The 115,814-nt window shown below is 36.8% G+C and overlaps 1 protein-coding gene and 1 pseudogene across 3 annotated transcripts; one reads left to right on the top strand and one right to left on the bottom strand.

The window, feature by feature from the left end:
• Nucleotides 1-4,146: 4,146 nt before the first annotated feature.
• On the bottom strand, nt 4,147-110,758 carry Scp2 (sterol carrier protein 2). Of its 3 annotated transcripts, XM_005326052.5 has the most exons (16): nt 110,580-110,750; nt 103,677-103,734; nt 99,670-99,741; nt 95,756-95,887; nt 93,280-93,344; nt 84,671-84,797; nt 71,807-71,870; nt 66,954-67,040; nt 65,609-65,759; nt 61,368-61,515; nt 57,208-57,315; nt 35,183-35,336; nt 25,809-25,902; nt 17,373-17,502; nt 7,805-7,884; nt 4,147-5,177 (listed from the first exon to the last, which is right to left on the bottom strand). In XM_005326052.5, the coding sequence occupies exons 1-16, from the start codon at nt 110,646-110,648 to the stop codon at nt 5,082-5,084; spliced, it is 1,635 nt and encodes a 544-aa protein (XP_005326109.1). In that variant the 5' UTR covers nt 110,649-110,750; the 3' UTR covers nt 4,147-5,081. The 3 variants fall into 3 exon arrangements, 2 of the variants coding, with proteins under 2 accessions (XP_005326109.1, XP_040144618.1); XM_040288684.2 differs by lacking the exon at nt 17,373-17,502 and having other exon boundaries at nt 110,580-110,755; XR_013427789.1 differs by lacking the exons at nt 4,147-5,177; nt 17,373-17,502 and having other exon boundaries at nt 7,819-7,884; nt 35,120-35,336; nt 110,580-110,758.
• LOC144368057 (ferritin heavy chain pseudogene) lies at nt 47,389-48,269 on the top strand (annotated as a pseudogene).
• Nucleotides 110,759-115,814: the final 5,056 nt, after the last annotated feature.

The following is a 115,814-nucleotide window of genomic DNA, read 5'->3' as shown; positions in this document are numbered from 1 at the left end:
AGCCACTATTAATGTCCGTCCATCTCTTGAAATGAAAGGCTCTCAGTGTTTGCAGTGGAGTTTAGGAACATCTCTGACTGGAGTTTCCAGTCTACTCATGACCCATTTTTATTGTCAGGAAGTTCAACTGATTTTCAGTCTGAAATTTATCTATTTTTCCCTTTACTTCTAACAACTAAGCAAAAAAGTTCCTCCTCCTCTTTCGGTCTTTCCATCTCTCAAATATTTGTGAACTGATATCACACCCTGCCCTTGGGTATCATTTTGCCAACCCTAAGCCTCTTTCAGCCTGCCTAAGTCAATCATTCTCCCACACTACTGTGTCTTCATGCCCAAAACCCTTTCCTATTTATTTCTGTCCTCTTGAACAGACAAAGGTCTGCACAGTACAGAAGGTGCCATGTTCCAAAAGGCGAATTACACAATAACTTGCAGTGGAAAATTTAAGTGTTGTTGGGTAGTTGGTTAGAAAACTAGTACTAACAGCTTCTCTGCCTACAATTTAAACAAATAAAAGGCTATCATCCATTTCCCCCAATTCTACATAAAAGTTTATGGCCACAGATACAGCAACTAAAAGGTCAAGTGCTTACTACATGTTGCTGAAAACAGTATTGTGAATATTTACAAAGTATTTAAATGACTATTAGTATAATAGGCTAAATGGACATCACTTTTTGCAGTAAGTTTTGGATATACTTTTGAAAAAACATTTCTTCAAGAACTCTGGCTAAAATTTCATACCAGATTAAAGTTACAGCCAAATGGAATCAGACTCCACATTTCTTAAAGGCCAGAAATCTGGCCCAATATTCTCTGTTCTTACCAAGAACTAAAGAACTGTTTGTTTGCAGCAGTCTCCAGATAGATCTAATGTTGGCCCTTTCCAGAAGATTTTGTAACACTCTATTGAGAAAAACTCTAAAATTTGGCCAGAGTTGGCTGTTGTTTCTGATAGCATGTAAACCCTTCAGGCCCCTCATGAGCCATTTAGTACAAATTCCTAATTCATGTCAGTGCTGTCTCTAAACAACTTCAACCCCACAGAGTAATTTACTAGGAGGTACTATCTGGCCAGTTACCTTTCCTTTCTAGTCAATAACATCAAGCAACTTCTTTGTGTTCAACAAGCAATCATGGCATGGACTTCTGGAACTATAATTTTTGGCCAAATGAAAACCTTCTGAAAGTCATACCAAATAATTCTATACCCATTCAATTAGTTACAGAAGCTATTAACTTTAAGTGATTTTTGAGGCAACTGTAAAGATGCAGATAGTCAACAAAAATAAATTATTCTCCATCCTGAAGCCAGCCCATTATCTGGTCCCAAAGGATTATTTCAGAGTATACCAGTGAATTTCTTCAAGTGAAACAAATCTCTTAAATAATACTAGGCCTCATCCACTGAGTACCTACTGTGTACTTGACATTTTACAGCTATAATTGCTAATCCTTACAACCACAGGTTGGCACTATTATTGCCATCTCATACAGTGAGAAACAGGCTTCCAGTCCTTACTTATTATTAGCTCAAGGTCACAAAGCTAAGTACCACAGCTAGAAACAAAACCCACATCAGATGGACCCCAAAGTTTCCCCACCATTCCAGGCCTGCTCTTAATGTAATACTTTCTAAAACCACTAAAATTTCAGAAGATAAAGATGCTAGCTACAGGCTTTAATTTCCTGTTTCTTTTTCCTTAAAGTGACAATAATATTGAGGAAAATGGAAGGATATTTATGAGTGACTGAACCTTTTAATAGGTATTTTACAATCTATAGAGGACTTTAATGGTCTTTGTCTAACCCTAATTTGTTTAAGTAATAGCTATTGACCTTAACTTGATGGGCCACTACATTAACACTGGACACACGGAGATGAATAATGGTTTCTATATTCAAGGTGTTTATGGTCTAATGAGACATATCTACCCCCAAATGAATGGTCCCCCTTTTGCAGAGGAAGAAATTAAAGGCTGGTGAGGCCTGAATGTCTTGTCCTGACTTAGCTTCAAGAGGCAGAGACAGGACCAGTTACCAGGTTCTGCCAGCTCTACCTCTGCCTACTTTTTCACATCTATCTCCACTACTGACACCCTACTGTACTCTGCCATCTTCTTGCATGTGGACATCCATTCTGCAACCCTCAGCCCCACATGTTCTCTACACAGCAGCTACGGGGATAGCTGGAGACATCTCACTCCCCTGCTTTCAATTCACTGCTTTGGTGGCCATCAGTTCTATTCACAAATATTCCAACTCCATCCTTTCTTTCTGGCACATGGTAGGGTTTAGAAGTTAAATGGGGCACATGACTTTCTTTGAATAATGAAATGGGAGAAAAAGTGATATGTATCACTTCTGAGTGGAAGCTTTAAGAGCACTATTTCTCTTCTCTGCCAAGATGATGTTCTAGATAGTGGTTATTCTGTTTGCCTGGGCTCCAGACTGAGAATAAGATAGCAAGGTAGTCATGCAGCATGAAAAGTAAACATGTAAAGCTGTATCTTCAACCACTCCAACTGCACTAAAATGAAACACAAAAGTCTTACCATAAAGAACAAATTCCAATATAACTATCTCCTGTGTACCTTCTGATCTTACCTTGGGCCTGTCCTTCTCGCTTGCATATATGGCCGCTTACAATTTTAAGAATGAGCCAAGCTCCTTTCCACCCTTTAATGCAAGATCCTTGGCATGGTTTGCTCCTTCCTAACCTTCAGAGCTCAGCTTAAAAATTACTTCCTCAGAGATGTCTCCCTTAATTACATCATCAAAGAAGACCTTCACTGTGATTCTCCATCACCACACCCTGATCACCTGCTGCAGGGCATTTCAGTTTGACTCTTTCTCCCAGTGGACTGTAAGCATTGTGAGGGAAGAACTTACCAATATCTCCAGTGCCCAACACTCTACTTTCTAGAAAGTACCTTATCTATGATAGGCACTCAATAAAACTTGGTAAATGAACAAATGAAAAGAACTAGACTTCAGAAACGAGAGAACATTACAAATAGCCTATCACAGGAACAAATGGTGGTGGTAATGGTGAGGATGGAAGGGAACTCATGTTTACTGAAGGACTGTCAGGGACCAGCACTGTTTTCGTACAGATCGGGCAACACAACTAGAAACAATTTTAACCTTGACCTCTAAACCATAACACTAGGGAAAAAATAAAATGATAGTTTTTTTTTCCCAGTAAGTACTTGTTGTACACATAAATTTCATTTATATACAAATACATTTCTATTCCAAGAACCAGTTTTTGTTTTTAATAGGATCATCCTAAAGTCTATTTCAGGCATCTCCTGTTTTCAGGGACCAGTGAGGGCAGAATAATACAGCAAATCCAAATCAGTAGATTTATCATTTCACTGGAACTTCTTTCTTAAAGTCATTTTTTTTTTTTTTTTTTTTTGTCAGAGGAAGAAGTCACTATCATTAGGAAGTCAACTTCTGAATTTATTCTATGGGACTTGGGATCAACTTGTATTGGCTTAATTTATCCTCTGGCCCTATCACCAAATACTATTCTGCTGGTCACAGAACATACAAAGCTGAATGCCAGCAAGGGCTCCAAACATCTAAAACAAATTAAACAATCTGGGTTTTTTATAGCTAAAGTAACAAAGAAAGTGGGCCTGCATAACTCCCAAACAGCTCTGTTATGCTCTGCATAGCCTCTTGGGATTATCAGAGTAGAAGGACCCTCAGGGACCATTTACTTAAATCCCTTCCTTGAATAGTTTAGGAAATAGTCTGGCAGCTGTGTACTTAAGAGAAGCAAGTTTCCTGGCCCTGGTCTGGTGCTCTTCCCATGACCCCACACTAACTCCCTAACGAGAGCTGGTCTCGTCATGTCAAAGCACCCAGCAGGCACTATCCAGAGGCATTCAGCTGGTAAACTCCAATGTTTCTCTCTCTTTTTTAAAAAAATATTTATTTTTTAGTTGTAGTTGAACACAATACCTTTGTTTTATTTATTTATTTTTATGTGGTGCTGAGAATTGAACCTAGGGCCTCGAATGTGCTAGGCGAGTGCTCTACCACTGAGTCACAACCCCAGCCCAAGGTTTCTTTTATACTCCATCACTTAGAAAACCCTGAGCAGAAAGAATATACACAATGAAACAAAGGAGATCAGCAAGAGTTATTTTAATTTTCTATTAAACATTCTTCCAAAAGCATTATATTTATCCCGTATCTTAGATGTAAGAAATAACATTAGAATTAGAAAAACTAGGAAGATAAATGCAGATAATTAACCAAATGTGAAAAAGAAAAAATATAATAAAAAGCTGAGAGCTTTATAAACTTAAATGATTATGAGATAATAATTTGAAAACTATGCATCTAAAATTAAACTTTTTTCAATTATTTTTAGCAACAGCATTTTATGACACTAATACCCTGATTTTTCAAGAAAGAACCCCATTTACAAATATTTTTACTTTAAAAATAGGCCTGTGTTCGCTATAAATGCCCCCTCCTCCAACACAAGCTCTGATTTTATCACTTTATTTGGGAAGAAAAAAAAATCTTTTCTGATGTCATGAAATGCAAAAGTTTACAAGTTTTGATTTGTTTTGAAATCCCAGTACAGAATTTTAATTATTAGTAAGAAACTGATTCGGGTCATTAAGTGCATAACACTAATTACTGGTCAGCTTCTGCTATTCTGTTTCTTCCCTAGTTCTCCCAAGAAAAACTTACACTGAATCTTCAGCAGAATAATCCTTAAATATAACTTCTAAGCAAAATGAGAGCTTTTGTTTGCATAGTTTTTAGATTTTTACTGTTCCTAATTTTATTCTGAAACTAATTTACCCCAAACCATAATTACCATATTAACTTTGTCATGCACAGTTGTATGCAATTCCTCAAAGCAGTAGGACACCATCAGGCTCTGTTTACCAAGAGCATAGGAAAAACACAATTGGTTACACACCCATTTAACAAATCTGTCTCATGCTATTTGCCAATGTGTAGTTTCAGTCTAAGTTCTGACAATGAAATATGTGGATATATATCTATATATCTCATCTCGATTTTCCAAAGTTGCCAAAGGGAATTCTTCACAGCTTAGCTTTGCCTGGTTGAAGTTGAAGATTTTGTAACTTCATTGCCAGCCCCATGTTGCCAGTGATTTTCAATTTGCCTTGAAAGAAGGCCTGTAAGACAAAAAAATACTTATTTTTGGTTTTTGTTTTGAGATTGCTAATGTTTCTAGACTATCCATCCCTGAGATCTGGTATCTACATCACATAACTTTATTCAAAATACAACACTTGTTTTTCTGGAATAGACATAGAACCAGAATACTCAGGAAGAAGAATATGTAAAGGACATGCTTTACCTATAGCACTGGAAGGAACATCTTTTAGAAACGGAATCTGTCTTTACCTGCCTTACTCAAAGGTGGTACTTTTCCCTCAATATTAGGCAAAGAACATTCATACTAGATGGATTTCATTTAAAAACATTATATATGTGCTGGCTCATATGGGTTGGAAATACAAACTGAAATTCTCAGTAAACTGCTGGGAGAAGAAGCACTCAAAACACATTTGGAAAACTCTTGGGATTCAATACCATGCAGGTGAAATGCCACCAACTGCTCAGCTCTTTGCTATCCCTGATAAAGGATGGATTCTCCATCCTTAAGAGGACAGGCTTTCTGCTGTAGGTGCTCAAGTTACTCTCTGGCTCAGTGAGAGGGATTAGACCACTCTGAGCTGTTCCATTTAACAAGGCCTGGGATTAGATCACACAATGTTCACAATGTTACCATGTAACAAAATCCTGGGGAAACTCTAGAGAAATAACAAAATTGGGACTGAAGCATGATTTCCTTGACATGATCTCAGTTTTTTAACTCAATTCCTGAAGTAAGGAAGAGCTAGATGAGAAAAGTTTCTGATAATCTTAGCTTTTACACAAGTACACTGAAAAGTAAGGATCTTTGCTGTTTTTTTTCTATACCTCCCGGTAAGGGTGACTAATTCCCTTTTTTTTTTTTTTCTCCTCTGTCTGGACAAACTAAATATTTCCCTCTTTATATGGCACAAAGCCTTCTGTCTGATGATTTAAAGGTCAGTTCTCTCAGACACAATATATTTAACATATGTCATTTAGAAATATGGACCAGTAGCAGCCCAAGAGAAACTCATCATCTTCTCCTTTTTTAAGTTAAAAAATAATTTTTTTAAACTAATAGAGAAAACATGAATCTCTCTCTTTAGAAAACCCAAACATAAGGATTATTTTAATCTGGCCCCTAGGTGTTCTTCATGTGTGCTTTTAGACTGGAGAGCACATTGCTTTGTTTCAACTGTAGCCAAACACTGAAAGTAGAATTTCCATTGCATTTAATGATTTCCAGTCAAATCCTCTACTGAGCATAAGGGAAGGCCATTAGCACATTAATAGAAATGTCTGCCATTTTAATATTTAATTCCACTGGGTGCTAACAGGTGTTGAATGAAAATAAGCTAACACCTCCCCCCCCCCCCAAATAGGCAGAACATAGATAAACTGAGGGAATGAGGACAGCAGATGTGTGAAGTTTGAGAACCCTGCCAAGGCTGTGGGCAGTATGTGCCATGAGACTGGGAATAGCAGCTGGGAAGGAGGATGACAGCCAGCTCCTATACTGGTGGCCTCTGTTTCGTCCAGGTTTCTGGAGCAGGCTCTGTGGTAGAAATGTCAATGCCATGGTGTAGATTCAGCTAAAATGGCACACAGGCACATCTCTTTCTAAAAAGCGTTTTAAAAAGGAATATAAGTGGGAGTCAGAGTTGGTTGTTTGGGTTAATCTTATGAATTACCAGGGAACAACAGGAACAGGACCTGAAATGAATAAGGCTCAGGCAATTAAAAGAAAGGTTTTAGTTTTTTATTGTTATTTTTCAATGTATCAAGTTGACAGAAAGTTCACTTGTCCTGTCTATTGAATGCTGTGCCACCTGAGTATAAGGAGACAATAGATCATTTCGGGACCAGGATGATCTGAATAAGTTATAAATACATTTTAGACAAATAAAATTTAATCCAGCAATAGTTTATAAACCCTAAAAGCATCAGGCATTGTGCTAAGTTCTAGAAACACAAAGATCAATAAGATGTGGTTTGTCCTCTGAAACTCACAATCTAATGGGGACAGGCACATTAAGGCACTATGGTAAGTGCTAAGCTAACAGCCCAGTAAGTGGTTTGAAGAGGAACTGCTATATCCCCCCAACAACCTGGAAGTAAATCCTTGGAGATAACATCTGAGCTAATTTCAAAAGACAAGGGAAGGACATCAGGGAAGGAAAGTTCAGAGAAAAAAAAGAACATGGGCAAAGATGTCTGTTCCCAGCACATCCTCCCTCCATTGGGAGCGTGAATTCCTCTCCACTGTGCACTACTAACTTCTGGTTACGTTGGGGGCCCACTCCGTATTGTTTCCTCTGTGAGGCAAACCCTGATGGCTAGAACACGTGGCTGCTCCTTCTTCCACCCTCCCCAGTGACTTCAAGCCAAGTATGGCACCTAGGATCTTTTGCCACATTTGATCTTTTAAGATCTGTCTTGTTCCAAACTGTGCTTACCCTAAGCATGGACCTATTTCCTACTCTTCCAGTACATGGGACAGGGTGTCTGGCACATAGCTCATTCCACAGGTGCCTGCCATTTTTAGGTGAACATTTGGGAGAACACTGAGTTTTGTGTGTCTGACCACTTTGCACTTCAGGAAGGAAGTTGAATGGGAAGGGCTAAAAGATCCACCTAGTAACAGGATATACATCAAACTCACCGACTGAGGATTCATTTTACCAGTCATTAAAGCCAGTAAGTCCGAGTCAGCCATGGTGATTGTGCAGTCAGCCTTCTTATCTAAAACAGAGACATGAAGGAGAAGGAAGAGAAAAGGGAGAGTGTTCAGTTTCCATATACATTTTAGTCAAGAGCCACTGACTGCAATAGAATCATACCCAGTCTGAAGCAGCATGGGGAAATGGGCATTCATCTATACTTCTATAATAGCCTAGTAAGATGTGCATAGACTACAACTTCCATATCTAACTGAATGAATTAATTCAGTAAATTATGGTATAGTCATACAATGGGATACAATGTAGTCATTATAAGGGATGATGTGAATCCAGACTTACTGACCTGAAGAAATTTTCATGTTATATTACACATGACTTTGCTATATAAGCCAGTTACAAAAAAGGCTGTATGATCTCATTTCTGCTTAAAACAGTATCCAAATACATAAGAACAGGACAAACATCTGTCCCCTTAGACAGCAATATTTCCACTTAGACAGCAATAAATTACTAATAGTTATTGTGGACAGATCTAAGGTGACCCCTATGACCTCTGCCTCTTATCATACATACATGCCACTGTGTAATCCCTTTCCCTCCAATTTGAGTAGGACCTGTGACTTGCTTCTAGCCAAGAGTGTGGTGACAGTCAGGGAATGGCAGTCCTGAAATTTTTCTTATGTTATATAAGCCTCCATCTTACTAGCAGACTCCCTAGTGACTCTTCCGCTGGCTTTGGATAAACTAGCTGCCATGAGTGACCTTCTCACAGAGAGGGCCATGCTTCCTTAGGAGCTGGAGGGACTCTAACCTGGAGCCAGTAAAATACTATGGCTGTCATTCTCACATCCATAGAAAATGCATCCTGCCAGCAAATGGAATGAGCCTGGATGCCAACCCATCCACAGCTAGGCCTCCAGATGAGGGCCCAGCCCTGACCAACACCTTGATTGCAGCCTGTGTGACCCTATGCAGAGGACCCAGTGAGTGTGTCCCCAGCCTCCTTAACCATGGACATTTACAATAAATGTGTGTATTATTTTAAGCTTCTAATTTTGTGATAATTTATTATGTAATAAAAGAAAATGGATGCAGTTACCTAGATCCAAAGTTAACAAATTTGCTCTATAAAGAATCAGACACAGGGGTGGGGGGTGGGGGGGGAGGCTGGGGTTGTGGCTCAGTGGTAGAGCACTTGCCTAGCATGTGTGAGGCACTGTATTCGATCCTCAGCACCACATAAAAATAAATAAATAAAATAAAGGTATTGTGTCCAACTTAAAAAAAAAAAAGAATAAGACACTTCATATTTTAGGCTTTGTGGGTCTCCAAATATGGATTACAACTACTCAACTCTACCTGTGTAGTGAAAAACAGCTACAAAAAATCCACAAACAAATGTGTGGCTGGGTTCTAATAAAACTATTTTCAGGGGCTGGGGTTGTGGCTCAGCGGTAGATCACTTGCCTAGTGCATGTGCAGCCCTGGGTTCGATCCTCAGCACCACATAAAAATAAATAAAAAATAAAGGTATTGACAACTACAACTAAAAAATAAATATTAAAAATAAACTATTTTCGGGGCTGGGGTTGTGGCTCAGCAGTAGAACACTTGCCTCGTATGTGTGTGACCCTGGGTTCGATCCTCAGCACCACATAAAAATAAATAAATAAACAAAAAACCTATTTTCAAAGCAGGTGGCAAATAGAGGAGGAAATTTGCAATTCATATATATCTGACAAAGAATTTGTTGTGTCCAGAACACAGAGAGAACTCCTTCCACTCAGAAAAGCTCAGATAATCAATACAAAAATGGGCTAATGATAATAAACATAGTGTAAAAAAAGGCTCTCTAAGTGGCCAAAACCCACATTAAAAAGTGCTTAACTTCAATAGTCATTGGAAAATGCATATTACAACTAAGATGAGATAGATGCCACATATCTACTAGAATGAATGGCTGAAATTAAAAAAAATATATATATATATATAGTTGGGTAGTGATTTTATATATATATTATATATATATATGTATATATAAAATATTAAATCAGCACTAGTAAGAATGAAGAGCAACTGAAAAGTCAACCAAATAGCAGAGTTGCAGGTACTCTGGAAAACAGACTGGAAGCTTCATACAAACTACATGTACACATACCATGTGAACTAGCTATCCTACACTTACATATTTTCCAAAAGGAAAAGAAAACTTACGTCCACACAAAATCCAGTATGTGAACGTTTATTGTGGTTTTATTTGTAATTGCCCAAAGCTGGAAAGAGCCCAAATGTGCTTCAACCAGTGAGAGGATAAAGTACTCAGCAACAAAAAAAGAAACTACTTGATAATATACAAGCAACAATGCATGAATCTCAATGAGAGAAGCAGGCTCCAAAAGCTACACTTTTATGATACAATCTATATGACACTGTACTAAACGCAAAACTACAGGGACAGAAATCAAATCAGTGCTGGCCAGGTCCTGAGGGCTGGAGGAGGGGGATGAATACAAAGGGACGTGAGGACACTTTCTGGGGGTGGTGGTGGAAATATTCTATATCTTGAATTTTGGTAGTGGTTATACATCTATGCATTTGTCTAAATTTATAGAATTGTTCAACTAAATAGGGCAGATTTTATTCTATAAAAATTATACCTCAATGAACATTACTTAAGAAAAAAACCTGTCAGTATCAAGTACTGTCAAAAACATGGAACTGAAACTCATATTAAGTGGAAGGGAATATAAAATAGTGCATCTACCTTAAAAACCCGTTTAACCACACTGTACCTTATAACCTAGCATTTTCACCTCTGTGTATATGTCCAATGGAAATGAGAACAGATCTATTAAAAGACAAAAGAACGTTCAGAACAGTTTTATGAATAAGCCTCCAAGATGGGAACAATCAGTCAATAAACAAATTCCAGGGCATTCACATAGTAAGAACAAGCTATTGCTACATGCAACCATAATACTGAAATTTTAGGCTGCCAGGTGAAAGAAGCCAGACTTAAAAATTAGTAAATATTGTATGGTTCCATTTATATGAATTTCCAAAATAAATAAAATCAATCTGTGGTGAAGGATTCAGAACTGAATGTAGATGGTGATGGGTTGGGCCTGGGGGAGGCTTATGGAACGCTGGCAACATTCTCCATCCTGACCTGGGAGGTGTGTGCATCTGCAAACATTCATCAGGTGTACACTTAGATTTATGCCTTTTACCATAGGCTAGAATTTAATAAAAATATTACCAAAACAAAGCAAAAAAAAAAAAAAACAGGTGGTAGGCTATATTTGGTCTACATGCATAATTCACCAATTCCTGGGCTATGTGGTAGAATTCTGGTGTACTCTTTATTTTTTCTAAACTTTTCATGCCAGGTGTACATTGCCTAAACAATACAACATTTAAAATGTTAATTTTAGTATCATCAAAGTAAAAAGACTGAACAACAAGGACTAATATCTCCTTGCTAAATCAGCCATGTTTACCTTGGGCAAATGGGATGTGTCAAATGCAAAGGGAAAAATTCACTAAGAGACCAGTTTTTTTAGCAGTCGATTTTTTAGGCAATCTACCAACATAACAATAGTGCTTTAGCAGCTGGCTCCACTTCTCATTAAGGATTAAAAAATTAATAAAAAAGAGGATTAGCTCAAATTCAAGTTGAACACTTTCCAAAACCAAGGCACTTTCTACTAGTCTACTTTTTATTCACTGCACTTATCTGAAACCACCTTACATATTTACATATTTTTCTGCCTGTATTTGTCCAAGAGAATGAAAACTTCAAGGGGGCAGAGCCTTATCAGTTTTGTTCACTGCTGTGTTCCCAGGCTACTGAAGAATGCTTTGCACATAAAGAGCAATCAGTAAATGGCTCAGTCAACCTATGCCTTAATATGAGACAGAGGTAAACTGTTAAAGCATGGCATGCCCATATTATTAAATAACTAGCAAGAGAGAAAAAAATGTTTTTATTATATCTCTTACAACTCAGGAAGAGTCTCTAATTCAATGTCATTCTATCTTAGCTACTAATGAAATTTTCTTTTATTATGGGGAAAAAAAGGTTTAAAGCCTTCAAAGTGAAGGAATTTATAGTCTAGAAAATGTTCTATTGTAGATATATATATTAAAGAGAGGGAAGTAAAAAGCTAACAAAGTGAGATAGTTGGGCCTGGTCCTAATATTCCAAGAAAGGACTCCTAGTCACTGAAAGGTGACTTGGGGTAGGGGTAAAATCTGTGGCTGCTGTAATACTGACATCTATGGTACCCTCACAATGCTAAGCAGTTCACATACCTGGACTCATCTGATCTTTATAACAATCCTATGAGAGTTAGAGAGGTCAAAAAACTTGCCCAAGATCACACAGCAGATTCATGTTGTCAAAGCCCATACTCCTGTGTTCTATGGCTTTCTTTGGTCATAGGAAGGATGCAAACATTCCTGTTATAGTTTGGATCTACAATGCACCCAAAAGCTCATATGGTGAAAACATAATCCCCAATGCAGCAAGGCTCAAAGGTGGGGCTTTTGGGCAATGATAGGTCATGTGCACTCTGACATCATCAGTGGATTCATCCATAGTTGGATGGACTACCAGGAGGTGGGACCTAGTTGGAGAAGTTAGGTCACTAGTAGTGTGTCTTCTCCCCTCCCCCCTCTTGTTTCCTGGTTGCCATGAGGTGAGCAGCTTTCCTCGGCCATGCCTTCCACCATGATGTGCCACTTCATCTCAGGCCCAAAGAAATCAAGCCAGCTGGCCATGGATCGAATCCTCTGAAACCATAAGCCAAAATATATCATCTCTTCTCTAAGTTGTTCCTGCCAGATATTTTGGTCACAGTGACAAAAAGTTGACTAACATAATCCCTCAACTTAGTTTTGACTGGGCCTTCACCAATTCATTAGCATCTAATGAATCCCAGATGTTTTCTCAGTTCTCCAAGTCCTTTTAGGGGGATTAGCTGACAAGTCTATGCATGTAAACTAATCAGTATTTAATACATGGATTGGGGTGGAAGCATGGATTTAGTATGCACTTATAAAACTAGGTGCTTTCCCTACCTTATTTAATCCTCAAAACAGCTTTACAGGTTATTTCACCCATTTTCTAAATGAGACACTTAGACTCAGGGAAGATATGTACCTTGTAAGGGACAGAGCCAAGACCTAAACTAAACCAAGGTCTAGGTATCTCCAAAGGCTATGTTCCTTCTAATGTACCTTGGAGGTAGAAGACTCTGAAGCTTTCTCTGTCATGTTACTCTTAAAGGGATAAGGTTGAGAACTCAAGTGCTAGGAGGGAAGAATAAAGAATGAAGGAATACTAGATAAATCATGTAATGTTAGATAAACCAAAGCTGGCTTCTTGGAGATACGCTATGTGAATCATTTCAATGGAGAGATGGGAAAGGTGGAACTCATGAAAAAGATACCAAAAGATACCCAGAAGCAAGAAAAGATTATGGAAAGTGCACAAAATCTACAAGTCTTTAATATAATCATTACCAAGCTCTTAAAATACAAGCAAATTAAATATATTTAAATGACTTTTACTTCTTTAACAAGAAGTAAACCTCCTAGCCCTATATACACGTCACAAGAATTAGCAATTCTCCTTAAGATGCCAGTTCAAACTAGGACACGTTACTGATGCTTTAACATAGCTAATATCTAACAAATGGTCATTTGTTAGTGGATGTAAAAAGAGATGGCAGTTTCCAGTGGTGGCTTTTACTGGCTAAGTCCATTTTTCAACACCACTGCTGACTGCCAACAGGTGTCAGTTTCAGCAGAAATTACCCTGCCCCAGGCTAAGATCTCTTCAGCACCTGAGCACATGAGAAAAGTCACTCTGCAGGGAACAAGGCTTTTCTGAAACCATTCAACAAGCAAATTACCTTTCATGACAAATGACTAACCAAAAACATTGAAACAGGAGAAACAGGAGACATTTCAAAATCACCTTAACATTTGTTGGAAAATATCAGAATATAATCTTACAAACTACTAACTTTAGTTATTTTAAAAAAATGGCATTATTATTTTTCCCAAAGCTCTTTCTATTTCTAAAAGCTAGAATCCAGATTAAGCTTTAGCTTTACTTCCTGTATCTTAGAGGGCAGCTCATAAAATGCAGATATAAAATCTTTTTGTGCCTACTTGTTTTGGGGGGGGAAAACAAAAAAAGATACGTGTAAGTCAGGAATCTTCACAACAAAGTCACACTGCCCATACCAGATGCAGGCCCTTACCACTGTTTAGCTTTTCCTTCTTTATCCTCTCACTGATTCCTTATCAACAGTGCACATAAAATGCTCTTAACTTTTTCTCCTGCTTCCAAGCTCTACACTCTATTCCAGGAGCTCTGTCAACCTGCTCTCCCCTTGAAGTGCCCCTTCAGAGAAAGAAGTATTCATCCCACCCTGCTAGGCTAACCCTCCTTTCACTGAGCCTGTGCTCCTGATGTCATCATCTCCTCCAGGACCTTCCTCAGTACTGTATCAAAAATGAAGCACTATCATTTGTGATAGACCTCTTTCTTCTACACAGATTCCAGGTCCCACCAATTTTACCTCAAATACCCCAGCATTGACTTTGAACAACACTCCTCTGCTCACTGCCACATTATGCTGATCACTCAATGGTGACATCCATCCTAACTGCTCTCTCTGCCTCTGATCACTCCCTTTCCAGTTCATCAGGTCCAAAGCACCAGCTTCATCCTCTAAAATACAGCTCTGACTTTTACTATTTTCTACTTAAAAAACAAAGGATTCACTATGTATCAAATAACTTTCAAAGTTCCTATCATGACCCTTTAAACCCTTCAAAAAGCTGGTCCCAATCTATCATACATCTAAATTACACTAAACCCTGTCAGACAAGAGAAATTTAACAGTGTGATACAGCTACCACTGAGTGAAGGCTTGCTGAGTGCCATTCATTCAGTTGTTTGAACATCCTGATTTTTGAAGGACTACCATGTGTCAGGTACTGTTCTGGAGCTAGAAAGGCAGCAGTGAATCTAACAGGCAAAAAGCTCTGCCTTCAGAGATTACAACTCACATGGGGAGATGAACAATAAGTAGATTAATAAAAAATTATTATATAGTATATCACAGAGAAACAAATACTATGGAGAAAAGTAAGGTAGAAAACCACAATAGGGGGCTGGGGTTGTGGCTCAGTGGTAGAGCACTCGCCTAGCATGTGTAAGGCTCTGAGTTCAATCCTCAGCACCACATAAAAATAAATAAATAAAATAAAGGTATTATGTCCAACTACAACTAAAAAAAAAAAAATCCAAAATGATTAAACACACACAATTGGGAATGACAATGGGGTATGATTTTTAAAAGGGTGGTTAGGGAAGGGCTCCTGGGACAAAGATCTGAAGGAACTGCCCAGAAAGCCAGGAGGATATCTGAGGAAGACAATTCTAGAGGGAACAGAAAATCCCCTACACCATTGAGAATACCTCACATTCATGAAATAGCAAATAGGCCAGTGTTACTGATGCAAAGTGAGGGAGAATGTGCCATGACAAAAAAAAAAAAAAAAAAAAAAAAAACTGGGGACAGATCATGAGGTGCCATTGTAGGATTTCTGCTTTTACTTGGAATGAGTTGAAGGTCATCAGATGGTTTTGAGAAGAGGAGGGCAAAAACTGGACTTGAGTTTTTAAATGATCACTCTGGCTAGTTGTGCAAACGAAGGGAAGCTAGCAGACTCAGTAAAAATAAGAGGACAGCTCAGACCAGGTGGTAGGAGTAGAGGATAGGATTTGCTGCTGGGTTAGACTGGGTAGTATGAGAGAAAGTGGGGGTCAAGGATGACTTCAAGGCTTTTGGACTAAGGAAATATAGAACACATGAGTATAGTGGGAGGAGTACACACTGCAGGAGAAGGATCAGGAGTTAAGTTTGACACTTGTTAGCTTTGACATGTCTGCTAGGTATTGCTATTCTTTGAATGTTTCCTCTAAAAACTGCATGGCCATTATAACAGCATTAAGAGGTGAAGCCTTGGAGAGGTGAATAGGCCAAGAGAGCTCTGCTCTCATGAATAGAGTAATGCCATTGTTGCAGGACTGGACTCCTGAAAAAAGGGTAAGTTCTGCCCCACCCTTCTTCTTCCCTCCTCTCGTTCTGTCTCATGCACACTCACTTGCCCTTTCACTATATTATAATGCAGTAAGAAAAGTTCTCACCAGATACATCTGCTCATTATTGGACTTCCCAGTCTCCAGAACCATAAGCCAAATACATTTCTTTTTTTTAAATATTTTTTTAGATGTGTAGACCTTTATTTTATTCATTTTACTTATACTTGGTGCTGAGAATTGAGCACAGTGCCTCACACATGCTAGGCAAGCGCTCTACCACTGAGTCACAGCCTCAGCCCCAGCCAAATACATTTCTAATGTTCATAATTTACCCAGTCTGTGATATTCTGTTATAGTCACAGAAAACGCCCTAAGACAGGTGTCCTAGAAAACTTGTCATTTAAGCAGCTGGATAAACCCTTTGGAGTTCAGTAGCTGGGTACTTGCTAAACACATACATCTGGGAATCATCACTGTAGATTGTTTTAAAAGCATGAAACTAGATGAGATCCCCAGGGAGTGAATGAAATAGAGCTGAGCCTTGTAACACTCATGAACTTGAGAGACAAGGAGAAATCAGCGAGAGAGGCCAGGAAGGACCAGCCTGGAAGAGGAAAAGCTGGAATTATAATATCATGAGGGTGGGAAAATAACCACTGAATTCAGCAAGATACTGGCTATTGATGACTTTGGCAAAAACAGATTTATGATACTGATCAGGACAAAAGGTGACTGGAATGAATTCAAGAAAGATTTGGATGAGAAGAAGAGAAATAGTAGCAAAGCCAGTCTTCCAAGGCCATACATATAGCCATGCACTGGACCATGTTCTTTAGGCTAATTCAAAGAATATTCCTAACCCTTCCATTAACACTATGAAATAGGAACCATTTATCAGGCCCATCTACAAATAAGAAAATCACTGTTAAAAGAGAAGTAAATAACTGGTACAAGGTCAGAATCTGAGAGAGTCAGGGCCAGGACCCCAACCTAAGATTATTTTTTATTTTTTTTAAAGAGAGAGAGAGAGAGAGAGATATTGATTTTATATATATATATATATATATATATATATATATATATTTAGTTTTTGGAGGACACAATATTTTTATTTGTATGTGGTGCTAAGGATCGAACATGGGCTGCAAGCATGCCAGGCGAGTGCACTACCACTGAGCCACATCCCCAGCCCCCCAACCTAAGATTATTTAATTCCAAAGCCTACGACTATCAGCTCTGTGGTTGAGTCTCCCAATCTTGGGAAGAGGCAGCTTTGATCTACTCCTGTACCCAAGATTCAATGGTTCTTTAACAAGGTCCTGTAACTCCACTTTTGGGGAATAACCAAGTAGACTCCAGTTCCCCAGCTGATAGTCTTTGTGAACCAGTCATTGTTCCATAAACCAAGTTACTGCTGCACTGACCTGAGTTGGGAAGCACTGATCCTTTGCCATTCTTCACATCCACCACCCAGGTGGCTTCTTTACCCCCAGGACCATCCTTCACCTTGAAGGCAAAAATACCACCAATTTTCTTCACAAACTGTTCCCCATCCTGGAAATAAAAATAACACTCAGAGTTATATTAGGTCCCTTTATCTGGCTTTCTCCCCAAGCAAATAAATGTTTAAACAGGTACAAAATGTGAGCAGCTGGGCCACTGGGCAGTCCCCAAGCTCCTTTAGGATCTTTCACCCAGAAGTCAGAAAGGCAACCAGGCAACAATTCCCAAATCTGCCAAGTCCTCTGTTAAAAATGGCTCTCAGGCACAACTGCAGGAAGGGAAAGAAAGAAAGAAAATGTGCCAGCATTTTCTGCTGAAACAGCCTTCATTTTTCTCAATCATTTGGGCACGATTCATTCTGGTCTCTTAAAATGCAAGCATCCTCACTGCCTTTCTGCAGATTAATGTTTTTTTTATGTCTAATTTTGGTTTCCTACAACCAGACTTAAAGTGAGACCAAAGACTTTTGGGGGGAGTAATTTAATTTTTGTATTAGTCTAAAGAATTATTTAAGTAGTATAATGCTTACATTCACCACTTATTTTTGGATCTTGGGGAACAAAGCTGGCCTAAATATAAAAACATATCCTCAGACCCACACCTCTTCAGATAGGTGTCCTTTCTCCTTCCCTTCTTCTCTCCTTCATTCCCACTCTGTTTCAACTTTCCTTCCTGAATCATTTATTAAGTCAGACATTGTTCCAGGCACCAAGGATATAAAAGCAGGAGACAGAAAAGTGAATGCTGGCAATCCTTCATGACCACATGACAACACATGGGGATAAGGGAAGCACAGGGACTGCAAGAGCAGCTGGCAGGATGTGCAATGAAAGGATGACCAAACCTCGTACTCTAGCTTTTAAAAAACAAAAGCAGCACAATAATCTTATTGAAAATATTTTTCCTTAGAGAAGAAACACATTTCATTGTGTTAGAATTAGAAAATATTGATAAGCAAAAAGAAGAAAATACAAATCATTCAGAATTTTATCAAAGAAAATCATAGTTGGAATAAATTCCATCTCTTTTCTCAGCATATGCATTTTAAAAATGGGATCATGCTGTCTTGTAATCTTTTGTTTAATTACTCTCATTATGTGTATCACTTAACATCCTGTCATACAATTTTAATTTATTTAATTTTTTGAAAGGGGTCCCGCTATGTTGCATAAGCTGGCCTTGAACTCCTAGACTCAAGTAATCCTCCTGCCTCAGCCTTTTGAGCTGCTGGGACTACAGGTATACACCACCAGGCGAGCTTCCACACAATTTTAAATGACCACATATAAAACTGTAAAAGGGCACTTCATTTAACCAGTACCTTTTTTCTTGTTAGAATTTGCTAATTCTAACTCTGGCTCTTATTATAATGCTATGAATAATGTTATTATATTTCAACAATTTTATATAACTCACTTTTATATATGGGTAAATTCTTAGAATTAAACTCTGCTAACTCTGATTCTGGCAATCACCATAAGTTCCTCCTTTTTCATATATTTCTATCTCCCTGGACAAGTTATTAAACCAAACCTCTCTATATCTCAGGGTTTTTATTTATCTGTTAAATGGAAATAAAACAATAACTACCTACATAGAATTACATGAGAATTAAATTATATAAATACCCACAAAGCACAGAACAATTGCTCAATGGATGTTAGCATTTTCTGTTGTTATTTTATTCTATGATGTTTGCTAATCCTTTGCTAATATTGTAGATATAAAATGCATTTTACTCTTAGGCATAGAAAATCATCTTCTTCCAAATATTCTTGGCTGTTCTTAGATTTGGGGGAACATTTTTTCCTTCATATGTACTTATAATCATTTAGTTAATTCTTCCCCACAAATCAGTTGAATTTAGATACCATTACATAGAACATATGGATCTGTTTGGGACAGAAGTAATCTTTAGAATATTAAGCATCTCCACCCATGAACTTGGTGTATCTTTATGGTATATCTTTTTTTTTTTAAGTTGTAGATGGATACAATATCTTTATTTTTGTTTGTTTGTTTATTTATTTATTTATTTATTTAAAATGTGGTGCTGAAGATCGAACCCAGGGCCTCAAGCGTGTGAGCTACAACCCCAGCCCCTTCATGGTATATCTTTAATGTCCCTTAGAGAAACATTTTCCCCTTGTAGGTTCCATACCCCCCCCAGTCCCCACCCACCAGTGCTGGGGCTCGAACTCAGGTCCTAGCACACGCTAAGCAAGTGTTCTACAACTGAGCTACATTCCCAGCTCCCACACAGGCTTTTGAACATTTCTTGTTAAGTTTATTCTTAGGTATTTATAGTGCTCTTATTAGTAATATATTTTATGGCTGGGTTACTAGAAATATATAGGAAATCCAATAAACATTTACATTTAGTTTGGAACAGGTTACCTTTTAAGTTCTCTTATCTCTAATAGCTTTTATTTCCTATCTTTTTTTACTTAAGATTTACAGGCCTGCAATAATTTATACCCTAGATTCTTTCTTCTGTATCATGATAGTCATTCTTTTAACAAAGATTTAAGAGTTTACTATGCTCAGGAATATGATGCACCTGAAATACTCAAATAATTATTTCCCCTGAGGAACATACATTAGATCATATGAGATACCAACCTTCGTTTCTATGTATGCAGTGCTATGTCCTAAATTTGTTCTTTCTTTTTGTTGTGGTTTGTTTTACAATAGCAATTGATACACAATTTACACCCCATAAAATTTATCATTTTTTAGCATATTCAAAGAAGTACAACTAAGGAAGATGGAAGGAGACCTTCATCGTTATACGGAATACATGTATGATGTTGTGAGGAGAAAAAAAAAGAAGTGTGTCACATTAGATTGGATAGAGAGAAGTGATGGGGGGGAGGGGAAGGGGGGATAGAAAAGGCAGCAGAATAAAATAGACATTATTATTGCTGTATATATATAGGTGACTGTGTGACCAATGTGATTCTGCAACCTGGACAATCATAAAAATGAGAAATTATACCCCATTTGATTCAAATGTATGAATTGTCAAGATCATTGTACTGTCATGTGTAGCTAATTAAAAAAAAAAAGAAGTACAACTAATATGACTAATTTTAGAACATTCTCATTAATCCCAAAAGAAATCTGAACCCTTTCATGGTTACTCCCTGTTCCTCCCCACCAGCCCTTGGAAATGACAAACCTACTTTCTGTTTTTACAGATTTTCTTATTCTGGATATTCCATATACATAGAATCATACAATATGGGTTTGTCTGTTTGTTTGGGGGGTTTTTTAGTACTGGAGAGGTGCTTTACCACTGAGCTACATCCCCAGTCCTTTTTTATTTTAATATTTTTTATGCAAGGCAAAAGCTCTACCAACTGAGTTACAACCCCAGCCCCCCAGTCCTTTTTTTTTTTTTTTTTTAATTTTAAGACAGGGTTTCACTAAGTTGTTGAGGCTGGCCTCAAACTTTTGTTCCTCCCGCCTCAGCCTACTGAATAGTGGGGATTACAGCTGAGTGCCACCATACCCATCCAATGTGTGGTCTTTTGTGACTGGCTTCTTTCACTTAGCATAATGTTTTTAAGGTTTGTGCATGTTGAAGTGTATATCAATCAGTATTTTGCTCCTTTCTATGGCCAGGTAATATTCCACTATAAAGATGCAGCTTATTTTGTTTATTCATCCATTGATGGTTGTTTTCACTTTTTAAAAATGAATAATCCTGTGATGAACACTTATGTAAAATATTTTGTGTGTACATAAATTCTAGTTTCTCTTAGGTATATAGTGGAATTGCTGAGTAATAAGGTAATGTCTAAGTTGTTTAGGAACTACCGAACTGCTTTTCTAAAATAGGTATACTATTTCATAATCCTGGGTGTGTCAATATTTTTCTTATACAGGTAAATCACCCTAAGCCTATTTGAAATCAATCATGGGTCCAAAGCAGCTGTCCTAAAAACATACAGTCTAGGCCTACTTATCTCAAAAGCTATGGAGGCATCTTTTATGTGAATATTTTGAAATTAACCACCAATATTTTCTAGTCAAACCAAAAAACCAAACCACTGTCAAGTTTTTAAGTAAAAAAGAAATTATCTGGGGCTGGGGATGTGGCTTAAGCGGTAGCGCGCTCGCCTGGTATGTGTGCGGCCCGGGTTCGATCCTCAGCACCACATATAAACAAAGATGTTGTGTCTGCCAAAAACTGAAAAATAAATATTAAAAAAAAAAAGAAATTATCTTATTTTGTTTTACCTTAATAGAGTTTACCCAAAATGTTTTAAATAAATCTTAATAACTGGGGAGGGGGGCTTCAAAGTTTTCAAGTATTTGTACAAATACTATTTCTTTAACCTTCATAAAGCCCTATAAGTAGCTGGGTAGGTATTAACATTAACTTTTCTAATTATGTGGAAAAGGCAACCAAGGCTCATAAAGGACAAGAACCAGGCTGGGACTATAGCTCAGTGGTAGAGTGCTTGCCTCGCACATGTGAGGCACTGGGTTTGATCCTCAGCATCACATAAAAATAAAAAATAAAGATATCGTGTCCATCTACAAATAAAAAATATTTAAAAAGTAAATAAATAAAGGTCAAGCACCCTTCAGACTATCTTTTATATTGCTGCCAAGCAATTCATCTAACATAACCTAACTCTAATTCTTAACATAACCTTCCAACACTTTAAGGCTTGAATTTCATACATGGTCTCCCCTAGGCAACAGGGTGAAGTCTATCTTTATCATTTAGGAATCTTCATGAGTTGAGGCATATTTGTCTCTGATCACCAGCCACTTTCTCTCCCTCACAGATTTTATGCTCTAACAATACTGATAATTTTGAATATAGTACCAAGGTCTCTTATGCTTCTATGCCCTCACCTCATTCATGCCCTTTGTCCCATGTTGCTCAACTCCTATTCTTCTTTCCTACCCTGACCTCATCGTTCAAGTCTCAGCTCACATGCTAATTCTTCTGGGAAGGCTTCCTCTGAAGAATTCTGATGGACTTCTGCACATGCACCCAAATAGTTATTTTTTTCTGGAAAAAATTTTCCACGTCTCTCTTTCCACTAAACAATGTTCCCTGAGGGGCAGGAACACATGGTTAATAAGTAGTAAAACCTGAATTCAATCACAATCCCACATTCGCTCCTCTTTCCATCTGACCACACTGTACCACAACTGTAGGTTGTATCAATTGTCCAAACGTGAGCCTATGACAGCAGAATAGTATCTGCTACCATAACATGAATTAGAAGAAAGTTCAGTCTTCCCCACATTCCCTGGAGTCTTCTCTAACTCTGGAGATGACCTAGGAGAGGGAGTTAATAATGTTGGTGTGATGTGCTAAGACACCCAAGAGCCAGACTTCCTCTGGGGCCAGTGGCCCCTGAAGGACTATTGTAGGTACATCCATACCACCCGCTTGCACAAAGGCTCAGGAATACATCTATGAGCAGATGCTGACAAGTTAGAGCAGGAAAACATCAGCAAGCACTTAGAAATTTCACCTGCATGCTCGAAGAGAAATTCCTGCAATCTTACTACTACTTACCCTCTTATCTCCTTAAGATAGTTGTAGATTAATTTGTACTTGGTATTACTTCTGAGAACCAAATGACTCTTAGAAAATCACATCCCTTGGTCAATAAAGCATTTTCATTTGAAGTGGGAATGAGAGTATTCAAGGAAATGAAGCAGAAGGACAGAGAGTTAAAGAGAAAAAGAAAACACAGTTGTGAAACTAGAGATCATTAGTACTAAGAAAGTTCTAACTGCCTCCTTATGGGAAGAAAAGTACTTCTTTCTGAGTAGGCAAAAGGTCATGGAGTAGGGTCCTGTTGTAAACTCAATAGGGACAAAAAATTAAGACAAATTCAAAGAAGGGCAATGGAGTATTGCTAACAAAGACAAAAGTGGAAATAAAATCTCTTACCAAACAGCCTTTGCTAATGCAGAAAATGCATGAATTGACAAAAGATTCCAAGACTTTCACTTTTTAGTGCTGCAAATACTGAGAAAACTGACAATCGTGGGAAGGAGAAAAGAAACAAGGGGACAAGGTCTGTGGGGGTGAGTTCATGGAAGAGAAAGGAATTAAAATGGGAGCAAGAGGCATACATTTGCAAAGCTAAAAGCATACCGCAAAATAAAAACAGCACTGCTTTGTTAATCTCAATAATGGAGTATTCAATGATTGATCTATGGTCATACCTCAGACCTCATACTAGATGATCTCTAATCCTTTTATTTGATTTTTCAAACAGACTGCAGTTAAAAAAAAGAAAAAGAAGAAAAATCAAGCTGAACCCTCATTAGAGTCCATCTTCATTTTACAGTGGACAGTTAAAGAAATTCAAAACACAATTATGAGATTTTTTTCCCTACTAGGTTGTCAAAGATTTTTTTTTTTTTTTTAAGCAACCAACACAGTATCAGAGAAGGTATAAAGAAAGAAGTTACTCTCCTGAACTGTTAGGAAGTCCACCAACCAATACCCTCCTTCTGGTGGGGACTTTCACAAACTATTAAAATGAGAAATGTATTTATCTAACTATCCAACAATTCTGTCCTTTAATTATTAAACTAAGTTGATCCTGCAATAAGTACCTAAAGACAAGTGCAAAAGGAAATTCATTATAGTAGTGTTTTACTTTCAAAATTTAAACACAATCTGATATTAATCATAGGAAGTTTGTTAAATAAATTATGATACATATGTGCAACACATACTATGTACTGAAAAGGATGGTAAAGATTTATATTGATGGCCAAGAAACAGCAAGAGAAAACAGCAGACTATAAAACAACAGGTAGCCCCATGCAGATACAACCTCACAAGATGACCATGTGAACCTCCTACAGCTTCTGGATTAGTGGCACTCTCTTGGAGCTATCAGCCTGGCCCTGCTCCATCTCAGGAAGGCTGCTGATCATTATGAAGATCCTGGAAATATTAGGCCCTTTCACAAGACACAGCTGCCTCCCACCCACAGTGTAATCACCTTAGATGCTGTGCCCAGCAGTAAATATTACGAAACACACACAGTGTTTGCTTCTCTGTGGCTCTAACTGGACTGAAATACACAGCTTAAAAGTTTTGAATCCTCTTATTTACTTCAGTCCACTTTGAACTCCACATCAGATGTGTAATTTGAATTGTGATAGTGACTGTAACTGTACCTTGCATGGTCTCAAGAAATCAATAATGAAATCCCAGATATTTCTAAGTTTGAAACAATGAAATAAATATCTAATTCTATCAAAGGAGAATAATCTTCCTGTTAGGTTGCTTCTATATGATTATTATCAAGAATTATTGTACAAAAATATCTGCATATATGGTATAATTTAAAAACCCAACATATATTGTATGATCCTCATTATAAAATTTTAAATTTAAGTAGAGAGAGATATCTGAATGAATATTCACCATTGTTGACACTTCAGTGAACTGTGAGTAGTAGAATTTGGGGAGGTTTAAATTTTTATTTTGGGGACTGGGGATATGGCTCAAGTGGTAGCACACTTGCCTAGCATGTGTGAGGTACTGGATTCTATTCTCAGCACCACATAAAAATAAAGATATTGCATCCACCTAAAACTAAAAACTAAATATTAAAAATAATTATTTTGTGTTTATTTCTGTACAATGTAAATTTTTGAAAAATTAGTATCAATTCTTATAAGAAAACAATTAGTTAAAAATTACTTTGAAAAGACATCTGTGTGTGGTGGCACATGCCTGTAATGCCAATTACTTGGGAGTCTGAGGCAGGAGGATCACAAGTTCAAGGTCTGCCTGGTTAACCTACAAGATCATGTCTCAAAATAAAAAGGGCCAGAGATGTAGCTTAGTGGTAGAGTGCTTGCCCAGCATGTGCAAGGCCCTATGTTCAACTCCCAGTACAGAAAAACAGAGAAATCAAATACAAATGATTCCTTTTAAAAAAGAATTTTGAATCATGTACATTTAAAGGCTCACTTAAATATTATTTAAAATATTATTCTTTGGAATTATTCTACATAAAATCTTTTTAATTCAGAAGGAAATTACACCAAAATATATGAGAACCCCTTATACACCTGAACTTTGTCCAGAACTAAATCTCTCTCTTACAAGGGACTGAGGGACAATTTTAAACCTTATTTATTCTAGTTCTCTAACTCCATCTGGAGATCTGTACATTTCTGAAATAAAATTCTTACTAGAATTACAAGGAAGCCTTAATTAAACTCTCAGAAATCTAAAACATACTGAATACTTGACAACATGACAAAAATTCTCAACTTGTGTCACAACATGAAACCTGTGTGCACTTCGAAGCCTCAGAGTCCCTGGCAATGTTTTACACAGATCTCACCTCTTCAAGCTTCTTCTCGATCTCCTTAAAGACAAGATCTGCCTTAAATCCATCACTTGCAGCACTGGTGGGAGCAGCCTCAATTTGATGTGTCCTATGAGAATTGGGGGAAAGGATCAATTTCAATTCATGGGTACTAGGGTTTTCAACATTTATACAATAGTAATTGTCAAAAACTCCTAGAGATATTGCAACTCTTATCTAAAATTTTCAAAAAGCACATAAAACAATCCTTTTTCCCAATTTTTCACCAAATATTGAGCAACTCATTATGTGCTAGACATTATGCTTGAAAATACTATAGACCAAAGAAGCTCCCCCAAGAAACTTATATTAGCAGTGGAGAGAGACAATTGGCAAGCAAATAAATAAAAAAATATAGTTACTATGAAGAAAATAAAGCTGGTTAAGGGGATATAGAGAGAGTACATGCCAGCTGAAAAATGGACTGTAAGGGAGTATGTGGGAGGGCAGGGAGATCAATCAAGTAGCTTTTGCAACAGTCCAAGTGAAAGATAATAATTACAACAGGGAAATAAGAGAGTGGGAAGGAAGCAGGTTGGATTTGAGATTGTTTTGTTGTTGTTTTGTTTTTTTTTAAATCTCCAATACAAGGGTTTAACAACCATCTGTCTACTGGATTGTTTGATACTTAGGAAACAACTACAGAAATATGGCTTGATGTGGCACAAGGAACACAGCCTTTACAGAGCCACAGGCTGAACCCAAGGGCCTCCTCCACTCACAAGTGACATGATTTAGAGCAAGCTACTTCACTGCAGTGCACGTGTGGGAGGGAGAGAAGAGGTGGAATGTGCTAAAGACTGCAGGATTAAAGGGGATCACCTCTCAGAGTTCGTGGCCCATGGTGAACAACAAGAGCCATAACTACTGTTGATTCAGAGCCTCAAGGTTAGGTATGGACACAAATCCCAGCAGTCTGAGGAAGAAGAGGGCAGCTTAGGCTGCCAGGTAATTCCTCTCACATACCACAACAGCAGACTGGAATGCAGGAAGGAAATGTCTGAAGGAAAGAAGCAGAGCAGCTACTCATCAACAGCCCTTCTTTCTTTCTTTCTTTCTTTCCCCTTTTCACCTCCTCCCTATACAGGCTCCCAGTTCATTTTTCCTTTCCCTTGCTCTATCACTTCATAAACATTTAGTGACCTTCTGCTACACTGCCAGGTGCACTGGGGATTTTAGGGTGAAGCTGTCACACCCAATCCCTGTCCTCACTGAGTTTATATTCTTCTGCTGGAGAAAAAAAAAGCCACATATTCCCCCAAAAGATTGGGAATTGTAGCACGTATCTGGATACAAAGAAAAAGAGAAACTTACTTTATGTAGGACAGTCAAGAAATGACTCTCTGAACAGGTGATGTCAAGCTACTATTCTGTTAGAGGAAGAAAGGGAATTAGCTATTCAAAGAAGAAACTGCCAAGATCCTGAGGGAGAAAAGAGCTTGGTATGTTAACAGAAAGTAAAATAAGACCAACCTCACTAGAACCCAATGAGTAAGGGAAAATGACATGAAATGAAATTGGAGAATTAGGCAGAGACCGGATTATGTAGACAAGCCAAAGCAAGGAATCTGGAAAACCACAGAAATGGTAACAAGGAAAAGAAATAGTTTGTGACTATCCTTACAAAAAAGAACAGAATGATTTGGGGAGAAGGGACAAAAAACCTTCTATTGACTGAGACCTCTGAAACCATGAGCCCTTAAATAAACTTTTCCTTCTCTACAGTTATGCTGGTCAGGGCCTTTTAGTCATAGCGGAAAAAAAAAAAAAAACTGACAAAAAACAAACAGCATAACCCTTTAAATCCCTGGGAATGGAACATAAGGGAATTATAGAGAAAGAGAGCCCAGGACAATGCCCTTCAGAACCCCATTATTTAGAGTCTGGGACAGAAGGGGAGGAGGCAGCAGCCAGTGAAGACTCAAGCAGAAATCCAGGGAAGTATGGTATCACAGGAGCCCAGAGGAGAGGGAGTTCAGGGGGAGGAGTAAACTATGCCAAAGGTTAAGTATCTACTGGATTTGGTAACAAGGTAACACATGACCTTGACAAAGGCTGCTTCAAGCGGCAGAGGGTAGTGGTCAATTACAGTGGACTGAGGGGAAATGAAAGGAAACAGGACAGTATGGCTCTTTTGAGACATTCCTTTTAGGGGAACAGTGAAATGGAATGATCTTTAGAGGGGAACACGGTATCAAGGAAGATTATCTTCTTATTTTGAGGTGGGAAAAAAAATAGAATCTTTTGACTAATCTCTTTAATCTCTTCAAGAAATGTATATTTTTTCCTGGATGTACTTCTAAAAAACTTTTCTATTTTTTTTCACTGTGTTAAAATATATATAACACAAGATTTACCACCTTCTTCTTCTTCTTCTTTTTTTTTTTTTTTCTCCCAGTACTGGGGATGGAATTCAGAACCTTGTGCATGCTAAGGATAAAGCAACATTCCCAGCCCTTTTCAAAATTTAATTTTGAGAACCATAAGGTTCTTACCAACTTTCCCAGGCTAGCCTTAAAATTGTGATCCTCCTACCTTAGCTTCCTGAGTAGCTGGAACTACAGGCATGTGCCACACAGTTCAGTGGTATTAAATATGTTCATAATGTTATGCAACTGTCACCAATATCCATCTCTATAACTGTTTTCATCTTGTAAAATTGAAACTCTGTATCCATTAAGTAATAACTCCTTAATTTCCCACTCCCTGCTATTCCGGGCAAACACCATTCAGCTTTCTATCTCTATGACTGTGACCACCCATAAGTACTTCATATAAGTGAAATCATAAAGCATTTGTCTTCATGTGACTAGAGTCTATCACTTAATGTCTAAAAGGTTTATTTATGATGTAGTATATGTTAGAATTTTCAAGGAATGTTTGGTTTGGTTTCAAGATTGACTTATCAGAAGAGCTATACCTGATGATAATAATAAACCAGAGGAAAGGAGGTGGAAGGAGAGAAATCTTAAGAAGGTGACAGGGGACGGGATCTAAGCCATGGAGGCTGAAGGGAAGAAACAGGATCAGAGAGGTGCAATTCCAGACAGGTCTATCAGTCTAGTGATCAATGATGAGGGTGTTTGGGTTTAAAAATTGCTACATTCTCAACAAAGAATAAGATAAAGCAATCAGCAGAGTGGGAATGAAAGGGTGGCTATGGAAAATCTAACAAGTTGAAAAGTGAGCCTACTAGGGGCATCACACTAACAGGAACCAGGAATGGATCTGAAGCAGTAGAGCAGGGAGGCTTCAGGGCCATGTGGCTTTGCTTCTGGGTCTGAATGTCTCCTTCTTGGCAAATTCTGCTTCTCCCTTCAAGACCTGGCCCAAAAAACTCCTTTTCTATGAGACCCTACTAAAGATCTACTTCTCAAAAGCAGATGCCACATTAAAAAAAAAAAAAAAAAAAACCAACAGCAACAAACAAAACACTAAGCATCACTAGTTCCCAACACATAAAGTCTGTGTGATCTAAAGCCAGGTGACAACATTAGTTTTTCTCCAAAAGCCAATTCCATTTAATCAATAGTTGAATTTTCAACCTTTACCCACCACCAGGTATTTCTCCAAACTTGCTACATCTTAACTGAATATAATAAAATAAGATATTAGTAGCAGTGTACAGTGATTTGTTATGTGGTAATGTCCAGACTTGTTCCCAAAGGTCACAGACTATCTCTTGATCTTATTTGTTTTGAAAAGCTCATCAAATTGATAATTAACCAACTTTTCATCCAGATTAGGAAAAAGTTAATATGTGGTATGCTATCAATATTTTCTGAAAACCCCTCCTTACAATTTATTTGATGTGTGCCCTGTTCAAAGGAAACTGAAGCTATTAACTGAAATTCAGAAAGAGAATATACACACTCAGAAAAGTTTATTCTTACTATTTCTTTTCATTGTTTTGTTTGGTTTTTGATACGGGGGTCTCACTATGTTATCCAGGATGGCTCCAAGCTCTCAGGCTCGAGTGATCCTCCCATCTCAGTCTCCTCAGTGCTGGGATTACAGATAGAGGGCCACTAGACCCAGCTTCTCATGTGGTTTCTTTATACACAAAGTTCTTTTAGCAAAACTAAATTCTGATTGGTTTTATTTAAATTTGGTTTACCTATAAATTTCCTGGAATAAATCTAGTATATAAAATGTTGGAAAGGGCTGGGGATGTGGCTCAAGCGGTAGCGCGCTCGCCTGGCATGTGTGCGGCCTGGGTTTGATCCTCAGTACCACATACAAACAAGGATGTTGTGTCCACCAAAAACTGAAAAATAAATACTAAAAAATTTCTCTCTCTCTCTTTTAATAAATAAATAAATAAATAAAATGTTGGAAAGGACCCTGAAGAGAAACCAGCAGACTATCCTAGTTGGTGAATATCTAGATTGCTGAAAAATTTCATTGTAAGACCTATACAGGCTTCATTTAAACAATGTCAAAGACTGGGAACCCAATAGTCTACAAAACACGTACCCTGCCCTGAGACAGATGATGGTTAGAACCTTGATTCCTACCACTTGAGGCTTTCTTTAGATAGACTCCTCTTCATTTTCAGGTCCCCTGTTGCAACACTAAACACATCAATCTCACCTTCAAACAGGTATATAATACTGACCACGAAGGAGTTTTATGAGGATTAAACAAAGATGTACAGCTGGGGGGTATAGCTTAGTGGTAGAATACCCACCAAGCTTGTATACAGTCCCTGGGTTTGGTCCCCAAAACTGAGGGAAAAAAGTAAGATTGAATGTGAAACATCTAGCATGTATGGCCTGGCACATACCAGACCCTCAAAAAGGAATTGTTTAAGAACTCTCACTCCAGGACCAGTGTTCACACCCATAATCCCAGCTACTCAGGAGGCTGAGGTAAGAGGATTGCAAAGTTCAGGCCAAACTGGGCAACTGAGCAAGACCCTGTCTCAAAAGAAAAACTAAAAAAGTGCTAAAATGTAGCTTAGTGGTAGAGAACCCCAGTTCGTTCCCCAGTAAAAACAAAACAAAACTTTTATCAACTCAACAATAAAAAGACTTAAAAACAACCCAAATTACAAAGGGCCATTTCTCCAAAGATGATATACAAATGGTTAATAAGCACATGAAAAGATACTTAATATCATTAGCTATTCAGGAAATGCAAATCAATATCACAATAAGAAACAACTTCACACAGAGTAGGACAGGTAGAGAAAGGATGTAGAAAAATGGAACTCCTCATACAAATAGGATATTATTTGGCCTTAAAAAGGAATAAAGCACTAATATATGACACACATGGATGAACCTTGAAAAACATCATATTAAACGAAAGAAGACAATAATGAAAGACCACATATTGCCTTATTTATATGAAATTTCCAGGGTAGACAAATCCACAGAGACAGAAGGTAGAGGAGTGGTTTCCAGAGACTGCAAGAAGGAAGGGACTAGGGAATGATGGGTAATGGGTATGCAGTTTCTTTGGGGGTGATGAAAATTTTCTAAAATTGATCATGGCACTGAGTGCACAATTCTGTCTATTCTCTAAATTGCTGAATGTACACTTAGAATAGATGATTTTGTGGCTTGTGGATTGTGTCTTAACAGTTGTTTAATTTTTAAAAAGTGGTTGCTGTTATTCTTAGTGCATGAGAAGAATTAAAAAATCCTATATTTTAAATTTCAATTGCAAAATCTACAGTTAACCCTAATCAGTTTGTTTTAATTAGCGATGGTTTTGCAATGTGCCTAAAGACTACAAAGTAAAGTTCATTCTCTATCAGCAACTCCCCTTGACCTCAGAGAAGGCAAATGGTCCCATCACAACTGAAATACAGCCTGTGAAGACAAAAAGAAACCCTTCAGGATAAGTGGGAGGTACTCCTCATCCAAACCACTATTTTCGACAAGTTGGGTATATTTCCCTTTCTGTACAAAAAATTCAAGTTCATTTTCTTCAAGTCCCTGGGTGATAGCTGTAATTAAAAAACTAAAACCACTTTTGGTCATTTAATCAGTGATATGAACTAGAGACATAAGAAGAAAGGAAAAAGCACTGGAAAATGAAAAAACAACTATAATGTGTGGCAGTTGTTTTCTGTTTCCCTAAAATAGATACCTTCAGTATTTTCTAAATGAGGAAATGCCCAACACAGGCAGTGTGACTGAAAGTCAATAATGTGCTCTTTCCACTGATCAATATTACCTGTTTAAAAAAAAAAAATCTGCCTCCAGTCTATTAAAAAAAAAATTTCTAAAAAGATATCACATACAGATGGTATTTAACTAGGGAAGATGACAGGAGCAGAAAACAGACCAGTGGTTTCCAGGAGGGAGAGGGTAGTGGGGAAGGCTAGCTAGAGAGGTGCACAGGAATTTGTTAGTGGTGGGGGGGACAGTGATGGAACTGTTCTATATCTTGATTATGGTGGTAGTTATGACTATGCAGCATATGCATGTCAAAACTTGCAGAAACCTGATGAAATGGTAAATTTTAAGTAAATTTAAAAAAAGAAACACATAACAAAGTTGAGTTTTAGAAATAGGTTTCATTTAACCTATTAGAATGAATTAGGTTCTATTTAACCTAGTACAGAATGCAAACTTAAGTCTGTATCATAAAAGTTCCCTACTTAGATATCATAAAAGTTCCCTACTTAGTTAAAAAGAATTTTGTGTTATGTAACACAAAAGCCAATCATATTTAAAACTGATCTAATTTTTAAAAATTTAATTGCAAATCAAATGCAGTTGTCATCGCTTTTAAATATGGCCTCAGTTAAGTGAGGTGGCACACACCTGTAATCCCGCTACTGGGGGGCTAAGATAGGAAGATCCCATGTTTGAGCCCAGCCTGAGCAAATTAGCAAGACTATTCTCAAAAATAAAATATAAAAATGGCTGGAGATGTAGCTCAGTAGTAGAATACTTGTCTAGGCCATAAAAGGCTTTGGGTTCAGTCTTTAGTAGTACTGGGGGTACTAAAGTACTGGGGGTATAGTTTAGTAGTAGAACACTCACCAAGCTTGAGTGTTGGGGGGTGATGGGACTCTCCTCTTCATTTTCAGGGCCCCTGTTGCAGCACTAAACATTTCTTTTCCACGCTACTGCACCATCTGCCCAAGCATTCCTGGCCTCTATTCTCTCTTCCATCCAACTCAAACTAATGCCAGACTCTTGTACTGAATAATCACATCATCTTTTTCTAAAACACATATTCTATGAGAGAAATTCCAAACTCCTCTGAGTGTTATAAAAGCAAGTTGTACTGCTTCTGTTTGCTACACAGTACTGACTCTATCCCTTTACCTAGATCTACACAAAATAATCTACCCTCCACCCATGCAGCAGTACTTGCCAAACTTTCAAATCTGTTTACTTATGTATAGGCCTGGATTGCCTTTCCCCTACCCTTCTGCTGGACAATCCTAGTCATCCAAGTTTAAATTTACCTTCTTCAGAGTAATCTCTTCCTCTGAGTTTTTATGGCATTTTGAAAAGAATATGTTCTGCCCTCCCCATATACTTAGAAAATGATACTTGAGGGACCTGAGCACATAGCAGTTGCTCCATCAAAGTTAGCTAAATGAGTACGCAAATCAGATTATGTGCAGTGAGTAGCTTATAATTATTTTGTTTAAAAACTAAACCATAACCATATTTTTAACTGTATTTCTAATATCAAAATTAAGAATTTTCCAATTTTGCCTTTGAGCATAAATTACATTCTGTCACTAAAACTACCAAATAATGTCTATAATATCTTCAGCCGATTTCTTTTCAATCATTAGTATATCATTTGGAATTTTTTTTCATGTTTCTGCTTTCCCAAAAATATCATCCCTGGGTTATGTGAACACTTATTTCTCATAAAAACTATGAGAATTCCACATTTAAAAAAGAATCTATTGTCCAGAGCCCGTAACTTTCTACTCTTAAGAAAATTAGAGAACTATACTAATTATGCTGACTATGGTAGCTTTTTCTAATTTGCCTTTTACTAAGGGTTTTCAACTCCAAATATAATAGGGACTTCCTAAGTGAATACAGGAACAATGAGTCAGATTTAGGAGCAAACATTAAGGTTCAGTGACTTTTATTTAATTCAATAAACATTTATTCACTATGAGAGATTCTAAGAGCAGGAGAAGGAAGTCACACTCTTAGGCCTCAAGTATTTCATAGTTAATGAAACCAGATAGATTACAAATCAAACTGGCATAGGACCAAGAGGTACAAAGAGCTGTGAATATTTAAAAGGTGATGATGCTTGAAATGAGTCTTAAAGAATTTTTACAACAGAAATGATACTCTGGGCAGAGGAAGAATAAGAGAAGAGATCCAACAATATGTAAAGAGTAAGAATATAGGGGATTCTGTGTGTCTCATACCCTTTGTAGAGCAAAAGGTATGAATAAATAATTAGAAAATTTACCAAAAATTTTAGGAGAAAACAAGGAAATTAAGTGCTAAAAGCTAAGGTATGGTTAGAAAGAATGATGAAAGAAAATAAGAACAAGGACCTTTGATTTCATTCAGATCAGCCTTGCCTGTCATCAGAAGTGAGGCTAGACTATGAGGTATTCCAACACACAACGGTAGCAAAGATGCCTCTATATTAAAGGCTTATCATGAAAGAATAATTATGTCAATGAGAAAAATCAATTTTTTAGAATAGGGAAGATTATGTTTGCTGATAGAGGGAAAGGAGCCAAGGGGAGCAGAAAGATGGAAAGATTCAAAAGAGGGTATACATGATATTTGAAACAAAGTTACAGAAAGTGGTGGGAAATAAAAGCATGCAAAGAGGAAAGCTGGGCCTTTGAAAGGAAGGGGGACTTTTTTCCTCTTGGAAGAAAGAGCCCTTCTTAGGTGACAAGGAAGTTGAGGGACCTAGAGGGATGGCAGAAGGTGTCTGAGCCTTGGGGAGAGCAGGTGTTTGAAGGAAAGGAAAAAGTCAGCAAGAGGCCAAAGGATGTCAGCAGCAGTGAAGGCCTGGTGACTCAAAAACACACATTTGGGAAGTTCCAATCCCACATGTACTGACTGGGTGGCTTCCTCTATCCACCTCAGAAGACTGGGCGGCCAGGAGAGAAAGCCTGTGGGAAAGGAGACCAAAAAGTGATTCGCCTGAACCCCTGCTCTGGCCGCCCGCCCGGCGCTCCTGTTCAGCACTCTTGGCTTCGCAGTCTCCTTTAGATCAAAATTTCCCTAAAGCTGCTGAAGTTTAAAAGCCATTGCCAAGGCAATCAACGTGATGAAATTACTTTTCCCTGAATACTAAAACAATAAAATTAGGACTTTTACCTGGAATGGGTCCACTGTGAAAAGTCAGAAGGATCAAATGACAAAACGCAGAATGCCACTTACCTGGCGGCTTCCGGAAACCCCATCTTATAGAGCGTGACCACCACTGCTCCTCCGAGGCCTAAATTATGCTGCAGAGCAACCTTTGCACCAGGAACTTGCCTCTTCCCGGCTTCCCCTCTCAGCTGCCAGCAGAGTTCGGCACACTGAGCCAGACCTAGCGAATCGAACACAGAGCACCGGAGTGCGGAGTTCGGACAGCGGCAGCCCACAGCCTCCAAACAGCCATAAACGCCGAGCGTCTAATAGTGACTTTGGATTAAAGCAGTTAGACAATCTCTTATTTGGGAAATATCCATATATTTGAAGAAATTCCCTCCACTCTTTCAACGCACTCAACCTGTCGTTTTCTGGCACGTTATAAGTGGCCCAGGTTTTAATATATCAGAAGAAAATACTTACCTGGGATTTGGGAGTTCATTAGAAAATAATCTAGGATTTGGACATTCACTTTCCCTAAAAAAATCTAGCTGATAAAGGAATTTTTCCCATTATTTTCCCCAAGTAGTTCCCAACAAATATGAATTGCTTTCCAGGCCCATTCCCAGCTGTTCGCAAGAAAAGTTATGGATTCATAAAATTCTGGCCCTTGGATAATAAATTCTAATGATATAAACACCGAGAAAGAGAAAAATTAAGTAATCTGAATACTCAGAGCAGGCTAATTCCAAAGCTGAGACTAGAACTCATGTCTCAGAATCTAGGTTTGTCTTTCTATCAGCCCAGCTATTAAAAGAGAGCTGAGTTAAAAATGGTTAATCAAGGGGCTGGAGTTCTAGCTCAGTGGTAGAGCGCTTGCCTAGTACATGTGAGACACTGGGTTTGATCCTCAGCATCACATAAAAATAAAATGAAGGCAATTGTGTCCATACACAATAAAAAAAAAAAAAGAATGTTCAGTCAGGAAAGACTGGTTTCACTGTCCTGGAGGCAGAGCTCTGCAGGCCTACCTAGTGTTTATTCCACCCACATCCTAAGTAACAACTGCTGACTTTTGAGCATCTGTGACAGTTTTCTATACAATCCCTAACCCTTAAAGACATTTTTAATATGGACATAATATCTTTATTTATTTTATTTATTTTTATATGGTGCTGAGGATGGAACTCAGTGCCTCACATGTGCTAGGCAAGCGCTCTGCTGCTGAGCTACAACCCCAGCCCCCACCTCCCCAATAAATTTTAATTGCTACTTTTCATTTCTAAGCAGTGCCACATATTCAAAGTATACCCTAAACACTTTTTTTTTTAAAGAGCTAACTCTAGGGGCTGGGGATATAGCTCAGCTGATAGAGTGCTTGCCTCACATATATAAGGCCCTGGGTTCAATCCCCAGCACCAAAAAAAAAAAAAAAAAAAAAGCTTTAACTCCACATCTTTAATTTTTTTTTCCATGATACTGGGGATTGAACTCAGAGCCTTGCACACACTAGACAAGTACCCTAGTGATTTTTTTAAAATTGTGAGCATTTTGAAAATTAATGAAGATCAAATTGAAATTATTGTATTATACCCAAACTTTGGAGCAATCAATTGCACTAGAAATCTGCCTTATAAAAAGTCTAAACATCTAATGAATATGCATAACGAAAAGTATTCAAACTGGTTTTATATTCACTGGTTAGAGAAATATTGCTAGTTGCCTTCACAAAAAATAATCTCAAATGATTTATAACCACTTGAGAAAATATTCAAGCTCACCATTGATGAAATAAAACAGAATCGTACCACTTTCAACTAATCAAATTGCTAAGGGTATTTAAAAATGAGAAAAATCAAAGCTAAGGAAACTATGCAGAAAGACACTCAGTACTGGTAAATGTTTAAGCCAGCACAACCTTTTGGAGAAGAAACAGGTGTAGGCCCAATTTTATATCCAAAGCTATCAGTTCACCACATTGTTATTACAGTGAAAAACTAGATAGTCTAAAAGTGAAATAATTGGTTAATGGTTATATAAATTATGAGCTGTCTCACCATCTCTAGCAGTCAGAGAAATGCAAATTAAAACCACCCTAAGATACCATCTCACTCCAGTAAGAATGGCAGCCATTACAAAGTCAAACAACAACAAGTGCTGGCCAGGATGTGGGGAAAAGGATATACTTGTACACTGCTGGAGGAACTGCAAATTGGTGTGGCCAATTTGGAAAGCAGTATGGAGATTCCTTGGAAAGTTGGGAATGGAACCACCATTTGACCCAGCTATTCCCCTTCTTGGACTATTCCCCAAAGACCTTAAAAGAGTGCACTATAGGAATACAGCTACATCGATGTTCATAGCAGGACAATTCACAATAGCTAGACTGTGGAACCAACCCAGATGCCCTTCAATAGATGAATGGATAAAAAAAAAATGTGGCATTTATACACAATGGTGTATTACTCAGCACTAAAAAATGACAAAATCATGGCATTTGCAGGGAAATGGATGGCATTAGAGCAGATCATGCTTAGTGAAGCTAGCCAATCCCTAAAAAACAAATGCCAAACGTCTTCTTTGATATAAGGAGGGCAACTCAGAACAGAGCAAGGAGGAAGAGCATGAGAAGAAGATTATCATTAAACTGGGATGAGAGGTGGGAGGGAAAGGGAGAGAGAAGGGAAATTGCATGGAAATGGAAGGAGACCCTCATTGTTATATAAAATTACATATAAGAGGAAGTAAGGAGAAAGGGAAAAAAAACAAGAGAGAGAAATGAATTACAGTAGATGGAGTAGAGAGAGAAGATGGGAGGGAAGGGGAGGGGAGGGGGGATAGTAGAGAATAGGAAAGGCAGCAGAATACAACAGACACTAGTATGGCAGTATGTAAAAACGTGGATGTGTAACAATGTGATTCTGCAATCTGTATACGGGGTAAAAATGGGAGTTCATAACTCACTTGAATCAAATGTATGAAATATGATATGTCAAGAGCTTTGTAATGTTTTGAACAACTAATTAAAAAAAAGAAAAAAAAATTATGAGCTATCCATATTCCAAAAGGAAAAGTCACACACATTTAATGACTCTATGATTTATGACCTCTCTGCTCAACACATTCACAGCATTTCTGTGATCAGACATATGGGAGAGGCATTTCCCCATATACCAAGAACTCTCCAGTGGACACTAATTGGGCATCCCACAATTCAATTCAATTCTGAAACTGTCTACCTGGAAATAGTGGCCACAACTCTGAGATCCCACAATTTCCTCCATGGGTTTGATTAATTTACTAGGATGGCTTATATAACACAGGAAACACATTTTGCCACTTCATTACAAAGGACAGAGATAAAGAGGTACATGGAGCAAGGGCAGGAAGGACCTGAGCACAGAAGCTTCTGTGTGCAGCCCTTCCAGAAGGAGTATATGCTCACCAACTACGAAGCTCATCAAATCAAGTTGTCCAGAAGTTTTTATAGAGTTTGATCTCCAGATCCACCTTTTTCCTGGAGGCTGATGGGTAGGTTTGAGGGTTCCCATCCACTAATCCTCTGACTAGCCCCAGAAAAACTGCTTTTGCATAAATTCAGGTGTACTGGAAAGGGCTTGTTATGAATAATGATAGATATTCCACCAGTTAGGAAATTCCAGAAGGTTTTAGAAACTTTGTAAAAGAACAAATACTATAACAAAAGATGCTCCTCTCACCCTTATCATACAGAAAATTTTATAAGGGATTTAGAAACTGTGTGTGTCAGAAACCAGACAAAGATAAAAAAAATATATATATATTTCAAATTACATAGTATATAATAAAGTACTTTGTTCCCATTTAAAATAGTGCTCATAAAAATTTTTAACAATACAGAAAAATGCTTATGAATCTTATTGGATATATTTTCTTACCCATCAACCCAACAAATATTTAGGAATACCTAGAATGTGCCAAACACTGCAGAAATACCTATGATGATACAAACACGGGACCAGGAGATCCAGCAATAAACAAGATGAGCCTAGTCCTTTCCCTTGTGAAATTGATGGCCTGAGAAATAAAGATGCTGACATTTGCAATGTAGTCTGATAATGCCACCACAGGCATCAGCATATATGATCCCAGAGCAGAGAGAAGGAATACCTAGTATAGCTTAGAAGGTCAAGGAATGATGTCCAAATGCTAGAAATCTAAACTGAGGTTCTGTGAATAAAGAGAAGATAGAGGGAAAAGGAGAAAAGAATGCTTCTAGAAGAGCGAGAAACATGTATGAAGAAACAGAAACTTGGGTGGGTCAGGAAAGAGAGTGTTCAAAACAGCTAAAATAGGAGGAATGGGATACCAAAAGGAAAAGTAGAGGAAGAGGGAAAGGAGAGAGAAACAGAGAGAGAGAGAGGGGTGGGAGAAGGAATAAATCTAATGGAAGCACTTCCAGATTTTGCAATAATTTCAATCTCTACTGCAGAAGACATGATAGACTACACAAATCTCTACTAATCATTTGCCCAACTTAAATGAAAGAAGAAGGGAGGGAGGGAATAAAGATCCATGTAATTAATTTATTTTCTCATTCATTTGCTTTTGACAAATGCTGAGTGTCAGGGGTGGGGGGGGACATACTGTTTATATGAGCTTTCTGATTATCTACTTTCAAATAAACAGGTTCCTTATATTACTAGAATCTATTCTGTGAAGAGCAGAAGTCAACAGTTGGCCTCAGAAATTCACTTGCCAAGAAAGCGTGAAAAACATTTGGGAAAACATCAACTATTTCAGCAAATTTTTAAAATTCTTTTTCCCTTAGATAATTTCTGGCATTGAATTAAAAGCCATCTTTCCCTCTGTTTGGAAAATAAAACCATCAAACATGAACATATTATGCTTATAAATAAACTATGGACAAGCATAGGAATGTGCATTCTGTCAAAGTAGTATATTCAATCAGTAATAGTTTTTTTTAGTTAGGGGAAATTTTTTTTAGCCTGATTACTTCATTTACCATCATCTTTCTGGAAATTCTTCCTAACAAGTGATTGCTCAATATTTTTATATAAAAACAACCGGGCTAGTACTCAGCTAGATAGAGTATTTGCTTCTAAAATAAATCATTCAAACATCTAATATATAAAAATATAAAGAATTTATAGCGTGGAGCTGGGGTTGTGGCTCAGTGGTAGAGTGCTTGCCTAGCACATGCAAGGCCCTGGGTTTGATTCTCAGCACCACATAAAAATAAATAAATAAATAAATAAATAAATAAATAAATAAATAAATCAAACAAAGGTATTGTGCTCGTCTACAGCTAAAAAATTTATTTAAAAATTTATAGTGTAATTTAAAATACTATCAAAGATAACTATTAAGTGTTATGGAAACTACAGAATAGAAATAACTCTAAGGGATAATATTTTGAGAAACTATCTGAATGGGGCTGGGGATGTGGCTCAAACGGTAGCGCGCTTGCCTGGCATTTGTGCGGCCCGGGTTCAATCCTCAGCACCACATACCGACAAAGATGTTGTGTCTGCTGAGAACCGAGAACTAAAAAATAAATATTAAAAAAAAAATTCTCTCTTTCTCTCTCTCTCTCTCCTCTCTCACTCTCTCTTTAAAAAAAAAAAAAAGAGAAACTATCTGAAATCTTTTCTTCCTCCTGTTTCCTTCAACCCATGACCCTTCCTGTACCGTGAACATAGACAAAGCCAAGCGTGGTGGTACACAGCTATAATCCCAGCTTACTCTGGAAACTTGAGGCAGGAGAATCCAAGTTGGACACCAGTCTGGGAAACACTGTTTTAACAGTGGGATACAGTCTGAGAAAAGTGGTGTCGATTTCATCACTGTATAAACATCATAGAGTGTGCCTATACAAACTTAAATGGTATAGCCTACTGCACACCTAGGTTGTATAGTATATATCATCACATATGCAAACTGTTGTTAACCAAAATATCATTACAGCTCTTGACTTGGAAAGTTCTTTTACTATAAGTGAAGCAGTACAATATCACTTGAAGACAAACTATGATTAGATGTATACAATAAAGCCAGGTATGGTAGCACATGCCTATAATCTCAGCTACTCCAGAGGCTGAGGCAAGAGGATAGCTCAAGCCCAGGAGTTTGAAACCAGACTAGGAAACATCTTGGGATGCTACCTCAAAAAAAAAAGAAAAGAGAAAAACAAACAAACAAAAAAGATGTATATGTATACAACAAGTTATAAAGCAACCACTCAAACAATAAAACACTGTTGCCAGGCACAGTGGCCCATGCCTTGTAATCCCAGCAGCTCAGAGACTAAGACAAAAAGATTACAAGTTCAAAGCCAGCCTCAGCAAAAGTGAGGCACCAAGCAACTCAGTGAGATTCTATCTCTAAATAAAAACACAAATAGGGCTGGGGATATGGCTCAATGGTCTAGTGCCCGTGAGTTCAATCCCTGGTACCCTCCCCCAAAATAAAATAAAATAAAATAAAGTTATACCTATATCAACCACCTAACCATATGATTAATCACATCAAATATATAAACAGTGCTGGGGTTGTAGCTCAGCGGTAGAGTATTCATCTAGCACGTGCGAGGCCCTGGGTTCGTTCCTTAGCACCACATAAAAATAAATAAATAAAAATGAAGGTACTGTGTACAACTACAACTAAAAAATAAATATTAAAATATATATATATATATATATATAAAAACAGTCTAATCACTCAATTGAAGTCAGAAATAATCAGAGTGGAGAAAAAAAGCAAGAACAAACTAAATGCTGCCAATGGCCTTTAAATAGAGACATAAATAGATTAAAAGCAAAATGATAAAAATAGAAATATTTGCATTATTTAATTACTAACATTATTTTTATTGTCAATAATTAATAATTATTATTTAAAATTGAAAGCTGGATTGGCTGTATCAAATCAGCCAAAATAGGTTTCAGATTTCATAACAATAAAAAAATTAATGTTGTTTTTTTTTTTTAAAGAGAGAGAGAGAGAGAATTTCAACATTTACTTTTTTTTTAGTTTTCGGCAGACACAACATCTTTGTTTGTATGTGATGCTGAGGATCGAACTTGGGCCACACGCATGCCAGGCGAGTGCGCTACGGTTTGAGCCACATCCCCAGCCCCAAAATTAATGTTTTTAAAAAGGGACTAGAAACTGGGGCATGGTGTGCATGCCTATAATCCCAGTGGGTTGAGAGGCTGAGGCAGGACGATCTCAAGTTCATGTCAGTCTCAGCAATTCATCAAGACCCTAAGCAACTTAGCAAAACCTTGTATCAAAATAAAAAATATAAAGGGCTGGAATGGGCTCAGTGGTTAAGCATCCCTGGGTTCAATCCACAATACCCAAAAAGGTACTAGAATTAGTGAATGTTACAAGGCTGTAGGATACAAGATCAACATACAAAACTTAATTCTATTTTTACATACGACTATATTTATACATATTATTATAGCTTCTTTAGCTAAGGATAACCTAAATAAATGGAGGAACAATCTTTGTTGAGAGGTCAGAAGACACTGATTTGGGGATGTCAGTTCTCCAAGTTAATCTACACATTTAACATAATCCCAATCAAAAGCCAGAGAGATTTTTTTTTTTGGTAGGGACCAACAAGCTGATTCTAAAATATCTATGGAAATGTAAAGGACCTAGACAAACAATTCTGAAAAAGAAGACTAAAGCTGGAGGGCTAAGACTACTTATTTCAAGAATACGGGGGCTGGGATTGTGGCTCAGCAGTAGAGCACTCGCCTAGCATATACGAGGCCCTGGGTTCGATCCTCAGCATCATATAAAAATAAAATATTGTGTCCAACTACAACTAAAAAATAAACATTTTTTTAATATTTATTTTTTAGTTTTCGGCAGACAACATCTTTGTTTGTATGTGGTGCTGCGGATCGAACCTGGGCCGCACGCATGCCAGGCGAGCGCGCTACCGCTTGAGCCACATCCTCAGCCCCAAAAATAAATATTAAAAAAAAGAATTATTACACAACTACAAAAATCAAAACAGTATGGTATCAACAGAATGGATTAAATAAACATAGAAGATAGGTCCAGAAAGAAGGCCCCATACAGTTATATACAAATGATTTGTAACAAAAGTACAAAGTCAATGGAGTAGACAAAGTATAGCTTTTTCAACAAATGGCGATGAAACAACTGGAAATCCATACGCAAAAATAAAGTTGGATCTATAACTTGTGACACACACACACAAATTAACTCAAAATGGATCATAGACCAAAATGTAAACTTAAATTATAAAATAGCTAGAAGAAAAAAAAGGAAAAGATCTTTGTGACCTTGGGTTAGACAAAGATTCTTAGATACTGCATTATGTTTGGGATCAGAACATGATATCCCAAAGTTTGACACCTTGGCATGCTGAGTATTTTTTAGCTAAAAAACAGAGGGCTTCAGAAACAACAACAATCTTTCTGACCTCCTCATATCCTCCTATCTCCTACCCCCTCAACTCCTCACAAAACAAACAAGAAAACTTGGAAAGGTCACCTTCTTGATTTATCTTCCCTAAAAGTGAGTTATAAGATCTCCATGTGACAGCTGTCCTGCCCTAAGCACAAAGAGAAGGAATACTACATAGAGACCTAAAGGGTTCTCCTTCAGATTTACCATTACATCATACAATTTTGTCCAATCATGTTTCACAGTGATTATCCACTTCTTTCATCAGACTTAGCATAAAAGCATAGTTTTCCTCTGTGTCATGGGTCTTCATTTCTAAAGCCTCCATGTTATATAAAACTTTGTTAAATAATATACTTTTCTTTTGTTAATCTATCTTTTGGTATAGTAGTGTCAGCATAACCCTTATAATGGATGAAGAAAAGGAGTTACTTTTTTCCTCCATAACTAGATGTATAATATATAAAAAAACAAATAAATAAATTTGTATAAAATTCAATTTATACAAATTCTAGTTATAAAATTCCAAATAGAATTTTATACCAATTTAAAACTACTGCTCTTCACAGGACAGTACAAGGAATGAGAAGAAAAAAGCCATAAACTAGAAGAATAATCATTGTAAAGCAAATGTCTGATAAAGGACTTGTATATAGAATATACTTAAAAAAAAAAAAAACTCTTGGATTCAACAAAAAGAAAAACCCAACATAAAAAAATGGACAAAAATCCGAATAGACACTTCACCAAAAATGGAATACAGACAGCAAATAAGAACATGAAATGATGTTCAACATCATTATTCATTAGAAATATGTTAATTACAATCACGAGGAGATGCTAATACACACTGATTAGAATACCTAAAATTAAAAGGACTAGTCATATCAAGAGTTGTCACAGATCTGGGGAAACTGGAACTCTCTTGCATGTCTGGTGGGAAAGTAAAATGAAACAGCCTTCAAAACACTGAAAACAGTTTGATGGTTTCTTAAAAAGTAGCAGATGATTTAGTCATTCCACTCCCAGGTATTTACTCAAGAGAAAACATAAAATACGCTCATACAAAGATTTTTTGTTTGTTTGTTTGTTTTGGTACCAGGGATTGAACCTTGGGGCACTTAACCACTGAGCCACAACCCCAACCCTTTTGTATTTAATTTAGAGATGGTCTCACTGAATTGCTTAGGGCCTCACTAAATTGCTGAGGCTGGCTTTGAACTGGCTTTGATCCTCTTTCCTAAGCCTCCTGATTCACTGGGATTACAGGCATGTGCCATTGTGCCCAGCTCTCATAGAAAGATTTATACATGAATGTTCCCAGTATCTTTGCTTCTAATATCCAAAAACTGAAATCAACCCAAATGTCCATCAACAATAAATTGTGCTATATCCATACAGTGGAATACTAGTTAGCAATAAAAAAAAAATGAACTAGCTGGGTGCAGTGGCATATTCCCATACTCCCAGCTACTGTGGGATTTGGAAGTGGGACTCTGTTTGAGGCCAGTTTGGGCAATTTAGCAAGACTCAGTCTCCAAATTAAAATAAAATACCAAATGCTTAATACCAAAGTGGGGGGAATGAAATATTGATACATGTGGTAACACTGATAAATCTCAGGCACACACACAAAAGTACATGATATTAAAATTCCATTTATATAAAACTTTAAAAACTGCAAACTAATTCACACTGACAGAAAGCAGATCAGTGGTTGCTTCCAAATGAGGGTTGGAGAGTAGAGGAAGGGAGGCATTACAAAGAGGTTCAAAAAGACTTTTAGGGTTGATGGATATGTTGACTACCATGACTATGGTCACAGTTTCATAGGGGTATACATATGTCAAAATTATTAAGTTGTGTATTTTAAATATATACAATTGGTTATATGTTGATTTTACGTAATAAAGCTACTAAAGTAATAAATAATCTACCCTCTCTCTCTTCCTCTTACCTAGCAGGAGCAGTAAGAGCCAGGGCCTGCTCCTAGGCATTTCTAGTTAGAAATAAGTATCAAGATAAATACTTTCAGCCGGGTGTGGTGGCACACTCCTGTAATATCAGCTGAGGCAGGAAGATTGCCTGTTCGAAGCAAGACCTAAGCAAGGGGCTGGGGATGTGGCTCAAGGGGTAGCGTACTCGCCTGGCATGCGTGCAGCCCGGGTTCGATCCTCAGCACCACATACAAAAACAAAGATGTTGTGTCCGCCAAAAACTAAAAAATAAATATTAAAAAAAAATTCTCTCTCTCCTCTCTCTCTTAAAAAAAAAAAAAAAAAAACCTAAGCAACTTACTGAGATCCTGACTCTAAATCAAATAAATAAATAAAAAGGGCTGGGGGGATATGACTCAGTGGATAAGATAAGCACTCCTGGGCTCAATCCTTGGTGTCAAAAAAAAAAAAAAAAAAAAGAATAAATGCTCCATTTCTTTTGGTACTAGAGGGTGTGCATTAGAGTTTAATCATAAAATTTACCTTTCCAGGGCTGGGGTTGTAGCTCAGTGGTAGAGTGCTTGCCCTGCACGCATCGTAGGCCCTGGGTTCAATCCTCAGCATCGTATTTTTAAAAAATCAATAAAAGTAAAGATACATATATAAAAAAATGTTTTACCTTTCCTCACATTCATTTCTGCAAAATGGAAATGAGGATGGGTGTCCTGGAGGATATAATGAAAGGTGACAAAGATGTTTTGGAAAAAAGTCATTTATGTTTTCTGACCTGCTGACTTCTTAAAAGCTCTATACTGGATTTAGGTCTTGCCAACATTGTCCAGGGATTGACTTCTTTTAGGAGTCTTTTGTAGATTGAAGAAAAACCACATCATGTTTTGCATATGTTAGGTCCCCTGGTTAAAATTCCATTTACTCTCACTTCATTTGCACTCAAGTTCTTAACACTTAAAAAGTCTGCAATATCTTTAAAAGTACTGAAATGTATGAATAAAAATCATAGGATAGAATAATAGATGTGCCACTAACAACATCAAAAACCATGTGAACTCAGAAGGAGAAATAATTACATCCCATTAAGAATCAGAGCATCTTAGAAAGAGGAAGAATCTAAGAGTTCATCAAATATAAGCCCTAACAAAATAGACAATTCCTCTTAACAACAGTTCCGTCAAGTTGTATGCATTTTTAGTCTGTAGCCTCTGTGACAGGCAATGCAAGCCGACAGAAGGCAATTTATTCCACTTTTAAGAAGCCATATTAAAAAGTTCTTTCTTGAGTCAAGCCAAAATCTATCTTTCCGTGAATTCTTTCCAATGATCCTAAGTCTTCCCACATTAAACAAATGTATTCCTTCTGCCCTATCCCACTTTTCAGAGGTTAATGGAGCAATAATTTCTTCCCATGTGTAAAGTCTTATCTTAGGCACTGTACAGAAACAAGTAAAATGGTTAAGAAACAAGTAAAATGAGGAGATTTTTCTAAAAGCTTGTAAATAATTAAAATACACACTACAAGCATAAAGGTCAAAGAGAAGTACTAAGAAAATATAATGGGAATTCAGAATAGGGAAAGACTAATTTAATCTTTGGAAAAAATCAGAGAATCAGGAAAGGCTTCATGAGATAAATAACAATTAAGAGGAACATTAAAGATGGGCATTTCCGCTGAGGAAAATGCACTGAGTAGAGAGAAGTCGTTAAGACCTTGGACTCTACATGGCCTGAGGCTGGGGATGTGGCTCAAGCTAGCCCCGCATGTGCGGGGCGCTGAGTTCCATCCTGAGCACCACATAAAAATAAAATAAAGATGTTCGGTCCACCGAAAACTAAAAAATAAATATTAAAAAAAAAAAACACTCGGCCAGACGTTCTTCGCCGAGAGTCGCCGCGGTTTCCTGCTTCAACAGTGCTTGGACGGAACCCGGGCTCGACCCCCACCCCGGCCGCCGCTCAGAGCCAGCAGCCCTTCGCCACCTCTTCACAGCGCCCTCGGACCGCCCCAGGCCTCCGCCGCCGCTCCAGCGCCGCGCCTCTCCTCAGCCGCCCGCCATGGCTACCACGTCCCCCTCGCAGGTGCGCCAGAACTACCACCAGGACTCCGAGGCCGCCATCAACCGCCAGATCAACCTGGAGCTCTACGCCTCCTATGTCTACCTGTCCATGTCTTACTACTTTGACCGTGATGATGTGGCTTTGAAGAACTTTGCCAAATATTTTCTTCACCAATCTCATGAAGAGAGGGAACATGCTGAGAAATTGATGAAGCTGCAGAACCAACGAGGTGGCCGAATCTTCCTTCAGGATATCAAGAAACCAGACCCTGATGACTGGGAGAGTGGGCTCAATGCAATGGAATGTGCTTTGCACTTGGAGAAAAGTGTGAACCAGTCACTTCTGGAACTGCACAAACTGGCCACTGACAAAAATGACCCCCACTTGTGTGACTTCATTGAGACTCATTACCTGAATGAGCAGGTGAAATCCATCAAAGAATTGGGTGACCATGTAACCAACTTGCGCAAGATGGGAGCCCCAGAATCTGGCATGGCAGAGTATCTCTTTGACAAGCACACCCTGGGAGACAGTGATAACGAGAGCTAAACCTCAGCCTGACTTTCCCATAGCCGTGCAAGTGACTTCCCTGGTCACCAAGGCAGTTCATGCATATTGGGGTTAACTTTACCTTTTCTATAAGTTGTACCAAAACATCCACTTATGTTCTTTAATTTGTACCATTCCTTCAAATAAAGAAATTTGGTACCCCCCCCCAAAAAAAAACTAACACTCTCTCTCTCTCTCTCTCTCTCTCTCTCTCTCTCTCTCTCTCTCTCTCTCTCTCTCTCAAAAAAAAAAAAAACAAAAAAAAAAAAAAAACATGGCCTGGGTTTGAATCCTAACTTTCTCTCTCTAGCATGGTGCCTTCAGGCAAATTACTTATACTATCTATGGTTCTATTTTCTTTTTTCATAAAATATTAAGAACATGGGAATTAAAGGCATGAAGAGTACTTAGAACAATACCCGACACTTAGCATTGTGTGTTTACTGAGAAAATAACAGAGTTTGTAGAAATGAAAAAGAATTAAATCTGTTTGATAAAATCAAATAGTCTGGTTTAATTAATTTAAGCATGCTTTCTCTTTTTGCAGCTCTTTCCCGGAATCCCAACTAAGTTATAAATGCTAGAAAAGTGCATGGTGTGTAGTGGATATTTAATTTATCTTCACTCTTGCCATCCCCGTTTCCCTTTTTCTTCTTTTCATAGCTCTGGTTTGTGTTTCTCCTAAGACACTTATATTCTGCCCTGTATTATATTTATTATCTTATTTATTTGTGTTATATGCACTACTTTGCATTATCTACTTCTTGTATACTTCCTGAGGGCAATAGTTATTTGTATATCCTAATCTTCAAACCTGGCTATGCATGAGAAGCTCTTGGAGAACTTTAAATGTAAATAAATTTTTGGGACCACCCCATATCTAAGAATCAGAATTTCTAAGGGAAAGGTAGCAATGTATTTTGTTAACAATTCTAGGAGATTCTGAAACAGTCTGTAAGTACACCTTGTATTTAAGAGCCAATGAGTTTCTGGTACATAATGACAAGATGGACATATACAACAAGCAACTTCTGAACTTACATGGACTGAACAGTGGAAGATCAGCACCTAAAACTAGGTGAAGCCATGCTAGAAAATTCTAAATGGAAAAAAAAAAAGTTCTAAAGCCAGGCCAAATTGGTATAAAAGGACAAACTAAAAAGCCAACTCTCAGCTTTAAACCAACAATCCCTTGTCAGGAATTTAATCTCCAAGGCACTTCCACGTCCTTTGACCAGATTACAAATGCTAAAAATAGAAATAGCTAAGAATAAGCTAAAGCCAATTTTACTCACTTATTTTTTTTACAAATGTTCAACAAGTACTGGGCAATAAATGGAAAAGTTAGGTAAAGACCAGAATACAATATGGTACTATTGTTTAGACTCTACTTTTTTTTGTCATATGACCAAAGCAAAATAAACAAACCAAAAAAGCTCAAATGAAAAATCTAAAAGGAATTTGTTTTTAAACTGAAGTTGAACAAAAGACACAATTCAAATGTCTGAACTATCTTTTTTTTCTCGTATGAATACTGTTAACAACAGCTAGAAACTTTTTTCACTCAGATCGGAATAAGTTAAATTCAGAAAACATACCTTTAATTTAAAAATTCTCACAATATGTGAAAGTCAAAATAACTGAGTCCCCGCCAAAGTATCACTTTCCTAATATTAAACTAACACCACTGGCAGAGGAGAACCCTCACCACCCAGGCCTTACCAGGGTTTTTTGGAAGCATCTACTTGACCATTTTCTGATTCTTTCAGACTTCTTTTGCAGTTTGTTATCCAAGTAACCAAGGCAAAAATATTTAAACTACTCAGCTGTCATTCTGATATATTTTCCAGGAGTCTGAATTCTTTCTTGGAACACATTGTAGCTAGTAGCCATGTGTCAGATTTACTTGAAATATATCCAAATCCACAATATGTAGCAAGTAAACATTTACTCTCCAATAATTCCTTGTCCCTATTCAGACTACTACTTAGGGCATGGAGATTTTTAAGTTTCCCATCAAAATGCTACATCATCAATAAACACTATACCTCAAAGACTAATGGTAAGAGGAAAAATTTACCAAACAGTGTAGATGCAAATAACGGAGAGTTTTAAAAGGATATTGCAGAAGACATTCTCGTTTCCCTCCAAAGTATTTTAAAACTAAATAAATTTTATCTTTTGGGGGTGTTTTAGGTATGCTTTTTAGTACTCAGGGGAGAGAAATGAATGACTGCCAGAACTATTAACATCTGATAAGAAAACCCAATGTTGACAAAATTGGAGAAAAAAGAAGCACTCTCATACTTTGCTATTGGTACAATCATTTTTAAAGAAAATGTGGCAACCTCTACCAATTTTAAAATACATATTACCCTTTGACACAGTGAGTCCACTGTTTGGAATTTATCCTATGGGTATATTTGTTAAAGTATAGAAAGATACTAGGATACTTATTTCAGCATTATTTGTAATAACAAACTGGATTTAACTTATGTCTATCAAAAAGTGAATGACTAGCTAAATATCTTAAAATGAGAATGCTAAGTAGACATTAAAAAGATTAGGACTGGGCTGGGGATATAGCTCAGTTGTTCGAGTGCCTGCCTCACATGCACAAGGCCCTGGGTTCAATCCTCAGCATCACAAAAATTAAAAAAAAAGAATAGGGCTGGGGTTGTGCCTCAGCTGTAGAGCACTTGCCTCACACATGGGAGGCACTGGGTTCGATCCTCAGCACCACATAAAAACAAATTAAAAACAAAATAAAGATATTAAAAAAGAATAAAGATTGGGGCTGGGGATGTGGCTCAAGCGGTAACATGCTCGCCTGCCATGCGAGCACCTCAGCACCACATAAAAATAAAATAAAGATGTTGTGTCCACTGAAAAATAAATATTAAAAAAAAGAATAAAAATTATCTTTAAATGATAATATGGAAAGAATTTCAGATATAAATGATAAAATCAGTCTTCAATGTGATAAAATATATACTTAACCACAGAAAGATTATATAACATGTACATATGTTTTTATGTAACAATTTTTGAAAAATACAATGTTAATAGAGATTAACTCTGAGAAATAAAACAAATAGTAAATAGGAAAAGAAAGATTATTATATGTTAAAAATTTGTCACCCTGCTATAATATTAAAAGTACATAAGGGCTGGAGATATAGCTCAGTGGTAGAGCACTTGCCTAGTAGGTATGAGGCCCTAGGTTCAACCCTCAGCATCATGTATGTGTGTGCATGTGCATGTACGCGCGAGACACACACACACACACACAGTAAATGTTTGTCAGTTTCTTATAAAATTAAACATACAAATGTCCTGATCTAACAATTCTACTCTGAGGTATTAATCCAAGATAAAGACATGTCCACAAATAGACTTACACAAAAACATTCACAGTAGCTTTATTTATAACATCCCCAAACAGAAAACATTCAAATATTTATTAACAGGAAAATGGATAAACAAACTGGCATATATCAACAGAGGAATACTATGTGGCAAGGAAAAAAAAGCCAATGTACTGGGCCCGGGGCTGTGGCTCAGTTGATAGAGTACTAGCCTAGCATGCGTGAGGCACTGGATTCGATCCTCAGCACCACACAAAAAAATAAACAACTAAAATAAAGATATTGTGTCCATCTCCAACTAAAAAAAAACAATGTACTAATGAGAAAAACTTGAACTTGACATTCTGCTGAGTGAAAGAAGTCAGAAACAAAAGATTCTATTTCTATGAAATTCTAGGGTCAATCAAAATAATTTAGTGACAGAAGTCAAAAAGTCTTAGCCTGTGGTGGTAGAGAGTGGGGAGAAGAATTTGAGGGAAGCCAGGGGATTGCCTGGAATAGATGAATGGAGCTTTCTGGCATGATGGAAATGTGCTTTATCTTGTTTTGGCTGGTAGTTATATGGAGGTATACAATTGTCAAAAAAAATCATCTTTTTAAAGTGTGCAAATTAATGTTTTTTAGTGTTCAGAGATAAGTGCAATTATCATCACAATCAATTTTAGGATATTTTCATCACCTCAGAAGAAACTAAAAACCCTTTACTATCACCTTCCATTGTTCCCAAGTCCTAAGCAATCACTAATCTACTCTCTATCTCTATGGATTTGCCTATTCAGGACATTTCATTAAAATGGGATCATATAATATTTGGCCTTTTATGACTACCTTCTTTTACTAGAAAAATGTTTTCAAGATTCACTTACGTTGTAACATCAGTCAGTATTTCATTCTTTTTCTGGCTGAAGAATATTCCATAGTATGTACATACCACATTTTGTTTTTCCATTCATCAACTGATGACAGAAATTTGGGTTGTTTCCACCTTTTAGTTATTACAAATTTGCTACTAACAAACATGTCTTATTATATGAAAAAATTTTAATAAAGAATATGATATGAAAAATCATATTGCTACTAAACAGTATGATTTTTGAATGTTTCAATGGATGGCAGAACAAAAACATCTCAAAATGGCAGACAAGTTTTCTTATAATAAAAACATGTTTCAGGGGAGAGAAAAGTTTTATGTCAATAAAATGATGAACTATATGTGGTATTCGTCTCCTGTTGAAACAGAGGTTTCTTGTGTGAGGAAGAACACTGTCTGAAGGAGAATTTAAGCGCCTTCTCACACACATTTGGTGACTCCACTGCCTATAACCACGCCCCAAGAATGTTTATCATTCTCTTGACTTCTCTACACCCACGAGAACAAAATCAACATTGAAGCATGACCTAATTCTCTTTTTGAGGGATAATAAAAACAGATTAGCCTGATTACCAAAGACAGAAAATAATTTCAAAATAATCTGTGTAGCATTTAGCACAATATTTACAAAAGATATAATGCCTTGAAGCTGTCATAATAGAAGGAAACTTATTCTTTACAAAATAAAGAACATTTTCCAGAAATAATTATAAATTAGTTTTTATGCTATGGTCCAGACAAGATTTTTATTACTGGCAAAAATGAACAAACAAAACAAAACAAAACAACTGTTAAGTGGATCTCCATGGCAACTTCCTTTTGTAGAGATGAAGGGAAGAGAACATTAGGAATTATTATTGTGTTCCTACTCCTTTTTGGCAGGGGCTCTGCTATATATTTTATCTACACAGATTTCCTCATTTAATCCACAGAACAGCCTTATGTAGTAGGTACTATACTTTATTCTCATTTTACAGAGATTAGCTAGCTATGTGCTGAAGAGAGTGTGCATGTTCTGTGTGAGCAAAGAACTAAGAGTCTCCTGGTCTTTGCTGGGACTCTGTGTCTCTGTGTATGTTGGGGTACTGGGACATGCAGTTACAACTTTTACTTCTTGCTTATGCAGAGCCCAATATATGGATTGAAGACCTTCCCAGGTCTTTCCTGAGCATGCACACTCAAGACTTTGCTCACACAGAACACACACCTACAATCCAGGTACAGTCTTCCATATCCCTCTCCATTCACAGCCACTATTCCTAAAAACTAATTCCACTATTGCTGCCATTTCCTCGCTTCTAATTCTTTTTGAATCCCATGTGCTTCCATGCAAAACATTCCCTTTAAACTGTGTCAGAATTTATAATGACTTTGTAACAGTCAAATCCAAATCCAAAGGATGTTCTTTACTATCTCTCTAGCCTTTCTGACTTCTTACTTCTCAAACATTCTCTTCCTTGGTTAACTGACCTTTTTCTTTATTCTTAAATGGCTCCTCTTCTCCAACTACACCTTTAATTCTTTAATGTCCACCAAAACCTAGGGGTTTATCCTTGATCTTTGTGCTAGACCCATTGGTTCTTTTCTATAATTTCTATTTATTAATGTTCCCTATTTTGATGAAATATTTTCATATTTTTCTTTAGTTCTCTATATACAGTCCCCTTGGATTCTTAAAATAGTTAAAGTCTTGATTAATAAAGTCTTGATTAATAAATTCAATATTTTGGCTTCCTCAGGAATAGTTTCTATTTGTATGGCCATGCTTTCTTGTTTCTTTCATATCTCATGATTTTTGCTGAAAAATGACTTTAAGTAATATAGCTATTCCAAAAATCAGATTCTCCCCCTTTCCCACAGTTTGTTAATTGTTTTTAGTGACTTTTCAATACTAATTCTTTAAAATCTAGATTTTTTGTCAGATACAACCACTGAATTTTCTTACTGATTGAGTAGAGATTTCCTCAAATTCCTGGTACTAAGAGTCTCCTGGTCTTTGCTGGGACTCTGTGTCTCTGTGTGTGTTGGGGTACTGGGCCATGCAGTTACAATTCCACCTTAGCCTTTTACTTCTTGCTTATGCAGAGCTCAATGTGTGAATTGAAGACCTTCCCAGGTCTTTCCTGAGCATGCACACAGTCTTTTATATTCCTAAGTCTATGTTGGATTCTTTTCAAGGTCTCTATGGCTATTTAATTCCTCAACTTTTCCATTTAATTTTTTGGGTTAGTCTGTTGTTTGCCCCAATTGACACTCCAGAGAGCTACACTATTAAAAAGTTGTTGCTGACTGGTCTTAGCAAATGCTTCTGGAGAAAATATTCTCTATGCTGGGTGAGTGTTCATTCAGGTAAAATACAGATAAACTTTTCAAGGGGGAGTTTCCAGGAAATTGACAGGATAATGACAGTTCTCAAAGGATGGGGCTTTAAAAGAGCTTCAGCTCCATTTGGACTCCTCTAGGGCTGATGAGGCTGCTTAATTTATACCATAATTGCAAGCTGTTGGTTTCCAAGACTACCATGGAGCCAGGGAGAAGAGGGTGGTATTTTTAGTGGCATGTCCACTAAAACCTTGATTTTTGTGCTGATGAAAATGCCATGAAGCTTGCTGTTCTTACAGAGATTCAGTTCTTTGTTGTTTAAAATACATATTCCTAAGGTTATAGAATTAAATCTGGTAAATTTCCAAAGTTATCAGCAAAATTGATCAGGATAATTTATGTCAGAGTTGTTGGCACTTTTATTTTTTTAATTTTTTTTAAGACAGAGAATTTTTTAATATTTATTTTTCAGTTTTTGGTGAACACAACATCTTTATTTTATTTTTATGTGGTGCTGAGGTTCGAACCCAGCGCCCTGCACATGCCAGGCGAGCATGTTACCTCTTGAGCCACATCCCCAGCCCCTGTTGGCACTTTTAGAAAGGAGAGAATTTTCCAATATTGTCATTTTTGCTACTCTCAGTTAAAACATTCATTCCCCTCATTTCTAGACTTCTTTGAAAAATATCAGATTGTTTGAACCAGTAACTGTAGTAGTACACTATGGGAATTATCATATATGAAAAGTAAGTGTATGACAATAATAACATGAAGAATAGAAGGAGTAAATAGAAATAAGCTATTGAAAAAGTCTTTTTTTAAAAAATCAAGGGAGAGAAATGAATTACAGTAGATGGGGTAGAGAGAGAAGATGGGAGGGGAGGGGAGGGGGGAAAGTAGAGGATAGGAAAGGTAACAGAATACAACAGTCACTAGTATGGCAATATGTAAAAATGTGGATGTGTAACCGATGTGATTCTGCAATCTGTATATGGGGTAAAAATGGGAGTTCATAACCCACTTGAATCAAATGTATGAAATATGATATGTCAAGAGCTTTGTAATGTTTTGAACAACCAATAAAAAAAGTCTTTTTTAAAAAAATATTTATTTTTAATTGTAGTTGGACACAATACCTTTATTTTATTTAATTATTTTTATGTGGTGCTGAGGCTTGAACCCAGGGCCTTGCGCATGCTAGGCAAGCACTCTACTGCTGAGCCACAACCCCAGCCCGAAAAAGTCTCATGTTAAACGTGAGGTGGTTTGACACTACGTGAAGGTAGACGGAGGTAAGTTAAAGATGTATGCTGCATATCCTTGAATTATAAAACAGAAATTAAAGAACTAATGCAATATAAAAGAGAAAATGAAATACTAAAAATCATCAATTGATCTTTAAAATGGTATTAAGAAAAAGAATCAGGGCTGGGGTTGTAGCTCAATTGGTACAGCATTTGTCTAGCATGTGTGGGGTAGTGGGTTTCATCTTCAGCACCACATAAAAAATAAATAAATAAAATAAAGTTATTGTGTCTGTCTACAACTTAAAAAATATTTTTAAAAAAGAGGGGCTGGGCTTGTGGCTCAGTGGTAGAACACTCATCTCTCATGTGTGAAACACTGGGTTCAATCCTCAGTACCAAATAAATATAAATAAATAAAAACAAAAGTATTGTGTCCATCTACAACTAAAATATATTTTAAAAAAGAATCAAAGAAGACACAAGACAAAAATAAAACAAATAGCAAGGTGCCACATCATATTGGAACTTTCTGTGTGTTTGAAAACATATCCTTCTGTTTCTTTCATATATTTTTTTCTACTAGGTTATGAGTTTACTAAATTTGAATGATAAACAGACATAAAACAAGGTTATTTACTTTAAGAAATGCACTGTACATTTTAAATTCTCTAATTTGGAATCTGTAAGAATTTATAAAATTTTACTAAACTAATCAATTAATATAATGAGATGATATGAAAAAACATAAGATTATGTTATTGCTAAAAGTTATTTTAGAAACTTCATTACACAAATTTGTCATTTTACAATTAAGAAACTAAGAGTCAAAGTGATTAATTGCCAATTGATAAAAAACAATCATATGGCCAATCAGAAGTAGAACTGTTGTAAAATACCTATTTCATAATTTCAAGTCCAGTTGTCTCAAGAGAAAATAATTTCCATGCAATGCCAATAATGTATACAGCATAAATAAATGTGCTCATTTGAATTGATTGTTGTCTAACAGGTCCAGCAAGATCTCTACTAGTTAAGTTCTATACATATCTGAAAATGATTAAACTTTTAAAAATAGATATTGTTAATTTTAGAGTTTTAATTAATTCCAATTCTTATTGATTAATCAATATTACGGAAGTGTGCAGCAGATAAAGAAATATCAAAAATACCATAGCTAAAAAATCAAAATTCAGCCTATCAAGCTCAGAGAATACAAACTTACATTCAACTCAAGGAAAACCACATTTATGGTAAAAATAACAAACACTTATGAAATTTGTGTGCAGTATTACCTGTAGCTCCCAGTGGATGTCCTTTTGAAATCAATCCACCACTAGGATTTATGACCCACTTTCCTCCATAAGTGTTATCTCCTCTATCGACCAGTATTCCACCTTTCCCTATGAAAGGAAAAATTATAATCACAAACGTTAAAAATAACACTGGAACAAATGGCATGGATTTTTAAATAAATATCCACATAGCCAAAAATTTCTTAGACCTAGCATGACTTAATAACTTAACAACAATTTGGTAGGAACACTTCTAAAAGTTAAGTAATAAATATTGAGCAATAAAGGCTTATCTTTTCAGAACATGTCCTGCATGAAATAAAGCTCCTATTAGTTCCTAAGAGCTCTCTGGCTTCCAAAATTGTTCCAAATATAAAAAAGATTCAAAAAAAAAAAAACAGAAGAAAAGTACTGAAATGGATATAAATACTATATGATATTACAACTAAAATAATTATAACAACTTTAAAGTTCATGTTTTCATTTCTTTCTGTTTTCAATTGTACTGCTGTGTGCTAGATAAACATTTTTAATAAAAGGAAAAACAAGAAAAAAAAAGCCCTCTTATGAAACTAAGGGAAATGGCTAAAAACACGTTGAGCCACAAAAGTAATGCTGAAAAAAATCACTTCTTATTTTTGGTGGCTTCAAAATTCCTGTCAATTTCCAGCTCACTGTTTCAAGTGGTTAAGAAGCAAATCAAAACGCATACATTGTATAAAATATTATTTCAAATGATATTTCTGACAAAGTAAGGAGAAATGGGCACTCCAAAAGATGATCGTAATAGCAATGGTGGTACTGTGTGAAGTAACTCAAAATCTCCTTGGGGCATTCACTGTGTCAGGTCTTGTTCTAATTATTTTCCACATATCTTTACAATTTAATCCTCAATCCTTCATAGAACCTATGAAGTAGGTACTATCATTTTCATTTTCCAAATGAGGAAACAGTCAAGGTAAGAACAGACAGGAAAAAAAAGGCATATCTCTACTGGTAAAATAAAGTATACCAATCACAGAATTCAAATGACCAATACTTTTAAACTGCTTCTAAGTCTAGATTATAGATTTTAAAATCCCATAGAGTCTGGGAGTGTAGTTCAGGGTAGAGCAGTTGCCTCTCATGCTTAGGTACTCTTTCTCTTGATATGTTTCTGACTTAGAACCTGCTACAAGGCCCAAGTCATCATAGACATTCTAATTCTGTTATTGCTGTTTTCACAACTGTTAATGTTGTTACTGTACCAAGTCAGGGCAGACTAAATAAAACCTAACCTCAAGAAATAAAAATTTTACTACATGTTTTTTCCAAAATATATACAAACCTGCAAAACAATAAAAGATTGTTAAAAGATTTTAAAATACTGACTTGAACTCAACAACTAAAAGATAAAGTACTGTAAAAGACCACTCTGACCTACCATGGAAAGAGGAAAATATGTGCACACTTTTGGAAAATAATTATTACGACTATTATGTGCCAAAAGTAACATGGGAACAAATGGATACAATGTGACCAAAACAGACAAAAATATGTGCTCTCATGGAATTTAATTCATGATAGGCGAGGAGTGAAGAAAAGAGAGACAATGTGTAAAATAATAATACATAGAGTGACTGAAGTGCCATAGAAAAAAAGAGGCAGGAGGGGCTGGGGTTGTGGCTCAGTAGTAGAGCGCTCGACTAGCATGGGCGAGCCCCTGGGTTCAATCCTCAGCACCACATAAAAATAAGTAAATAAAATAAAGGCATCCATGTACACATAAAAAACAAGTACTAAAAAAAAAAAAAAAAAGAGGCAGGAAAGGGAACTTAGGAAGTGCTGGGACTGGGATGAAGGGACTGAGGGAACAAATCATAGGGTATCTGGAACAAAGGCCTGAAGAAAGGAAGGAGTCCAGAGCACTTGAAGGAGACTGACATAGCAGCAGGAGAGTAGAATCAGAGAGAAGTAGAAGAGGTTGGAGAGCTGGGAGTGGGGATTCCAGAGATCACATTTGGCTCATGCATCAGGGTGAGATAACAAACTACAGGGTTCTGCACAGGGGACCAACACTGACCTACTATACTGGCTTCTGAATAGTGAAGAGACTAAGGAGAGAATGCGGATGCATGGGACTAGCTGGGAGACTACTACAATAATCTGAGTAAGAAACAAAGCTGATGGTGACAAAAAGTGATGAGGTTTGGTCAAACCCTGGATTTATTCTGAAGGGAAAATCCACAGCCAACATGACTTGGAGATAGATTCAGTGGAGGCTGTGAGAGAAAGAAAGGACTCAAAAATGATCCTAAGTTTCCAGTTTGGTTAATTGGAGGATAAGGAAGATTGAGGGAGGAGGAAGTTTAAAAATATCAAGAGTTCAATTCTGAACTTAGGCTTGAGATGCTTATGAGACATCAAAAACAAAAACAAACAAACAAAAACCTTGAAAAATAGGTAGCTGGATACCTAAATCTAGAGCTGCAGGAGGCAGACAGAACTAAGATAATACACTTGAAAGTTGGCATCACATACCGGATGCTTAACCCTGAGACTGGGTTCCAGTTCTGCTATGGCAGCATATGATCCCTTCAGCCCTTTTCTCCCACTGATCACAATTGTAAACACTGGCTAAAATAATAAAACAACTACCTGAGAACTCTGAAAAGTAAACAAAAGCAGAGGGATTACAGGAGGAATTATAGTGGAGAAGCCACTGCACCAGGGTGAGTTCCCAGCTATCGTCCATGAGACTCTTTCTTAACAGCCGTGCCCAGGATGAGCATGGTCCTGGAACAGCATGGTAAGCAAGGGCAACCATGACTCACCAAAGGGAATCAGTCAATGAATCTATATGGTCACTAGATTTCTCCATTTCATGTGAAATGGTGTAATTTTAGCTCAAAGGAGACTATGAAGGTTAAATACACATACTATGACCCTTATAGCAATGGTTCTAACTGGGTTAGATTCTGCCACCAGGAGACATCTGGCAATGTCTAGAAATATTTTTGGTTGTTACAACTGTGGGGGGAGTTGCTACTGGCATTTAGTGGCTAAGAGGCCAAGAATACTGCTGAATACCCTAAAATGCACAAGCCAAATCACAAGAATAATAGAGCTCAAATGTCAACAGTAATGAGGTTGAGAAAATTTGCCCTATAGCAACTACTGGTTAAAAAAAAAAATACAAAGAGATATAGCCAAAAATACCAATACAGGAAAATGGAGAACTCTGGAGGAGGAGAACAAAGGAACAGAAAAGACAAACAGAAAACAGATAATCAAATGGTCGATCTAAATTCTACTGTATCAATAATTACATTACATGCTGAGGGTCTCAAGTTAGCACTGCACAACAGAAATATAATGCAAACAAAACCACATATGTACTTCGTTAACATTTTAAAAATTTGTTTTTCAAAAGACATTATTAATGAAACAAAAGGCAAGCCACAGACTAGGAGAAAATGTTCACAATGTACATTTATCAGACAAATGACTTGGATCCAGTTTTAATTTTTATCTATATCTATAGTTATGAAAACTTTTACAACACAATAAAGACAAATAACCAACAACCAAAGGGCAAAGATTTGAACAAATACTTTATAAAATAAGACACATGAATGACCAGTGAGCATATGGAAAGATGTTCAATATCATTAGTTATCAGAAATATGCAATTAAAACAAAAATAAGATACTACTATATATTCTTTAGCATGACTGAAATTTTAAAAACTGATTATGTCAAATGCTGGCAAGGAAGTAAAACAACTAAAAGTCTAATATACTGCTGGTAGGAAATGAAGACAGAACATTTAGATTCTACCAACATTTTTTTTCATTTTCCTTTGTGCAAATATTTATTCACACATAATTAGAAAAACTTGAAGCATATTATACCATTTAAAAAATTTAACAGTAATTTGGATAACATAAATTATTGACTTGGATAATATAAACTCTTTGTATACTCTGTTATTTCCGTGCTGGTATTGTCTAAGACCACATGTTCTAAAAAGTCCAGTACCAAACCTGCTTATATTCACTCTGCACAGTGCAGTGGTGGAGCCAATGTGGAAACAAAGGTGGATTATTCTGTTTAATGGTGAAAGTGAAGCTTTCTCAGTGAAAGTTACCCAATTAATCTGCCTTCTTCAAAGATACTACCTTCTGGACAGAGTCCCAGTGCTTCATAAGTAAGGAGCTCATTCACAGAAAAGCAATCATGAAGTTCAATTACATCAATATCATTTGGTCTCAGGCCAGATTTCTCATAGCATTTTCTGGCAGCTTCTTTACTCATATCATAGCCAACCTAAAACCAAAATCATGTATAAATAAATTAATGCAAAAAACTGGGATTTTTAGGTAAGGAATTTTAACAAATTAATTATGTACCATGCATGGTGGCATGTACCTGTAATCCCAGCAATGTGGGAGACTGAAGCAAGAGAATTGCAAGTTCCAGGCCAGCCTTGGTAACTTAGGGAGGCCCCAAGCAAGTTAGCAAGATCATATCTCAAAATAAAAAAATTTTTTAAAGGGCTGGAAATGTAGCTCAGTGGCAAAGCACCACTGGCTTCAATCTCCAGTTCATCTCCCAAAGAAAAAAAAAGAGAAAGAGAGATTAATTATAAATAATCTTGACAGCTCAGAAAACCACACATATTGAAATCTCAGTTTATTCTACATTACACAAAAAATCCAAATAACCCAGCTACTTGGGAGGACGAGGCAGGAGGATCATGAGTTCAAGGCCAGCCTGGGCAACATAGAACCTGTATATTATAATAATAATAATAATAATAATAATAATAATGTCCAGGAAGGAGAATGTACATACTAAATTTTATACTACAAACTATAAAACTTTAAGTAAGACATGAAAAGGACTTAGAATTCTTAGATCATATTTTATGCTGTTACAAAAACTCTATCAAATCCTAATTATAGTTGTGATAAATCAGTTGAAGAGATTGTCAACACATCATTAGGAGTAACAAATAGTGAAAAATATCAAAGAACTTCTGTATGAAAATACATTATTTTTTAAGATAATATAGGATTCAAACCATTATGCCAAAATCCAAGCTCTTAACCTCTCTTTGGTCTCACATAATAAAAGAATATGTAAACTCAAATTTCATCAAGAAATAAAACTGGAATAATATAAACTATACCACAATAGTTTGAATATAATTTCCACCTCTACCACAACCTAACTTTGTGATCCTGGGCAAGTTATCAGGACATTTTCAAGTTCACAGCACTGCTATAAAATCATTTTGTATACTATAATTATCAAATAATTGCTTCTGTGGGAGAAGAGGGAGTTTTCAAATATTCAACTAACTACTAGGTCTAAATTCTTATCTTCTTTATCCATATTGCACAAAATCTTTAATCATGATTTTTGAAATGCTAAGGGTTAAGAAAGTTCTCTGGAGCCAGGCATGGTGGTACACGCCTATAGTTTCAGCTACTTGGGATGCTCAGGCAAAAGTATCACTTGAGCCCAGGAGTTTAAGGCCAGCTTGGGCAATACATTAAGATTACATTTCAGGCTGCAGTTGTGGCTCAGTGGTAGGACATTTGCCTAGCATGTGCAATGCACTGGGTTTGATCTTCAGCACTACATAAAAATAAATAAATAAAATAAACATACTGTGTCCATCTACATCTAAAAAATATTTTAAAATATTACATTTCAAAGCCAGAGAGAGAGAAAAAAAATAATAATAATGGATCACAAGAAAATAGAAGGGAGATGAACAGAGGAGAAGGAAGGGATAAAAGGGAGGGATGAGGGAAGAGCATGAGGAAGTACTGGGGTATGAAATCTATCAAATTTTGCTACATCCATGTATGAACATACTACAATGAATCTTGCTTATATATATAATTAGAAATAATAATAACAATAATAATAGGGGCTAGGGTAGTGGCTCAGAGGCAGAGTGCTTGCCTTGCACATGTGAGGCACTGGGTTCAATCCTCATCACCACATAAAATATATAAATATGTAAAATAAAAGTATTGTGTCCATGTTCAACTAAAAAAATTTAATAATAATAATAATGATGATGATGGAAGGTAGATCAGTAGAGAAAGGAAGCAGATGGACAGGGAGGAGGGGAAGGAAAGGAAAAATACTGGGGAAGGAGACTGATTCAATTTTGTTATGTGCATGTACAAATATGGCATAAAGAATCCAAACATTTTGTATAATTATAATGCATCAACAAAATATACTTAGAAATTTTTTTTTAAAGACTACAATTCGGAAAAAGAGAAGAAAAAATCTCTAGAAACCTCCTTGTTTTCCCCATAACGCTGTAAGATCGAAATTCAGTCAACTCCAAACAAATATAAGCAGCACTCCTAGTTAGTTAAAAGTTATCATATTCATGGTTCCATCATAAGAAGCATCTATTCTCGTCAATTGTTTTCTCCCAACAGATCTTTTTTTCCCCGTTTTTCTTTTTGTAGTATTAAGTATTGAAACCAAGGCTCTCTACCCACTGAGCTACATTCTCGCCACTTTCATTTTTTATTTTGAGATATTGAATTTCCAGGTTGGACTTGAACTTGCAATCGCCTTGCCTCATTCTCCTTAGTAGCTGGAATTACAGGCACATGCCACCACACTCAACTTCTTAACAGAATCTTAAGAATGGGTTAAAGATCTTTCAATTGTGTTCGCAGCCTCCGCCACCGCTCTCTAACGCCAGTGCAGTCTCCAGCTCACTGAGCTCCAGCTGAAGCAGAAGGGGGTAAGTAAGGAGGTCTCTGTATCACGGCTCATACAAAGCCCACTGCCTGCAAATCTACGGTGGTAAAGCACCCAGGAAACAACTGGCTACAAAAGCCGCGCCCAAGAGTGCGCCCTCTACTGGAGAGGTGAAGAAACCTCATCGTTACAGGCCTGGTACCGTGGCACTCCTGAAATTAGACGTTATCAGAAGTCCACTGAAATTCTGATTCGCAAACTCCCCTTCCAGTGTGTGGTGCGAGAAATTGCTCAGGACTTCAAAACAGCTCTGCGCTTCCAGAGCGCAGCTACTGGTGCTTTGCAGGAAGCGAGTGGACCTTTTTGAAGATACCAACCTGTGAGCTAACCATGCCAAACGTGTAACAATTATGCCAAAAGACATCCAACTAGCACGCCGCCTATGTGGAGAACGTGCTTAAGAATTCACTATGATGGGCTGGGGATGTGGCTCAAGCAGTAGCGCTCGCCTGACATGCACAGGGCACTGGGTTCGATCCTCAGCACCACATAAAACAAAATAAAGATGTGTGTCCACCAAAAACTAAAAAGTAAATATTAAAAAAAATTCTCTCTTTAAAAAAAAATTCACTATGATGGGAAACATTTCATTCTCAAAATTTTTTTTCTCTTCTCCCTGTTATTGGTAGTTCTGAACGTTATATTTTTTCTCCCATGGAGTCAAAAGGTACCTAAGTATATGATTGCAAGTGGAAAAATAGGGAACAGAAATCAAGAATTGGCCGTTTTTCCATTTTCATTTGTGTGTGAATTTTTAATATAAATGCGGGGATGTAAAGCATTAATGCAAGTCAAAAATGTTTCAGTGAACAAGTTTCAGCAGTTCAACTTTATAATAATTATAAATAAAACTGTTAAATTTTTCTGGACAATGCCAGCATTTGGATTTTTATAAACAAGTAAATTTCTTATTGATGGCAATTAAATGGTGTTTGTAGCATTTTTATCATATAGTTAGATTCCATCCATTCACTGTACTTTTCTAACTGAGTTGTCCTACATGCACGTACATGTTTTTAACGTTGACTGTCTTCTGTGCTGTTCCTGTAAGTTTCCTATTAAAGTACATTAAACTATACATAAAAAAAGAATGGATTATAATATCTGGTTTCAGTGGTAAACCCCTGTCATCCCATTGACTGGGGAGGCTGAAGCAGGAGGACAGCAAGTCCAAGGCCAGCTTCTGCAACTTAATGAGACCCTATCTCAAAACAGAAAATAAAAAGGGTTGGGGATGTAGCTCAGTGGTAGAGCACCATGGGTTCAATTCCTAGTAATACACATACACATACAATGGATTATAATATTAAAATTTAAAATTTCTACCTTTTTTTTTTTTTTTGGTATGGTATTAGGGATTGAACTCAGGGCCTTGGACACACTAGGCAAACCCTTTCTACTTACTGCACCACATTCCTTGTCTTTTAAATTTTATTTGAAGACAAGATCTTGCTAAGCTGCCCAGGCTGGCCTCAAACTTGCAACTGTCCTTCCTTAGCCTTCTAGATAAAATTTTTATAAGTACATAACTTCCAAAGCTGATGACAATATAATATTGCCTCAAAATTTTAAATAGAATTTCCTCAATTGGATTAATAAAACATAATTTCAAACATACCACTTTAATAACACTTTCTTCATCAAATGTACTTGGCAAATCGGTCACCATCTCCTGTGCCAAAATTTCCACAGCTTTGGATTGCAGTCCATACTTCTGTACAAATTCTTCACTGGCCAAAATTGCTGCTGCAGCACCATCTGAAGTGGGACTAGAAGGAAGTAAAAATAAATAATTATTTATACCAGCACTACCTCAATTATAAGATTTGAGACTACACAAGAAGAAAGATCAAGTATTTTTGCTGGCCAGTGCACTATCTCTTTTATGATACTGACAGTTTAAAAAATCATTTATGCTGGAAGAACTGAACTTCCAGCAAGACCTTAAATGTTATCAGTCACTGCTTGGTCTCTAGAATATCTCCCAAAAAGTTTTCTTTGCAAAGAGTCCAGGATTTGCCCCTGCAGTTACATAAGGCACTGTTTGGTGATCTTCTGAAGACTGAGTACAAAGGTTATTTTATCTTAATACAATAAAGATTCTACTATAAGCCTAAGTAGTTCCAATGTTGCTACCTCTGAAATAGCTCAGTACAAAAATCCTTTCAGAAACTGGGAAAGGAGAAAACAAGGGGAAAGTCCATAGTTAAGACTCTTAGTTATAAGAGTCATAGTGAAGAAAATATCAGAAAGTCCATAGTTAAGACTCTTGAGATCTCCTCAAGAATATATCTTTTTTCCTTAGAGCATGCTGTAAAGCTAGGTTGCAGACACAGGAAGCCCTCTGAGTTCAGCAGGGCTTCCTAAATGGGAAGACCTTCAGATTGCAACAGATAAAAGCTGGCCCAACTTGTTCACCCGCATCCCAGCCAGCATCTCCAAAGCAAAGCCAGGTGTATACAAGGACACAGGCAAGAACTATTCAACATTCACTCAATCTTCTAGGAAACAGATCACATCAGGCAGTTTGCAAGTTGCCAATATTATCATTATTAGAGCTATGATTTTTGTTTTACTTCTACTCTTAGCTACTATCACACAGTAAAATTTCCTGTATTAGAAGTCTATAGCAGGAAAAACAAAATGTTCAAGGAAAAAACCTCGGGACTCCACTAGCCTCCTAAGCCACATTTTAGTGAATAAATATAATTAAAACAACCAAAGTGGGCAGAAGTTAGGAGAGAGGGAAGAAGTAAAACACAGTTTTTCAAAAAAGGAGTCAGTCTGTCTCAGGGCAGGAATAGGAAGTGAGTATTCTAGTGAAGGACCCAAAATGGAACCACTTGTAGGAATTCTGTAAAATCTACACCCAGATACAAAGCCTAAGATTTAACCACAGAGAGGTGAGCAAGGAGAGGAACAGCTACATCTATCTATTAAATGTTAAAATGTTTTTTTCTTACCAACATTGTAAGACAGTCAAAAACTCAAAAATGCTTCGAGATGCCATCACTTCATCTAAACTGTATTCATCTTGAAATTGGGAATACCTAAATACAAAATAAGTAGTTACAAAATGTGAGGCAGCGATTACAATTTTTGTTGAAGATGTCTGGGTCCAGAGTTACAGAGAGAATAATCTGTGAATATTCTTTTCACAGCCAAAGACAAACTTTTATGAATAGTTTCAACCTTGAATAAATAATTTGAGCTTTATAAAAAAAATATCCCAACTCCAAAATATCCAAAAAAATTTCTGGACACAGAAGTTTGGTGAGACTTCCTAGTTGAGAAACACCTGATGTGCCAAAAGGTAAAGTTCCCTGTTGCCACAGGGAGAGGACATGAAAGTTCTGCATTGGAACCCTCCCAGACTCCACCCTACATGCTTCTTTATTTGGCTGTTCCTTATTTCTATCCTTCATAATAAAACTATAATGGTTACTAGAATGCTTTCCTAAGTTCTATAAGTTATTCAAGAGAATTATCAAGCCTGATGAGGTCATGGGAACCCCTGGATTTGTAACCAGTCAATCAGCGGTGTAGATGGCCTGTCCACCACCTGCAGCTGGTGTCTGAGGTGAGGGTGGTCTCATGGAGGATGGAGGCCTTAATTCATGCAGTCTGCATAAACTCCAAGTGGAGCATGGCAGACTTGAGTAGCAGTACACTCAGCTAGTGTTAGACCTGTTGAGGGTTAAAACAGAATTGCACAATTTTTGCTGGCAAATTATACAATACTGATTCCTTAAAAGCAAAATTAAATGATGTGCAACTCAACCCTCTTTTGTGGTGATACTATACAAGTACATTTAATAAAGGCTAATGGAGCTCTTAAGTATATGTAAGTTCTCCAAGTTCTAAAACTAAAACCTATAATAATTTTTTAATCTTTATTTTTCAGTTGGTCACAATATATTTATGTATTTTTATGTGGTGCTGAGAATTGAACCCAGGGCCTTGTACGTGCTAGGCGAGCGCTCTACCACTGAGCCACAACCCTAGCCCCTGTAATAAATTTTTGATTCTTAAAAAACATATTTCCTATGCCAGGCATCATGGCACACACCTGTCATGCAACTACTTGGGAGGCCAGGGCAGGAAAACTGCAAGTTTTAAGCCAGCCTTGGCAACTTCGCAAGTCCCTGTTTCTCAAAATATTTTTTAAAAGGTCTAGGGATGTAGCTCAGTAGTAGAGCTGTAGCCTAGCATGTATGAGGTCCTAGGTTCAACCCCTGTTTCTGCAAAACACACAAACAACAACTAAAAAACACATTACCCTTCCATGACTGCAAAGAAGAAATTTACTTTATTCTCTTTGGCTCCTCTAACAATATAATCATATGGCTTCAAAAGCCACCCTGGAGAAGTAGTAGAAGAAAGTAAATTACAAAGGAGTTTATAAAAGCAAATGTCAACTCCTGGGGAAATTAACAAGCAATTCAAAATTTTAGAAAATAAACCAGTGGCACATGACTATAATCCCAGCTACTCAGGAGGTTGACACAGAAGGATCACAAGTTTGAGGGCTGCCTCAGCAATTTGTGAGAACCTGTCTCAAAAAAAAATATTCTTTTTAAAGAGAGAGAGAGAGAATTTTTTAATATTTATTTTTCAGTTTTCAGCAGACACATCATCTTTGTTTGTATGTGGTGCTGAGGATCAAACCCAGGCCGCACGCATGCCAGGTAAGTGCGCTACCGCTTGAGCCACATCCCCAGCCCTCTCAAAAATTTTTAGAGAAGGGGAATTGACGATGTAGCTCAGTGATAGAGCAACCCTCAGTAACATACAAACAAAAAAAATTTTAGATGATAAAGCCTGCATAACTTAAGTTTATATACTAGTGTCTGCACTTTCACTTGCAGATGGAGTTAACAGTAAACCAACTTTCAAAAACCACCTTATTTGGGCCACATACTGTGCTAGGCACCAGGTACATGTTTATAATCCCTACCCTCAAGGAACTCAATATGATTCCATGGCAAAGAAATATATAATTCTAATATGTATAACAAATGTTATGATAGAAATGTTATATGGGGTGCTGTGGGAGCACAGACACACTTCATATATCAGAAAGTAAATAAGAAGTGGGGAAGAAAGAATTCCCAACAGAAGTAGCAGCACAGGCAAAGCCTCTCCAGGGAAAATGGTCTACCAGAGCAAGGACATAACGTGTGGAAGAGAATGTGGAAGCAAGGCAAAGAAGATGGGAAAAATGAACAGAGATTAAACCATGCAGCCCAGTTATGATGTTTACATTTTATATTGAAAACACTGAGTAACTACTAAAAGATAGTTAATCTGAAGTGTGACATGACCAGATCAGTACTTCTGCAAGAAGGCTGAGGCATGGGAAAGTGATGGTAAAAAGGCATTACCAAGAGCAAGTAAAGACTGGGGCAAATAATTAAGGTAAGAAATGAGGATCAAACCCAGGCCGCACGCATGCCAGGTAAGTGCGCTACCGCTTGAGCCACATCCCCAGCCCTCTCAAAAATTTTTAGAAAAGGGGAATTGACGATGTAGCTCAGTGATAGAGCAACCCTCAGTAACATACAAACAAAAAAAATTGTAGATGATAAAGCCTGCATACACATAGTTTGGTTGTCTATGTGTATAGACAGGCCCAGCAGCACATAGTTTGTAATCCCAGCAATATAGGAGACTGAGGCAGGAGGATCACAAGTTTAAGGCCAGCCTCAGCAATTTAGGGAGGCTCTGCCTTAAAGCAAAAAATAAAAAGAACTGGGTATATAGCTTAGTAGTAAAGCACCCCCGAGTTCAATTCCCTGTACTGAAGAAAAAGGAAAAAAACAGGGGAGAGGCTGCAAACTGGAAATGAAAAATGGAGAGAAAGGATAAATTCAGAGATTGCAAGGGGGGCAAAATCTCTAGGACTTCAAACCACTACATATGGGACACTGAGGGGAACGGCAGATGCAAACATGACTTCTCATTTTCTATCTTGGATGACTAGGTGTATACTGATGTCATTTGCTAAGATGCAGAACAATGAAAGGGAAACAGGATTGAAGGGAAATGACAAATTCTATATGAACATGTTGATTCGTAGGCACCTGTGGGACACCTGAGGCGACAACCAAGGGAAAGTTATAGACACAGGTGTGAAACCTCAAGTGACACAAGCTATCTCTAATCCTTATCATCAATTCTCACTGTATTCTTATAATTGGTAAGAAAATGCTTGAGAACAATTTCTTAATTCAACCTTATATAGGAATATGTGCCAGAGTATCTCTAATGACTGGTCAGCAAGCCCAGAATTCTCTTTATCACTAGCTAAGTAAAACTGAATACAAGACGTTACCATCTAAAATTTCTGAAACAAACCCAAAAGGCTCTTCTGGGCTGCTTCAAAGACTTTTTTTTTTTTAGTTGTTGATGGATCTTTATTTTATTTATTTGTATGTGGTGCTGAGAATCAAACCCAGTGCCTCATGCATGCTAGGCAAATGTTCTACCACTGATCACAACCCTTGCTTCAAAGAATTTTAAATGATAAAAATGACATCCAGTGGGTAGGGTTGTGGCTCAGCAGTAGAGTGCTCACCTCACATGTGTGAGGCCCTGGGTTCTATCCTCAGAACCACATAAAAATAAATAAATAAAATAAGGATACTGTGTCCAACTACAACTAAAAATAAGAATAATAAAATTATATTCAGTAATAACATATGTCAACCTGGTGCAGTGGGCAGGAAGATGACAAGTTTTGAAGCCAGCTTCAGCAATTTAGCAAGACTTTCACAACTTAGTGAGACCCTGTGTCAAAAAGAAAAAGGGGTAGGGGACTGGGGATGTAGCTAAGCAGGAAAGATCCCCTGGGTTCAATTCCCAGCTTCCCCCCCTCCCAAAAAAAAAAAAAAAAGAAAGAAAAAAGGAAATCTTTAAAGAAAGAAAAATAAATAATGTCTGCCTATTAAACATAATTGACAATTTATAATATGTAACAGAAGATCCATGGGAGCAACAAACTCATCTGTGTTATCACCAGTAGCTAGAGCAATGTCTTATATGTAGTGGGCTACTGAACATATATTTGTTGAAAAAAATTCCTTAAAAGAATATATAAAAAGTGGATAAATGAGTGCCTGGTCAGGCAAGTAATTAAGCCAAAGAAAGACTTAGAAGCTCTAATTCTTTGGGTAAAGTGAAGAGCTACTTTTTAAGCCTCAAACTGCAGTGCTATCAGAACCAATTCCTTATAGTTTCAGGAAATCACGAAGAGTTTTTATGATTTTCTAGTTCTAAATACAAAGAAAACCAATTCTAGATGGTTTATGAGCATATTTATGGGCATAAAACTGCTCATCCTAATTCTACTATTCAATAACCGCAAAGTTTCATTGCACATTTAAGTACCCTACTGGATCCTATAAACACCAAGATGAGACACATGGCTGCTTGAGGATCATCATCAGAAGAAGAAGACTCACAGGTAACTAAATGTGATGTGTCAAAACAGAAGTATTCAGAAGAGGCAATGAAGCTCTAAGAAGGTATTAAGAGAAGCAATGAGGGCTGTAGTTGTGACTCAGAGGTAGAGCACTCACCTAGCATGCGGGAGGCACTGGGTTCTATCCTCAGCATCACATTAAAAAAAATAAAAATAAAAATAAAGATATTGTGTCCACCTATAACTAAAAAATAAATATTTGTTTAAAAAAGAAGCAATGAGATTCAGGCTGAAATCTTTGAGATCTTACATTTGCTTTTTAAGTACAAAGTTGGATATTACACAATAAGATAAACCAGATTTCTTATAATCTCATATCTCTGAAATACTTACGGGTTATTAACTGAATGTTTATGATTTTTCCATCCAATTTTTGCAAAGTGTTCAGTTTTTGTTCCTGTGGAGAAAGAAAACATCTATTAGTGTGTTAATGTCTTTCTGCTGCTTATTAACAAGTGCTGCAATGGTACTTAGTGTTCTGCTGAATATTCCTACATTTCCCCCTTGCATAGATATCAGTATTTAAAACTTGAACATTGATCTTCACATATACTTCTTTGTAACTAAATTTGGGTATGTTTAATTAATTGAAACAACAAGAGGCATATGAGATAAAAATAATTCAAACTGGTCTATTCTCTTTAGTATAATGAAGAGTAAAATTTGAAAAACTATAAAATTATAGTCTAAAACCACAGTGGTCTAAGTCAGGAGAACATTGCAGCAATCCTAGAGTCTTCCAGAAACCCTGATGACCCTAGGGTTAGTGAACCACAAGTCATGCCCTCCAGGGCCTGATGAATACCTCATCATCAGGCAAAAGGTTCTTTAGAAGAATCACATGTATGCTTTTTAAATTCCTTAACAGAAAATGTGTAAATATATAACAGTGTCGAGAAAACAAGAGCAAGTACACCAATGAGGTAAAACTTGCAAAAATTTTCCTCTATAAAGAAGAAATGGAATTAAAATAGTATTTGAATTCTCCTTTGGAGTTGGAAAGGCCAACAAAAGAAAAAGTCCAGTGATTAGAATTGATGTCATGGATGGAATGGCATGGTAAAATAGAATGTCCCCATTTCTGTTTTATCTCTGTATTCTCCATCAAGGAGGAAGATTTTTCAGGCCAGAAATGACATACATATAATCAAGCACAACTTATACCAATTCTAATAAAAAGAGAAGAAAATAACACCAAAACAACAAATAAGCCAATCAGTGGGAACAAGGAACTGAACAGACACCTCTCAGAAGATTTGAATTAATCAAAAAATATATGAAAAAATGTTCAACATACCTAGCAATTAGAAAAATGTAAATCAAAACTACTCTTAAGATTTCATTTCACTCCAGTCAGAATAAGTGTAGACGAGGATGTGGGGAGAAAGGCACACTCATACATTGCTGGTGGGACTGCAAATTGGTGTAACCAATATGGAAAGTAATATGGAGATTCCTTGGAAAACCTTGACTGGACCCACCATTTGACCCAGCTATCCCACTCCTTGGTCTATAACCAAAGGACTTAAAAATAGCATACTACAGGGACATAGTTGCATCAATGTTCATAGCAGCACAATTCACAATAGCTAAATTGTGGAACCATCCTAGATGCCCTTTAGTAGATGAATAAATAAACAAACTGTGGTATATATACACAATGGAATACTACTCAGCATTAAAAGAGAATAAAATCACAGCATTTGCAGGTAAATGGATGAAGTTGGAGAATATTATGTTAAGTAAAGTAAGACAATCCTAAAAAACCAAATGCCAAATGTTTTCTCTGATATGAGGATGCTGATCCATAATGGAGATGGAGTGGGGGAACATGGGAGGAATGAAGGAACTTTAGATAGGGGAAAGGGAAGGGAGGGGACAGGGAGGTAGGAAAGGTGGTGGAATGAGGGACATCAATACCCTAAGTACATGTATGAAGACACAAATGGTGATACTCTACTTTGTATACAATCTGAGACATGAAAAATTGTGCTCTATATGTGTACTATGAATTGAAATGCATTCTGCTGACATGTATAACAAATTAGAATAAATAAATAAATTTTTAAAATTTTTTTTAAAAAAGAGAAGAAGATAGATTCCACATTGGTGATCTAATAACAATAAGAGTGGTGATATAGATGTCAACATGAGTTCAATTAAGGACAGGCCAAGCTGAGGGCAGTGGCACACTCCTGTAATCCCAGTGGCTTGGGAGGCTGAGGCAGGAGGATCCAGAATTCAAAGCCAGCCTCAGCAAAAGCGAGGCAATAAGCAACTCTGTGAGACCCTGTCTCTAAATAAAATACAAAATAGGGCTGGGAATGTGGCTCAGTGGTTGAATGCCCCTAAATTCAATTCCTGATACCCACCCCTAAAATAAGAACATGTTAATATCTTTTTGTGATTTAACTGAATGCTAACTGAAAGGAAACACCTTATCTATTAACAAGACAATTAACTAAGTTCTTCAAGACATCTTTTAACAAGAAAATACTGTAGTGTGGGTTTTGTTGTGTTTGTATTTTAATTATTTTTGGTTTTTTTTTTTAATGAGGGTTCTTTTATCAAACAAGAATAGATTCTTTTACTAAGATATTTAGAGTCCTTACCATAGAATGTACACTGTGACTTCCCAAAGGAGGATTAACATAGAAAGCATTTCCCATATCATGGTGCATCTTAGGAGCCTGGTGCCCCATGGAACACAGCAAACACAGCATTAATTAATGCCTCCATTTAAAGAAAAGCCCTAACCACTAACTTTAGCTGTGTTCTGATTAATTTTTCCAACTGAAACTGAATTAGAAGATTAAAATGACACTCACCAAATCTGAAGCTTGAAGGAAATGCTGTAATAATGAATCCAACTAGATTTCAGCAAGATTTATCAGTGGAATGGACCAGAATATAAATTAAATGCCCAGTTCTATTCTTAAGCCCCCCCCTACCCCCCCCCCAAAAAAAGAGCCCTGGGAAAAGGAACAACTATGAGACACACTCTGAGGTTCTGAGGTTCTGTTCAACTACAAGCTCCATGAGATTTAACAGAATGATGTGGCTACCAGAAAGGCTTACATATGGTCACGGCACGGAAATTATGTGATGGGTCATGAAACAGATCTAATAGAGACAAGAGAAGAGGCTAAATTAAGCAGAGTTAGGCTGGCTTCATATATTTGAAAAGGCTTCTGTGAGTCTCAGAAGATAGAAAGAAGGCCATAGGTATAAACTACAGGTGAGAGATTTAGGTTTGGGGAGGAGGGGGGTAAGGGAGAAAGGAAGAAGGAGGAAGGAGAGAGAAAGGAGAAGGAAGAAGTGAGAAGGAGAAGAAAAGAAGCACTGTTATAACTGGAATCACCCCAAAAATGAAATTAGTAACCTCAGCTGGTTGAAAACTTACTTGTTATAGGGAGCACAAATATTTTATTCTCTCGGAAGATTCACAAGCAATTCATGCATGGATTGGTAGGAAGAAAGGCTGCTAAAACTATATAAAAGCACTGGGCATAATATCCAATCCAAGAGATATTCAGTAAGTGCTGATATCTTTTCAGTCTTTTTCTTTCTATGGGATCCAGTTAATCTATAAAACACCCCATCCCCTTAAAAAATACTCTGCTAGTTACTTATATATTTTGTAAGCCAAGGCACTAATAATAAAGGGCTTGTTAATCACTGATTCAGAACTGTCAATTAAGAGTTCTAGCTGTTCAAAGGCCTAGTATAAAAAGATTTCAGTCCCCTTTAGTCAAATTATGAAGCACAAAAGTATGCATATTCTATCAGTTGGTAGAGTACTTGCCTCGCATGCACAAGGCCCTGGGTTCAATCCCCAGCACTACAAAAATAAATAAATAAATACCTGAAAAAAAGTGTGCATATTCTAATGACTTAAGCTTCCACAAACTTTCTTATATATTTATTCAGAGTGTACATTCATAAACAGCAATTTCAAATGGTAACTTAAATACAATAAAATTCTACAATTCATTTGGAAATCTGTTGAAAAACAATATTTCAACTAAAATAATACATATTTTTATTTCAAATTTTGGTGTAGAAAAATTTCCAACTAGTCCAAGTAATGTGAAACTTGAGAAAATATCTTTTTTTTTTCATTTTTAAACAGCCTACTTCAATTTTAGCTCTAGTGACTCCACATATAAAATATGAATGTATTATTGCTCACATACCTCATTTGAATAACATTAATATTTTCATATTGTTCAAATATATAACATCTAAGTTTTGTTCTGTAACTTCAGGTCAAAGTTGGGTTAATAATTTTGCATGCAACTACATTCAATGTGCCTCATGGATTATGGACTCCACAGCGTTTATTTCAATTTTTTTGTTTTCTCATTAATGCATGGTTATCCTAATATTGAAGTTCATTTTGACATAAACATATACACATGGAATTTAATTTGCTCCACTTCAGTCCCCAGTAATTTGCTCCTCCTCTCCCACCTCCCTGTTTTCTCTCAATTATCTTTTTTAAAATTTTTGGTTTGTTAAATATGACAACAGAATGCATTACAATTCTTATTACACATATAGAACACAATTTTTCATATCTCTGGTTGTACACAAAGTAGAGTCACATCCTTCACGTCTTCTTACATGTACTTAGGGTAATGATGACCATCGAATTCCACCATCTTTCCTAACCCCTATGTCCCCTCCCTTTCCCTCCCTCCCCTTTCCCCCTTTGCCTTATCTATAGTTCATTTAATCCTCCCACCACCACCCCTACAGCATATTATGGATCAGCATCCTTAAATCAGAGAAAACATTTGGCATTTGGTTTTTGGGGATTGGCTAATTTCACTTAGCATTATATTCTCCAGCTTCATCCATTTACCTGCAAATGCCATGATTTTATTCTCTTTTAATGCTGAATAATATTCCATTGTGTATATATACCACAGTTTCTTCATCCATTCATCTACTGAAGGGCATCTAAGTTGGTTCCACAGTTTAGCTATTGTGAATTGTGCTACTGTAAACATTGATGTAGCTGTGTCCCTGAAGTACACTGTTTTTAAGTCCTTTGGTATAGACCAAGGAGTGGGATAGCTGGGTCAAATGGAAGTTCCATTCCCAGTTTTCCAAGGAATCTCCATTCTGCTTTCCATATTGGCTGCACCAATTTGCAGTCCCAACAGCAATGTCTGAGTGTGACTTTTTCCCCATATCCTCGTCAACATTTATTGTTGTTTGTATTTTTAATAGCTGACATTACGACTGGAGTGAGATGAAATCTTAGAGTAGTTTTGATTTGCATTTTTCTAATTGCTAGAGATGTTGAAAATTTTTTCATATATTTGTTGATTAATTAATTAACCTTGTTAATTAATTAATCAACAATTAATTGTTCAGTTCCTTGACCCACTTATTGATTGGGTTTTTTTTTTTTTGGTGTTAAAATTTTTGAGGGGGCAGGGATTGTGGCTCAGGAGTAGAGTGCTCGCCTAGCATGTGCAGGGCCCTGGGTTCGATCTTCAACACCACATAAAAATAAATGAATGGAATAAAGGTATTGTGTCCAACTACAACTAAAATAAATAAATAAATAAATGAAAAGATTTTTGAGTACTTTATATATTCTAGAGATTAGTGCTCTATCTGACATGTGTGTGGTAAGACTTTGTTCCCAATTAGTAGGCTCTCTAGTCATCTCACAGATTGTTTCTTTTTCTGAGAAGCTTGTTAGTTTGAATCCATCCCATTTATTGATTCTTGATTTTTAATTCTTACACCATAGGAGTTTTATTGAGGAAGTTGGGGCCTAATCCCACATGATGGAGATTTGGGCCTACTTTTTCTTCTAATAGACACAGTGTCTCTGGTTTAATTTCTAGGTCCTTGATTCACTTTGAGTTTTGTGCATGGTGAGAGATAGGGGTTTAATTTCATTTTGTTGCATATGGTTTTCCAATTTTCCCAGCACCATTTGTTGAAGAGGCTATCTTTTCTCCAATGTAGATTTTTGACACCTTTGTCAAATAAGGTAAGTATAATTATGTGGGTTAGTCTCTGTGTCCTCTATTCTGTACCACTGATCTACAAATCTATTTTGGTGTTGAAACCATGCTGGTTTTGTTACTATTGCTCTGTAGTATAGTTTAAGGTCTGGTATAGTGATGCCACCTGCTTCACTCTTCTTGCTAAGTGTTGCTTTAGCTATTCTGGGTCTCTTATTTTGCCAGATGAATTTCATGACTGCTTTTTCTATTTCTATGACCAAAGTCTTTGGGATTTTGATTGGAATTGCATTAAATCTGTATAGTGCTTTTAGTAGTATGGTCATTTTGACAATATTAATTCTGCCTATCCAAGAACAAGGTATATCTTTCCATATTCTAAGGTTTTCTTTAATTTCTATCATTAGCATTCTACAGTTTTCATTTCATTAAGTTGATTCCCAAGTTTTGTTTTGTTTTTTTGGGGGATGCTATTGTGAATGAGGTAGTTTTCCTCATTTCCATTTCAGAGGATTTGTCACTGATATACAGAAATGCCTTTGATTTATGGGTGTTGATTTTGTATTCTGCTGTTCTGCTGAATTCATTTACTAGTTCTAGAAGTTTTCTGGTGGAACTTTTTTGGGTCTTCTGGGTATAGAATCATATCATCGGCAAACAGTGCTATTCTGAGTTCTTCTTTACCTATCTATATTCCTTTAATTTCTTTCATCTGTCTAATTGCTCTGGCCAGTGTTTCAAGAACTATGTTAAATAGAAGCAGTGAAACAGGGCATCCCTGTCTTGTTCCAGTTTTTAGAGGGATTTCAATTTTTCTCCATTTAGAATGATGTTGGCCTGGGGCTTAGTATAGATAGCCTTTATGATGTTGAATATGTTCCTGTTATCCCTAGTTTTTCTAGTGTTTTGAACATGAAGGGGTGCTGTATTTTGTCAAATGCTTTTTCTGCATCTACTGAGATGATCATATGGTTCTTTTTTTTTAAAGAGAGAGAAAGAGAGAGAGAGAGAGAGAATTTTTTTAATATTTATTTTTTAGTTATCGGCAGACACAACATCTTTGTTTGTATGTGGTGCTGAGGATCGAACCCGGGCCGCATGCATGCCAGGAGAGTGCGCTACCACTTGAGCCACATCCCCAGCCCATATAGTTCTTATCTTTAAGTCTATTGATATGATGAATTACATTTATTGATTTCCATATGTTTGAACTAACCTTGCATCCCTGAGATGAATCCCACTTTATCATGACAGACTATATTTTTGATTTGTTTTTGTATTCCATATGCCAGAATTTTATTGAGAATTCTTGCATCTATGTTCATTAGAAATATTGGTCTGAAGTTTTCTTTCTTTAATGTGTCTTCCCTGGTTTGGGAATCAGGGTAATATTGGCCTCATAGAATGAGTTTAGAATTGTTCCCCCTTTTTTTATTTCCTGAAATAAATTAAAGAGTATTAATATTAGTTTTGCTTTAAAGATCTTGTAGAACTCGGATGTATATCCATCTGGTCCTGGGGCTTTTCTTGGTTGGAAGGCTTCTGATGGTGCCTTCTATTTCAACGCTTGAAATTGTTTAAATTGTATATATCATCCTGATTCAATTTGGGCAAATCATATGATTCTAGAAATTTGTCAGTGTCTTTGATATTTCTAGTTTATTGGAGTACAAGTTTTCAAAATAACTTCTAATTATCATCTGTATTTCTGTAGTGTCTGTTGTGATATTTCCTTTTTCATCACTTATGTTAGTAATTTGAGTTTGCTCTCTCCTTCTCTTCATTATCATGGCTAAGGGTGTGTCAATTTTATTTATTTTTTCAAAGAAGCAACTTTTTGTTTTGTCAATTTTTTCAATGGTTTCTTTTATTTCCATTTCATTAATTTCAGCTCTAATTTTAATTATTTCCCTGCTTTTGGTGTAGATTTGTTCTTTTTCTGGGGCTATGAGATGTAATGTTAAGTCATTTATTTGTTGACTTTTTCTTCTTTTAAGGAATGAACTCCATGCAATGAACTTTCCTCTTAGAACTGCCTTCACAGTGTTCCACAGATTTCAATATATTGTATCTGTGTTCTCATTCACCTCTAAAATTTTTTAATCTCCTCCTTGATGTCCTCTGCAACCCATTGTTCATTTAGTAACATATTATTTAGTCTCCAGGTGTTAGAGTAGCTTTTATTTCTTATTTTATCATTGATTTCTAATTTCATTTTATTATTATCTGATAGAATACAAGGTAGTATCTCTATTTTTTTTTATATTTGCTAAGAGTTTCTTTGTGGCATAGTATATGGTCTATTTTAGAGAAGGATCCACGTGCTGCTGAGAAGAAAGTGTATTCGCTCATTGAAGGGTGAAATATTCTATGTATGTCAGTTAAGTCTAAGTTATTGATTGTGTTATTGAATTCTATAGTTTCTTTGGAAGTGCTCCCTCTTTTTAAGTCTAAGTTATTGAAATATATATTCATATATTTCAGTAGCTTCCATGTCCTTGGGCAATCCTTCCAAACAAAGCTGAACAAAGAAAACATATATAAACACAAATATGTGTGTGTATGTGTGTATATCCAAATCAATATAGACTCAATAAGAAAAAATATGATAGCACAAAACCATTCAATCAGCATAACCAGAAAACAGAAGATGCCAAAACTTTAAATTATCTGTAAGTTAGAAAAAAAGAAAAGGGAAAAGACCAAATCCCAGCCAACAACTGCTCATTCTTTGAGGGAACAAAAGCAGCCAGAAGAAAACCTGCAGAGAGCAAAGAGGTGAGCTGGTGGCAGCCTACTGTTGCTCTCCAGCAGTAAAAATAAGAACAGGCTGAGAAACTTTTCCTACTTGAAATAGAAATAAAATTTTTAACTATAAAAGATTACTTTTCAGACTTCCATATAAGTTGATTTGAAAATCTAAACTGGGTAATTTCTGGACTGCCAACAATGGTTACAGAATATTTAAACATAAAAGAAATAGAGGAAATTACCAAGCAACTACCCTCCAGGGGGAAAAAACAAAAACAAAAACAGGCCCACATAGTTTCACAGGAAATTCTACCAAACTTAGAAAGATCACATGGTCCCAATGCTCCATAAACTATTTTATAGCATTAAGAGTAAAAAAAAAAGAAAAAAAGAAACTTCGTATTTCTTTTTATGAAGTATAAAACTTGATAAAAACCTAACAAAAATTATAAATCAACATCAGTTATAAATATTAAATTGAAAATTGAAATTACTACAGAAAATAACAGCAACAGAATCTAACTCTGCATTTCAGATTTCAGAGTATTTCAGATTTTGGATTTTTGGATTAGAGATGGCTCAAACTGTATATATCATTGTCTTGAAGCCAGGATCTTACTTAACAGGAAAACAATGAAATCAGGAATAGGACAAGGATGTCTATTATCTTCATTACTATTTAACATGTACTTATGGTATTGGCTAAAGCAATTATAAAAAAGAAATCAATTAGAAACATTACACTTAGTAAAGATGCAGTAAACCTCACTCTTTTTGCAGGTGATATAATATAGTTGCTTATCTGAAAAACACCTTTAAATAAAATCAATAACAAAACTAACCCCAAAATTAGAAAACTTAATAATATAGCAAGTCATAAAATTAATACACAGAGGGCTGGGGTTGTGGCTGAGTGGTAGAGGGCTTGCCTAGTACATGTAAGGCACTGGGTTCCATCCTTAGCACCACAAATAAATTAACAAAATAAAGGTACTGCATCCATCTACAACTAAAAATATTTTTTTAATTAATAGAAATCTATATACATATATATGCATACATACAGCTAATAACTAATTTAGAGGACATAACAACAAAGAAACTTCCATTTGCCTCAAAGACAACTAAAACAATTAAGGAAGTTATTTAAAAATAAATAAAATGAAATAAAACGTTTATATATAAGGAAAACTTTAATTTTCTAGGATAACAACATCATAAATACAACAGTTCTCTCTAAATTAGTTCATTTATTTCCTTTCTTGTTTTTGTTTGTTTTTGTCGTGCTAGGGACCAGGGTCACATGCATGCTAGAAGAACCTCATGTGAAGCTCTACCATTAAGTTTCATTCCTAGCCCCTGTTTTCTTTCTTTCTTTCTTTCTTTCTTTCTTTCTTTCTTTCTTTCTTTCTTTCTTTCTTTTTTTTGTTGTTGTTGTTATTGTTGTTGTTTTTGTTTTGTTTTAGTTTTTGGTACTGGGAATTGAACCAAAGGGACTTAATCACTGAGCCACATCCCTAGCCTTTTTATTTTTTATTTTGAGACAGGGGCTCCATAAGTTGCTTAGGGACTTGCTAAATTGCTAAGGCTGGCTTTGAACTTACAACCCTTCAGCCTCAGCCTCCTGAGAAACTTGGATTACAAGCATGTGCCACTGCACTTCATTCCCCTGAATTCTTATGTCAAACCCTGTTCCTAATTGTTATTAGGAGATGGGCCTTTGAGTGGCACAATGGACTGAATGTTTATATCTCCACAAACTTCATATGTTGAAACCTAATCCCCAAGGTGATAGTAATAGAAGTAGGACCTTTGAGAGGTAATCAAATCATGAGGACAGAGCCCTCATGAATGGGATTAGTGGCCTCATAAAAGAGGTCCCAGAGCTCTCTTTCCCTTTTCTTGTATGAGGACATAATGAGAAGATGCCTTCCATGAATCAGAAAGTGGGCCTTCACCAAACAATGAATCTGCCAGTTCCTTGATCAAGGAACAATCAATCCTTGATTTTTCAGTCTCACTGAACAAAAATGTAAAATATCTGAATGGCTTTGGAACCAGAAAGTAGACTTTGAGGAAACTGCTAGTGAAAGCCTGAAGTGCCTAGAAGAGAATATTAGTGGTATCTTTGAAGTCCTTTGAAGATGCTGCAGGTGAGGGCTTATAAGAAGATAAAGAAAATCTGACTGGGAACTAGATGAAGGGAGATTCTTCTTATAACAACACAGGAATTTTTATAATATTATTGCCTGAAATTATGTGCAAAATTAGAAAACATACAAAATGTTGAAGTTGCTACCTGATTTCTTATTGCAGCTTATAGTAAAATTCTGTATCTTTATATTGAGGAAACAATTGTTAAACAAAAAGAACCTAAAACATGATAGTTTTGAAAATTCTCAGATTCTTTAGTGGTAAAAGATGCTAAAATTAAGAAATAGATTTTCAGCAAAGATCAAATTCATGACTCTGCCATTAAAACACTGTCAGAGATAAAGCCCAGGCTATGTCAAGTCTTCAGTTAAGATCTCAGAAAGGGGGCTGGGATTGTGGCTCAGTGGTAGAGCGCTCGTCTAGCACGGGCGGGATCTGGGTTTGATCCTTGGCACTACATAAAAATAGGGGCTTTTTGCTGTGTCCATCTACACCTAAAAATTAAATATTAAAAAAAAAGATCTCAGAAAGATCAAATGGAATACTCAGTACATAGTTCAGACAGCTAGCTCTATTTTACAAATTCTCTCAAATAAAGGGACACTAGGAAGCTTAAGATTTTTGACCCTCAACCATTTCAGAAGAGTCTCATGGTAGAAAAGAACACATTACAATAAGATTTGTGGGGGTGGCTAAAGCAATGACTCAAGATAATCAAGAAACCCACAAAGTTCATAAGACAAAAATAATGTACACAGAGGAATTTTGGATGCTGACAACATTATTTTTTTTAACCTAGGTGGTGATGTAGGTCACAAGCTATCACCTTTATAAGAATTCACATTCTTGCTTGCTGTGTACAGTGTTTTGTTTACTTCTCTGTTTTGAGTTATAATAGACAACAATACAGACTAAAAGAAATGGTTGGCTTGACCCACTAAACTTGATTCAATTCCATAATTTCCTAGTGAGTTACAATCAATGTTTGAAAAATTCTAACCTACCCAGGGGCAGAGGGACCTGCCTATAATTCCCAGTGACTTGGGAAGCTGAGGCTGGAAGATTGTAACTTTGAGGCCAGCTTGGGAACTTGGTAAAACCCTGTCTCTAAATAAATAAATAGGACTTGGAATATAGTTCAGTGGGACAGCACCCCTACCCCCCCAAAAAATAAAAGTCTGACCTAAGAAAAGAGCTATGGTAATGAAAGAACTGGATGAAAGAAGATAGTTTGATGGTTCAGAGGTAGAATTTCTAGGACATAGTAAGAAACTGGAGTGGAAGAAAGGGAAGAAAAATTATCAAAGTTGATTCATGTTTCTGCTTTGAAAATTTTAGTAAATGGAAGTGCCACTTACTTCCATTCTTGCTGAAAGACTTGTTTCCTTTCTGACTACTTGATGCTGCCTATTGAGCCTAGGATATTTTTCCTGCAAAGAATAGGAGTGCTGACCTGTCAAACATGGTCATCTTCTTTCTTATCTCATAACATTCAATTAAAGCAGTGGTTCAGTCATACAATAGAAAAAAAATCACCCTATTTTCTCTAACCCATGCTTTACCCATCTGGTAACCATTGACCATCAGTCAAAGAACAGAATATTAGCTACAAAATCCAAATTGACTAAGAAATTTTAACCTCATAAAATGCCATGGAATATGGGGTCATGACAAACTCCTGATAAATTCAAATAATAAGAACATAATTTGGGGGGCTGGGGTTGTGGCTCAGCGGTAGAGCACTCACCTAGCATGTGCGGGGCCCTGGGTTCAATCCTCAGCACCACACAAAAATAAAAAATAAAGATATTGTGTCCAACTGCAACTAAAAAATTTTTAAAAAGAATACAATTTGGCTTAAAATCTATTATCAAGAACAAGTTTTAAGTTTTACTGTCATATTCAGAACTGGTAATCCTCAATTCATCATCCATGATTAAAGGAGACAAAAAATTGTGCTTTTTCCTATTTCAATTTCCTATTATGTAGTATTCTAGGTGTACTTCCCATACTTTCTGTACAGGGACTACTTCACCAACCTAGTTCAAAAACTAGTTTGTATCTTATAGATCATGATATCCTCCACAGTTCCTTAATAAATATATAACTATTAATGAGTCTTAAGGTTTTGTTGTTTTTTTGGTGCTGAGGATTGAACCTAGGGCTTTGCTGCTAAACATTAAGTTGCCCAGGCTGGCCTCAAACTTATGATTCTCCTGCATCCATGTCTCCTAGTAGCTGGGATTACAGGATGCATCACTGTACCTGTCACCTTAAAGTGTTGTTTTGTTTTTTAACATACCATATTTTTCCATGTGTTCTTTTCCAGCAGAACCAAACAGCTGAGGAACAATTGGGTGGGCAGAAATTCCATACTTATTGACCAAGACTTCAAAATGTTTATCAACTGGATTGGTCCTATCTGAAAACTAAGAGGTAAAAAACAAAATTTAATAAGTAATAGCATGGTAAGTGTCTCTTTCAACTATTACACTATTTGAAAGAACTTTGCTTATTCTAAGAAAATAGTAAACCAAAAATGGTCAATGTAAATAAAATCATCAGTAAATCCTTTGCAGGAAAACATGGGAAGAAGAAAAATATTCAAACAATCAAAGAGGTATTAATTATTTAAAAATATTGATCAAGTATGCAATATGTGATAATAACTATTCAAGGTTCAGGGAATAGAAGAATGAACACATCAATTACAGATTCTTCTCATCTGACATTTACATTTGGCAGGAAGAAAGGAAGAAGGTGATGATGGAGACAAGAATAAATTGAAATGTAAATAATAATGCTATGAAGAAGAATATATATGAGGAAAAGGATAAAGACTGAAGGTGAGAACTGCTATTTTACAGACAATGGTCAGGGGAGATCTTATTGATAGTGACATTTAAGCAGGGATGTAATGGAGTGGGGAGTAAGTTATTTAGGTAATCTTGAGAAAGGAACATTCTAGGCAGGTGGAATAGCAAGAACAAAGACACTAAGGTAATATCATAATTAGGTGTTTCAGAGGAGCTAATCAAGATAAGGATAAAGTGATGCACAGAAAGTATAACCATATCTGTTTTCATGGTTCTAGAAAAGAAGATCAGAATCCCCTGCAAATATTCCATAGAGGGAAAGCTGTTTTGTCAATTCACCTATTACTCTACCATACACCTCTGTATGCAAACCCCAATCTAGCACACAGCCTCCCACACAGTAAGTAGAGTAGATGGCCATCACAAGAAAACCACAGACCACTATCTGATGAATATAGAGAAAAAAAATCCTAAACAAAATACTAATGAATTGAAAGCATCAACACATAAAAAGGATGAAACATCACACTAAGTGGAATTTATCTCAAGAATGCAAGGTTCATTTAACACCTATAAATCAATTAATGTAATACCCTATATCAATAGAACAGAGGACAAAGACCACCCAATCATCTCAATAGACATAGAAAAAGCACTTAAAATTTTAAAAAAAGACAATTTGCATTACAAAACTAAAATAAAAACAAAAAACAGGAAGGTAACTTTCTTCAAACTAATAAAAGGCATCTACCAGCTGGATGTGGCTCAGGTGGTGGCGCGCTCGCCTGGCATGCGAGCCCGGGTTCCATCCTCAACACCACATACAAACAAAGATGTTGCATCAGCTGAAAACTGAAAAATAAATATTAAAATTCTCTCTCTCTCTCTCTCTCTCTCTCTCTCTCTCTCTCTCTCTCTCTCTCTCTCTAAAAAAAGGCATCTACTAACAATCCACAGGCAGGACTGGGAATGTGGTTCAGTGATAAAGACTTGCCTAGCAGGGGCTGGGGTTATGACTCAGTAGTAGAGTGCTTGCCTAGCATGTGTGAGGCACTGGGTTCAATTATCAGCACCACATATAAATAATTGAATAAACTAAAGGTCCATCAACATCTAAAAAAGACTTGCCTAGCATATACAAGTCCCTGGGTTCAATACCCAGCATCATAAAAAAAAAGAAAAAGAAAAAAAGTTTTTAATCCAGAGGTAATATTACTTTTCTAAGAACATAGTAAACTATTGGTAACCATCTGGTAACCATTGACCATTTGATTTTTTTTTAAACAATGCCTTTATTTTTATGTGGTGCTGAGGATCGAACCCGAGTCCCGCCAGTGCTAGGCAAGTGTTCTACCACTGAGCCACAATCCTAGCCCTGACCATTTGATTTTGTAGCTAATATCCTGTTCATATTTAATGGTAAAAAGACCTATAAGATCTTATAAGGTCAGAAACAAAACAAGGATTTCTGTTCTTACCACTTCTATCCAACTGGAAGTTCTATCAATGGTAATTAGGCAAGAAAAAATCAAATAAAAGACATCCAGAATGTTGGAGCCTTACTTCATACCTCATAAAAAAAAATAAAGCTCAGAAGGAACAAAGACCTAAATGTAACAGCTAAAACTATAGAACTCTTAAAAGAAAACAAGAGCAAATTTTTATGGCTTGGATTTGTCAAAGGTTATCTTAGCTATGACACCAAAAGCACAAGCAACAAAAAGATAACTCAATCAAGAGGCTGAGGCAGGAGGATCACAAGTACAAAGTCAGTCTGGACAACTTACGCCTTATCTCAAAATTTAAATAAACAAACAAATAAAGGGCTGGAATATAGCTCAATGGTAGAATGACCCTGGGTTCAAACCCCAGTACCACCTAACAATAAGAATAATAATAAATACTGATAATATAAATTGAACTTCATCAAAATTAAAACTCTGGCATCAAAGGACAACATTAATAAAATGAAAATACAACTCAATTAATGGGGAAAATACCAGCAAATTAAACAAGGAGTTTGCATCTAGAATGTATAAAAAACTTTAACAACTCAATAAAAACATATACCCTAATTTTAAAATGGACAAAAATTTGAATAGACATTTCTCTAAAAAAGATAAACGATGATCACTAAGCACATGAAAAGATGCTCAACATCAATCAGTTAGGGAAATATAAATCAAAACCACAAGGAGATACACTTCACATCTCTAAACAGCTATAATCAAAAAGACAAATAATAAGTCAGGCATGGTGGCACACACCTGTAATCCAGTGACTCAGGAGGCTGAGGCAGAAGGATTACAAGTTCAAGGCCAGTCTCCTCAGCAACTTAATGAGGCCCTATACAACTTTAGTGAGATATTTTCTCAAAATAAAAAGGCTGGGGATGTGGCTCAGTAGTTAAGCACTCCTGAGTTCAATCCTAGTTCCAAAAAGAAAAAAATAAATGAGAAACAATAACAAATGTTGGCAAGATATAACAAAATTGGAGCTCCCATTAGTATGGACTGAATCATGTCTCTCCCAATTTCATACGGGGATGCTCTACCCTCACTCTGTAATGGAGATAGAGCTTTTAGGAAGTAAAGTTTAATGGGATCATAAATTTGGGGTCTTAATCCACAGGCAAAGCAGTTTTCAAGAAGAGGAAGACAAATCTTCTCTCAAAGAAGACTGAGTACCAAGTAAAAGCTGAGTGAAGTCACAGCAAGAAGGCAGCTACCTGTAAGCTAACTGTAAGTCATTCCTTACAAAGAAATGAATCAGCTGGCATGTTTGGTCTTGGACTTCCAGACTTCAGAGCTGTGAGAAACAAATATCTGGCTTTAAGCCAACCAGTCTATGGTGTTTTGATAGGGAAATCCATGCAAATTATTAACAGTTTGGCAATTCATTGGATTTTAAACCAGAAATTTCAGTCCTAGATGTACATCCAAGAGAACTGAAAACCTATCTCCATAAACAAAATATTATTATATTATTATGAATGTACATAGCAGCATTGTTCTCAAAAATTAAAAAGTAGAAGCAACGTAAGTGTGTATCAACGGATAAATGAATAAACAATCTGTGGTATAATTGACAATGGAATACTATTCAGTAATAAAAAAAAACATAGTACCGATATATACTACAACATAAATGAACCCTGAAAACTAAGTAAAAGAAGCTAGACACAATAGATGGTATATGATTCCATTTATGTGTAATATCTAGAACAGGCAACTCCATGAAGTAGATTAGTAGTTGCCTAACGCTGGCTAGGAATGGGCAGGAAAGGGAAAGGACTGCTAGTATATATAGGGTTTCTTTTTAGGATGTCAAGAAAGTTCTAAAATTAGATTGTAATATATATTTCAACTAATAAATTTGCAAAGATTAAAAACTGTGCATCTTTGAGGAGGGTATAGGGGGAAACAATACAGGAACTTTCATACACTCCCAGTGAAAACTTGAAGTCCTATAATCTTTCTGGTAATAAGAATCAAAAGTCTTAAAAACGTGTATACCTTTAACTCAATCATTCTACTTTTAGGAATATATCCTAAAATATAATGTGCCCAAAAATATATTTATAAAGGTGCTCATGGTGTTTTGTTTTGTTTTGATGCGGCATTGGGGATTGAACCCAGGAACACTAACACTGAGCTACATCCCTAGCCCTTTTTTATTTTTTTGGTACTGGGGACTGAACCCAGAGATAGTTTACAGTGAGCTACATCCCATCCTTTTTCATTTATTTGTTTTTGTTGTTGTTGTTGTTGTTGTTTTTTAATTTTGAGACGATTTCCCTAAGTTGCCCAGGCTGGCCTCAAACTTCCAATCCGCCTGCCTAAGCCTTCCAAGTATCTAAAATTTGACATATGACACTGTACCTGGATGCTCATGTATATATTTTTATGATTTAAAAAACTAAAATAAAAAACGCTACTAAATGATAAAATCTAACCAAACAAGAGATAATTAAAATTAAGAATTCTACAATGGGAAAATATCATTTAAAAATAGCAGTGGAGCAAGGGTATAGCTTACTGGTAGACTGCTTACCTAGCATGATTAAGAGCCTGGGTTTGATTCCCAGCACTACGAATAAAAAAAAGAAAGAAAGAAAGAAAAGAAAGAGAAAGGAGGAAGAAAAAAAAGAAAAAAAAAGCACTAAGTGAAAAATTGGACAATTTAAATATAAAGGAAAAGATTAATCATAGGAATTATGGTTACAAAGACTGTATTACAGGGCTGGGGCTGTAGTTCAATGGCAGAGCACTTGCCCAGCATGTGTGAGGCACTGGGTTTGATACTTAGCACCACCTTAAAAAAAAAAATACAATAAGGTATGCTGTCCATCTACAACTATTAAAATTTTTTTTTAAAAAAGACTATTAAAACTTTGTTAAATGTAAAATCAGACAACTAATAAATATTAGGAGTTTGGAGAAGAAATGGAAGGATCTTAAATGTGCTAATTTGGATATGTAATCAATATTTAAGAATTGAGACATTTTTACATTCTTTTCTCACACTAAGTGAGATCTTCTGGGTACTATATACTTACAACACATCTCAACTTGGATACAAGTTTCTATCAGAAGTATTTGAACTACATTTTTTTTAAGAGAGAGAGAGAGAGTTTTTTTAATATTTATTTTTTAATTTTCGGCGGACACAACATCTTGGTTTGTATGTGGTGCTGAGGATCGAACCCGGGCTGCACACATGCCAGGCGAGCGCGCTACCGCTTGAGCCACATCCCCAGCCCCTTGAATTATATTTTGATTTTATGAAATCTGCAGTTGTAAAAAGAAATTCACAGGCCCAAGTTATTCCAAACATATTTAAAAATTTGCTAATAACTGACTTGAGTATTAATTTAAATTAAAAATTTAGTCCCTCAGTAACCACATTTTAAGAGACTGATTAGTAGAGTATTCGAGACGGCAGATTAGAGGAAGGCTGCATTTCCAGTTGCTCTGTGGCTCGGGATTCAAGCAGCAGGAGTACTCTTCTCAGTGAGGTGGGTGCAAAAAAGAATTTACAGAAATTGAATATCAGAGACTCCTCAGAAATTTGGGTGCACTTAACAAATAACAAGTAAGAGTAATTGCTGCCATGCTGGTTGCAGCAGCAGAAGCAGAACTGCTTTACCACAGAGGAAGGGACAGCACAGACAGAAAACACAATAGACAAATCTGACATGGAAAAACCTTTAGAACAGAAAAGCAGTCTGAACTTAGCTGATCCAGAGGCTGCAAGGTGAACTGGTGTTTGAAAGGTGCTGTGTTTTCTCAATGGGTAAGCAGAGGGCTGAAGCAGGGAGCCATCTTGAGGAGACCATGCTATGCTGCAGCTTGCTCCTACAGTAACCCAGGAGATCATAGCAAATATTGCCATATTATCCTGGCATGGGCCTACTATGTGGCCTAGGGTATCCCTGGCAGAACATGACTGAAATAGGCAGAAAAGATTATATCCAGGAAGATTCAAGTCAGAGGTACAGAGGGGAATGCACCTACTTTCCTTTTGAGTCTGGCAGCTCACATGACCAGCAACTTACATGACTAGCTGAAGAGGATCAGGAAACTGAAGAGGTGGACTGAGCCTGGGAAGGCCATATTAGAGGGCAGCAGCACAGTGTCTGAGACCTGTGAAGGGTTGGTTTCCCCACCCTTAGAATTCTTAGGAGGCTCCTAAGATCCAGACTCTCAGCAGAAATATAAAAATATAAAAAAGGTTGGGGATATAGCTCAGTGGTAAAGTGCCCAAACTTCAAAGTTCAAAAGTTCAGTACCAAAAAAAAAAAAAAAAAAATCCAAAACTAATAGAAGGAAGGAAACACTTAAGAGCAGGGTTACAATCGATGGAATACAGCTGGGGTTGTGACTCAGTGGCAGAGTACTTGCCTTGCACATGTGAGGTACTGGGTTTGATCCTCAGCACCACATAAAAATAAATAAACAAAATAAAGATATTGTGTCTATGTACAACTAAAAATTTTAAAAAATTCAGTGAAATACAGAATAAAAAATAAAATTGATCAATGAAACAAAAAGTGAATCTTTTCTTTTTTTTTTTTTTTTTAAGAATTTAACCTTGGGCTGGGGATGGAGTTCAGGCGGTAGCGGGCTCGCCTGACATGTGTGCGGCCTGGGTCGATCCTCAGCACCACATACAAAAACAAAAGATGTTGTGTCCGCCAAAAACTAAAAAATAAAAATATTAAAATTCCCCCCCCTCTCTCTCTTTAAAAAAAAAAAAGAAAAATAAAAAAAGAATTTAACCTTTATTTATTTGATGTTGATTTGTTTTTTTGTGGTGCTAAGGATAGAACCCAGGGCCTCATCCATCCTCGGCAGCCACTCTACCACTGAGCCACAACCCCAGCCCAAGAGTTGAATCTTTGAAAAGATTGATAAACACTTTGCCAAACTAACCAAAACAAAGAAAGAAAAGAAATCCAAATTAATGAAATTAGAGATGAAAAGGGAGAAATCACCACAGACATCACAGAAATCCAGCAGATCATTAGGTATATTTTGAATACTTATAGTTGGAAAACGTATAAGAAAAGGATATACTTCTAGTCACATATGACCTCTCAAAATTGAATCAAGAGAACATAGAAAAACCTAAATAGATCAGTAACTAGCAATGAAAGAGAAGCAGTAATAAAAAGCCTTCCAACAAAGAAAAGCCAAGGATCAGAGGGATTCTTAGCTGAATTCTACCAGAACTTTAAAGAACTAATGCCAATGTTCCTCAAATTATTCCATGAAATAGAAAGGGGTAGAACTTTAACTTTCTAATTCATTCTATGAGAGCCAGGCATGGTGGCATACGCCTACAATCCCAGTGGCTCATGAGGCTGAGGCAGGAGGATCACGAGTTCAAAGCTAACCTCAGGAACAGTAAGGTGCTAAGCAAGTCAATGAGATCCTGTCTCTAAATAAAATACAAAATAGAGCTTGGGATGTGGTTCAGTGGTTGAGTGCCCCTGAGTTCAATCCCCAGTACCACTCGCATCCCCCCCACAAAAAAAAAAAATCTAAATTCATTCTATGAAACCAGTGTCACCCTGATACTAAAACTAGATAAGGACACATCAAGGAAAGAAAGCAACAGATCAAAATCATTGATGAACTTAGATGCAAAATTTCCTAATAAAATATTAGCAAATCATATTCAACAACATATTAAGAAGATTATACATACTGACCAAGTTTGTTTTATTCTGATGTGTAAGGATAGTTTAACGTATACAAATCAATAAATGTAATTCACCATCTGACTAGAATTGGAGACAAACATCACCTAGTCATCTCAAAAAATGCAGAGAAAGCTCAAATAACCTACTACACTTTTTCTTTTTTTCCCCAGTAGTAGGGATTGAACCTAGAGACTGGGTCACAGCTCCAGCACTTTTTTTTTTTTTTTCCCATTTTAAGACAAAGGGGCTGGGTTATAGCTCAGAGGAAAAGCACTCGCCTAGCATGCTTGAGGCACTGAGTTCGATTCCCAGCACCACATAAAAATTAAATAAAGGTATTGTGTCTATCTACAACTAAAGAATAAATGTTTTTTAAAAAAAGTGAACATAAGCATCATTTTAAGACAAAATCTTACTAATTTGCTTAGGGTCTCACTAAATTGTTGAGGCTGGCCTCAAACTTGTGAATCTCCTGCCTCAGCCTCCCAAGTCACTGGGACCACACATGTATACCACTAAACCCAGCCAGAAGTCCCATGCTTTATTAACTCTTTCCAATTTGTTGAATGGAATTCATTTGTTGAATGAATGAATGACTTTCAAATTAAGTAGATAAACTAACCTGAAATTCAATAATTTGACCCCTTTGAACACTAGTTTCATCATTGATTTAAAAAGAGCTTGAACTAAATAACTCTTTAAGATTCTTTACTATTCAAAAATACCAAGGTCTATGTGTACATATATGGTAAAATTACAGCTTTTAGATTGTATCATTTATTAAATAACTGTGACAAATCATACTATATATTGCTTACTAACAGACTCTATTTATGATATATGGGCAAAGTTTCTCATAAAAACTCCAAAATAATAAGTGAAACTCACTTTTGTTTCAAGACCTCTCTTATACATCTTCTCAAAGCCAAGAGCCAAGGCACAATCTGCCATACCTTAAAGAAAAATGTAATTATTTTGAAAATGTAAATTTCCAGATACCCAACAAAATAACATTAAATACTTTAATTAAAATAAGCATAATAATTTATATAAAATGTAAAAATATATTATAATTCTACAAAATTTTTAATAAGTAAAAAATTACATAGAAAATTCTTACATGTTTCTAGATAAGAGAAAAAACATTCAAAAAGAAATGCTAATTCTTCTCTTGTGTCTTAATATGACAATAAAGGTTTTGATCAGTGGGCATGGTGGTGCACACTTGTAATCCCAGCTACTCAGGAGACTAAGACTGGAGGATCACAAGTTCCAAGGCAGCCTGGGCAACCTAGACTCTGCCTCAAAGTAAATGTAAGAGCTGGGGATGTAGATTGGTTGTAGAGCACTTAAAGATAAGGGTTCTATCCTAGCAAAGGAAGGAAGGAAGGAAGAAAGGAAGGAAGGAAGGAAAAAAGGAAAGAAAGAAAGAAAGAAAAAAAGAAAACTGATTAATGTGGAAATATATTTCAATGAAAAACAAATATAAAAAACTAATCCTGGCTGAGCATGATGGCACATGCCGGTAATGAGAGCAACTTGGGAGGCTGAGGCACAGGAGGATCTGGAGTTGAAAGCCAGTCTCAGCAGATTAGCAAGGCACTTAGCAACTCAGCAAGACTTTGTACCTAAATAAAATATAAAAAGGGCTGGGGACTTGGCTCAGTGGTTAAACCCCACTGGGTTCAATCCCTGATACCAAAAAAAAAAAAAAAAAAAAAACTAATCCTGAATTTTAAAGAAGTGGTCAATTAAATGAAAATTTTAACTAAAAATTCAAAAGAATCAAAATCAAAATCTCAACATAATTGTTTTTGAAGGGAGGAAACATCTAAAAACAATGTTAAAGTTCAACTAAAAAGCAAAACATGATAAAATTACCAAATATTTTCTTTAAAAAATAGAAGATAAAGCCAGACATCATATCTATAATATAATCTCAGTTACTCAAGGAGGCTGAGCCAGGAGCCCTGAAAATATGAGGCAAGCCTCCTGAGTAATGGGAATTACTAGTGTATATAACCACACCTGGCTTTGTGTATAATTTATGTGTATATATGTGTGTGTGTATCCATATATTCTCAGTTCTTGTGGATTCACATCATATTCTATATTTCCAAATATTCTAGGATCTTTTATTAAGCTCTCTATTCTGTTCCACCAATTCAATTGTTGATTACTGTTCTACTACTCAGTGTTGTAATTCTTGGAGTTTTGTATCTTACTGTCTGATAAAACTAGAGTCCCTTGTTCCACACTTCCTTGTTATTTTTCTTTCTTTTGCTTTGTATTTATTTATTTATTCATTCTTTTCTTTCTTAGCAATATTGGGACTTGAACCCAGAGCCTCACACATGCCTCTCACATGCTAAGCAAGTGCTCTGCCACTGAGCTATATCCCAAGCCCTTTTTATTTTGAGAAAGGGCCTTTTGAAGTTGTGTACAAATTTTAAAATTATTTATAGTGATGATATGCATAACAGCGAAAAAATATAGAAACAAGATAAAATATGGTATATCACACAAAGAAATATTATTTGGCCATAAAATAGCAATGAAATGGGCTGGGGTTGTGGCTCAGTGGTAGAGCACTTGCCTAGCACATGTGAGGCACTGGGTTCAATCCTCAGCACCACATAAAATAAATAAATAAATGAAATAAAAGCGCTGTGTCCATTTACAACTAAAAAAATATTTTTTAAAAAAAGGAATAAAATACTAACACATGCTGTAACATGAATTAAAACATTATACTATGTGAAAGAAACCACAAAAAGCCTTGTATTATATGATTCTGTTCATATAAATGTTCAGAATAGGTAAATCAACAGAGATTAAAGTGGATTAAGGTTTGCAAGGGGCTGATGGGAAAGGGAAATGAGGAGTAACTGCTAATAGATACAGAGTTTCTTTTTCTTTTCTTTTCTTTTCTTTTTTTTTTTTTTTTTCTGTTCTAGGGATTGAACCTAGGCCCTTGCACATACAAGACAAGCATTCTAACTTGTCCTCAGCCCTTTACATTTTTTGAGAAGGACCTCACTAAATTGCCAAGACTGGTCTCCAATTTGCGATCCTCCTCTCATCTTCTCAAGTACCTGGGATTATAGGTATGTAGCACCATGCCCATTCTCAAGGTTTCTTTTTGAGTAAGAAAAATGTTCTAAAATTAGATAGTGATGATGACTGCACAATTCTATAAATATAATGAAAAACACTGAATTGTATGTGTCAAAAGGGTGAATTATGTCTTAATAAAGATTTTTTAAAGAAATACATTATAAAGCAATGATAATATGGAGAAATGATTAACCAGGAAATAGTCCCACACTTATTCAAGTACACTAGACATATAACCTTTTCTTACCTCCCTGAATCAGTTGCCGGGCCATAAACAAAGCAGTAGAACCAGTGGAACAGTTATTGTTAACATTGATTATAGGAATTCCAGTCAATCCCAAACTATGATAGATGGCCCTCTGCCCACAGGTAGAATCACCTATATAGAAAAACAAATTAAAATTTTAATGCCTATAATACAGGAATCATGGAACTGTAATACAATATAATATTGCATTATGTTTTTTCAGTATCATGCCTTTGCCTAGCATACAACACGGGCAAGATGTATACATTATTGACATCTGTTACAGTTGAATTGTGAAGTGTTCCCCGAAAGCTCATGTGTGAGACAATGCAAGAAAGTTTAGAGTTTGAAATGATTGGGTTATGAGAGTCTTAACCTAATCCATGTGTTAAGTCACTGGATGGTAACTGTAGGCAGGTAAGGAATGGCTGGAAGCGGTGGGTCCATGGGGGCAGGCACTGGGGTATATAAAATATATACCTTGTTGAATGCAGCACTCCCCCCACTCTCTCTCTCTGTACCCCCCACCCCGCCCGCTCTGGGTGGCCATGGCCTGACCTGCTTTCCTCTGCTATAGTATTCCACCATGATGTTCTGTCTCACCTCAAGCCCCAAGGAATGGAGACATCTATGAACTGAGACTTCTGAAACCATGACTCTCAAGTAAACTTTTCTTTCTTTAATTATTCTTGTCAGGTCTTTTGGTCATAGCAGTGAAATATCTGACTAAAATAACACCTTATTTAGAAACAGTTATAGCATTAAGCATCATATACTCTTCAAAAATTAAAAAAAAACAAAACAAAAGAACATATGTACACTTTCTTTATATAATACAGAGGTGGGAAAGTAGATAATTGACACTATAGTAGTAAACAATTCAATCTGGGTAGTGGTATGGACCACTATTTCATGGATACTTGCCTATCAGATATAAATTTGCTTTTTTAGTGCTGGGGATTGAACTCAGGGCCTCACACATACTATACAAGCACTCTACCATTGAGTTATATCCCCAGTCTTCTTTATTATTTTGAGACAGGGTCTCACTAAGTTGCCCAGGCTGGACTCCAACTTACAATTCTCCTTCCTAAGTCTCTTGAATAGCTGGGATTACAGGCATGCATCTACATTCCTTGCTTGGTATGTAAATTTTTAAAACTATACCAACAGATTGAAGGCTATTATTTTTAACACTTCATACACACACTACATAACTTAAACCAAGTGTGGCAGCATATACCTCTAGTCCCAGCTACTTAGGAGTCTGAGACAAGAGGATTATATGATCCCATTAGTTCAGGACCACATCAGTTTAGGAAACCAGGTCTCAAAATAAATAAATAAATAAAGACTTCACAACTTCAAAAAGTTTGAAAGAGCCTATGTACAAGGGCATTCCAGAAAAATGTGATCCATATTGAATACACATGTGACTTCTCCCAAGTAATATCATCACCAAGGCAGAAATTCTGGAGCAGTAAGATGAGAACATTGGAAGGTAGACTCTCCAGCAAGGTTTAAGAACATCCTTTTCATATACACATTTTTTATATTGAATCAGCAAGTTTCCCTCCTAGGATTCCCTTGATATCTTGAGATCTCAAGGAAATAAATAACAGGCACAAAAATTCATCTGCAGTGATATTTCCTATAATATTTACAGTATTTTCATAACAACTAGAAATTTGAAGTAACTTTAAATGTCAAGAACAAAGTATCATTACTACCATTAAATAAACTGCAGTAGATCTCCAAGACTAGAACTCATGTAATTATTAAAAATGCTATGTGAGGGGTGGGGTTATGGCTCAATGGTAGAGTGCTTGCCTGGCATATGTGAGGCCCTGAGTTCAATCCTCAGCAAATTATTCTAATTTGTTATATATGATAGCAAAATGCATTATAATTCATATTACACATACAGAGCACAATTTTTCATATCTGTGGTTGTATATAAAGTATATTCACACCATCTGTGTCTTCATACATGTACTTAGGGTAAGATGTCCATCTTCCTCCCATGCTCTCTCTTCCTACCCCACTATGAATCAGCCTCCTTATTTCAGAGAAAACATTCAAATTCAGTTTTTTGGAATTGGCTAACTTTACTTAGCATTATATTCTCCAACTCCATCCACTCACCTGCAAATGCCATGATTTTATTCTATTTTATTGCTGAGTAATATTCCATTGCTCAACACCACATATAAATAAATAAAATAAAGGTATTGTGTCCACCTACAACTAAAAAAATACTTTTAAAAAAATGCTATTGAAATAAGGGGAAGATGCTAGCCAAAGGGCTCAAACTTTCAGTTTTAAGATAAAGAAGTTCTGGAGATTTAATGTACATCATAGTTGGCAATGGATAAGCTAATTAACTTGATTATGATAATCATTATACAACATATACATATATCAAATCATTTACACACCTTAAATATATTCAGTATTTATTTAACAATTAAATACTTTTAAAATGCTAAAAATAAAGAACATCTAAATATCCACTAAAAGTGGATGGATTAGGAGCTGGGATTGTGGCTCAGTGGTAGAATACTTTCCTAGCATGTGTGAGGCACTGGGTTCAATTTTCAGTACCCCATGTAAACAAATGAACAAAAATAAAGGCCTAACAATGTCTAATAAAATATTTTTTTTAAAAGTGGATGGATTAGCTGGGCATGGTGGTATACACCTGTCATCCCAGTGATTCAGGAGGCTGAGGCAGGAGGATCACAAGTTTGAAACCAGCCTCAGCAACTTAGCAAGCCTCAGCAACTTAGCAAAATCCTAAGAAATTGAGTGAAACCCTGTTTCAAAATAAAAACATAAAAGGGCTGGGGATATAGCTCAGTGGTAAAGCACCCCTGGGTTCAATTCCTAGCATGCCCCCCCAAAATTGGATGGATTAAATAAAATATGATACATTTATTTAATAAAACACTATAAAAAAGACTAATGAAGCTCTTTATAATATGAACTTAAACCACTAAACAAACAAAAAAAACAGGATACAAAATAATACTTATGCTACCATGTGGGTAACAAAAGTAAGGGGAAAGGGAAATTACATATGCACACACATGTTTATATATGCATGAATTATTTCTGAAAAGATACACTAGTAATTTGGAAAACTGGTTGTATGAGGAAAGAAAACTACAGGACAGGTAGACAGAGTAAAAGTGAGACTTCACACTATATAACCACTATATAATCTTTCATATTTTTTAATCAATTGAATATTTAATCCATTCCAAAAAATAATAAGTTTAACTAGAAAATGTTCATGATGGTAGAAGACTTAATGAGATGGGAAATGTTCAATGTAGTAAAATGAGAAAAGCAGATTACCAAAAAAAAAAAAGACCTTATTTTCTTTAAGAGAAATCCTATGTACATGCTATGCACACACACACACTCACTAAAGGATATAAATCAGTAAATCAGTGGAGATCAGCTTTGTATAACAGGATTAGAGGTGACTTGTTTCATCTTATGCTTTTGGAGGGGGGTTCCTTTTTTTAAACAATTAGCGTGTATCATTTTTCTAATCAGAAAAATTGTTAGACAAAAAAAGTCAATAAATACAAATTTTAAGACAACAAAGAGTAAAATTTATCTTCTGAACACTAATAGATGAAGATACCCTTACATGGTAGAATTATGGATAATTCTTCTCTTTAAAGATCAAAATGGTTTTTTTTTAAATTCATCTACAGTTTTGGCAATACAATAATGGCACCCAAAAAAATTACAGTAGGTCGACACATAAGGAAACCTATAATGATGAGAATAGGATTCTGAATTCTATATTTTGAGGCTTATAATTCACAAAAGCCTCTATCATTTATGTAGCTGCTGCCAGATCTAGGTGAGTAATTTTTAAAACGTGGTTTACCACCTACCATAAACATAGCCAACGCACGCCTGCTCCACTGCCGAGTAGGGGATCTGCGCATCAGCTAACGCCTTCTGGCCTATAAAAACAAAAGGGCTGTGTCAAAAGGTATTTGAAGTATTTGCTTTGAGTGAATAAAAATTAAGTTCAGAGTTTCCTCAGGGTAAATTTACCTCTATATAATCTATGTTCAATTCAAATAAAAATCCTTCTCAAATCATCTCAGCTCTTTCCTTTTAGAAGTAATCATGTTTCCTCGAGACTATAGCATTACCTTTCCATGTCACCTTCTTTGATACTTGACCCTTCGTGTCCTAACTACATACCTAACTATAAATATAAGGTTCTTATCTTGTTCATTTCCGTGGTTCCATCACACATGTAGAAGGCAAAGGAGACACAGTCTTACTCCTGGAGTTAAGGTTGGTGGGGGACAAATGAGGTGTTCATTCCTACAAAGCCAGTGGTCCTGTCTATAGAGCAAGAAAGGAGATTTAATGCTATCCATAGAGGGTTGAAATGACCCTGAGTAAAATTAAGTATATAAACTAGAAAAAAGACTGAAAGGTTGGGGCTAGAGGAATACTCAGTGGTAGAGTACTAGTCTCACATGCACGACACCCTGGGTTCAGTCTGCAGCACTGCAACAAGACAAAACAAAAATAAAGACTGGATATAATCCCAAAAAACCAAAGGCCGAATGTTTTCTCTGATAAGTGGATGCTAATCTGTAATGGGGGTGGGGTAGGAAAGATGGTGGAATGGGATGAACATCATTACCCTAGGTACATGTTTGATTGCATGAATGGTATAACCTTACTTGAGTACAACCAGAGAAGTCAAAAATCGTGCTCCATTTGTGTACAATAAATCGAACAGCATTCTGCTGTCGTGTATAACTGATTAGAATAAATAAATTAATTTTAAAAAAACAGAGGCTGTAGAAGTGTCAGCTAAATATTCGTCTACCATAGTGAGATACAGATATCTAACACCAACTATTAAAAAACTCCAGTAAGCATTTATATATGTAGATAAGCACCAAAAAAACTAAAGCTAAAGAGTTTTTTTTTTTTTTAAGTTTCCACTTGGAAATAGGCCTAGGAATTTTAAGCCATTCTGTACTTCATTTTAAAACCATATGATATATATTACTTTGGTTTGTTTGTTTTAATTTTTTGTAGTTGTAGATGGAAGAATGCCTTTATTTTTTTGTTTATTTTTATGCAGTGCTAAAGATCAAACCCAGCACTTCACATATGCTAGGCAAGCGCTCTGTCACTGAGCTACAGCCCCAGCCCTCGTATTTACTAATTTATTTATTTTAATTAGGTGTATATAACAGCAGAATGCATTTTGATTCATTATACACAATTGCAGCACAACTTTTCATTTCTCTGGTTGTACACAATGTAGTGTCACACCATATGTGCAGTCTACATGTACCTAGGGTAATAATGTCCATCTCATTCCACCATCTTTCTTGCCCCCATACCTGACCTCATACTTTTTTATTAATTTAAGAAGGTATATAATTGGGGCTGGGGATATGGCTCAAGCGGTAGCACGTTCGCCTGGCATGCGTGCGGCCCGGGTTCGATCCTCAGCACCACATACAAACAAAGATGTTGTGTCCGCCGAGATCTAAAAAATAAATATTAAAAATTCATTCTCTCTCTCTCTCTCTCTCTCTCTCTCTCTCTCTCTCTCTCTCTCTCACTCTTTAAAAAAAAAAAAAAAGAAAGTATATAATTGCTTATGGGATTACTTTAGTCAGAAAATAAGTTATCTTTTCCGGCTCAGAGTATAAGCAAAAAAAAAAAAAATATCTTTTTTTTTTTTTTTTAAAGAGAGAGTGAGAGAGGAGAGAGAGAAAGAGAGAGAGAGAGAATTTTTAATATTTACTTTTTAGTTCTCGGCGGACACAACATCTTTGTTGGTATGTGGTGCTGAGGATCGAACCTGGGCCGCACGCATGCCAGGCGAGCATGCCACCGCCCGAGCCACATCTCCAGCCCCAAAAAAATCTCTTATAATAATGTTAGTGAGATCATGTTTCCTGAGGGAAAGGAAGATAGAATAATGGAAGTGACAGGACACTTCTGGTTGTGCCCCTCTCCATTCCATGCATTTAGGGAAAGAACATGGTGGCAGAACCCCCCTCCTACAGCCACTTTGGAGAAGTAGAGGGTAGAATTTCTTGATCCATTACTCCATGAAACAAATCCCGCTGCCTCAGTCCATCTACAAATGAACCTATAGAGAGTAAAATGCTCTCATTTACAAGAAGGAGCTCAGGAGTTTTTCTCTCCAAATTGTGTTTAAATAAATATTCAATCAAATGTTACCAATGTGGTCTGAGGGTACTTAAGGTGAAATGTATGGGTGGAATTCTTTTTTATCCCCAGTGTTGGGGATCAAACCCAAGGCATTGTACATGCAGGGTAAGTGCTCTCACTGAGCTACATCCTCAGCCCAACACTAAGTTTAAAGTCTATTCTAAATAAAATGTTCTTATTTATTTTTCCACTATTGTTTGCAAAGGATTTATAATAACAAGAAACCTGACTTGATGAAACTCACCCTGCAGAGAAAGGCAGAAAATAGTCACAAGAAGAAAATTTATCAACATGGAGTATAAACCTTAAATGGTGTCTACCCTAAAAACCAACAGAAGTTAGTTAATTAAATATCATAAATCTTCCTTTTGGGGATGAGATGCTCTAATTTCTCATACAATATCTAAATATTGAGTTGCATACTAAGTTGTTGCAAATCTAAATATATATGTACACAGGGTACTCACAGAAACAAGCAAAAACATCTTATTGTGAAATAACCACAATAATTCTTTTTGGTTTTCCCAGCAACAAACTAATAGGAACTGGGGTCAGGGAGATTCCTAGGGCAAGGATCATGCCCAACACTGGCATTTAAGCTTAGACTACATGCTTCTTCCTTCCTCCCTCCCTCTCTTCCCTTCTTTTCATTTATTTACTTATTTAAACCATGCAAAGAAGCTCTCATGTATGTCCTCTTTAAAGAGAGAGAAAGAGGCTGGGTGCGGTGGCACATGCCTGTAATCCCAGCAGCTCTGAAGGCTAAGGCAGGAGGATCACAAGTTCAAAGATAGTCTCAGCAACTTAATGAGACCACAAGCAATTCAACTGTTTCCAAATAAAATTTTAAAATGGCAACAAAAGGACTGGGGATGTGGCTCAGGGGTTAAATGCCCCTGAGTTCAATCCTTGGTAGGAAGAGAGAGAGAGAGAGAGAGAGAGAGAGAGAGAGAGAGAGAGAGAGAGAGAGAGGAGGGAGGGAGGGAGGGAGGGAGAGAGAGAACAATCAAAGAGGAGGATCCCTGCTGGAGCTCACACCCATAATTCAGGCAGGTGCAACATGGTCCAAGTTTGAAGAATACCAAATACATTCTCCTGTGGATTCGTCTCTCTCGAGTTTCAGCTCACAAGTATTCACCCAAGTCCTTTGCTTGCTAGCACTAACACTAGAATATATAATAACAAAGTGCACTTCAGCATTTAGTCATGCAGTAGCTAGTAACAGAAAAATAATCATCAAGGTTGGCTCAGCAAACTGAAGAAAGAAAAACTACCATATAGGTACTTAAAACATTTTGAATGTGGTTATCCCTTTTCCAGAAAAGGAAGACATTAATTTTGTTACAAATCCAAAGAAGAACAGATATAAGAATCTAGTTATCCGTTTTTAATAACCCTACCTTCTTTCCCAGAGATCCATTTATCGTTCTAACAAACAGCTGGATAACACATAAAATCAGAAGCCACTATCTGTCCTGGCTCTATATCGGTTAAGAACAGCCAAGGTCCTTTTCCTTTCCTTTTCTCTTTTCGAGTGAACCACTAGGCAATGTGCCACATAATTTTTTCCCTTTCGCCTGGGTTCCTTTTGCTTGCCAGGCTGCTCCCCCTATGCAATAAAGACAGACCATACAATAAACTATGAATATTCAAAGATCTAAATTTTCTCTATTACCTGCTTCTTTTGCCAAGTCAGGGTAATCTCTTGAATTCTCAACTCCAGGCTTCACAAACTAGAATGTAGAAGAAGATAATAAATAGAAACAAGTTACAATTTGAATTTTTCACAATAGAGTATCATAGAAATTCATTGACTATTTATTCAAACAAAAATATATTATTGAGAACCTGCCATGTTCCTCAACTGTCATTATAAATAACGTACAGTTCTTGCCCTCTGGGAACTTCTAGTGTAATGTAAAATAGGCAATTACACTATAGTATCATAAGCGCAGAATGATTTGTGAGAGACATGTACCTAGCTTAAGCTACAGCAGAAAGACCATTTTTTTCTCTATAGAATAATTAAATATAACAGATAATTAATATAATAGATTCAAGCACAATGAAGAAAATAGAAAGTGATAAGGACATAAAAGTAATTTAGGATAAAATGATAATAACTAATATTTATTTGGTATTTATGTGTAATATGCATTGTGCTAAACATTTCATATGTAATAACTTGTCCAATCCTCACAATTTTGCAAATAAGAAAACAAGGACACAGAGAAATTAAGCAATTTGTGCAAAGGCACTCAGCTAATAAGTAGTGGAACTGAACCATCAGATAGTCTAAGTCTACAGCCAACTCATGAAGGACCTTATATGCCCTATTATGAGGTCCTGAAGACATGGATTTTTTAAGAGAATGGAAAATAATGATATGCCACCATCTACTAGAAGAAGAGTAAAACCCCAAAACAATGACAATATCAAATGTGGCAAGAATGTGAAGCAATAAGGACCCTCATTCATTGCTTGGTGGACCTGCAAAATGGTACAACACTTTAGAAGACAGCTTGGCAGTTTTCATAAAATGAAACAAACTCATATATGATCCAATAATCACATCTTGGCATTTACCCAAAGGAGTTGAAAAGTTATATCCACAGAAAAATGTACACATAGATGTTTAGCAGCTTTCTGCATTGTTGTCAATTATTGAAAGCAACAAAGATGTCCTTCAGTAGATGAATGGATATAGTACATCAAAACAATGGAATATTATTTGGTGATAAAAAGAAAAGAGCTATCAAGCCTAGAAAGGAATAAAGGAATGTTTAGTGTATATTAAGTGAAAGAAACCAATCTGAAAAGACTGCCTACTGTATTATTCCAAGTAAATGACATACTACAAAAAGGGTAAAATTGGGCTGGGATGTGGCTCAAGCGATAGTGCCCTCGCTTGGCATGCGTGAGGCCTAGGTTCGATCCTCAGCACCACACACAAAGATGTTGTGTCCGCCGAAAACTAAAAAATAAATATTAAAATTCTCTCTCTCTTTAAAAAAATTTTTTTAAATAAAATAAAAAGGGTAAAATTATGAAATCAATAAAAAGATCAGGGGTTGAGAAGGTAGGGAAAGATGAACGGGTAGAGCACTTTGTAGGGCAATAAAACTACTCTATAGGATGCCCTAATGATGGATATATGTCATAAATTTGTTGAAACACCAAGAGTGAGCCCTAATGTAAACCATGGTTTTGGGGTGATAATGACATGTCAATATAAGATCACAGATTGTTATAAATGTATCGCTGTGGCATGGATTGTTGATAGTGGAGGAAGCTATGTGTATTGGTTAGGAGAAACAGGATATGGGAAATCTCTGTGCTCTTTGCTCAATTTTGCTATGAACCTAAAACTGCTCTGAAAAATAAAAAAGAAAGGAATGAAAGGAGCAAGGCTAGAGGCAGTGAGACCAATTGGCATAATTCTAAATCAGTCCAAATAAGAATTAACTATGACAGTATCAAAAAGAATGGAAAAAAGTAGATGGACATGGAAACAAAAGAAATAAAATCTACTGAACTTAGTGATTGATTAGATAAGGTGAAATGATTTGCTGATCCGTGAGCATGTTAAAAGAAATGGATTCCAAACATTCTTTTGACTGCAAACCACAATAAGATACACTTTATAACACAATAAAGTATACCCATGAAACCACATGATGGAAGCAAAAATTTCATAAAATAATTATCCTTGTTATAGCATAAGTATTCTTAGATACAATATTTGGTATTTTATTTTATTTCAATGTTTCTTTTAATGCTAAAGGTCACCTTCCATATTGATTTTATTACACAAAACACTGTTTGAAATACCAGATACTTGATGGTTTGAAATGCTAGATACTTGACTTAAATGGTACACTAATTACACAGTGCCAAAATATAACCATTAAACTGAATAAAACATTGAACATGTGTTCATATCCATGAACTATTCTAATTCTTCTCCATAGTTCTTGAATTAGGGATTCCTTTTTAATTCCCTAATACAGCATTCACCAGTTACAGCCAGATCATTTATACATAGTACCTTTCATAAAAGTACTATGCTAGACCCCAACAAGCAGTATCCAGTAATAATTAAATTATCATCTATAAAGAACTGTACTTTTCAATTTCTTACTGAAATCAAGGCAACTTTTAAAAGATTAGTCAAGCAAACAAACACATACTTTTCCCTTTCAAAATTAAAAGCAAATTTAGATGGAAACTACCAAATTCCTTTAATAACTGACTAGATAAAATATGACATTTAGCAAAGATTTGCCCCTACCCTCAAATCCCTTGCAGTACTCGAAGTTGAACCCATAGGCACTCTACCACTGAGCTATATCCCTGGCCATTTTTATTTTTTGAGGCAGGATTTCACTACATTACTGAGGCTAAGTGTTGAGACTGCCTGGAATTTATGGTCCCCTCTTACCTCGGGTTCCCTAGTCCCTGATTACAAGAGTGTACCTGGCAAAACAAAAAAAACTTTCTTTTGAGGCCAGGCGAGATAGCACACACCTGTAATCCCAGTGTCTCCAGAGGCTGAGGCAGGAGGACTGCAAGTTCAAAGCCAGCCTCAGCAAAAGCGAGGTGAGACTCTGTCTCTAAATAAAATACAAAGTAGGGCTGGGGATGTGGCTCAGTGGTTGAATGATCCTGAGTTCGATCTGAGGTATCCCCCCCACCCCCACCAAAAAAAGAAAAAAACAACCTCTCTTGAACATTTCTAGCTAGAATTCTGAACCCTCATCTCAAATGAGAACACTAACATAGTTTCTAATAGTTCAAGGCCATTCCCTTAAAAGATCCTTGCCCCCATTTCCAGTGCCTGCTTTAGAAAATTCAAGGCTGCTATAAAAAAAAAAAAAAAAAAAGTATTGTGCTTCATTCAACACCTACCTAAGGTTAGACAGATTGTCTCCTCGTCTCTCAGATGAGCTAAAATCCTAACTTTAATAACTGTCAGCTAGCAGACACAGCAGGCCTAATTGAATTTATACCAAAATTTATTACTTTTCATTTCCTGTACTCTACTGAGCCCCTTCTGGCCCCCCTACCTACCCTTCATTCTTCCTTTAAATCACCCAGTTACTTCTGTACAAAATGTAGTTGAATTTAGTACAGGCTGGACTCCTTTCTCTACCAACTAGTTATTGCAGATTAAAAGCCATCCTTATAGACTGGGGCTGGGGCTCCGTGGTAGCATATTTTCCTGGCATGTGTGAGGAACTGGGTTCAATTCTCAGCATTGCATATAAATAAATAAAGTTATATTAACAACTAAAAAAAATATTTTTAAAAAAGGGGGATGGGGGGGCTGTGGTTATGGCTCAGTGGTAGAGTGCTGGCCTTACACGTGCAAGGCCCTGGGTTCGATCCTCAGCACCACATAAAAAATAATAATAAATAAATAATAAAGTTATTTAAAAAGGGGGGGGCTAGGGATGTGGCTCAATGGTTAAGCACTCCTGAGTTAAATCCAAAACTAATACATAGTATCAAAGGTCAGAAGTCAGGTTAATGGCAACACTTTGCTAGAAGGGAGTCAGTGACTCAAAGAGGGCACAAGGCCAACTTCTGGGAATTCTGTTTATATTTGTTTCTTAATTATTTTTTTTTAAAGAGAGAGTGAGAGAGGAGAGAGAGAGAGAAAGAGAGAGAGAGAGAGAGAGAGAGAGAGAGAATTTTTAATATTTATTTATTTATTTTTTAGTTCTCGGCGGACACAACATCTTTGTTGGTATGTGGTGCTGAGGATCGAACCCAGGCCGCACGCATGCCAGGCGAGCGCGCTACCGCTTGAGACACATCCCCAGCCCTCTTAATTATTTTTTAACCAAAGAAATGCAAGAAAAAAAAAGTGCCACATGACTTATTATATAATCTTCTGTTTCACTATGCCCTACAAAGTCTTACTTGCTCCTAAAACATGCATTTTAGATTTTTTTAGGTATTTTTTCTGATATAAACTGCCTTCTAAATATTCTTACAGTATTATTTCTTTGTCAATTTAAGAAGTTATATCATGGTCTCTGTTAATAGTTTGGATCTATAGTTTTGGATTTATAATGTCCCCCAAGGACTCGTGTATTGAAGGCTTGTCCCCAGTGCAGCAATGTTCAGGTGGGGATTTTAGGAAGTAATTGGATTATGAGGGTTCTGATCCCACCAATGGCTGTACCATCCATTGTTGGGTTCATAATTAAATGGACTATGAGGCCGCACAAATGGTAGGAGGTGGGGCCTAGTTAGAGAAAGTAGGTCACTGGAGGAATGCCTTTGAAGGGTATGTTTTGTCCCCAGCCCATTCCTTTCTCTCTCCTAAGGAAAGGCATAGTCACCAGGTGGTAAAAGAGGTGTTGGAATCTGATTGTTTCAAAGAACAGTTTTTCTTTTCTTCCTGCCTTACTCAGTAGTCACTATGTCCAAGCCTTAAGCCTTCTGAAGTTCTGGAGGAAGACTCAGCCAGTATTACCCCTCTTCCAGAACTTGGTTTGTGGGCTCCTCTGCTGAGTCAATGATCACTTCTCCAACAGCTTTTAGTTTTCCAAAATTTTTCTGACATTTCTCTGTTAATTTCCTCTCCTATTCACATTGCTCTTATATGTCAATAACTTTTTATTTCCTTATTGTAGTTTTAATGGAATCTAGAAAGCACCAATAGAGATAAATTCATGATTTTGGTCTGCCATGTTTAACCAAATGTCCCAAATCATCCTTATTTATTACTTGTTTATCCTTTTCTCCTCCAGATTATACATTCCTTAAGAATAGGAATCTTGTTGTTGGTGTTTTGTTTTTTCTTTTCTTTTCATTTTTGCCATCCCTAGCAAATACCACACAGTAAATGTATTAAGTATATGCTTAAATGATGAAAGCACTCTCCATATTCCCCATCTCTTCCCTCAGGATTATTAACATATCCCCCCACCTCCCAACTTGAGAAAAAATACATCTCCTACTTTTGTGAGAAACTTGATTTTCTATACAGATCATATAATCAGACATTCAACAACCAATGGAAGATACCTAAAAATGGAACACACTGTTTTACTGTTCACCTCTTCCATGAAACAACAGGATGATCTCCAAGCTTCTGCTTTATAACATAGAAGTCAACTTTTCTATTTTGATTGAACTACATGCTCTTAGCCCACTGATAAGATAATAATAAAAAGTAATGCTGCCTTCACAGGAAAAAAAAAAAAAACCTCTCTCCAGGAACTCTTTCAGTGAGTACATCCATTTAATATTGTTCAATTAACATCTATTAAGGGTCTTCAGGCACCTTCAGGGTGGGAGGGGAACAGCAGAGAATAAATAAAACATGGTACCCACCCTGCAGCAGCTTACAAGAGGAGAAAGAGAATTTTAGTACAACATAGTAAGTTGTAAGATAGAGGTAAGTACAAGGCACTGTGGGAAGGCCAGGAGGATCAGAGGTTTTCTGGGGAAGAGATCTGAACTGATCTTTAAGACCTGATGGTCCATGCCTATAATTCCAGCTACTAGGGAAGCTGAGTCACAAGGAGCACAAATTCCAAGCCAACCTGGGCAAGACCCTGTCTCAAAATAAAATATAAAGAGTTCAGTGGTAGAGCACCCCTGGGTTCAATCCCCAATACCAAAATAGAAAAGGATCCCTTCTTCTAGGCAAATGTGGTGGTACATGCCTGTCTGTAATCCCAGTAACTAAGGAGATTGAAGCAGTAGTATCCCAAGTTCGAGGTCAGCCTCAGCAACTTAGCAAGACCCAGTCTCAAAATAAGAAATAAAAAGAGCTGGGGCTGGGGAGATATAGCTCAGTTGGTAGAATGCTTGCCTCGAATGCACAAGGCCATAGGTTCAATCCCCACCACCTAAAAAAAAAAAAAAGCTCAGTGGCAAAGCAACCATGGATTCAATCCCCAGTATGGGTCAAGGGTCCGGGCTGAAGACAAATGATACAAATAATGACAAGAAAAGCTTAAAATGAAAGAAACTAATGGCAGTTTGGCATTATTGTAGCACAGAAGTGTTGAAAAGAGACACTTCTGGCCTCCTGAGGACCAGGCAGACACAAAAAGTTCAGAGAACCAGGAAACCTGCCACCCGTGCCAAGACGCTGAGGATCACTAATGTTTGCTCCCCAACTACTTTTGGAGATGGTTCTGAGATAGGGTACTACAAGTACGTGGGGGGGGGCAGAACTGGTGACATTCATGACCTGCTTCCCTTTGGGTGTGAGACAGCTGTTGCCCTGGGTACATACTTCGGGACTCCACTTATAATCAAAGGAAGTGCGAGCCCTGGGTTAACTTGGGGGCTCCTTCACAAACTGACAAGGAAGAAGAGAGAAGGAAGGAGGAAGAATAAATAATTGGCCTCAGGACCAATCCGAGGCACGACAGGAGACACCAATATCACATCCCACTCGAGCGGCCTCTCTGATGTCCCTCCCTCCAAGAAGCCGGAGCTAGGAAGGAGGGTCGTCCCCCGGGCAGGAAGGAGGGGGAAAGAACCTGGCCCCCGTTTCCCATCACCTTGGGGCTCCAGGCCTCCCGGGAACAAAGTCCGCCCCTCTGTTTACCTTGGTCATGCCAACCCCCACTACAAACACCCGGCGCTGGGGCGGAGACTTGCATGCGCGAGAAAGCATGGCTGGGCCTGCTACCGGCGGACACAAGCTCAGCAGAAGCGGGTTCCAACCAACTGAAGCCCCGGCAGCAGCAAGCGCTCTCAAGGCAGGCCGGTGGGGCGGGAGGCGGGGCCTGCCGGGCGGACTCGGCAGTGCGCACGCGCGGTGGCGCGTGCCCTGTGGGGCGTTAGGTAATCTGTCCCTACCAGGACCAAGCTCTCTATAGCCTGACACAAGTCACCTCCGACGCCCTGGGCCTGTTTAGTCTTCATCTTGAGAGAGAAGACCTGGAGTAGGGCCTGAGACGGGAGGGGTTGGCCAAAAGGGGACTCTACATGCCTGAGATTGTTCTTTTAATGAGAGTCTTTTTAACTTTCTCTATTGCATTAGTGATGGTGGTAGGAGAGTCAATGCATGAGATAAACTTACTGTATACACTCATCAAGGAAAGGGGAAGCTTGCCCATAGATGCAGGATCTTCAGTCTCCAGTTGTGCATCTTTGTTTTCTAACCTGAAATTCTCAAACGTTGTTTTGGTGGGATAAAATGAGTGATGAGGTGGAATAGAAGCAATAAGGATAAGTAGAAAGGGGGCTTGCAGGACGAAACAAGAGTGGCCATGGTATAAAGTCCACTTTCACATAGATTAAGTAAAAGTCCAGACTTAAAGGTCATGTTCACATACCTGGACACAAACAACACTATTAAATCAATTGTTAAACCTTAGCCACAGGTATTATTGTTGTAGGGACAGACAAGGCAAGGCACCAAAGATAGCAGGAAACAGTTTTATTTGGCAGCAGCCAGGTTCAGAGGGCACAGCTTTTGCTGTAATCAATCCCCTGAACCCCAAGATCAGGCAGTTTCAGAGTTTTATACCCAGCATGTAAGGGAAGGGGCTCAGAAGTTCACAGTCTGCAGAAGTTTACATAAAAGCAGCTTTTTCTTTCACTGTTCTGGGCAAGTTAAACCTTCAAGGACATCACCTGAGAAGGGGAGAGCTTCTTCTCCTCTTTTTTTCCCTCCCCCTGCCAGCTGTACCATGGAGCCCAATTGGTAACTTCTCTTATCTTAGAAATGTAGACATCTCTGTGAAGCCCCAGCTCAAGGCCAGAGGTTAACATGTCTGGTTCTCCAAACTACTGTACTGGATACAAGTTTGTGAAAAACTGGTAAGGGAGTGTTCACACCTGGAGTGCTGATTTCTTCCCAGCCAGTGGCCAAGTAAATCAGAGCAACCTCAAAATAGGAAGTTTATCTACATTGAACTCATTTGCAGAGACTTTTTTGCTGAAAGTCCCAAAATCAACCATGGTGAAGAGAAGAGGCCCTAAGCAACTTAGATGCCTCAAAAAATAAAGAACACTAGGGATGTAGCTCAGTGGATGTAGCTCCTGGGTTCAATCCCTGGTACCAAAAACAAAGAAAGATAACCTAATGCCAGTAATGAGTGAAATGTCAGAATGGCCTCATCCCAGTAATGGTTAACATGTCTGGTTACCAAGCAGAATTAAAAACACCTTCTTAGATCACGTCTCTGTACTATAGATTTATATGTATAAATATGCCTAGCAAAGATGTAACAAATGCATTCCTCTGAATGCCCTTACTCTACCCTATCTCTCAAATTTTCCTTTCAAAGGAAAGGGTCAGAATGGGACAAAGTGAGATCTGTGCCTCACTTTGACTCATTCTGACCCATTCCTTTCTGTGATGACATGAAGGACTCTTCTGTCCTAAATTGAGCTCCACCTCCCTTTGGGAGACCTCCTTAGAACCCTGGATCAGGTGACTGTGACAAAAACAAAGCCTTAACTATTTAATAGAAGAAATATATAATTTAATTAAGTAAGGAGGAAGCTATTGGCCTAAGGCTGTCTCTGTACTTTGAGTTCCCAGCAACGTAACATAGTACATAGGGCTGGGGATGTGGCTCAAGCGGTATCGTGCTCGCCTGGCATGCGTGCGGCCTGGGTTCATCCTCAGCACCACACACAAACAAAGATGTTGTGTCTGCCAAAAACTAAAAAACAAATATTAAAAAATTATCTCTCTCTCTAAAAAAAAAAAAAAGAAAAAAAGATACATAGTACATAAACAAACTAAAATTTAACTAGGAGTATATTTTTTAAAACAGGTTTCATTCAATTTTATGGCAAATAAAGCAACCTCCTGGCTACAAGTAATTATTTCTGTACTTTCATTTTTTGTTTGTAGATACTGCTCACATTGGGGAGCAGAGCTCTCTGAAACTCTTTTCATTATAAGTGATAACTGACTCATGAATTGCTCAAATTAACTGTGTAATTTAATTGGTCTGAAATTTTTCTTTTAACAATGTAGCCTGCTTACCATGGGAAGACTCTATTTGACAACTTGCCTACTCACGTTGATTTGTAACCCCAAAAACAATAAATGAGCTCTTGAGGTGAACAAATTTGAAATGTCCAAAGCCACATTCTCAGTTGAGGTCCAACAAGACCACAATCTGTCTTCTTTTTTTTTTTTTTTTTTTTTTTTTTTTTTTAAAGAGAGAGGAGAGAGAGAGAGAGAGAGAGAGAGAGAATTTTTAATATTTATTTTTCAGTTCTCGGCGGACACAACATCTTTGTTGGTATGTGGTGCTGAGGATCAAACCCGGGTCGCACGCATACCAGGCGAGCACGCTACCGCTTGAGCCACATCCCCAGCCCCACAATCTGTCATCTTGATCCAGTAAAAAAGTGTCTTTTTATGACCTATTTAGGACACTGAGGCAAGAGTATAGTAAGTCCAGGGAAGCCTCAACAATTTAATGAGGCCCTGAACAATTTTGTGAGACACTGTCTCAAATAAAAATTTAAAAGGGTGGGGCTGTAGCTTAGTGGTGAAGCACCCCGGGTTTAATCCTCAGTACCAAAAAATTAAAAAAAGAAAAAAGAACCCTTCACTTTCCAACGTGGAGGACTAGATAATTTTTTTTTTAAGAGAGAGTGTGTGTGTGTGAGAGAGAGAAAGAGAGAGAGAGAGAGAGAGAATTTTTTTTAATATTTATTTTTGTAGTTTTCGGCAGACACAACATCTTTGTTTGTATGTGGATCGAACCCCAGGCCGCACGCATGCCAGGCGAGTGCGATACAGCTTGAGCTACATCCCCAGCCTAGACTAGATAATTTTTAAAATTTAAAAAATCCCTGTTACAAAATGCCTAGAAAATGTTGGATAAAATAAACATACATTATTTTAAATGTAAGGAATATGGAGGAGGGGAAGTTTTAGTTTTAATTTTATACCCATATGTACTGTTTTGACTTTGTATATATATATATATATATATATATATATTACTTTGCTTTACTATATTGTGTCATTGCTTTAATTTTTGTCATTGTGTTTTGTTTCCATTTGCATTATATTTTCTTAAATAAGTAATACTTAATACATAAATCAAGATTCAAAAAATACAAAAGATCAAATCATAAAATTCTCCCTCCTGACCCATCTCCAGTCTCCCACTTCCTCTCTCTCATCTTTTCAGAGATACTTTATGTAAATACAACCAAATATATGCATACATACCTAAGTCATGTCATCCTCTATATTACATTAGTCTGCATCTTGTTTTTTTCATATGCCAATGGATTTTGAAGATCCACTTGTATCAGTACCCAAAGAGATTTAAATGTTTTTATATAGCTGCATAGAATTTGATTTGGGTGTGCCATAATTTATTTAACCAATTCCTTATTGATGGACATTAAGATTGCTTCTAGTCTGTTGCTATTATAAATGAAATGCTGTAATAAGTAACCTATGACATATGTCATTTCTTTCCTGTGTGGTTATATCTGTAGATTAAATTTTTAAGATTGAAATTTATAAGCCAAAGATGTGGTGCATTTATATGTATGTATGCATGTTATAGTTTGGATATGAGGTGTTCCCCAAAAGCTCCTGTTAATGCCGGAATGTTCAGAGGTAAAATGGATGGATTATGAGAACCATAATCTAATTAGTTTATCCTAGTTTGAATGAACTCACTGGGTGATAACTGTAGGCAGATGGGGTGTGACTGGAGGAGGTGGGTCTCTGGGAGTGGGCCCTTGGGGACTATATCTTGTCCCCCGGCTCCTTCCCCACTCCCCTACCTTTCAGCCTGCCATGAGGGGAGCAGCTTTCCTCCACTGTTGCACTTGGGCCATGGTGTTCTGCCTTATCTGGCCTAAATCAATGAAATCAGCCAACCATGGACTGAACCTCTGAAACTGTGAGCCCAAAATAAACTCTTCTTCTTCCAAGTTGGTCTTTTGGGGTATTTTGATCACAGCAATATAAAGCTGACTGTGTGTGTGTGTGTGTGTGTGTGTGTGTGTGTGTGTGTGTGTACTATTTTAATACACACCACACCCAGGCTGGCCTTAAACTCCTGGACTCAAAAAATTGTCTTGCATCAGACTCCTAGCAGCCAAGACTACAAGCACATGCATGACCATGTCCACCAGAGATTGTGCATTTATAATTCTAACAGATATTTGCTAAATACTTTCCAATTAGAGACATTCCCCTCCAGCAGTGTGAGTGTATTCTGTATATATAGCTTTTATACTTAAAATAATAAGATTTTTAAAAAATTAGATATCAGTTCAGAAGATATTCTAAGGGAGCATTTCTTCTTAAAACAATCTATGTTTTAAAAGGAGGGGGGAAAATGTTGTTTCCTATGGTCATGGGAACTATCATCCCATTTTCTTTGCTCCTTTGCTAAGTAAGCTCCCTTAGAGTCCCAGGAAACAGTAATATTGTAGAAAGAGGGCAGAGCAACCATTTTATTCTTTAAACCAGGCCCTAAATTTCCTCTTAGAACTTCTTCCAGTTAATGTATTAGTTTGCTAGGCTGGGTGGTTTAAACAATAGAAGTTTACTTTCTCAAGATTCTAAAGGCCAAAAGTCCTGTTTCTTGGGCTGGGGATGTGGCTCAAGTGGTAGCACGCTCGCCTGGCATGTGTGCTGCCAGGGTTCGACCCTCAGCACCACATACAAACAAAGATGTTGTGTCCGCCGAGAAAAAAAAAAAAAAGTCCTGTTTTTCATATGAGGTTTCTCTCATTGGCTTATGGATGGCCATTTTCCCCTGTGTCTTCACACAGTCTTCCCTCTGTATTCATCTCTATCCAGATTCCCTCTTCTTATAAGGACACTGGTCTTACT

The sequence above is a fragment of the Ictidomys tridecemlineatus genome, chromosome 11, assembly GCF_052094955.1.
Source record: "Ictidomys tridecemlineatus isolate mIctTri1 chromosome 11, mIctTri1.hap1, whole genome shotgun sequence".
NCBI classification, from domain to species: Eukaryota; Metazoa; Chordata; class Mammalia; order Rodentia; family Sciuridae; genus Ictidomys; species Ictidomys tridecemlineatus.
The sequence above is the reverse complement of the archived record's forward strand: the minus strand, read 5'-3'. Positions and strand labels throughout refer to the sequence as shown.

Coding starts and splice junctions, on each gene's coding strand:
- Scp2 (XM_005326052.5), bottom strand. CDS start 110,648: ATGCTTTCTCGCGCATGCAAGTCTCCGCCCCAGCGCCGGGTGTTTGTA. Junction 57,316..61,367: donor ACTGGGACTCTGTCCAGAAG/GTAGTATCTTTG, acceptor TTCCTTTCATAG/GGAAAGGTGGAATACTGGTC. Junction 17,503..25,808: donor TCGAGAAGAAGCTTGAAGAG/GTGAGATCTGTG, acceptor TTTTATTTCCAG/GATGGGGAACAGTTTGTGAA.